The sequence below is a fragment of the Candoia aspera genome, chromosome 10 (genome assembly GCF_035149785.1).
Source record: "Candoia aspera isolate rCanAsp1 chromosome 10, rCanAsp1.hap2, whole genome shotgun sequence".
NCBI lineage: Eukaryota > Metazoa > Chordata > Lepidosauria > Squamata > Boidae > Candoia > Candoia aspera.
The window spans coordinates 23,262,916-23,402,875 of NC_086162.1; the positions used below are offsets into that span (position 1 = coordinate 23,262,916).

Below are 139,960 nucleotides of genomic sequence, written 5' to 3' on the forward strand. Positions count from 1 at the left end.
ATATTTACATAACATCAAAATAAACAATAGTAAAGTAATAATGTTATTTACTAAAACTATACAATCAAGAAAGAAAAAAAATGAAGGAAAATAATACTACGGCTATTAACTAACACACACTCATATTTAAAGGGAGAATTAAGGCCTGGTCACATCTTAGCAGTCACATCTTACCATACATTATCAATCATTATATCATATTACATTAATTAGGAGTTCAACAGAGCAATGGCATGAGGAAAAAAACTGTTTCGATGTCTAGTTGTTTTGACATACGGTACTCTGTAGTGCCGTCCTGATGGCAGAAGTTGAAACAGTTTATGTCCAGGATGCGAAGGGTCTGCAGGTTGACATAGGGTGAAGACAGCCAATTGATGGGCTGGAAAGAAGAGGGGGAAACCGCAGAATAGATCGGAAGGTTATTTAAAACCCACTTGGCTAGGAAGTGGATCGATGCAGGCATGATCATCCAGGGAATCTGCTTCACTTAAGAAAGATGCCCCGATCCATTCTCCTGGCGTGGCTTTTTGTCAATGAGCATTTTTTCCCCTCTGTTTTTACAATGGCTCTTTCAGACAGTCCACTGCTTCTGTGCGCCACTGAGCTCAAAGTTCTGCTATCACTCCTCTTTCTGCACCTAGGGAGTTGCTAGAAGAAGGGGTGAGCAAGGACGCTACGGGCACTGACAAGAGAAGATTTGGAAACCGGTCAAGAGTTTTTCTGATTAGTTGGGTGGGTGACCTTGAATACAACAGTGTTTCTCAACCTCCCCGAGTTTAGGATGCGTGAACTTCAACTCCCAGAATTCTCCAGTCAGAATTCTGGGAGTTGAAGTCCACGCATCTTAAACTCGGGGAGGTTGAGAAACACTGATCCTGATATAGTGATCACTGAGCTGGTCTATGACTGTAACCAATATCTGATTTGATTTGTTCACTCAACTATAATTTATACTGTGGTTTGCTTCTCCATAGCACGTTGCTCGTCAGCTGCCACCATCTTTCAACTGCCCTCCCTGGGGCACCATTGTGCCTAACAGCTTCACCAACCTGGTGCCCACCAACTGTCCTGCCCAGGCTTTCACTTTTTAATGTTTCATTTTGGAAAGCTGGCAACCTGCTGCCACCAACTTCCAAAATGTAAGTGTGAGCGAGTGAGCGAGTGCTGGGGAATTCTGGGAGCTGAAGTCCAGACATCTTAAAGTTGCTGAGGTTGAGAAACGCTGGACTACAGATTGGAGAAACTGCCATGGGCTGGAAATAGAGAGAGACCCCCCACACACACACACACATCTATTTCTCCCAAAGGACTGATGAGCAGAAAGAACAGATTTTTCAAAAAAGCTACATCAAAGGCAGAATGAAGGAACAGTGAGTGAAAGCCAGGCATGTTTTTCCCATCTTGCTGGACAAAAATAAACCAACATTGCAACTGGTGTCTGCAGCCACAGCAAGACGGGTCACTCCTGATTAAGCTTTACATTCACATTCCAGGCACAGGGGATATTATCCCACACTGTTAGTCATGTGCCTTTATCCCTTGCACGCTTACACACCATCTTGAGCTCTTAATTCACTGGCCGGCTTCCCATGCACAATCATATGCCATGGTTGACAAACCCCAGGGGCTAAATTCACTTTTCTTCATCAAGTCCCATCAGCGTCAGGGCCAATCAAACCATCTTAATGCTAATCTCTGCCTGGGAATCCAGCCAAAGAGGCGAGGAAGAGATACAGAGCTGTGGCTAATGGTCCAAGCTGTGCAAGAATGGGGCTGCTAATGGGTGGACGGCCCCTTTCATTGCAGATTAAGGAGGGCAGTGGAATGAACATCCCAGCCTTCCTTAAGTGATGGGAGGCACAGGAACACCCCTTCTTCTTCTTCTTCTTTTTCTTCTTTTTAAATCTTTTTATTGTGTTAGTATAAATCTTGATACGTTATTTCAGTACAATGCTACTTCTATAATAAATTCTTCACCTTCTATTATTTAGGTACCTTACAGCAGTGTTTCTCAACCTTGACCACTTTAAGATGTGTGGACTTCAACTCCCAGAATTCCCCAGCAGGCTGGCTGGGGAATTCTGGGAGTTGAAGTCTGCTGGCTGGGGAATTCTGGGAGTTGAAGTCTGCGCATCTTGAAGTGGCCAAGGCTGAGAAACACTGAGATAGGCTTTGTTTTGAATCGGATGTTATCAGTCCTGACATCTTCGTGCCCCATAATTTCTCACCAGCTAGGTGTTTTCCCAATGGCCATTCATCACGCTAAGCCCAAATGTGATTGCTTTGGGCTTAAGATGTTTGGACATTTTTGGTTTCTTGGACATTATTAGACCCATTAGTCTAGCGCTCTCTGTGAACTCTGCCAGTGGTGTGCGCGAGAGAAAAATGTTCAGAAGGAAATGTGTTCTGAAGTTTCCCACCATCCCCAGGGATCCTGGCTGTCTTGTGATAACCACTAGGCCCCAGTCTCTCCATTTCTTGCTCTTCCGGAGGCACACCGTCCGTCCTGTCCTTGCTCATGAGGTCTGGTTCTGTCTGGCAGGTGCATCTCACCCTTTCCCGAAAGCGGGCTGAATCATCTCACGCGGTCTTGGTTGCCATTTCTGGAGAGCTGTGTTCTTGGTCCATGTCCAAAGCCATTCCTCTCCCCATCCCAAGGGATTTACGAATAAAAACGAACCACCGTTGCCATTCTAGATAATGGCTTCTCAACCTGGGCCACCATGAGACTGTTGCACGCCTCCCTGGGAAGTGCCAAGATGGTTGAACTTTTAAAATTGGGAGGGAGGACCTATGCGATGCCAGAAATGCAGTCCAGCCCAGAAGAGGCTGACTGGAGGACAGCAGGCTGCTACAGTGACTCACACAGAGACACAAGGGGTACCCTCCTTGGTGGGCTAATCCTGCCGTCTCCCCCGAGCTGTTCACGATGTCAGGTGCTCATTCCTACCCTCCCAAGATTCATTTTCTCTGAGCGCTCTGAAGCAAAGTCTGAGAATGGCTGCTTTCTGCCTTTTGCTTACAGCACTGTTTCTCAACCTCGGCAACTTTAAGGTGGGTGGACTTCAACTCCCAGAATTCCCCAGCCAGCCATGGGGAATTCTGGGAGTTGAAATCCACCTATCTTGAAGTTGCCGAGGTTGAGAAACACTGGCTTATAGGGACCATGCGCCCTCTATTATAAAGGACAGTCGTTTATTTCAGGACACTGTCCTTTAGATTGATTGGATTTAATTACTTATTTTCTTGATCTGGCTCTTGAATTTTCCTTTGTACCATTATTATCATTATCATTTTATCCTTATGAACCTTTTTCAGATTTGCCCCTTTTTCAGGTGTCTCCTTTATTTTTTACAAGAAAATAGGGTCACTGTACTTTTTCTCCCTTGGGGCTCCATCCAGGCCCCCCACCCCCCCACAACCATCCACGATTCCCTCCCTCCCGAAGGCAAGAAGACGGTGCCAGAGAGTGGCAAGGGAAACAGAAAGGAAAGGAGAAAGTCCATCGTTCGGGTGAGTAATTCCCAGAGCCTTCCCCACCCTGGCCCTGGGAGGATTACATCAGTGTGTGTTTGCAAGCTTTGCTCTAAGCCCAAGGAGGGATTTATAGCCGTGCCAGGAAGACCAGCCACGGTGGAGAAGGGGGTGGGGTGCAAAAACAGCCGCAAGCTTAAGCAATTCTGTTCCCAGCGCCGAGCAGAAGCGTGCAAAAGGAGCTGGCCGGCCTCTCTCCCTTGCGTTTGGCACGCTTGCCTCGAGCAGGGGAAGGAGGGTGACGCGCCTCGGCCGGCCGAGAGGTGGGACAGACACTGGCTTGCTCCTGCGGCTCCGGTGCAAAAGGAACACCAGGGAGGCTCAAGCATCAGGGAGGATGTGCCCAAGGGCCAGAGGGCTCTCCCACACCCCTGAAATGCACCCGTCCCATCCCCTTTGTACCCCAACCCAGGGGAGCAAGCAAGTCTCATCTGTAGGGACGAGGGATCAGGTGGTAGCCCAACCTCAAGAAGGCCCTTTTGCCAGACACCAACGCCTGGGATTGATGTCTTTGCACCTTCTGTGACTCTTGCATGGAAAGTGCCAATCCGCACCCGGATTAGCGCATCCGTTCCTCTCAGCCAACAGGAACGTAACGGCAGCACAAGTGGGCAGTTTGATGGCCAAACTACTTCCAAACAGAGGCTGGGGTGGTCCATCAAACTGAGCTGCGCCCCATCACAGCTGAGAAAAGTCATGGCCACCCAGAAAAGGAGGCAGAGCTGAGTTCAAGCCTTCATCAGAAAGCTCTGAACAACCTAATCACAAGGTGGTTTAGGGGAAAAGAACCATCATTTCGCTAACAGGCACAAGGAGGACTCAGAAGCCAAGCGAGGCCAAGTTTTCTGGGGTCATCTTTAACTCCAGAAGCCAAGAAGGAGTTTGATGGAAATGGGGTGGCAGGAAGGTGTCACAGTGAAGATGTTCAGGGTGCAAGAAACAGATGTGGGTGGAAAGGTCCCAGAAATGCCCAGGATTGCTGTTGCCGGAATTTCTCATGTTTCTGGGCCCAGGACATTCAGGGGCAAGTTCTGAGGACCCCCATGGCAGTTTGTGGCTCCTGGGCCATGGGGGGTACCCTTCACGTGGTTTTAACCTTTCTTGAAAGGCAAAAATGCAAATGGCTTGCTTCTTCCCCCTTTTATTACAGTAGCTCTCGGTGGCACTTTGAAGAGCTGCCCAATACCCAGGCATTTCACAGGTGAAACTTTTCCTACGACGGGGTGGAGAGCTTATAGGAAGCACGTTCAGCCCCAGTCAGAAACCAGGCCTGTGAAAGCTTTAGAACCCTATTTCTCACCCATAGAGAAAAAGAAAGGAACCCGACCAATTTCCATACCTGAATCAAAAGGAAAATCGTATCGTTTTACAGAAGTGAAACCTCAGCGCATCTTCCCTGGGGCCTTGCAAACTGACCGACACACCACCCTAAAGCTATACAAGGATCTGGGGGATTTGCATTCAGCATGATCCGAGCAAGGCTGCGAATCAGTCCCGAGTTCTTCAAAGCCTCCCAGGGCTTTACAGACCAGGTCTGCTGCTCTGTGCTGTTGTCCTCATGGCATGGTCTGTCTGCCAGCGGCATGGCCTCGTGGCCTTTCTTTCCGGTGCTGTTTATGTCCCCCAACTGCCAGCCAGCATGGATGTTTGCTGGTACAGTGTATACAGCAAAGGCTTGAAGCTATTTTTAAAGTTCTTTTTGGCTCCACCCCAAGTATCCATTCAGCTTCTGTGCTGTGCCCCAGGCACGGAAAAGGTTGCGCACTCTACCCATGCTTGAAAGCCCTCTGTCCAATGCCTTGGAAAAGGTTGAAAATTACAGGGCCGGCAACCCCAGCTGTTTATGCCAGCGTGTAGCCACGCCACTGGAGACCCGTTTCTGCTGGTTCCAGGGCTGCACACTCCCCAAGAAGCACTCAAAACCTTTGTTGTTGTCCGCAAGCCACTCTGGCCCACACCACTTCCTACCCAGCAGAGCAAAGTGGCAGCACGCTAGGAAGAAGCCATGTCATTTCCTCTCTCTGTGATAAACCATTTCTCCTTTTTTAAAACTCCTTTCCAGAAGCGTGTATATTTACCTGCCCTCTCTCCCATCCGCCCCCATGCCAACAGGCCACGTGCTTTTCCCATCGCCAAAGACTCTGAAGCAGCTGACCCAGGCTTCCTTCTCTCCCTTTCTTAAAATGAAAATAAAAGGCGAGCGAGGCAGTTACGGGCACCACAGGAGTTGAGAAGCTGTCGGGGTGCTGCTTCTGTTGCACGAGAGCCAGCCAGGAGTGTGCTGAGACTGGTGCTGGGCTCCGATGCTGGATGCAGAAAGAGACCAAAGGACGCAAACCAGAGGGTTTGCCGGGCTGAGAGACCCCCTCGGATGGCAGCTGGGGGCGCATGGGCGCTGACTCTCTAATCTCTCCAAATTTAGGGGGTCATGGAGGGAGGGGATAGCGAAATGGGGGAAGAAGGGAAAGAAGATGTGGGAACATCTCCCGAGGACTCTCCCCATCTCAGCCCAATGAATAAAGGACTTTTTTAGTTTTCTTCCTCCTGCCTCAGTATTCCAAACTGGCATCTTGCACCAAGGCGGGGGGGTCCACAGGGCATGGTCAGAAAAGTCAAGATGGTGGCCGTTGCAGTGCAGTCGAAGCTCCACCCATTTGGGGCAGCATCACACACCATAACAGCCATCATCTTGACTTTTTTGGCCATGCCTTACGGGCACCTTTGTGGGAAGGATAGACTGCATCTCCTGTCATTCCTTGCCAACACTAAAATTGGTCAGGCAAGCTGAGGAAGACTGGAGAGATGTGCCAGTTGGCCTGGCAGGGATTGAAGTTTGCAGAAAACCATGCATCCGTAGCAGTGTTTCCCAACCTTGGCAACTTGAAGAAGTGTGGACTTCAACTCCCAGAATTCCCCAGCGAGGAATTCTGGGAGTTGAAGTCCACACCTCTTCAAATTGCCAAGGTTGAGAAATGCTGATCCATAGCCTGGGGTGCTGAGAATAGCCAAGGGCCATTCTTCTGAATGGTGGGTCTTCTCCCCAATTCTACCAGAATCTCTCATTCAGGGACGCAGCCAAGCTAAAGTTCCACATGTTGCTTGAAAGCACCGTCAAGTGCCTCCATTCCTGTCTGACACCTGATCCACTTTCTGCTGCAGCTTCTTGTTGAGCGTGCCCTGCCAGCTGCTCTGACACCCCCCCCCCCAGTCATTTCTCTGCCAAAATGTTGGCCATCTGCCTGTTAGAATAAAAAATAAAAACCAAGGTCTGGTTTGTAGATTTCTTTTTTCCTTTCTCGGCCCTTCTCTGTTCCAGCCTGCATCGTTGTTCCATCTCAGGGCCTCGGCTGCAGAGGAAGAATGCGAGGCTATTTTGGGGTCCAAAAATAATTGAGGAGGCTGTTTATTTTCCTATGGATACAGATATATATTATTGTCTCACAACGGCACACCATGCTGAGTGCCGCTTTCACAATAGACGAACTCCTGGTCGGCTGCTGTTTTCGTTCCAGCTGCCAGATGTTACTGGGAATTTATTCCGCTCCTGAAAGCCCTGCTTGCAAGTCCCACAATCTGATCAGGAAACGCATTTATAGGGAGCGGAAAAGATGCTTGACTTTATTATTATTGTTTTTTATCTCCGCGGGCTGTTTTAAAAGGCTATTATCTCAAGCCCTTTTTACCCTTATCCAGGGAGCACAAAGCTGAACCCAGTAATGCAAGAACTATATTTATAGATGCATTTATTATTTGTTAGATTTAGATCCTGTCTTGGGTCAAGGTGGCGAAGGCAGCACTTCCTTCCCCAAGGTTTCCCTGCAACCACCACCACCACCACCACCACCACAACCCCGTGAGGCAGGCATGGCTCCATTCACACAACACTCTTATCCTGATTAAACCATTCATCAGTTTTCTTGATTTGCATCCCGCTTTGAGTCATACACATCATAAGCTGCCAAGGCTGAGAAATGCTGATCTAGTCTCACCATTTGTCATTATTAGGAGAAATATTGCACGCACACACCACACCCGGTCACATTACCTGGAAATGGGGGGCTTCAGCAGGTTGGATAACACTGAACTAAAAAGATGCCAAACTTTTCAAAAGTCTCGCATCGCTTCATCAAAGCCACCACTCCAAACAGTTTGTGAAGAGGAGAAGGGGGCCAGGAGGGAAATGCCACTTTCTCCAGGGCACCACGAATCCTTTTTCTTAACGTTGTGACCTGATTCACCCAACCCATAAAGGCACAGTAGGGTTTGCCTGGCTGAGGCTGAGCAGGCCGTGCGAACACAGCCAGCGGGCGTTTATTCAGCAAACAGTGGTTAAGCAAGGTGCGAACACCGTCCTAACACAAGGAAGAGATCTTAAGCTTCCCGAAGCGTGCAGGCTGAGATTGCAAGGCCATTCAAGATGCTGGGAAGCCGGGGACCTAATGTCTGTTTGAACGCCCTCCGAAATTTCTTCTCACTGCATCTGCTCTTGACATAAGTGCAAGAAAACTCCAAATCAGGTATTATTTGTGAGGTTACGTTTTAACTAATGAGTTTTGCTGCCTCCAATGCAGTGGATTGGTCGATTGGACTCCTCCACCACCCATGCATGGAGCCAGGACAATTGTCAGGGACGTCCCCAGGAGGTCAAAAAAGTCAAGCTGGCAGGCAAAACCATATAATCGGAGTCCTGCCCCTTTTTATGTGCTTTGAGAGTTTGATTGTATGGTCGTGGCCACCATCTTGACTTTTTTGACATGTGTTTAAAAAGATGGGGCTTCAGTCATATGGTTGTGGCTGCCACCTTGACTTTTTTGATACATATATGAAAAGGGAGGGCTTCACTTGCATGATTATGGCTGCCATTTTGACCTTTTTAACCTCCCTCCCTACAGACCTCCCTGCCAATTCCCCCCATTCTCCCCTTTTCAAAAACCCCTCAGATACAAGGCTGGGGGCTTGGGGTTTGGAAGCACGATGGGGTTGACTTGATTCTTCTGCAATCTGGCACTTCTGGGTGAGGAGAAAAGAGAGGGGGCTGCTGGCTGCTGTGAGCGTAGCCTTGCATGAGGAAGAAAAAAAGGAAGGAAGGAAGGAAGGCAGGCAGGCAGGCAGGTGAGAGAGAAGAAAGAAGAAAAGAGAGAAGGAAGGAAGGAAGGAAGGAAGAAGAGGAGAGGAGAGGAGAGGAGAGGAGAAGGAGGGAGGAATAAGAGCCTTAACCTCAAGCTTTTGTCCCCTTTTCTGCTGCTCCTGACCCAACTCCCCACAGCCTCCCGACTTGCAAGCCGCTCTTACAAACAGCCCCTTTCTGCTCTGCTCCCCACCCCCAACGCCAAACCCCTCCAAATTCACCACGGCTTTCCCCGCCAAGCGTCTTGTTTACACTTCGGATGCCTCTGGCGAGGTCCGGCTCGGGTAGCAGAAGGAAACTCCCCGGCCGTGTTTACAAGGTGGGACATGGAAAGAGTTGGGTCAGGGGGTGCCTTGCGCATGAAAGAGGGCGAAAGGACAATTGCAACTTTCTGCTACAGCTGGAAATAATGCCCCCTGCCCGCCCCTGAGAGGCCTGCATCTCCCCTTGCTCGGCTCATTCTTCTTCCCGTGTTTTGCCATTTCTCTAGTCCAGTTTTTCTCAACCTCAGGAATGTTAAGAGGGGTGGACTTCAACTCCCGGAATTCCCTAGCCAGCAGGGCTGGCTGGGGAATTCTGGGAGTTGAAGTCCACCTATCTTAAAGCGGCTGAGGTTGAGAAACCCTCCTCTAGTCTCAGGAAGAGAAGGCGACTGCTTTCGGAGCATGTTCCGAGGGCAGCTGGATCCCAGCCCCGCGGATGATGCAGAAAGAGCATTCAGCCTTGGCTCTTCCGTAACATCCAAACAAGGAGCTCAGCTTTATTCCTCTGCTAAAGTTGTGGGGCTGACTATGGGGGGTGGGGGGGGTGTCATCGAGGCTGCGTGGGCTAGGAAACTTGGCCTCAGCCTGCTTAGAGACGGGGAGGACGGGGGGGACGGAGAGAGACACAGCTCTCCCTCCAGCCTGTAAACCAGGTTTGGTGGGAATCCTCAGCTTGCAGGCAGGGCACCATCTTGCCTGCCTGCAAAGCTCGGAGTACGGTCTGGTTGCAAGCAGGCGTTTGGAAGGGGAGCGAGAAGGCGATGACTTCTGTCTGCAGAGCATCCTGTGTGGGGGCCGGGAGCAAAGAAGCTGCCTCTGAAAGGCAAACAGCCCCTCATTCCAGCCGTGGCACCCGGCGTGGGGTGGGCCTACTCTTGTCCAAATTCCCCGTCATCTCCTTTTTCTTCTCTCCTCCAGTCCCCCTCTCTGTCCTTCTGCAGAAACTTTTACCTTAGCCCGTTTTTTAATCGTCCAGCGTTCTTGACTTTGCTTTCGGTCTGGGCAGGAGGGGGGTGCTGGGGATAGCCCTCAGGGTACTGGCAGCCCACATGCCAAGATTATGCACAGCTGCAGAGGATTTGGGCTTTGCAGGGCGCTGTCCTCGTCCTTGTTGACCGGGATGCCCAATGGGGCTGACTGATAAGACCTGTGGGTGCCCTGGAATCCTTTGCATCTCCTGAGCTTCTGCCATGGATAGGTTTACCAGCAAGCACCCCTAAAATGCTAACTCTGAAAAATCACTTTCCTTAATAAAACAAATTCAATGTTAACAGCCCCGGTCTATCCACCTGCGGTTAATAATGACATTCAACCCCCCCCACACACACACACAATTTCAAGGCAGCTCCTGTGTTTTAGACCGAAGCAGGTCCTCCTTTCTCTTAAATTTTTCGAAAGACTGGGGAGGAAGGGAATCCAATCGGAAATAGTGCATTGACGACTCGGTCCCAAGCACGGCAAAGCTAAGGGAGCTGCACAGCCCTCGCATCCTATAATTCTTAGCAGGAGCGTTTTGGAAACCCAGCCCCATCTCCCCTGATCTTCCGGCTCTCCTTCCTTCCTGCCTCAACTCCCGAAGAGCAATTCCCCTGAACATCAACACCTCGGGGTATCAAGAGCTGATTCTGACGCTCCACCCCGGACCCAGCTGCATTCTTGTGTTTGGCCCCAAATCCCCTTTCATGGGTCACCCGGATAACAAACAGCCCGAAGGGTCACCCAGAGCAGCTCGGGGGCCCACGTGCACATTGACAGCTCTGGCCAAGAATGTGACGCTCATAATGCTGCCCCAGTGGCAACAGGGAAAGATGACAATGTCAGTTGGGCCTGGAGCCAGGAGCTGGGGACATCATGACCGGGGAGGTAGCTGGCCAACTGGCTGGACTCCATGGCTGAGGGGCCTGGGGAAAAACAACAGCCCAGCTGTTTCTGGGGATATGTGTTGGCCAAACTCCTGTAAATATAACAGGGACCCTGCCAGCTGTGTCTGCAACTTCTAGTACCTCCAGATGCGTTGAGACTACAGTTCCTAGCATCCTCTGCTTGCAGGGCCTTTAGTCACCAGAGTTGGCCAACAGGGTGGGACTAGCCAGTCTAACTTACTCTTTCTGTTGGCCAGGAGCTTCACCGGGAGGGCCACAAAAGCAAGTCTCTCATTGCTTGCCCCTCTACCCCTGCTCCTCCTGTGGTAGACTGCCTCTGCCCATGAAGGTTCCACTAGGTTTCTCATCTTATTTACAGGTAGTCCTCATTTAGCGACTACAACTGGGACTGACAACTTGGTTGTTAAGCAAAGCGGTTGCTAAGTGAAACTGCAACTGCGCTTAGTCTTCCTTCAGCTTTCCTTTGCTTTACAGACCTGCGAAGGTCGTAAATGGGAGGATTGGTTGTAAAGTTACCTTTTCATCACTGTCATAACTGCGAATGGTCGCTAAACAAGGACTACCTGTATTTACTTGTTTATTTACTTCTTTCATCCATTCATTCATTCATTCATATATTATTTAGATTTATAAAGCCACCTGACTCAACACTGACTCAGGGAGGCATACAAATTTAAAAAAAACCAAACACAACACCCCAAAGTTATTTAGTATGTTTTTGGAAACTCATTCAGCGGCCATGTTCTCATAATATCCTTAACGTGGTTGAATTAACCCATTGTCTACATTCACACAATACATGGGATCATAAGCTAACCAAACAGGTTGGGCTCCTACATTGCTCACTAAGACACACACAAAAGCCTTGATCAAGGTCAAAACTCACCAAGCTTAGCATGGGCATCTGCAGGTGGGGGTCAAAAAAAATCAAGATCTTGACCTTTTTGACACCCCTTCCCCAGGTGCCCCCATTACAATGTTGGGCAAATGCAGTGCCCAGGTTTGTCCCTGACCTAGTTAAAGATAAATGCAGACCTTTTCTTCCCAGGTTGTGTGAACCAAGCCATCACATGAAGCCACAATATGGTTTATTGGTTTGGAAATTGCATGTTATATAAATACAGCCATTTATTAATGCACGTTTAGGACTGAGTGTTTGTGCGAACCCATCCAGTTTGTGGTCTCTGAATTTATTGCTGATACCGCTAAGGTTAGCAAATGGGAAGGAAAAAGGTGAACTCAGCACACTCTTCCCTTGTCCCTGGGGCATTCGGGGAGAGAGTCTAGCTCGTTTGAAGGTGGGGGGTCTCTTCAGTGCCATGCCAGTTATGAAAAACAGTTTCTGCAAACAAGTATCTGCAAACATCCAGGCAAGGAAAACCTCCCTAGCACTATACAGGTAGTCCTCACTTAATGACAATTGGGACCAGAATTTTGGTTGTTAAGTGAAGCGGTCATGAAGTGAATCTGACCCGCTCTTACGTTCTTTTTTGCAGTGGTTGTTAAGCGAATCACATGGTTCCCCATTGATTTTGCTTGCCAGAAGCCGGCCGGGAAGGTCAAAAATGGCAATCACGTGACCACGGGACGCTGCAACGGTCATAAATGCAAACCGGTTGCCAAGCGCCCAAATCGTGATCACGTGATCGTGGGGACGCAATGACGGTCATAAGTGTGAGAACCAGCTGTAAGTCATTTTTTCAACACCGTTGTAAGTCTGAACCATCACTAAACAAATGGTTGTTAAGTGAGGACTATCTATACTATGCTCAAAAATGGCAGTGATGTTCTTCCCCATCTGCCCCTAGAATAGCCCGTCCACCCCTCCTTTTCATGGTTTTCCTGGCATTCCATAAGCCCGAAAGAGCCCCCGACCCCCTCTCCCCGTCCAATTTCTTCTCCAGCATCTTCTATCAACTGGGAAGCCAGCCTGGGGCAGAGGAAGTGGGGTCAGGCGGACGGCGGGCAGAGACAAGCTGGTAGGGGTAAGAGTCATTCACTCCAGAGGAGTTACCCCAAGCCAGGGGCATTGCATGAACAAGGTCCGAGTGCAGCCCAAATGACCGCGTCTAGCAGTTTGGAGCAGAGTTTACGCTGTGCCGTTCCGTGTGACGGATGAAGCCTCCCCCGAGATCCACCCCAAGCAGGAGCACCTTCCCCTCCCCAAAGTTCTGACGACAATCTTTTGCGGCGAACCAGGCATCGTCCAGCGACCCAAGAACACCCAAGAAATTTTGGGCATTTGAAGGACATCCAGAGGGGTGTTCTGAACTGCGCCATTCTGGACTCTGTTCCAGGCGCAGCGCTTCAGCCCTTTGGCGGCTTCATCCCTTTTTTACATTTCTTGACCCTGATCAGATTTTAAATTTTGATTTCTTTCTGCCGTCTCGCAGCAAGTTGCTTCCTCCCACATCTGTTTTCAAGAGCTGGCTTCTCCTTTCCGGCCGGTTCTTGGTGGATCTGAGCATCTTCCTCCTCTCCTTCTCCTTCTCCTTCCCCCTCTTCCTCTTCTTCTTCCTCTCTCCACTTATAAAAGTTAAGTCCTCTCGCCAACGGAAGCAAAATAATTAAAAAAAGAATCCAAGGGTTCCAACCCACCCAAAACATAAATTTACAAAATAAAATAATAACAACAATAATAATAACAATAATAATAATAATAATAAGTTGCTTTTTTAAAAAAAGGAAAAGACAAAAAAACCCTTCTTTTTTTATAAAAAAAAAGGGCACGAGGTTTTAGCAGAGGGGGAAAAGAAGTCTGCCTCCTCACAGTCCTGACCCATTCCCCGTGTGGATCTTCCAACCTGACCTGAATGGCTTTCCCAAGTCCACTGGTCCTTTTCTCAGCTACACCGGCACGATTTGACAATCATGTTGGAAAGCTGTTCCACTTTGGCTTGTCGACCAACGTAGTAAAGGATGCCCAACGGCTGAAGCTCATCGGGGACACAGCAGGGCGCGGCTGAAGCCGAGGGGTTGTGCTGGTTGTACAGAGCGAGGACCTATTCCAAGGAGACAAGAACAGTCTGCCGAGAGAGGCAAGATCTTGGGGGCTCCCCAGGCCCGGGATGCGTAGCCCCCAATCTTTTTCTGCCCCCTCCAGACCCCACTCAGAAGGCACCACTGAATTTCAGCAGCGTTCAGGGTTCCCATCAGAAACGAATGGGGAACACACAATCTAACTTGACAAAACCATGAAAGACCCCCATCTTCCCTCAACAGACACCCCGGTTTTGCTCATCTGTGGGATGCGTCCCGTTGCCTTGCAAGCAGATGCTTTTGCCTATCCCAATGAAGCCTTCGGCACACCCCTGGGCCACCCATAGATTTCTACCCTGCCCTGCTGAACCCAACTGGGAGGAGACAGGCCATCAATCTTGGCTGGTCAAATGCCAGCCATTTGCTCGACTTTCCGCCAATGCCTTCCTCAAAGGGAGGCACCAGGCTGCCAACCAACCGCAGTGTGGCTCGGTGCCCTGTTTTCATCAGAAGCCAGAAAATTATCCTTCTTCCTTTATCAAGGCAACTGAAGTGGGAAAACAGGGGTGTCCACAGGGTGTGGTTGAAAAATCGAGAAGTGCATAAAAACCAACAAGGGCTTTGATTGCACCATCAGGGCCCCCATCTTGATTTTTTGACCACACTGTGCAGACACCCCTGGGGGAAACCAGGAAATGTCTGTCTCTTACCTTGCTATATTGGGTGTCTGAGCTCCAGAGGTAGGGACAAGGCCCCATGCAGAAATTGGCATAGTAGCCTTTAGGTTCGTGGATCCATTTCCACTTCAAATCTTTCCGGAAGTCAATGTAGAGACGCCGTACGCAGCAATTCTTCTCTTCTGGTGATCTAGACAGAAGAACCCCAAAACTGCCCTTGAGTCCTCTAGCTCTGAATTTTGGGACCCCCAGTTCCCCTCTTTTATGGGTGGAGCAGAAATCTGATTCAGCGGATTCACCTTCAGTTTCCTTTCTAACATGCTGTTTTTTCCCCCGAAATGTTACTAAACCTTCCTTGCCCACAGAGGGGACCAACCATAATTAACACTGTATATGGTAAATACTCAAAACTCCTCTCTGCTTCCTACATACAGTCAGTCATCTAAGGGAAGAATGGCTAATTAAGTTGTGAGAGTATGTCCAAATTAACTTGGACAAAAGTAAATCTGGCAGAGAATTTAACTCAACTTGGAAACCATTTTTGGATTATAATTCTATCTATGGGCTTATATCACATTGGAAATGTGGGTTTCTCGTAACAGTCTTACTGTTGTAGCCCTAAAGCAGTGTTTTTCAAACTTGGCCACTTGGCTACAGGTAGTCCTCATTTAGTGAGTGCCTCATTTAGTGACCTTTTGCAGTTACCCTGGTGATGAAAAAGTAACTTTACAACCAATCCTCGCATTTATGACCTTCACAGGTCTGTAAAACAGTGTTTTTCAATCTCAGCAACTTGGCTGGCTGGGGAATTCTGGGAGTTGAAGTCCATACATCTTAAAGTTGCCGAGGTTGAGAAGCACTGCTGTAAAGCAAAGGAAAGCTGAAGTTAAGATCATAAATATAGTCACAGTTTCACTTAGTGACCACTTCACTTAATGACCAAGTTGCTGGTCCTTATTGTGGTCGCTAAATGAGGACTACCTGCATTCTGTTTTGTTTCATATTGGTTTATAACATGGTTTGTCTACGTACTGTTTATTAGCTGCCCGGAGTTTTTTGTATATGCAGCCATATACATTTTTTCTAAATAAAGAAATAATCCACACAGCCCGTTTAACAGGGCCTAAACTGGGTTGGCCCCACAGAGGCTATTGTGGTTGAAGACTTGGCTGAAATGGCTTGAGAGCATGAATTCAATGCGCCTCTCCTTAGCTCCACAGACATGGCCATGAAGGTGGCCCTTCCTGGGTCTCAGCTACTCACTGACTGCTGCAGAAATCCGCATCCAGGGTGGACCGTTTTCTCCGCTTGTGGTCCTGGAAATTGACCCGTTCTGGGCTCATCGCCATGATCAGCAGGTATGGCCGCTGCTTGTTATCCTTGCTTATTTGGTGCTGATCCCCTCTTCTGGTTGTAATGCCTGCAAAGGACAGTTCAGTCGTCGATTTGCATGCTTTGCAAAATGACCCGGGATGCTCCACTGTATTGTGCGCCACTGCGGCTTCCTAAAGCTCAGCTGGAAAGCTGCTCTAAAGTTAACAGTTGATGCACAGGAGGGAAAAGAAGTATCCAAAATAAGGAAGGACATTGGTTAGCCACACCACCAAAAACAACCTGTTAACCAGAACCTGAAGCAGCTTGGGTAGAAAAGAGAGACCAGTTTTTCAAATGAGGGAGCAGAAGGTTCATGCCAAAATACAGTAAATCAAGCTAAATGAGGGGAGAGGGAGGCTGTCAAGAAGGAAAACAACCCTTAATTCTGTTAATATAGTGCAGTGTTCCTCAACCTTGACAACTTAAAGAGGTGTGGACTTCAACTCCCAGAATTCCCCAGCCAGCATAGCTGGCTGGGGAATTCTGGGAGTCAAAGTCCACCTCTTAAAGTTGCCAAGGTTGAGGAACACTGATATAGTGATCACTCAGCTGGTCTATGACCATAATAAAGATTTGATTTGATTTGATCTGATTTGATTTGATTTGATTTGTTCACTCAACTATAATTTATACTGCAGTTTGCTTCTCCATAGCACGTTGCTCGTCAGCTGCCACCATCTTTCAACGGTGGGCAACCTGGCTCCCAGGGGCACCATTGCACCTAACAACTTCATCGACCTAGTGCCCACCGACTGTCCTGCCCAGGCTGGCTTTCACTTTTTAATGTATCTTTTTGGAAAGCTGGCAACCTGCTGCCACCAACTGGCATGACCCCGGCATCAGCTTGATCACCCGAGTCCCCAAAGGAATTCTTCCAAAATGTCAAGTGCGTGTGAATGTGAGTGCAGTTCAACTCAATCGCTACCCACTCAGCCATTTTGTGAGAGTGCCAGCCACATGCCCCCCAAATTCCATAAGGGACCAATCCCACAAACTTAAGTGCCTCCCCAAGTTAGGACATGTGCTATTGTCCAGTGGAGTGGGCAGAGGAGAGAAAGCCAGCAGCTTCTGATGTTCGGAAGTGCCTCCTATGTCATTCTTACGGCCACCCTTCGGGCCACTGACCAAATCTTTCCTCTAAACTGCACGACCCATCATTACTCATAAATTCTGAGCATTAGAGCACATGATGCAATTTTGGTGGAAACACCAGGGAGGCCTAATTGTTTTTCCTGGGAGCGAGAGGTCAGTAATTCCTCGCGAAAATCAGAAAAAGGCTTTTGCAAGCTAGAAGTAACTGAAGGGGGTGCTTGTTGCTCCCCTGCACAACTCAAGACATGCAACCCCAGCCACTAACATTGGTGGGGGCCACGGACGGTGAGGGACTAAAACTCTGAGCTTCACAGGAAGAAGGACCTGGTATGTGTGCACGCCAGAAGTGTGTCCATTCTAATTTGGGGAGGGAGTTTAGAAAAAACGGCACTAGGTGTGTTTTGGCAGCCAAAAGCCTTCTAAATTCTTAAGAAGGGTGTATGCCTGGCAAGCACAGGACGTACAGTGGACTCTGTGCATGGCTCCACCATGAAGGCCAGGGATCCTGGAGGCTTTCTTTTAACCGACATAACTCAGTCAGTGTGACGGACTGGGTTGGTGTGCATGTGTGTGTGCACACGCTTTCCAGCGATCCTTTAGAGGAGATTCTTAGCAGGCTGTGTCACATGGGTGTGAGTGTGTGTGTGGGACACACACAAACACACACACAAAACTGAGTCACTGGGCTTGGCACAGCACGCACACATCCCCCCTGCCCGCCCACCCCAGCCTTGGCTGAAAGAATGGCAGGCATCTGGGTCAGAAGAAGGAAATGCGCTGGGCCAGAGTCCCAGAAGAAAGCTGAATGTGAGAGCTGCATTTGACATCTTTTAACCGTGCCGTTTGGCAGGCAGCAGAGATGTGGAAAAGGGGGACCCACAGAGGGTGCAGGGTGAGGCCTCTGCTCAGGGCCTGGGTCCCTCTCCCTGGATTAAGGTGGCTGCCAAAAATTTATCTTCTGACTTCAGGATTATTTCCCTGCAAATCAGCCCCAGCCGGGACAGCCCTTCCGATCTGACTGAGTTCACTTCCCGGGCGAAACCGTGGTGCGCTGAGAATACACTGCGTGCATTGATGCATCCCACGCTGACCCATAAACCACTGTTTACAAAGCAGGAGGGCTGGATTCACACAGCATGCTAAGAAGCTGGGGTCTGGGTTGGCTGGCCTTGATTCTGCCTGCTGGGCAGACCTAACCCATGTGGTTTGCACGGTCCGCCACAGCTTAGCCCACAGGCTGCATCCAGAGGCTTCCCGGATGCGATGTAACCTCCCTGGCAGCAGTGTTGTGAGGGTAAAATAAAAGGAAGGTGATAAAGATAAAATGAATCTTTGTAAGGACCATGGCAGACATGAACTGTGGTGCAGCATGAAGTGCAGAGTCTTGTCTTAACCTACTCTCTCCCCATAGATTCTAGCCCGCAGGGAGCTATGAGGATTATTTGGAGACTGAATGAACAAGTGGGGCCAGAAGCGATCTTGGCGACAAATATGTGGCCAAATGGGGCAGAAATCACCCACCCCAGGCGCACCCACCCCTTGCCCAACGCTTACCATCAATTTCCACTTTTAGATCCTCCCGTTGGCTGTCACAGGAACAATGAGTGCTAAGTCGAAATCTTCCCAGGACGTCTGAAATGCACACGTTGGGATTTGGGGTCAGGGTCATGGCCCTCCACAAAGCCAGCGACCTTCTTCTCTGAAGCCCCTCTCCCCAAAGCAGAAGCCTTGAATCCGAATGTCCTTAAAGCAAAAATGTCTCCACCCATTTCAGGGACGAGCTCTTATCGGACGCCCCCCTCCAGCTTCAGAGCAGGTTGGCATGTATCATTTTCCCCACTTTCAAACTTGGCAACTTTAAGATGGGCAGGCTTCAGCTCCCAGAATTCCCCAGCCGGCATGCTTTAAGACGGGTGGGCTTCAGCTCCCAGAGTTCATCAGAATTCATCAGAATTCTGGGAGTTGAAGTCCACCCACCTTCAAGTTGCTAAGACTGAGAAACACTGCCGTATTGACAAACAGGATTCTGAAGCTTCGGTCTTTGGAGGAAACTATTGTTTCTCTTGGCATGAAGGACAGCAAGTCCCCAGTGCCACCCCAGTGACGCTCCCACCTTCAATCCTACCTGTACTTGCGAGCCACACCCGGAGGACATTCGTCACATCAAATGACAGCCACTCTTTTTCATTCTTCATCTTCACCGACTGTCCCTGAAGGTAGTACCACGAGGAATCATTCCTTGAATGGTATTTTTGCTAAGGAGAGATGGGCAGGACAGAAGGCGTAAAGCAGGGTTCCTCAACCTTGGTGACTCTAAGCTGTGCGGACTTCAGCTCCCAGAATTCCCCAGCCAGCTTTTCCTCAACCTTGGCGACTCTAAGCTGTGCGGACTTCAGCTCCCAGAATTCCCCAGCCAGCTTTTCCTCAACCTTGGCGACTCTAAGCTGTGCAGACATCAACTCCAAAGCTGGCTGGGGAATTCTGGGAGTTGAAGTCCGCACAGCTTAGAGTCGCCAAGGTTGAGGAACCCTGGCATACAGGAACCGCTTCTCTACACGTCCACCCAGCCAGACAAAATACCGTGCATGATTTCTCATCCAGAGTTTGAGGTTTCAGTCTTTAAAAAAGGGTTCCAATTCTCAGGACCGAACTGAGAAACATGTGCTATTTTTGCAGAATGAAGAGGCAAAACTATCACCCGTTTTCCCGTTTTCTCCCCAAAGTGGTCTCTTTCCCAGCGTCCTTTCATCCTTCCCCTCCAGATTTCCACAAAAGCATAGAATTAGCCGTTTTGCAAATCCAATTCAGATCACAATATCATTCGATTTGAAAAGAAAATCGGAGGCATTTCATTTTTCCCTTCCTCCCTGCATTAGAGAGAGGCCCTTCCTGGGCTCCAATTGAACCTTATTAGCTATATTAGGAACCCCCCCCCCAAAAAAAGCAGGGGGTGGCTTTCGGTGTACTGTACAAAACGCACTTTCCCCTTTTTACACTAGCATCAATTTGTCGACTGTCTGGCCAGAAGACTTTCCAGGCTTGAAAGCATGGCTTCCAAAGCGTGGTTTCTTTCAGATTCCACCCTCCCCACATTTCCTTCCTTCCACCCCGCGCTGGGCATTGGTCCCAATCTGCCTGCAGCCTCCCTGCCTTGGGAGCCCTCTGCGATCCCCACCTGGTACAGCTCCAGCCGCTGCTCCTGCCCCGATCCACCAGCCCGTATCCTCAGCTCTGCACGGTACAGCAAGTTGGGATCCGAAACGACGAGCCGGATTTCTAAGATGTTGAACCCAAAGTAGATGTTCTGGTGGTCCTTCTTGTATTCATCCCCGTAGCTGCCTGTGCCAGGAGATAGGAAGCAAGGCAGGAGGTTGGCAGGGTTTCTCTCAACCTTGGCCACTGTAAGATGGGTGGACTCCGGCTCCCAGAATTCCCCAGCCAGCATGCCGGCTGGAGAATTCTGGGCGTGGAAGTCCACCCATCTTGAAGTGGTGAAGGTTGAGAAACAGTGGCTTAGCAGCTCATTCGCTTAATGCCAGGTTCTCCTGGCAGACCTAACTCTTTTACAGGCACCTAGAGAAGAGAAGCTTTGCAAGAGTGCAGCTCTGCGTGGCTGAATCACAGAAATTGGCAACAGGAGTCAGAAGCTCACTCTTGACCTTGAGGGGATTGGCACGCGAAGCATACTTGCAGGAGTGTCCGCAGGGTAAGGTCAAAATGGTCAAGATGGCGGTCATGGTGGTGGATTGAAGCTCTGCCTGTTTTTCATGTGTGTTGCATGTGCTTTGATTGCTCCAGCATGGCCACCGTCTTGACTTTTTTGACCAGACCCCGCAGACACCCCTGCTCCCTTCCCTCTGGTAAGGGAGCCAAATTCCCGGCTCGCAGTTTCTCAACCTTAGCCACTTTAAGATGCTGGCTGGGGAATTCTGGGAGTTGAAGTCCAGACATCTTAAAGAGGCCAAGGTTAAGAAATACTGTCCTGGCTGATCCCCTTTTCTTTTCAAACAGCCCTTTTTATCAACTGATTTTGGAGGAAAATGTTAGGGTAAGGCAGAGGATGGTATTTGTGCATTTTGGCAAGGACTTTTCTACCCCTCCGCCCATAATTTGGCCACTGGCTTCTTCCCCTCTTCCATCTTCTTGGACGTACAAAGGGCAAGCTCATTTGTTCACCCTAGAACAATCCAGCCAGTGCTTAGCTCAAGGAAAAGACCTTCCTGATCCAATTCACACAACATTCTAAACCCAGGTTAACAAAGCACAACTGCTGTGTTCACATGGCTTGCAGCATCCAAACACTGAGACCATAATCTGGTTTAAGGTGAAGGTCTGGTTGGCTTAATCAAGAAACCACGTGCTATCTGGCTCCCTTTCATTCCAGCCCAGCAGAATCAGCAGATCAATCAACAGGATGATTTGTTGTTCTCCAAGAAGATCAGAAGCCGACTCTGTGGGTCAGCCCTAGTTGTAAGATCTCTGGGGCCCATTTGCTCTCAGAAAGCTGTCTGCTGTCTGAAGACACACTCCAGAACTCAACCCAACAGTTTTTTTGCCTGTATGACTCCATCACAGCATCTATTTCTGCCACAGGAAGAGACTATTTTTAAAGTTTCTCTTCCTTGTAAGATCAAAGGGGCTCTGACTTTGGTCAAAGAGACAGAGACTACTTTTTTTTCCCCAGTTTCTCTCCAAGTCTCCAACCACAGCATTAAGGATTGTTCTTTTTTTTCAAAAATATGCACTGTCTTCCGTTGCAAGCAAACAGGACACAGAAATTCGAAGTGAAGTAAAGACAGAATCCAGAGCATATCCCAGCAAGCAAATTAGAAGGAAGGAAGAGAAACTTCAGAGGAGGACAAATGAAAAATCTTTTCATGAAAAAAGAGAGAGAGAGAGAAGAGGGATGGGAGGGATGGGACGAGGAAGAAGAAAGGAAGGAATGGAGGGAGGGAGGGGAGAAGGAAGGAAGGAAGGGGAGGCAGAAGAAGGGAGGCATCTGATGCCTTCTATGTCCTTGATTTCTCCCGCCCTGGAAATCAGAGCAGGGAAGACTGAACATTTGTTTAATTTAGGCATGTCATTTATTTTATTATTCCTTTATTTTTATTTATCAATCCGAGGTATATGGCATCCCATCTAGCCAAGAAACTCTGAGCAGTGAACAAAAAAACAAAAACAGAGGATGTCCTTAAAATAAAAAAACCCAACTATGTTAGCTATTATTTTACTCAGATTACACACACACACGATTGCAGATGAGTCTGCCGTTCAATATTCTAAGAAATATTAGGCCAAAAAACACCCTGAACTTGAATATGCAATTTCTTTAACAGTTCCAGCAGCCACCCCAATCTTTTTTAAATGAAGGAACTGATGAACTGTGCAGAATAAATGCACACCTTTTTGCTTTTTTCTCAGCCTTATCTTGGTTAAAATTCTCAGCTTTGAAACACACAGGCTCTCAAAGTCCAATATGAGTATTTTTTACCAGACAGTTAAAGCTGCATCCCCAAATGTTCCAGAGGTGTTGCCAACTGACCTAACAGTATTGGCTTTGTCCGCTCTTCTGCCCTCGATCTGCAGAAGTCACTAAGTGAAACGTTGTAGGGGGTAGAAATAACCTTGTCTATTAAGAATCCTGAGATCCAGTTGCTGTGAACTTTACACACCAGCAAAGGAGGAGCTAGTGAAAAAAGGCTGAGTTTCACATCAGAAAATGAGTTTGGGTTCTTTAGGGTCCTCAGGCCGATCAGGAAATCATATTCTCCTCCAGATTCCTTAAAGCTGCCAATTATTTTCCCCTCCCAGGCTCCAGTGCCTTGGATAGCTTTGGGCCTTGGTTGCAAACCTCTGCCCTGCGTCCCTTAAAGCACAGAAGCACTGGGGAAAACGGAAGAATGAAAGTCGGCTTCACCTCTCCTTCACATTAGCCAGCCACCTACACAAGTGATCACTTCCCTATCGGTAGTAAGACAGGAAAAATTGCCTTCCATTTTCCCACTTCCCCTTGTCAAGTTTTGATGCGGTTGCCCTTTTTTCATTGTTTCCATATGACTCTTATGTGCGGGGAGAGCGACCACAGCGCCTAGCAAACGGAGTTTTACAGCTGATGTTTTACAGCTGCAAAGAGAGAGATAAGGCCTTTCGCCTTATCAGCCGGAGGAAATTCCCAAACTATTCTGGAACTTTCCAACAATGACGAACCCCCAGAAATAAAGCAAGGAGGAAGAGGTTCACCTACTCGCTCTCTTAAACTTGGGGGCGAACCTGGATCCTTGTTCCCCTCAGTTTTCCTCAGCTGCAAAATGGGAAGATGCTGATCGAGTCCTAAACAGGGTTTCTGAAGGGACGGCCTTGCACCTGAGCTTGTTCAACCCAGCCCATACACAGCTATCCAGGCATCTCCGGCCTTAATGAAGGTCAATCAGCAACCATCTTAGCAATCACCAGGCTGAACCTCCTAGATTTCACACACATTCTCCTCCACCCCCAGCTTGTAGAGGTATTTAATCAGTGTAAAGGTTTTTTTTCCTCTAAAAAGATTGGTGGTGTGGACCTTTGCATCCAGTGTTTCTCAACGTGGGCCACTTGAAGACGTGTGGACTTCAACTCCCAGAATTCCCCAGCCAGCATGGCTGGCTGGGGAATTCTGGGAGTTGAAGTCCACACGTCTTCAAGTGGTCCAGGTCGAGAAACACAATTTAGTCCATTTTTACTTAGTTCCAAGCTACTTCTTTGGGGGTTAATTTCATCTGAATTGTCTTAACTTTGTTCATTCTATGGCTTGGTCAGTGATGTGTACAAAGCACATACACATTTCTTAAGTATGGGTTTAATTAACCCTAGTCCTACATCAACAGGGAGAAGGGGCATTTTCTCAAAGGTCTTAACCAGATGCTGTGGACTTTTGGACACCAGAAACGAAGCAAGTCAAGGTACAGTTTAGGGGGAGGGTAGCTATGGATGAGACTTCCCCCATGGACATTCCCCCCTCAACACCATCTGTACCTGCAGCTGGATCACCATCCTCCATAAGAAACAGTAAGATGAGGCCAACTCTTACTTCAAGAATTAGGTCAACATTTTGACATTGTAGAACAGTGTTTCTCAACCTCGGCCACTTTAAGAGCTGTGGACCTCAACTCCCAGGATTCCCCAGCCAGCTGGCTGGGGAATCCTGGGAGTTGAAGTCCACACCTCTTAAAGTGGCCAAGGTTGAGAAACACTGTTGGAGAAGGACAGCTGTGATAGGCTAAAGGGAGCCAAAAATCCAAGGAGGAGTGCAACGGCACCTTTTCCAACTAACACGTTTTATGATGGCTTTTAACAGTGGACGCCTTTAATAAAATTGTGTTCATCAGAAAAAGTGCTGCCGGACTCGTTTTTCAATCGGTTGAGCGTCTTCACTCCTGCTCAGTTGCTCTTGATGTCAGTGAATGAAAAACCAGGGAGAAAAAATGACATTGACATAAGAGGTAATGAAAAAGAGGGGAGGTCAAATAACAAAAGGGGGGGGGCGTCGAATAACACTCTGCCCTGCAAGGGAGGAGTTTTGCGGTGTCTTCCTAAGGCCCGATGTGGCCCCATAACAACTTAAGGAATATTTGTAAACATTCCCCTTTGGGGGGGATGCACCCGCTCCCTACTCCACTGTAAACATCACCGGGGACTCAGTTCTGAACCGCAGGTGCCCTGGCAGGTCTGAAACCATTCAAGCCCTGTTTCTCTGTCTGATCCAGCCCTGGATCATCATTTCCATGGCTCCAGGGGTGGGGAAGACAGGATGGGATCTGCCAAGCCAGGTCCGCAAATCTACAGATTTGGAGGTGAAGCATGGACAGGGCCACAACTGGTGGGGAGGGGGGCAAGCGGGGCATGTGCCCCAGGCGTCAAGCTGGGAGGATGCCAAAATGAGTGCTGGGGGGGGCGCCAAAATGAGCACTGGGGGGGGCACCAAAATGGGTGTGGAATCCATGTTTGCCCTGGGGTGACACAGATCCTAGTTGCGGGCCTGAGCATGGATGTGAAGCATCTCCACTATGGAGATTTGTGGAGGCAGAAAGAGAGCACATTGGCTAAAAAATCAGCACTGGGTATCTTGTTTACCCATCCCCACCCCAGGGCACGCTGTGGCCAGTGCCAACAGCTACCTTCCTAAAACAAAATCTCCCTGTGCGTTCAACCCACGGAAATGCAGCAGGTGGGCGGCATCTTCCCACGGCTGACCCTTCGCGTCTGGAAATGCTCCCCTTGGCTTCAGTTCCTCTGGGTTTTCTGCTGCTGTTTGAGGGCAGAAAACAGCGTGACGGGGCGGGGGAGAAGAACCCAAGGCCACAAACGGAAGTTGGTTCAGGGGCCAGGAAAAAGGGCACAGGGACATCCGACTTTGGAGCACCAGCTTATCTGCAGCCCAAATGCTTCGCTAAGTCATGCTACCGGATAGGTCTTGCTCAGTTCCCCCCACAACATGTCCCCCCCCACAAACATGCAGCTACGATCTTTCAGTCTCGCCTCTCCTGCAACGTCCACCACTTTCCCCATGTGGGCAGTAAACAAGAGAAGCCACCGGGAGTTCTGTGCTGTCTAAGGAAAAGCACTCTGCACTTGCACCCAGGAATCCTTCCTACTTTTGATGGCAGGGGTTCGGGCTCTCTGCGTGCATGGGGAGAGTAGAGAATCCCAGGCACTGACACTTTGGCTTCTGCAGCACACTGCCATGATGTCAAAATGGCAATGACTTCATGGCAGAAATAGCGCTGTTGCATCATGACATTGTGACCTCTGATGCAAGGATCTGCGTTGCCAGTGATGTGTCTGGGGTCGCTTGACCCTCTTTTCCTGCCCTGTGGAATCCCAGAGAGCAACTGCAAGCTGTTCTCCTGGCAAGCGAGACAAATGTGGGCATCGCATGCACTTTTGCAAAATGGAACAATTGCCGAAACAGAATTGGGTCACTTTAAGCAAGGGAATGGACTCAGATTTTAATGAGACAGGGTGGTGTACAGCCATGTTTCTCAACCTTAGTCATTTTAAGATGCGTGGACTTCAACTCCCAGAATTCCTCAGCCAGCATGGGGAATTCTGGGAGTTGAAGTCCACTCCTCTTAAAGTTGCTGAGGTTGAGAAACACCAGTGTAGAGGTTCAGGCATTGGACTAGGATCAGGAAGACCCAGGTCTTAATCCCCACAGATGCTCCCTGAGTGACTCTGGGCCAGTCCCATTCTCTCTCTGCCCAGCCTACCCCACAGGGCTGTTGTTGCAGTGAAATATTGGAGATGAGAGTGCAAAGTATGCTACCTTAAGATGCGGGAGGAAGGCATGATAGAGATCTGGCATATAAATAGATAAATAAAATATTGGGTGGGTGGGGAACCTGCCTTATGTTTTATGTGTTTTCTGGATGTATAGATCATCCTCATTTAGTGACTGCCTCATTTAGTGACCGTTCGCAGTTACAACAGTGATGAAAGAGTAACTTTGCAATCAGTCCTTGCATTTACAACCTTCGCAAGTCAGTCAAGCCCAGGAAAGCTGAAGTCAGATCGTAACCACAGTTGCAGTTTCACTTAGTGACCAATTTGCTTAACAGCCGAGTTGCTGGTCCCAATTGTGGTCGCTAAATGAGGACTACCTGTATAGGTTGTCAATTCCCACAAAGTACCTCTCATTGCCTTACAGGTTCTGAAATATTACCTCCTCCTCCTGCTTCTTCTGTCTTTGCAACGTTGGGAAGAAAAGCTTACACGAGGGTCTTCAAAGAATTGGGGGGGCTCTTGCACAATCATCAGGATATGATGATCAAAGCCAGTCAACCAGGGAGCTAAATTAGTGGACCCTCCAGCAACAGGGGCAGCATACCTCTGGTTACAAGGAAGCAATCCGAGGGAAACACCACAGTCTCCACGCCAGACTCTCAGGTAGGCACAAATGCAATTCACCAACAGAAGAGGACCGTTTGCTGCTAAGTGGGTTTGGCCGGATGCAGTCAGAGGCTCAGTTTATATCCAGGGGTTGAGCAATAGAAATAAAGTGAGTTAAGCGAAAAGCAGAAAACTGGCCCAGCTTCGGTGCTTTTGGCAGCCCCACAGAAACCAGGCCAGGCCAAACCCCATTCTGGGAGAATTAAGCCCCACAGCCGAATGTACCTAAGGAAAGGGGTCCTTGTGCGTATGCAGCCCTCTCCCTGGACTCCCTAACTGGCACGTGCCAGGGTGGTACAGGATCTATCTTACCTCCAAGAGACTACAAAAAATATACAAGGTGCCACCCATGCCTGGAGGGCCCGTGGATTCGTTTAGGCGGCACGCCAGCCGCTCCCAGCAGGTAATTACACCTTGAACCAAGACGGAGTTGGCTGCAATCTGGGTGGGATCCGCATCTTTCCTGCAGACTCTGTCCCCGCTCCCCTGTCTGTCGTCTCCTCTTCGTTCGGTTCCGGGATGCTAATTTTCAGCAGGAAAATACTGTGCCCAAGATGGTGGCCACAAAGCGCGGCGAAAAAGCCTGCCGTTCCTTGCGAAGGTTAACAAGAGCAAACCTGGTTGCCAATTCCTTTCGTGTCCTCGCCGGCCCTGCTTCTGTGCCCTTAACGCAGGACTACTTAGCCAGACCCTGATGGAGGACCGAAAGCACCCTGCACTGGTTAACTCTGATTCTCAAGGGCTGCTAACAAGGAACCCCTCCATGTGGGAGTGCTTGAATTCGAAAAAGAAGGTGCCAGCTTTGGCCTGGGCGTGCAAGGTATTGTGTGGGCGAGCAACCCAACCTTTGGGTGCAAGTGGCAATCATGCCGTTGGGCCTGCTGAGCCAAACAGTTTCACAGGAAACAGGACCTCAAGTCCAACCAACCAATCTCCCTTTGCACCCGCAAGCGCTCCTCCCCTTGGCAAAGCTGAGTTTGCAAAAGCAGAGAGAAAAATAAATCCGTCAAGCTCAAAAAAATAGCCCTTCTCCTGGGTCCTAGCTCAGTTCAGTAAAGGGGCTTTTGCAGCTGCAGCGTTGCAGCCTAGATCTCATGCAGGTGGGGGGAAAGGAGCCAAGAGCCAGGATGGGTGGGTAAGGCTTCAGGAACATGCCCCCCACCCCGAAGACAGGTCTTCTGAAAGGAGGTTTCAAAAAACCTGCTGCTAAACTCACCAACTGAGGCTGCGGAAGTGGACTAAAGATCCAACTTTCTTTTACTTTCCCTTTTGAGAAAAGTGCCTGGGACTTAATCACAAAAGTGCCTGGGACTTAATCACAGCCTTGTGCAGAATCTATAAGGGTTATCTTTCCCTGCCGGCAGCTTGCCTCTCTCCTCTGCACATGCCACATTTCTGAGATTCGGCGACAGGCTGCCCACCTGGGCACAAATAGGAGGCTTAAGAGAAAGTAAATGCAGCTAAGTTGCCAGAGGCACGTTCCAGTCCCTGGGCTATTTGCGGGGGCACTGCCTCCGTACAGGGATTTGCAGGGTGGGAGGCGATGAACCGCTTTGGGACACTGCAATGCAAAGTCTCCCTGATGTCTTTTGTGCGCGATGTTGTGATACAAGTATAAAAGGGTAGAATTTGCATTGTGATGTCAGGATACAGGTGCATACTCACTCTTTGAGTGAGATGGTGAGTGACAAAATTCAAAATATACATACATACATACATACAAACATACATACATACATGATTTCAGCATGAGTGGGGTCAGGAACAAGGCCCCTGTGATTGTGGGGGCTCTCTAAGGCAGTGTTCCTCAACCTTAGTAACTTTAAGAGGTGTAGACTTCAACTCCCAGAATTCCCCAGCCAGCATGGCTGGCTGGGGAATTCTGGGAGTTGAAGTCCACACCTCTTAAAAGTTGCTAAGATTAAGAAACACTGCTCTAAAGTGTGGGCACAGGTCCCATGGTGGCGGCCGAGAACCCCTAGCCAAGGACTGAACTCAGAACCTGCAAAGCATGCGCCTTCTCTCTGAATGATGCCTGTTGCCAACTCCAGCCATGTGCGGCCTGATCTTACCAGCTTTCACTGTTCCAGGCTGAACGTGTTCTGCCTATCTTAGTTTTTATGGGGCAGGTTTTGTTTGTTTATTTTTAAGACTGGGGTTTTTTTTAGCTTGTTTCAGAAAGCCAGGGGTGTCCACAGATGGGGCCAAGGAAGTAAAGATGGTGGTCCCAGCGGGGCAATCAATGTGCAACACATGTGCATAAAAAACAGGTGAAACTTTGATCGTGCCATTGGGGCCCCTCTTGACTTTTCTGACCATTCCCTGCAGAAAACAAGATGACCGCTCTTTAGCTAGGGCTTGTTCCTGTGACTTCTCCCCCACCCCAGGTAAACAGTTTAACCCATGCCAAGAAACCAACTTCCATGTGGCACCACAACTGTGATACCGGCCTGGCACTCTGTTCTTGCAAGGTTGCCTTTTTGGCTACCAACAGGCTTCTGGGCACATTGTACCCTATGTGATGCTCAGCATATTGTATCTAGAACTGTCCTGCCCATTCCACCTTGGAACATTATCCTTCCTTGTCAGGATGTTGTCGAAGGCCCAGGAACAGCTGAAGAAACACTGGAGTTTTTGGGTCAAAAGAAGCAGCAGGAATTTCCTGCTAGCCTTATCCACGATTCTCCCTCCTCCCTCTGCAGGGCATTAACGTCTTCACACACATTAGCCATCAACCAACTTGCAGCGCTATTTTTCCCAGCCCTATTTCCCTGCGCTAGCTTTATGGATTGCCATCCTCACGCCAAGATGTTGCGCGCGCTTCCAAAATATCCAGTCCCCTCCCGAAACTTAGCATGGGGATCAGATAGCTCCTTCACCCTCTGAAAGAGAGAAAGTGGATTTGCTCCCGTTTGACAGGTGGGCATATGGAAGTTAGGAAGTCTCAGAAACACTAAAAAGGGAATTGTAGCAGGAGAACTGTGGTGGTCTATGGTGTCAAAAACTCCGGAGTTTGGGGGCACCTTTTCCGACTCGCAAATTTTATTCAAAGGCAGAAGCTTTTGCGTGCGAAAGCTTCTGCCTTTGAATAAGATTTGTGAGTCGGAAAAGGTGCCCCCAAACTCCGGCGTTTTTCCAAAGTGGCAAGTCAGTCCCCAACAGTGAGGAATGAAGCCGGCTGAGCTATTTCCTTCAACTTTATCTCCATCTATGGAGGAAGCATCATCTTCCTTCCTGATCTGGGTCAGCCTGCACCCACCGACGCAGCAGCAGCGTCACCATCACCCCAGTGAAGCACCACAACCCTCCGGCCCCTAGCCACACCGAGCCCCCCGTCTGCCGTGGGTTTCCTCTGCCCGCCCTCCCGTCTCAGGCTCACCGTGGTCGGTGGGGAGCATCATGAACCGGTGCACCTCCTTGGCGTAGTATTCTTCCTGCAAGGTCTCCTGGGCTTCCTCCGCTGCCATTTCCCGGATGATTTCCAAGGTGCTGTTGTAGAGAGCCATGATCTCCTCCGACAGGACCCGCGACTCGGGGTCCTCCGCTTCGGGCGGCTTTGGGAGTTTCAGTTTGCTCAAGATCTGGCCCCGGATGGCCTCGATCCGCTTCCTCTTCATCATGTCCATGTCCAGCGTCTTGCAAGTGGAGAAGGCCAGGATGGAGCAAAGCTGCTGAAGGGCCAAGAGGAATAAGAGGAGCCAGCCCACGGCCTGCCGCGAGCCAAGGCCCCCAGTTGCCCTCAGGAAGCCCAGTTGCCTGATGCAGCTTCTTGGCCCCGGCGTGTTGCTATTTCCTCCCATTTTTTCGGCTACTGCCGGCAGCTCAGGGCCCCAAGTCCCCACTTTCCAGCCAGGCAGATATTGGAAGTTTCTTCTCCGTCCTTCTCGGCCTCCCCCTCCTGCTTCTGGGCAGCCGTCTAGTGGAGCTGCTCTAAATACACCGTTCGGTGTTCTCCGTTTGAACCGGCTCAGCTTTCAGGCAGCCAGTTTCCAACAGGGACAGAGACTCACGTTGCTTCTCAGAGGCTGCCTGGCACCGCCGACGTTGCCCATGTGTCCGGATGCTGCATCTATCCAAACTCGCCCTTGGCACGGGATCAGAGCGCTCCCGTGCCCCTCGCAGGGGGAGAAGGCTGCGGAGTCTTCCTGCTGCGAGCCGGGAACGCTGGCTTTCGGCCGGGTGGAGAGGCTGTCAAAAGCCAGAGGCCTTGGGACCTCTCCGGAATGTGGCCACACTTGGAAGGCGGTGGGGGGTGGGGGGGAGAAGGGGGCCAAGGCAGCGTCAGGCCCGGGAGATCCCAATCTGCCCTCAAGTTGCCACCACTTCTTCTCCCCTGGAGCCAACCGGCCCGTCCCTGTCTTCCTGTCAGAAAGGCTGTAATTTCACCACTCTTGTTGGGACTTGCTGACGGCGAGCGTGGAGGTTTATAAAGCCGTTTTTTGCCTCTCCCCAGCACCAGCTCCACCCAGGAAGTGGAGGGAAAGCTCTGTGCTGTATATAACTCGCACACACGGGGAGAGACAGCTGGACAGTTACTCTGGCCAAAAAAAAAACAAAAAAACCCAGAGCTGAGAGATTCTTTCATTTTTTCCTTCCCATCTACCTTCCTATCTGCCTACCCATTTTTTTTCTCCACCACCCTGTCCCGTCTCCCCATCCCTCTTTTCAAAACATGAGAAACGGAGAAACGGATTCACCGCAAGGCAGAAGCGATGCAGGGTGGAGGCATCCAGCTCTCAACAACCAGATTGGCAGACTCACCTATCGCCTTTTTAAAAAGGCATCTCAAAGGCATTCCTTAATTGGGGAATGTTGTGGAACTCCTTTCCTTGGGCTTTGCTGCCGTGGAAGCGGAGAACAGTGGTGGATAGGTAGGTTATTGGTCCAATGCAGTGTTTCTCAGCCATGGCAACTTTAAAGCATGTGGACTTCAACTCCCAGAATTCCCCAGCCACCGAAGAACAGAACACTGATGGGGTGGAAGGAGGTTTGACTTGGGGTGTGTCCAAACTTGAGGTTAGCTCTGCTCCTAATGAGACTGCTTATTCACAATAGTGTTTCTCAACCTCAGCAACTTTAAGAGGTGTGGACTTCAACTCCCAGAATTCCCCAGCCAGCCATGCTGGCTGGGGAATTCTGGGAGTTGAAGTCCACATGCTTTAAAGTTGCCAAGGTTGAGAAACACTGGTCTAATGGCCATCAGAGCCACAAAGCCTGTAGATAGGAGACCCGCTCAGAGGGTCACACATCACCCCCTCAACCCAAGGGCAGGAACAAACAGAGCTAAGAAAGTAAGCGACGCGTTTTGCAAACCAAAGGACATCTATACACATCACGATACATGTGGAAAAACTCCCATTGATTCTACGTCCGCACAAAATTCCCTGGCTACTTTCCAGGGCCTCGGTTCAGTTTCACAGCTTCTGCCCATCATCAGAAAAGGCCTGGTCTTCCTGGGGGTGATCTTACATGCGCCGGACAGTCAATTCATCCCCCCTCTCCGCTCCACATTTCCCGACGCCCCACCACACGCCAAGCAGGAGGGCAATCCCAGCCGTAGCAGCAGCGCCTGAGCTATTTCAGAGCAGCTGCGTCGGGGAAAAGGGGCTTAGGCGTTGGGTTACACCCAAAACGCATCCAAGCCACATTACATGCGGTGACAGCCAATTTGGGGCTGCAGATTCAGGATGTTTTCATGGGGCAACTAGCTATGAAACGAGAGCACCTTTTTCTCTCTCCGTCCCTCTCTCTCGCCACCCATGTCTTTCCAGTCTGGTCACGTTACCCCTTATATTAGTTCAGCCACTGGGGTGTGGATTTGGTTATAACACCCCCAACATACTTTCTGATGGGGGAGCTTCAACATGGAACATGCCTTTCTACGTCTTTCTCCCCTGAATGCCCTCCACCCCACCCTTTGCAGGCCTGCCCAGCGTGCAATTCAACCAAAAGCTGTTGTGGTCTTGCATAACTCCACAGCACAATGGTAACAGGTCAGCGTGGTCCTTTTGCCTAAGGCAGCAATGCACAGACACACACACACCAGCACTGTTGATTTGCTCTTTCCCATGGAGACACACAAAGCTGGGGAGGAAAGCTTCTGCCCTCCAGAAGGTAATTGGTCAAAGCATATAAAAACATGCCTCTCTGCAGAGATGAAAGGGACGGGACAGCAGATAGGAAGGGAGGATTTTCCATATCTGCACTGCTGAGTTCAACTGAAGTAGCTGGAGGAAGATCTGGAAGTAGGCTGAGCTGAATCGGTGGCAGGCAACTACAGGTTGACCTTGTTTAGCGACCTTGTTTAGCCACCGTTCACAGTTACAACAATGATGAAAAAGTAACTTTATGACCAATCCTCACATTTATGACCGTTGCAGGTCTGTAAAGCAGTGTTTCTCAATCTCATCAACTTTAAGATGTATGGACTCCAACTCCCAGAATTCCCTGGGAACTGGAGTCCATACATCTTAAAGTTGATGAGATTGAGAAACACTGCCATAAAGGAAGGCTGAAGGAAGATCATAAGCAGTTTCACTTACCGACTGCTTCACTTAATGGCCAAGTTGCCAGTCTCAATTGTGGTTGCTAAACAAAGACAACCAATATTGGAAAGCAGCGAGAGCAGAAGGAAACATGGATATTTAGGTGACTGATTAGAATCAGGGCAAGGTGCTGTTCTTACAGTACACTAAGCTATCCTTTGCTTAACCAAGGTTATATTGAGTGAACCACAAGGGGCTGGATACATAACCTGCTGACACCTAAGCCAGGATGGCACACCTTTTTTCACTTCAAGGCCTCAGCAAAGTTTGGCCCAGCAAAACAGAAAGGCCAGGCCCCGTCTTGGGAAGTGTTTCACGGGGGGAGTAGGAGAGAATTCTAAATACGCAAAAGGAAAAGCTGAAAACGTGGACCGAGCCACTGGACTCCCGCTCTCGGGGCTGCCCGCCCTAAACCATGGCTGTCTGCACCACACACCAACCCCATGACGGTTTAGCTTGTTGTGCGACTTTTTCAGTGATTGGGGAGGAGCGACCGCTGGGTTCTAGCCAGTTTGGAATCCCAAGTTGCCCCCTTTATTTTTTATGGCTTTGCTGGTGTGACTTTAACAGCAGCTCACAGGCAGGATTGTGGGGGACAATGACTTGATGGGCCAACACATCTCAACTACATCCAAGTACACAAGGTAGTTTAAGAACTGGTAGCCTGCCTTGGGAGACAGCTGGGGCACACCGGGCCAAGATGCTACCTCTGGGAAGATTGCACTTTGCAGTTCTTAAGGGGAGCCGCATCTGCCCTTTGGAATGGCATCTGCCAGGGATCTGCATGGCTCCTACCTAATCCCCCTTCAAGCCATCTTCACCAGCCTGCTTTTTCCCCCAGTCTCGGACTATGGAGCTTGGGACGGTCCCCTTCTAGCTGTGGGGGAAGAGGTATATGTTGTGTTGCAGTTCTCTTCCTATGCCAGTTGGTGTTTCTATATTACGTTGTGTATTGTTTTATGCATCATGTTGTTTTTAATCTTGTGAAGCTGCCCAGAGTTCTTCTGGGGTCAGGCAGCCTAAAAATTTGACAAGAAACAAGACAAATAGGTGAAACAGGGAAACGGGTAGCTTTTGTGCTAGGCACTGGTCTTCTGTGTCATAACAAGGTTTATCTCTTCATTCTGGATGAATGAGAATTACCAGATTTAATGTCCCACTTCAAGTATGTAAAGCCTCTTTATAATTATAAGAAATTATAATTGCAGCTCTATTTTGTCCAAAACTACAGCTTTGGTGACCTCTGCTGGACACAGGCAGAATTAAAACTCTCTTAGCACTTCTGCAGAGAGCACCAAATTTTAAAAGATTCCTGTAGAGCAGTGTTTTTCAAACTTGGCGACTTTAAGAGGTCACCTAGTTTGAAAAACACTGCTGTAGAGAATATGCCATCCACATACAGCATTTATTTATTCATTTGTGTTTTCACTCAATGCAATGAAGCAGGAAGGGACTTTGGATGGCAGATGTTGCAAAGTTATATATAAAAATCTACCTAAATCTGCCTGCCGGTAGAAAGCTAGCACTGCAGGAACAGCACTAAAACAGAGCTTCTGGCTTTGTTGCAAGTATTCTTTCTTTTAATTTGAAGGATCCATTGAAGGAGCGTTCCACAGAAAAACATTCAAAATCAATTCCGACTGCTGTCTAAAAAGATCCCAATATTGACATGTATTGCTCAGAATTACTGTGGTGACCTTGGCCTGGAGCATGATGGGAAATCAAAATGGCAACTCGCTAAGTCAGGTAGCTACCATGATCAGCACACTGGTGAGTGCTGTGCTGGCCAGAAGTTTCCACAAGGTCGGTCAAAAAATGTCAATGTGGCAGTCACGACGTGTTGCATATAAAAATGGGCAGGGCTTCCATGGCACAGTTGTGGCTGCCATCTTGACTTTTTTGACCACCACTGCAGACACCCCCAAGCCCACTCTAAGCTGAAGGAGCAAAATTTGCTGGCCCCATTCTATACTGCAGCATAAGACTAGGCCCAGGATAACTGTTTATGGTAATGTTTCTCAACCTCAGCAACTTTAAGATGAGTGGACTTCAACTCCCAGAATTCCCTAACCCGCCATGCTGGCTAGGGAATTCTGGGAATTGAAGTCCACACATCTTCAAGCTGCCGAGGTTGAGAAATACTGGTTGATGGAGTTGCAGCTGATAGTTCCATTTGGAGCAGCGTTTAAAAAACAACAACTCTGAGAACACCAATTTAAAGTTAATGAGAAAATAGATCTTTTTCTGCTCCATAAAACAGAATCAATACATCCTGCAGAGAACAAGCGTCCAGACAGAGCGAGGCTTCCTGTGTGGAGCGATCTGGCCAAACTCTGCTCAAGAAAATCAACCCAGAAAAGATCCGAAAGAAGAACCATCCCATGCCTGCAGGGCACCCAAGGCTGAAGATTGCGACTAGAAAGAGAAATCAGGAGAGAGAAAACAGGGCCAGGCTCCCACCATTAGTCCCAGTTTTTGTTGCAAAGACTGAGATCAAAGTGAGGCATTGCGGCTTGTGATTTTCGCAGCTCGACCAGAGTTGGGGACTTCCTTTCGAGAGCAGATGGGGGGAGAGAGCCTCCCCTTTCCCAAGTCCTTCCCATCCCTGAGGTTTGGGAATTCACGGCCCCACCCTCCTCCGAGCCAAGGCGAAGAGGTCTCAGCACTCAACCCCGTAGCGGTCAAAGTTGCGGAGGAGCACAGCCAGCTGGAAATGCACGGTGCCCATCGCGCACGTCTGCAGGCGGTAGCGGTCGGCTCCCGTGTAGATCAAGTCACTGCTGAGCAGCTGCGGGCCCCCCCCCACAAAGAGCTGGGACAGCTGCTCCTGCCAGGAGCCCAGCGGGCGCCAGGTGACACAGTCCAGCCGGTGGAAGCCAGGGCTGGAGGGCACGTGGCAAAAGCCGTAGCCGTACAGTTCGGTGCGCCCAAAGGCATCCTGGTGCCACACCTGGACGTGGAGCTTGGGCCAACCTGCCAGGGAACAGAAGAACAGGTGAGGAGCGTGCCACTGCGGGTGGCTTCACGCAACACACAACCCTACGGTGAACCAAAGGAACTGATGGCCACGTCTGCCCTGCACACTGTGCCCACTGTCCTGTTTGGTAGGAGTGTTTGTGGTTTTGGGCTTCAGGGATCAGACGCTACCCGGATGCATGCAGTAAAAAAAGAATGATGCAAGTGCAGAGGACGGCCCTTGAAGGCAAAAATAGGGCCTCTCGGTGCCAATACAGTCTACCTTTGTATTCCAAAGGGAAGGGAAAGCTTTCTATACCCCTTTTTTGGCTTTCTGAAGCCATCTACCAGCTGTTAAATGAAATGTCTGCAAAACGATGCAATTCGGAAGTACTCACAGCAGAGATGCCGGTAAGAAAGCACAGCCAGAATTCCTGGGGCCTGATTTCCAAATGATTTATCAACTAGATCAGGGTTTCTCAACCAGGGTTCTGCGAGAGGTCACTAGGGGTTTGTTTATTTATATATTTATTCATTCATTTGATTTATATCGCTGCCCATCTCAAACCAATGACTCTGGGCGGCTAACTACAATAAAAACAATCATACTAAAACAATAAAAACAATAACAAAAATTAAAAATTAAATAACCCTATTTAAGGGTTTTCCCTGGGAGATCACGATTTCTTTTAAAAATTATTTCAAATTCAGGTAACTTCACATGAAAAAGGCAAGTTTCATTCTTTATTTTCAGTTTAAGAACACTGTTCATGCATACAGACAGGCCTATATATAATATATATAATAATAATGTGACTTCTGGCCTATGTTTGAGCCTGAATGTGCAGGGGTTCCCTGAGGCCTGAAAAATATTTCAAGAGTTCCTCCAGGGACAAAAGGTTGAGAAAGGCTGCCCTAGATTATGTATTATTGATCCTGCCTTTGTTTTGTACAATTCAAAGCAGCATACGTCAGAGTCCCACCTCCTATTTCCCCCACCACGACAACCCAGGGAGGTGGACTGGGCAGCTCAATACTTCTTATTGACCAATACTTCTTCACAAACGAACATTCCCAGACTGAACTCCGGGAAGGTGGATGCATTCGTGCTGCAAACATGGATGGGGGAGTGACATCATGCCTGCTGAGACCTCATTGCCCAAATGATGCAGTGACAGGCTGGACATCATTTGCATCGTAACCAATGACACAATTTCCATCACTCTGCTCATGGTCACTCCTGCCTCACTCCAGTGTTTCTCAACCTTGGCCAGATACTCTTCAAGGGTAGCCCCATGTAGAGCGCATTGCAATAGTCTATATGGGAGATAACAAGGGCATGAGTGACTGGGTATAATTTAATGTTGTGTGTTTTTTTGTGTTTATTGTTTGTTTTTCTGATGCACCCTGCCCAGAGGTACACCTGAGTTGGCCAGCCCTATAAATCCATTAAATCAATACTTGGGTGATGCCACCATGGCATCTATGCCTGCCAACCATGGTCCTCCAGAAATTTAAAGGGAAACCCTCACCCACTTCCACTCCCTTACCTTGCAAGCCTTTGGTGGCAAAGTGAACGTCAATGGGGTGGCACCAGTAAGCCACATCATCCATCTGGGGGTGGTCGACCTGCGTCTGTCCCTCTCGAAGTCCCGAGAGCAGTTTCCAGGCTCCACCTGAGAGAGGCAGGAGGAGGATAGACGGTTTAGCAGAAAATAAAAAGTTCCCTTATCATGGTTAGTTTCCTCCCTGAATCTGAGCACTGCCCCGATGACAGCCCTGTCTTTGTCTTTTTTTAAAATCCTTTTTATTAAACAGTTTTACAATACTAAAAGATCACACAAACTGAAATCAGAAAGAAAGAGAGCAGAAAGAAAAGAAATACAAAGTGCAAAAAAAAAAGAGGAGAGAAGAGATTAAAAAAAAAAGAATATTTAAAGAAGTGACCCTGATCAAACAAGTCAACTTTACATTCCTTTCTTTCGCTTGTGACAATCTTAATCTTTAATTCATCAAGCTACTGGTGACAACCTGTCCTTCTCTTGACCACAATTCAGGAGCCCTTTGCTCTTTTCTCGGGGGGCGGGGGGAGAATGTGGTCTATCCTCGTGGTCTCCCATCCAAGTATTCTGCGGGTCCGGCCCTGCTTCCAGCATTTTCCTTCCCCACCGACTTCCCCCCTCCCTTTCTGGGCGGGTCTGGGGGCTCAGCAGGGCTGCCCCCTTCCCGCCCCCCGGTTTCTCCCCACCGGTGGCGATTCACGCCCTCCCCACTGCACACACCTGTGTGGATCCCCCACTTGCAAAAGAGGCCGCTGCCGGGGAATCCGCTGGCTCCCACGATCTGGCCAATGACGTGCACCTCGGCCATGGCCCTGCGGGCGGAGCGAAGCCGGGGGCCGCCGGACTCCAGAGGCCGGGCTTCGCGAGGCCTCGATGCGGCGGGTTCGGGCTACCCCGGGTCAAGGCCTGCCCGGAGCCCCGCTCGCGCCCCGCCACGGAGCAGGACGGCGAAGGCGCGCGATCGCGGCGGTTCAGACCGTGCAGCGGCAGCCGCGGCGCGACCCAGGAAGCGGAGGCGGCGCCTCCCCGCGGTAGTCAAGACGCCTCGCCGGCCCTGCCTCCTGATTGGTGCGTGAAGGAGGGGGCGCGGCCTGGAGGTGTATAAATAGAGGTGCGCGGGCATCGTTCGACCAGAAAGGGGTTGGGGTTGTCGTTTTTTTCGATCAATCTCTTTCTGTCTTTTTTAGCATTTGATCGCTTAGTGTTCCTCTTTTCTGATGTTTAGGGAAGTGAGAATCGGATTGCAGCCTGCGCCCTCCCTGCACTCTCCTTGGGAGCCAGGCTCGTGCCCCTTTTTTTCCGCCCCAATTGTGCCCCGCTCAGCCCTCGCCCGCCTGCAAGGAGAGCAGATGCTTTCTGTTCCCCTTTCCTTTCCTCCTTGTCCGCCTGCAGCTGAGCCAGGCCGTTTGAGGGGCTGGGATGCACCCTTTCGTGGCTCCTCGCTTTGCAGGAAAACGGTTTGAAATGGGTTTGGCTCCTGGGTTCAAATTGGTTTAAATGGGTTCAGCTCCTGGGTTCTTGGGATTTCATGCTTCATACAGTGAGACAGCAGGTGCCATAGCACAACCCTGATTGCGCAGGCATGATTTTTACACCCTGGACTCGGGTTTTATTTAGAAAAACGTGGGAGTTGATCCCCCAAAATATAAACTTAAATGTCAGTGCTTTTGATCTCATAGCACAAGCCTCAGGGCAGCTTCCACAGATATAAATGTGGCTTATTTATTTGGTGTATATCTGCCTTTATTTTGTTCAGTTCAAAAAACAGGGTGCATAAATTATTGCAAGGGATGTAGGATTTCATATCCTAAATGCTACTTTATCTTGCAGAAATATTGGTTTCTAGGTGACAGGAGACTTTTGCATTTGATGTATTTTAATACTCCTAAAACTCATGCCAAAATAAAATGCATATTTGCTGTAGAAAACGTTTTCCATATGGTTGAGAAGAACATGAAGCCAAGTGCTTGGTCTTGATGGGAAATAAAGATGCTATTGATTTATGGTCTCATGTGGACTTAGAAAAGCACAAGAAAGCAATTCAAGGGGAGAACTAATCAGAAAAATTGACAGATTATTTTGTAGAGCTGGAGAGCAAGCAAATCAATCGGTATTGCTACTACAGCAGGGAAGTTTTCGCATTTCACCCAGTTAAGCCTTGCAGAGGCGTCAAGTCAATGCTTTGCATGTCAATATTGATTAATTAGATGTCACCTAATTTTGAAGCAGCCCTACCACCTGACCAAGGTAAAATGAATGGTTACAGGGTTGATGCTGCCCAAAAAACCATTTTAAGCAGATAATACATGAGTGTTGCTACAGGTGGAAGCAATCAGAGTTTAAAAAAAAACATTTCCAAACATTTATTATTATTATTATTTCAAAATATTCCTTATGCTGACGGGAAGTGTGGTGCCCCCTGCCATACACATGTAAACTGCATTCATTACCAAACCTATGGGATGTGCCCCCCATACTTATGAACTCTTCAAGGGTCCTTGTAAGAAAAGATTCACAGCATGATGACGGGGAAGGATCAGTCAGGAGCCTGTGGCCCAGTAAACCAAACTGTTTCTACTTACTGATCATATCTCAGAGACAGTATGGCTAGCCTGCTCACCAAGTAAGAAGGGAGAAATAATAATGTCACATGGATTGTTGTTGTTGTTTTGTTTTTTTTAAAGCAGTATTTCTCACACTTGGCAACTTGAAAACATGCTGGCTGGGGAATTCTGGGAGCTGAACTCCACCTGTCTTAAAGTTGCCAAGTTTGAGAAACCCTGATCTGCAGCATTTCAACGTCACCTTGTAATTTCACTGTGTCTGCTTGTATCCCGTATGCATGCTAATAAAATTACATTACATCTTCAAAGTTTTTTGCTTGCTTTAGGTGAGCCAGGCTTATCTGAGGCTGGAATCTCCCCTCGGGCAGCACCCCCACCACGCCAAAGCAACTGTTCTTTTAAGCCTCTGCTCTGTGAAGGTCAGCAATCCTGTACAAAATGCCTCTGCCGGGAGCGAGGATGAAAGGCCGGATCCTGTAAGGAAGCAAGCAAGTGCACAGGCAAATATTCAGCAGATGTCTCCTGCTGTGTCACTCTTGCCATTGGCCTGGGTGAAATGCTGGTCCTGCTGGAAAGCAGAGCACCTTCTCCAGAGCATACAAAGGATCTGAATATGGAGCAGCAGGATGTTAAATAGGAATACTTTAATGAAAGTGGGCTTACATTAGGTTCTTCTCCATATTTTACTGGAGACTGTGCAGAATTTCTGAACTGGAAAGAGGACCTTTCTTTCCAACATTTTGCACCCAATGTCCAACCCTTTAAAGTGATTAATTGGAACTTTCTGCCAGGAGTCTAGTTTAATGCAGCTTGCCAAAGGGCATAGGAAAGGTCAAACTATTTCTGATGGTAGCCCGAAACTCCATTTAGCTGTGATTGCTGATTGCAAGGTTGCCAGTCCAATCAGCTGGGAGGGCGAGGGTGGGGCTCCTCTGCCAAGGAACTGATAAAATTAGAAGGTATAATCAGAAAGAATCCAGTAACGTAGACAGTAAGGAAGGTGACCTTGATGGCAATATGCAGCAACCGTTATTTGGGCAAAGGGGGCTGAAATGTTTTTAAATCCTGAGAAACAGGAAAACATTTGGAAGTGGCTCAGGCAGACACCTCCCTGATTCTGAAGTATAAGGGGGTGGGGTAGGTCCAACACAATCAGCCTTGCAAGATACTGTTATTTTAGCCCATCCTAATAAAGTAGTTTTAGCCTTCCTGTGGAGTTGATTTCCTGGTCTGTTCTGCTTAGTGGGGCCGATTTTTTTTTTAATCCGTTCATTTGTGTCCAATTCTCAGAAACTGCCTGGAGACGTCTCTGCAGTTTTCTTGCCAAGGTTTTTCAAAGAGGTTTGCCTCCTTCCTAGGGCTGAGAGAGAGTGGCTGGCCCAAGGTCACCCAGCTGGCTTTGTGCCTAAGGCGGGACTAGAACTCAGGGCCTCCTGGTTTCTAGCCTGGCGCCTTAACCACTGCACCAAACTGGCTCTCGGTGGGGCTGAGAGTCACATCTTTTAAAAAGTACTACCAGACTCTTTCTGATTTTGGTCTACTAGAGACTATCATGCCATTTCTCCTGGCAATCCTGAGGATGCAAGAATAGTCCGTTTGTGGAGATCATCCGTTTCTCAGCCTCTGGGGACAAGCATCAGCCAGCGATACCTAATGCTCCAAATCTTCCTTCTTAGAACGCGGTGCTTCTATTCATCCAGTGGTATGGACTCCCTCGACGTAGCCCTCAGCATCCTGCAACAGGTTATAGCAGGCTGAGCTACCATATGCAAATGGTGGACATGGTTGGTGCAGGACAGCAATCAGGCAAGAGCTGTGTCCTTTGCTGGCCCACCGTCACCCATTCAAGGCAATGCTCCCGTCCCACAGGAAGTTAAAAAGGGAGAGGTCTGAGGTCAGGGCAGCCCTGCTGTAGCACGTCACCTCCTTTTCCTCGTTTGCACAGCCCAAATGCTGCTTTTCCACCTTCCTGTGTCACTGCAGTGCTGGGCGCTTGGAAACCTGCCGGCTTTTACACGGGACTCCGTTGGCAGAAGAACGAGGAAGGGCACAATGGTTGGGTTTGCCCCAAAGTCAAATCCAGAAGGTTTTCCTCTTTTCAAATGATGCTTGCAATGGAAGGGAGCCCATCCTACTGACTATTTAACAAGAAGATGAGGAAGAGCAAAGAGACGCAGGGGCTTCTGCATTAAAAGCCCCTTCTTTCCCAGTGTTGATTAAACTTTGCCTCCTGCTGAAGATTCCGAGTTTCCTCCCTGTCTGGCATTAGGATAGCTGCTGGGCCCATCGATAAATGGCCTTTTTCTTGTCTCCTGCTTAAAACTTGCCCCGTGCTTTCCTGCAGAGCCGTTCCTCCAGAGAACAGAACAGACAGTGAAAAAAGAAGAAAGAGGGGAAGAGAGAGTGAAGTGAAGAAAGGCCTTTTTTGCTCTCCAAGCCTGTGAAAAACCTCTGAAGGGGCAGAGAAAGTATGTGTTAGGTTATTCATTAGACCAGTGTTTCTCAACCTCAGCAACTTGAAGACGTGTGGCCTTCAACTCCCAGAATTCCCTAGCCAGCCATACTGGCTAGGGAATTCTGGGAGTTGAAGGCCACACGTCTTCAAGTTGCTGAGGTTGAGAAACACTGCATTAGACTAATCCCCTATCTTTCCCCTGCAGCCCCAAAGGAGCATATATTGTAAAATGAAAGCTGTGTTAGTCTGTGATGGCAAAAAAATCAGGAATCTGGTAGCACCTTTCCCAACTTACAGATCTGATTAAAGCCATAAGCATTCGTGAGCAACCACTTTTTCCCCTCCCATTTTTTTCTCCTCACAACAATCCTGCAAAGTAGGTCAGGCTGAGAAGGAGAGAAAAGCTGTCCCTAAGTCACTCTTCAGAGGCCCTGATGAATCAGTCCAGTATTGCCTCAGCAGCTCTTGTGATGTCGCAACAGTCTGGCGGATCTCATCGGAGACTTTTTCACAAAGAGAAAGATTGGTGTTAAAAATATCTTGCCAAACGTCCTTGGTCTGGGTGCCAGATACTGGGGCAGCTGCTGAAACTCAATGCACGTGGAAGCAGGGTTGCGAGTGTATGTGTGTGCATCTGTGTGTGTGAAAGAGTGAGCATTTGGGTGGCTGGGAAATTAAAATGCCACTAGGAAGCTGGAAGAAGGAGGCAACCAGCTATTTCAGCTAGCAGACCTTGCTGGCAATGTCAGTGATTACTGGGGGGGCGGGAGGGGGACCAGATTGTAATTGCACTAAATCACTTACACATTCACTGCACTAGAATATAGAACAATGCACTTGGTGTTTTACAGAACAACATCAAGAGGGGGAGAAAATACACTAGGGCCTGAGCCAAGAAATTTACAATTTAAATCAGCATCATCTCATTAAAATCAGGGCCACGCTTCCCCCATGATTTCTGATTTTCCTTGGCCTCTGTTGTGTGGTATCCAGTGAATATGCAACTGCAGCATTTCAGGCACGTCTATTCTACCAGGGGACAGCCAGGTTGGATTTGGAAAGAACAGGTAACAGATGGACGTTTCCATCTGTCATTTTCCTTTCCTACCCAGGCAGTAATAGTGTTTAATCACCTTGGGCACTAATAACCTGTGTTGAGTTTCTAACTGGGATTTCTCCAGCCCTTAGTTCTTGTTCCTCAATTAACTGGAACTTTTGCAGATCAGGGAAGCATGCCATCCAACGGCCCTTCTGGTGCTTTGTGAAGCCCCTGGGCCAGACACCATTCAACCCTCTTTTCAAAGATTGGACTAAGCTGCTTATGGGTTTTGTTAGGTACATCTCTTAATTGGTAAAGCATCCCAATTAAATATCCTCTTGTCTGTGGCAAGGCCTTCCCAGGGAAGAAAAGAGAAAGCTGGAATTCTGACTTGTCGACTGGCGTTTTCAAGAGATCATCCTGTTTCTAAATCAGTGTTTCTCAGCCTTCGGAACTTGACGATGTGTGGACTTCAACTCCCAGAATTCCCCAGCCAGCATCCTAGGAATTGAAGTCCACACATCGTCAAGTTCCCAAGGTTGAGAAACACTGATCTAGATGGTCACCATGTGCAACGTGTGTGTGTGAACATTCATTGCAGAGTTCCAGGTGAGAGTGAGGGTGGTTGGTTTTTTTTGCTTTTGGGGAACAGGGAACAGCAGAAGATCCCTTGTGCAAAATTGTTAAGCTGAAGGTTCTGACCTCAGCGATTTCCTAGCAAAAAAAAACGAATTGCCAGAAGAGCAGAAGAGAAAGCAACATCGGATTTATCCAAATGCTAGTTAGAAAATGTATTTCCACACTGCCTTCTGCACAGGAGCAGCTGACCAGAGTAGCACATCCTGTCTGTTCCACATTAAGGCCTAGGAACCTGGCCATTTTAAAATCAGAGTAACTACCCTTAGACAGATTAATCCACCATCCCCACCTTTTCTTCTTCTTCTTCAGTAGCGTTCCCAAATGCCATGTTGCTTGTGCTGAGGCACCTTTCTGTGTTGATAGTGAGGTGGAAAATACATCCTGTGCATATGCAAATCTCAGTTCCATAACTGATGCTATGAATGCTGAGGATCAACCTTTTGAGTTCAAAACAATAAAGGTACAATCCTTGAGTCAGGCTCAGCGGCTGATGAATTCATGTTACTTTCCTGGCAGAGTACCCACTATGGCACCTTCTTCTAGGAGCATGATTTTGCAACTTCCCATTCTAGTCCACGGTCCTGGGATTTTTGAGTGTCCCCCATCCAAATGGCAGCCGGGTAGGGCCCTTTTGAAGCCAGCCGAGGGCAGGGAGATGCTCTGACTCAACCGCACGCATGGCCCAGTTGCATGGCCTCCTTGCCTATGACTGACTGGACTCGAAACTTTGCTTTCCGCCTCAAGCAGGCTGCTAATTGTCTTCTATGGCCTCTTTTCTTCCTTGAAATGAACGCCACAGCAATTCCAACCCTTAACTGTCCCTGTGTTGTGATGACTCTCCAATTTTCTGGATGACACCCCCCCAACTGCTGCCTTGGTAGCCCAGCTGCCGCAGAGGCACAACATAGACAGATGTGTCAGCACATTTTCCCCAGCAGCATCCTACAAAATAACTTACTATCTTTAATTCCACCTCACAGCCTCTTCAAGAACTGGCCCTGTACTCTCCTTCAGAGCCTCTAGGGGGCACTGTGTCTGCATGTCTAAAACCTGATTGGAAAGATGGGATTTTGCATTGATTTTTTCTCTCTCTCTCTCTCTCTTTGCCTTCAGGGTGGGAAAAAAAAAAACTTAAGGTCAGATCGTTCCTGCTACAGATCTTAATTTCTCCAGCACGTCCTAAGAAGCATTGTGGACCTTTTTGGCTTCTTCCACAGGCAAAGGGGGAAACAAGATTGCTTTCCTTCAGAAGTGGGTGAATTTTAGGCTACAAAGAAGCTTCTACCTGGGGATCTGAGTTACCTTCAGTTGCAAGGATTTGGAAGCAGAATCCTGGAACCCTGTCCCTCCCTTGTGCTCAGTCTGAGAACCACGCATCCCAAACTGGGAGGTCTGGCTAGTTTGCTAAGCCCCCCAGTCGCATTCACCCTTTACAGAGTCTTCCAGTTGTACCCCTGCATGAATAACCATCCTACATCTGTTCCCTCCTTTGTCGAAAGAAATATTCCGAGCTAGGCCTGTTATAGAAAGAGGGCACGCTGCTTCACAATGGGAAGGAAGGAACATTTCCTTCCACATGTTCCACACCAACTTTTTTGGGTGGGCACAGACTAAGCCCAATTTTTACCACCAACAGGCAACTGATACCAATAAGGAGTCTGAGTGACCTGGGTGCAGGACAGCCATCAGACCTCACCGTGCAGGGTAGCCGGAGAACTTTGCTTCTGGGGCATTCGTTCTCATGCGAGAAAGGGAACTGGGACCACAGCAGCTTTCCTCATCTTTTTCTTCTCTGTCTCCCAGGGAGGGCTGTAGCTCTGTGGCAGAACAAGGTCCAAGTCAGAGGTTCAGGTGGCGATCTGATGGGAAGAAACCCTGAGTCCAAAATTTCAGAGGATTACCCTTGTTGGTCTGGGCATCTTGTGGTGCTGTGTCTTTTGATCAGACCTACAGTCCCCTTCCTCAGACAAACGCAGTGTTTTGCACAGAGTAGGTGAAGAATAAAATGCAGGGGGCTCAGACTGTGAAAACAACTCCTTTATTAAAAGGAGCCATTCACAAAACCATTGCCGGGTGTCACTGAGGCATTGGGAAAATAAGATCAATGCTGACCCATGTCAGCAGAAGACTTCTCGCTTGTGGCCTGTGTATGGCCCACAAGCTTCTAGCCCTCTTGACTGCAGGGATGCCTGAGAACCCTAAGCAGGTTTGCTGGTTTTCAGTGGTTGTCTGAATGAGGCAGAAGACTTGCCTGCCCTCCATTTCTCAGCTGGAACAGGGAGATGCTTCCAGCAGCCCTAGGATCATTATCTGAATGTCTTCGGTACACCCACCCACCCACCCACCTACCCACCCCGACCCCCATCATTACGCATTGCTGAAGGTGCTGCACATTTCCTGCTGTAATACTCTACAAGGGTTTAGATTCCACTGGGAGCCTGCTTTCAAGTGATTTACAAACCGCGACAATGCTTGTTCCTTTTGGTAAAGACAGCATATAACGGTCCAGCAATGAGCTAGCAACAGCTGTTTGGTGGGGAGGTGTCAAATGTGCATTAAAGACGAAAGGGATCTTCAGAATCCTGAATCCAGTGTGCCTGAACAGCTTTATCCACACACCAACGAAACGGGCTGAAGGTGAAGCAGAAAGAAAAAGGAACTAGCGAGATGTCTGAAACGCTACCTTTTAATTTGCCCATTAAGTTTGATTTGCCCATTAAGTTTAATTTGCCCATTACATTTGTTATTAATGAGCAAATTACCTGCCACCGTCCTCTTCACTGTTCAGACTTGAACATGGAGAGATTCTTGGGAGCTAGAAATGTGGAGGAATGAAAACAGGGCAGGCCATTTTCATGCCTGTCGCCAATTAGGACTGTTCTTTCAATAGGATCTGACAGGAGGGGCACGCGCCAGGTCCCACCGATTAAACAGGGTCTTCTCCTGAGACCCAGGAAGGGTGCCCTGTGGAAGAGCATTCTCCCTTCCCAGGGATCCAGATGGCCCCAGGCTTACCCACCTCTCAAAAGGCTTTGAAGATCTGGCGCTTCCCCAAGGCGCTGGGACAGAAAGTCCTGCCAGCCTGTTTCAAATTTCTGAATACATGAATTGCCTTGGGCACGGCATGAGTAGAGGAGTGTGGGGATGGCCGTTAGTAGAACATGAGCTTAGCCCAGGAAAACAGGAGAACGTGAGAAAGAAGGTCAAGATTGCCCAGCCTTGATTCTGTTTGGTATAAGAGGGAGGGAAGGGAAAATGCTGCCAGGCTGTCAAGATTCTGATATTATAGCCTAGATCTAGAAAACAGAGTCCATATACTGCTTGTGGTGTCTGTTTCCTGACCTGGCCTACCTCAAAGGGCTGGTAATACATTCTTCTTTTGTTTGGTGGAGCACCTTCAGCACCCACAGGTCCACATCTGAACAAGCTTTGAGCTTGCTCCTGAAAGCTTCCTCGGAGATTGACCAGAAAGATGGAAAACCAGGGAGGGCTGCAGATTGCAAGAGACAGAACAGTCCCTCCAGAGCAGCTGAACTGGATCCTTTACACTGACCACGAGGAAGAAAACACTGCATAAGAGAGACGCTGTGCAAAAGTACAGAAACTTCCCTCCCCCTCCAAGAAGGGAGGGCTGGAAGGCATGCAAAACCTCACAGGTGGGGGCATGAGGTAATCCAACACCTATACCGCTCTCTCTTTCTGAGAGCTGTGCATGCATTCTGACAGATAAACTGGATCTGCCTGAATGGAGTGGCCACAGATCTCCTGCAGCTGCAGCTAAGGACCGCCCCCCCCCCCCCCGCCGATCCCCAGCCTGTTCTCACCACCAAGCAACTTGATACTCAAGTTGATGGAAATGAAAAAGGACAGCAATTGGGCTGTCCTTCTGATCACATCTGAAGAAAAGCAAAGACAAAAAGTTAGGACTGATTAGGGTGACATGGAATCCCTATACCAGTGTTTCTCAACCTGGGCCGTTTGAAGATCTGTGGACTGGCTGGGGAATTCTGGGAGTTGAAGTCCACACATCTTCAAGTGGCCAAGGTTGAGAAACACTGGACTATGAGAACGCAGCCATATTGGTTTCTTGGAAGTGGCTTTTCCTGGGATGTAGGTTTGAATTCCCAGTCTAGACTGCAGCCACTGGTGTCTGGAGAGAGTGGTCAAAAAAGTCAAGGTGGCAGTCACAGTAGTGCAATTGAAATTCCAACCATCGCACGTGTGATGCACATAAAAAGCAGGCAGATCTTTGATTGCACAGTCGTGGCTGACATCTTGACTTTTTTGATCACACCCTATGGACCCCTGGGACTTCCTAGTGGTCTCCCATCCACATCCTATCCAGATCCAAATCTCTAAAGGCAAGTTTGACTAGAAGCTGTCACTTGCTATCACCTTTTTCAGTTGTAGGGATCTTAATTTCATTGGATTTTAGTAAAGAAGAATGGAAAAGCTGCCATCTCTTTACCTCCAGTCTGGAAAGGTGCAGCTATGCAGTTGCTTCATTCTATTGCCCTGGGTTAACTCAATCCTCAGTTGTTGACTCTGGGCTTCAGTTCCCTGCAGTGGAACAGAAATGGTTTTACTTCCAGCTTCTGTGCAGATTTTCCTATCTGTGATTGTAAAGCACATCTGGACACTAAATGGATGTTAGAAGCAGTATTTGGTTCATCTTATTTTGCCATCTTCTACCTATCTACTGTATAATCTACAGTTTTGGAGGGCTAGACTATGAATCCAAGGTCCCACTCTTATTCTTTGCCTCTAAACCAAGGTGGACCAACTGTCCTTCCTTCCTTCCTTCCTTCCTTCCTTCCTTCCTTCCTTCCTTCCTTCCTTCCTTCCTTCCTTCCTTCCTTCCTTCCTTCCCTCCCTCCCTCCCTCCCTCCCTCCCTCCCTTTTTCAGAGAAGGAACAAAAAGTGAAGTGATTCAGCATCAGTTCTTCAAAGCAGACAGAAAATGGAATATTCTCAGAGCGCACACATCCCAGTTGCTTTCCAATAACGAGTGAAAATCCCTGTCTCTTGATAGGCTGGATGTCAAATGACTCCTCTCCTGGTCCAGCTCAAACAGGAGCTACCCCCCATCAAACCGATGCAGCCGGCAAGTTGCATCTGGGCTGAATCCTGATTTGCCCTCCTGCCACCCCGAAGAGAATTCAAGATGCCTTATCAGCCCAGCCCACCTTGCAGTTAAGCATCCACAGCAGAAGCACAGAAGGGAGAAGGGAAGGTGCATTAACACCCACACTCTGAGCTAAAGCCTGGCTTAGCCGAGCCAGCCTCTGACAAGGCAGCTCAACCGAGCGCCCAAGATAACAGCCTTCATCACACATCTCCTTTTCCAGCCCATTTTTTTCTTCTTTTTTCGTTTGCAAAAGTGACACCCAATTCATACAAAATTGAGGACATCAACATTTGGGGTGAAAACCCTACTGCAAAGCTGAATGATGAGGGCCCAGGAGGTTTTGCATTCATTATTTCAGTCAAGTTTCAACAAATCCAAAAGACAGAACATCCAGGAGAAAACATTCTGAATGGTTACCGAGAACATATTGCACTACAGAAGCCAGAACAAAAACATAACATGAGACACGTCATTTTTATACAGCAAGCTGCAAATGAGCTTCTGAGGAACGTGTGTGCGTAAGTAGCATATTGTCAAGAAAGAAGTATTTTACAAACGCCTTGCTTTGGAGCTTTAATTTTATTTTTATTTTTTTTTCTCCCCCTGTTCACTTCACCCACATCAACTTTAAAATATTGCACAGCCAAGATAAGAGGAACTGGATCTCCTGAGGCCAAGCTTTAAAATCTTGAAATAGAGTTAACTATGTAAGCTCATTCTGAATAAAACCTCTACTGAAATAAAATCAGTGTATGATTAGAGAGCCTTCTTCAACCTGGTGCCCTCTGTATGTGTTGGAATAACAACTCCAGAATCCCCTGCCAGCAGGGCCATTACTCCCAACACCCTGTCCCACAATGTAAGTCTTCATCTAACAGAGCATGGTTTCAGGACTGTATTTTATAGAAACTTACTGTGTGAACCCAGATGTAAGATTGCTCATATTGAATTGGGTTCTCTAAAATCAGCCCAGATAATGTGGCAACCTTTTCAAGCTTCAAAACATATTGGACCAGCAAACCAGAGAATGCACTGCTCTGGATTTGTCTTTTCCTGGCCTTCCCAGGGACTCCATCAGAAACCCCACTGCTGTTCTGGTGCTCCAAAATGTCCGGAAAGATTTGGAAGGAGGAATTGGGTGGCTGAAGAGAGTTTTCTGGCTGGAAAGGATCATGCATGCAGCAAAGGAGGCTGGTGGGGAGAAATTAATTCCATCCTGGGTAGCAGGCAAGATGGGCTGAGGGTTCGGGGGTGGGGTCCACAGGTGCTGGGGGGAGGAAGAAAGAGAGAGTAGCATTGGGGAGGCATCAGGACCCCACAGTGAAGAACCGAAGGATGAGGTCATGGGAAAAACAGCTTCAGTTCTGCCCCAGATGTTTGATTAAGTTGCTGGAAAAAGGTTGTCCCAGCCAAGGGGGACTTAAGGAAAGTCCTGAGGAGGTAGCCCACTTCTGCAGAATACAGCCCAGCCTAACCACCACTGTGTTTTACCTGACTCACCGAACCTGGTTGCTCTGTTAACCCCCTTTCTGGATCCACACCATCCGCTCTGCAACTTGGCCTTGCACAACAAGCTCAGCCATGAAAAACAAATTAATTCCGTATATTGTGTGAATGCAGCCACTAGGACTTCAAACTGACTTGGGTCAGTGGCTAACGGGGTGTCCTGCTCAGCTGCAGTGGCGAACCTTCCATGACATCAAAGCAACTCGGACCCCACCCCCCCACCCTTGGATGGGCACACAAGGACCTTGCTGCAGGTATGCCCCACAGGAGGGTCCCCTTCCCTTTCCAACCGTCCAGGGCTCCGAAAGAGATGCCCGAATTGGGGCAGCTGGCTTAGAAAAGGAAAAAAAAAAAGGCTTTTGGAAGCACCAGCCTCTCTCCTCACTGCTGAAGCCAAGCGGGAGAGGTTTGAGTCACCCTGAGCTGTGCGGGCAAAAAAGTAGGTCAGCATGGAGGATTAATAAGTCAGGACAAATGGAAGAAGGGAGGGTGGGGGGGAATGGAGTGAAAAGCCAAACTCCCGAGCCCAGGGGCTGACTTTCCTCCCCTACCAACCCTGGTTTTCTGTGGGCTGAGCTATGCCCCTGGGAGAGGATGGGCTGTTACCGGGCACAATGTTGGGTTATAAACCGAGGAAAGTCACCTCCACCCGGGCTCCGCTAGACGGGCATTTCTGGACAACAGTATAGAGGTTGGCCACTCCCTTCTTCCGGGATTTTTTTTTCTTTCCAGCCTGGATTTCCCAGTGGCCTCCTGTCCCCCGCTTAAAGCCTGGTCTGAGATCTAGGCCAGCCAAGCCAGTTTTCTTCCGCAGTTCCCATCGCAACGCGACGCCAGGGCTGCGAGGCGTTTGCCCCCCACGCCCCGCGTTTTTCCCCGACCTTTCCAGACAAAACGGATCGAAGCAAACGGGTGAATCGGTCCCCGTTTGAACCGGAGCCACCCAGGACGGGGGTGCAACCAGCAAGGGAAGGGCGAGGGCTTCCGTGCCGGGCCAAATGGGCCTGGTTCACCATTCACCCGTCTGCTTGCTTGAGCCTCGGGGTTTCTCACTGGGGTGCATCGCTGCTGCTCGGTCCCAGCCCGCTGGGGGGGACCCACTCCGGCTTCCCCCGGAGTCCTGGAAGGGCAGCGAGGTCTAGTTAGAGGGGGGACCGCCTCTCCCCTCTCTCTCTTTCTCTCTCTCTCTTCCTTCCTCGGTTGGGGGTTGTTTATCAGCCGCCAAACAGACTCCCCCCCGCAAAAAAAAAAAAACCCTCGAGAAAGCAAAAGGGAGGGGCAGCAAAGAAAGGCTGGGGAAAAGCGAGCTCGTTTTTCTGCCTACCTTCCTGGCTCAGAGCCGAGCAAGCCTTCTCTCCCCCCTCCCCGCCCCCGATCTGGGGAGGGGGAGGCTCCACCCGACTGCCCTCCCCGCGCGCATCTCGGCCGCGGGCGCCCGGTTGCCGAGAGAAGGCGCGGGCCCTGGCCGGGGAGGGCGACCCCTGACCGCTGGCCTGGGCGCGGAGAGGGGGGGGCAGGGGGGGCGGGGAGACCCCGCCGCCGCCGCCCGCCGGGCTCCTCCCGCCGCGGCGCCCTCCTTCCTGGCCAGCAGCAGGCGGTGGTCAGGACTGGCGGGGTCCCCGCGCCCGCGCAGCTGCCGAGCCCCTCCGCGCCGAGAGCCGGGCGGAGGAAGATGGGCCCCGCTTCCCCGAGGCGGGCGATCCGGGCGACGGCCGCCGCCAAGAGCTGCCTGCCCGCTCCGGGATGCCGGCAGTGAGCGGTGAGTGGTCCCCGTAGGCTCCGCCGATCCCAGCCCGGGTTAAGCCCCCAGCCGCCCCCCTCCCCGGGCGTCGGACTACAACGCCCAGGGTCCACAGCAAGCTGGCTGGGCATTCCGGGAGTTGATATACCACGCGCCGGGTCTGCCTGGGCTCCAACTCCGGCCAGAGAGCGGCCGGCGCGACTTCACACGATCGGGGTCCCCGGCGGCGGCGGCGGCGGCGGCAGCGAGACGAAACCCCGGGCGGCGGACGAGGGGATCCGCCTGGCGCCCCCGAGGAGGCAGAGGCAGGCGGTCTCTCTCGTGCTTTATTCCCCCTATCCGTTCACACGTCCCCCGGGACCCCCACCTTGACCCGGAGGTCCCCCCCACTTTCTCCGTAACCGTGTCCCTCGAGGGAAAGTCGCCGCTGGGCTACATCGGGAGTTGCGTGTTTGTGGGGCTGCGGGTTGAGGAAGCCCCGCCGTTGGCTGAGGAGGCGGGCCGAGCCGAGCCGAGCCGAGCCGAGCCGGAGCCTGGCTCGGGAGCTTGGGCGAAAGCAGCGACGGTGTGCCGCTAACCCGGGTTAGCAACGGTGCGCGGACCCAGCCTCCACGCGTGCAGGACGGTGACAGCGGTGAGCCTTGCGGGTCTTCCGGCTGCGCTGCCTCTGCTCGGAAAAAGCCCCTTGCCCGGTTCGCCCCCACCCCCGCGCCGTGGCATCCTTGTGTCTCGCCCCCAGAGCCCCCAAGTAGCCCGGCCCGAAGCCCGCGGGCGCTGGGCTGGCGGTGAAGCCAAGAGCCGCCCAGCCGCGTCTTGGCTGTCCCGGGAGGCAGGGCGCGCTCCGAGCAGATGGGGGCCCCGCGGGATGGGGAGGGGGGTCTTTCTGAGCAGCCCTGGTCCTCCCCAGTGCCCGGAAACGCCTCTCCCGGGGAAGGAGCCACGTGGGACCGCGAGGGGTGGGGCGAGAAGGCTCTCCGATGCCCCCAGACCAAGCTAGGGATGCAATGAGGACATCAGTCCCCCCTACCCCGTTGTGGGCGATCCTTGGGGAACAGAAGCAAGGGTCGGCTGGGCTACCCTTCCTGAGGATGAGCGGCTTGGGAGTCCTGGAGAGCTGATGAGCAGCAGGGAGCTGCGCCCTTGTCTCTCGCCCAGGCTGGACCCAGTGAGCCCCCCGGGTTCATTCCAAAAATGACCAAAAGCCCATTTCTGTGACTGGGCATTTTCTCCGCCTGAGAAAGGTGTTTCGGGATGCCCATTACAGCCAGCCCCATTTCACACAACCCAGGCGATGCCCAGGTCTTCGAGGTCTTCTAAGCTAGCCTTCCTGATGAGCTGTCAGCCAGTGGAACAGGCTGCCACATGATATGGTGAGGTCTTCTTCACTGGAGGCCTTCAGAGGCTGGATGGCTCTTTATCAGAGGGGGTCTAGTCGGTCCTGAGCAGGGGTTGGACTAGATGACCACTAAGGTTCCTTCCAACTCTGTGATTTTATCCTTCCCTGCTCTGCCCCTGCAACTCCCATGTTCCTCAGAAGAGCTGTGGGCCCTAATGAATCTCGCTGGATGTTGCTTTGATCGCCAGAGTGATCGGAAAGAGGGCTGCACCATTTTAGGACTGTTTTTATTTCTAAAGTTTAGACGCTTGCTGTATTTTTCTCTTTTGCACTATTCACAAAGGGTGCCAGGGGGGTGGGGGGCAAGCCTAAACAGAACATGTCTCAAACCTGCATTTTTGGGACACCTTGAATGGTATCTAAAAAGAACCTAATTTAGTTTTATACCACTTGTTAGTTGCTTCCATATTGCAATTACTAGTCAGAATTGAGACACAACTAAGAGGCCATATTTCTAGACCTATTGATGTAAATCTGAGTTTACATGTTATGCTAAGCCAATGTTGCTCAACCTTGGCAACTTTAAGAGGTGTGGACTTCAACTCCCAGAACTCCCTTGCTGGCTGGGGAATTCTGGGAGTTGAAGTCCACACCTCTTAAAGTTGCCAAGGATGAAAAACACTGCACTAAGCTTATGATCTGCTTATTCATGTTTTCCTGAGCGAATTACAGCTGGCTAGCTTCATGCCTGACCTCAAAACTGAACAAACGGGGTGTCAGACATCCATTCTCACACAACCCCTTTCACCATGGGAGAACATACCTTTGTCTGAATGGGACGAATGGGTGTTCAGACGCAGCAGCTCTAGACAAATTCACAACCAAGGTCACCAGGGCTAACACCTGATCAAGGGAAACCTGCTTTTCTTTCAAAGCAATGCCCCCTGTTATTTTCAGATCTCAATCTTGGGTTTGATATTCCAGCCAGCCAGCAAGCACCCACCCACCCCCGTTCGGAGGCTGAGCTGTGCATCTGATGCCTGGTGGGCGCACAGCTCCATTCATTTTCTCCCCCTTTCTGGCCAGAGACAGGTGTTAAAGAGGGAGGGGGGAGGCTTTTTTTCATCCAACAAATACTCTGTGGCTTTTATCACGGAGCCAATGTTTCGTCCTATTTTTACTTCTGTAAAAGGCAGGAGAAATATCTGCTAACTACGTAAGAGCGATCAGTGATGCGGTTGCGGTGGGGGGGGAGTAGAGAAATTTCTGGCGATGAACAGATTCAGAAAGTCACAATTCCGCCGAGTCTCCCAGGAAATGCTTTGTTATGACTCACAAATTCCTTTCTTCCTCCTTTGCGGCACCCTAAGAAGTCAACATGCAGCATGTGCTTATCCAATGTGTGCTTATCCAATGGCTTAGCTAGCAGTAGCCCACCACCAGGTGTCATGGCTTGACAGGGGCTTCACACACACACACACACACACACTTCTGAGGCCCCAGGTAAAAGTAGGGGAGGTTGTTGAATCAGAACTTGCTCAAGCAGATGTTCCATTCACCCCCACAGATATTCCCAGAGGCGTTTGGGGGGACTCAGTTCCTGGGAATTTTGCTTAGCGTATTGGACAGTATTTTCTCAGCTCCGCAAAAGTTCTAGAAAGGCTGGAATTGCACAATGTCCGTCTTACGATGCCCAGGGTACCAAGTATACCCATCTTTGGGGGGTGCAGTGTTGTACAGGTAGTCCTCGACTTACGACCACAGCTGGGACCCGAATTTCCATTGTAAGTCGTTGCAATCGTAAGCCAAGTCATCATGTGACCAGACCCAATTTTACGACCATTTTTTATGGCGGAAAATGGCAAAAAAGTCACAAAATGCAATCGTGTGAGCATGGGATGCTGCAACCAGTTGTAAATGTGAGCCGGTTGCCAAGTGCCCAAAATGCAATCCTCTGACGGGGGGGGGGGTGCAATGTTTTGCAATGCTGTAAAGCACCCATTCCGAGGCCGTCGTAACTTCAGGCCATCATTAAACAAATGGTCGTAAGTTGAGGACTACCTGTAAAGCTAATGGTACCAGCATTTCATCCGAACTTTTGCCCACTGGCGTCCTCCAAGCGAGATGGACTGCGCTTCCAACCACGTCCTGGCTTGTTGAAGGTTTTTTATGATTCTCCGGCAGCTGTGTGTTTTATTTTAGCAGTTGTAGGTATTTTTATTGATTTGGAAGTTGCGCGCCACCCAGAGTCATGTGTGTGAGATGGGTGGCCACATCAGTCGAATAAATAAAGAAATAGATGATGGGGACCCGTCCATCTAGTTCTAAATTGAAAGGCATGTCCCAAACCTCTTTTGGTCTCGCTGAGTGAAGGAGCACCTGCTGGTGATGTCCAGCCGAAAGGGACTGTTTCTTTTGCTATCCTCGCTTTTAAAACTGGAGATGTCACTGACGGAACTGGGGACCTTTGGAAGGTAAATGATGGCTGTATTGGACCCCCAGGAGCTTTGCTTGCTGCATTTGCCTGGCCCCAGCGATCGTGGCTTACAATCTAGAGTTTAGCAAGCTTTGTCAATCCAACCAAAGGTGGCTTATTCAATGCGCTGGGATTAAAACAAAATCCAGAGGAGCATGGTGGATAGCTTTGGCCTGTTTGACTGATCCGTTTTGGCTTCCCAAGCCTGTTTGCACGCTTTCTTGAGAAGTAGCTTGAGGACTAGTATCTTGAAACAGGAATGATTGGGTGATATTCCTATGGACAATATGTATTGGGCTTGTTTCTATTTGTGAAGCTCTGTCTATGGAGGATTTTGAAAGATGGCCGGCTTCAAAGGGGATGTGGGGGACTCTTCCACTGATCCTTCCCCCAGCATTCAGGCCAAGTTGGGGGAAAAGATTTTCAAAAACTAGAGATGTTGCTTTCTTTGCTACTGCTGAGCAGCCTTGCCTTGGCGGAAGCAAGGCTAAATGATGGGTCTCCAGCCACTCAGGACCCAAGCCGGCTAGAAGTTCTATTCTCGCTCCCCTGCGCCGTAATTTTAAACCCTCCAGGCTTCCCACGAGAGGAAGGCTGCACAGCATGTTCTGAGATGGTTGGATTTTAACTGAGCTGGATTTTAGCTTCGGGGGAGAGGGGGGACCAGTGATATCCAGGATCCAAATGCAGCAAAGATTTATCTGTCCCTGTTTCTGGAGCAAGCAGTGGGTAATGGTTTGCCCAAGGTGGCCCTTCAAGCTGTCACCTCTGGAAGAAAAGACAGGTGTAAAGAAGGAGCGAGCAATTTGCCGCCTCCGGATAGTGCTGAACTACAACTCCCAGCAGCCCCAGCCGGTACAGCTGATGGTCAGGTTTGCTAGGCACGAGGCCTGCCTTCCGTCGCTGAGCTTAACATTTTCAGCAGCCTCAAGCAGGCAAGACCAAGAATGGGGGATATATAGTTCAACAGTCCTTAGAGGACCCCCTAGTTCCCCACCCTGGGTTTAAACTCCCAGAATTCTCAGGCAGCAGAGGAACTTGGAGGAATGCTGGGTGTTGGAGTCCCGAGACAGCTGGGAAGTGCCAGGTTGCAGAAAGTTAGCTGACGTATCGGCAAGTTTATGGTGCACTGCGGGTTCTGTGTGTCAAAGCGAAAACGGTCAGAAGGGACTGTGATGTTTTGATGCCCGTGTGCATTTTGTGTGCGGAGGGCTCTTCTTGCTTAGCTCCTTTGCAGAGCTCCAAAGGTTAAACGTGTGTCCCTCGCTTCACACTCCCCAGTGCCATTTTGCACATTTATTTAATGGTTTCTGGGGTTTTTTTCCTTTTGTATTTAAAAAAGACAGCCTCCCATCCCACGCCCCCGCAGTCCCTTGCTGCAAGGGAATCAATCTACTCTTGATTGAAGAAAAAGGAAATAAATGAAGGAAACCTTAAGAGGAACATAAAGCAAAGGAATTGGGGCCAAAACTGCTGAGCCGGAGATAATTAAAAGGCACAGAGGGGAGTCTGGGGAAGCGAAGGATGGGAAAGTAACTCATTCCTTAAGACTATCAGTAGCCAGAATACCTACAAAAGCAAGCAAGGAAAAATCTGCTAATCGATAAATAGCAGTAATTCCACAAAAAGGCATTCAGCTTTGCATTTTCCACCTCATTTACCGGCTCAGTATAAGCACCCTGAAATAACTTAATGCACACTGTTTGTACTTCTGCTAGCAAGAGGCCCAGTTCAGTCTCATTAAATTCCTGGATCCAGCTCCTTTTTGCCCCCAGGATCGGCAGGAGCATTATCAGCTGCTGGTTTCGGAGATGAGGCTCAAGACTTTTTGGAGGGTCACTTCTAGTGGCATAGAAAACCTACTTATCTGGGGTGAATGGAAGTGATTGCCAATAAAAATCAATATTCTGGGGTCTGGCTCTGCCAAGAACTTCCACTGATAGTACTTTTTTTTTTTTGCACAGTCAGGCAGATGTTTAGATTGGATCAGGCATTTTGTCCATCTGTCGAGTCCTTCCCAAGGACCTGGGATAGGCAGATGTTGTGGTTTAATAGTTAAAAGTGTCGTCACGGGATGTCAGCAGTTCCAAGTAAAGCTGCCTTTTGCAACTGACTGATGGTGATTTTGTCAATGCAGGTGGTGTTCAAGTGCTGCTCCAGATATTTTGGAATTGTACCCAAGGAGCCGATTACTATTGGTACAATAATAATAACAACTTTTATTTATTGATTAGTCAAACTGACCTTATCAATACAGCAAGATAGAATTAAAATATAAACAAATATTATTATATTACTATTGGTACTATCTTTGCTTTCTTTTGCCACAGTTGTTCTACTTCTATTTGCAGGTCTTTATACTTTGCGATTTTCTCCGGTTCTTTCCATTCTATTCTGCTGTCTCCGGGTATTGCAATGTCCACTGGCCAGACTTTTTTGTCTTTCTTATCAATCATCATCCCCATCATCCTCATCCCCATTATCTGATTACATGCATTCATTTTTTCTCCCTCTTCAATTTTGATCCAAAATGTTCATGTGGATCCCAGAAATATCTTGGTTCAATCCCACTCTGGCAAATCTGAAACCTTTTGAAATCCCACCACTGTCAAATAATGCATATTAAACACCAGGTTTTATTTAACACAGACACACAGACACAGACACAATCTTTTATTATTTTTTTTAACAAGGCAATCTTTTATCTTAACAAACTTTTTTTAAAAAAAAACTAGAAGTACAAACTAAAAATACAAACTAAGAAGAAAAAAGGGGGAAAATCTTTCATTTTATAACTTATTAGTAGTCCCTGGTTTACCAATGAATTCAGTACTATAATATGAACAATATAAGATATTATTGTAAGATACCACAGAATCTGTACCATAGTAACACATATTGCTGCATCCTTTGATTAGTAGAGAATATTGTCTTTTCCAAAACAAACAAACATATTTCTGACAACCATTCCCTGACATCTGAAATAACATCACTTTTCCAATTTCTTAACATAATTCTTTTTGCTGCCACACCCTTGCAAGATTACATAAATTACATAATTTAGCATCACCTTGATCAACATTCAGACTCAACTAAAAACAAGCTGCACCCCTCTTCCTCTGCTCTCCTTATTTCTCAAAAGACGTTTGGTGATTTCAGTCGTCTACCGTAGTGTTTCTCAACCTGAGCAACTTTAAGATGGGCGGACTCCAACTCCCAGAATTCCCTGGGAATGCTGGCTGGGGAATTCTGGGAGTTGAAGCCCACCCATCTTAAAGTTGCTCAGGTTGAGAAACGCTGCTCTACCAAACTGTCCTTTTGATGCACAGCTGTCTGCGGTTAGTCAGCCATCAAGATACTCTGCACAGGCTCAAGGGATAGAACCTTGCTCTCAACCACAGGTTAAGATGATGCTAAAGCAAAACAAAAACCAGGGCTCCTCACCTAAGCTTATAACTCTGCTCTTTAAACATGCCGCAATTTAAGTACTGTTTTTAAAAGGCCAGTTAGATTTAATAGAATCGGTGCTTGATGAAAGGCAACATGCATGCATATTGGGGGAGGGGGGCACAAGCACACGTAAGCCACAGCGCCTTGCTAAATGAGAGCACAGCCCTACAGGTCGGCTTGTCTATCTACCCCCCTCTCCTTTTCAGGCGAACAGGATGACGCAAATTCCCACCAGGACTTGTCAGTTGTAATTGAACTATCATCTGTGCAAGTCAAATAAAAGACAGACATGATTAAATACAGCCAGAACAAAAAACAGTGTCTCCCTTGGTGGATTGGACAGAAAAGTTCACTTTGATCATCTCAAAAGGGTTCTCTGCGCTCTGGCTGCTTCACACCTTGGTGCAATCCAGCTTTAAGCTAACGTAACCCGTCCTCTGGAATAGATTCATGCCAGGCCCTTCAAGCGAAATCCAAGAAGGTGCCAGCTTCGAACTGGTTCCACACACACAGTTGCACAGTCATTTTATATGAAAATTCTACTTATGGGCCACCAACCCAGTGTAGATCAAATAAGGTTTTTGTCTCCTTCGATGTCTCAGCTCACCTGTGCTTTTTCAGAATTCAATTTTCAGAATTCAATTTTCCGTTCAAACTGGAGGTGAGGCTTTCAGGTCACTAATACTTTCTCAAAAAAAAAAAAAAACTAGAACCACAAAGGGAGACACATTCAGGGCAGCTGGTGATATGCAAAGTAAAACAACAGCCAGTCAAGTCCAGCATGTAACCCATTTTCTGGGCTTGAACGAGATCTTGAGGAGCTTAATAAATAAGGACTTAAATAAATATACATAGTATGTATCTTCTCAGTTTAATTTACATTAAAGTTTTTTTTTAATTTCACAGAGGACTTCAGGGTGCTGCTTTCTTAATATATCAGCTTCAGTTTACATCTCAGGCCAAGCCCCACAAAGACATACACACAGAATAACCAAGTTTATTGCTAAGTAGCTGTCTGAATGGAGCCACTAGATTCCTCACTGACTGGTAAAGTGGGTGGCACCAACCGGGCCAGAGAGAGAGAGACCACAAAAGCCAAAAGCCAACGCCAACCTCTTTCCCAGCTTGGCTAGTGTGTCTTTGTGAAATGCATGCTTTTGCCAAGGAAGCCTCATGTGGCCGCAGCCCATTTCACAGTGCTTCACTTTTGGAGTTGTTGGAGGCCCTGACCAGAATGAAACAACCCCCGCGTCTGTGCTCATTCGCATTCAGGACCGCAATTGCATTAGAGCAACGTGCCAGCCAAGGGTACCGGCGGCTGTTCCGCTCCACTTCCCTGCTGGAGAGTTTGCATCAAGGTTGGAGAAGAGAGTTCGGACGACCGGGTCGGATGACCCAGGCTGAGCAGTCAGATGAATCCAGCCCACACCTTCCGATGATTAGGTCTCTCCAGAGTCCTCTGGAGTTGGGCAGCCTATAAATTTAAGTACATCTCCAAACAAACAAATAAATAATAAAGTCTGGCCCACGTTGCTCTGGGTCCTCCTTTGCAGAAGACGGTCTTTCAACACGTCTTTCTGTTCAAAGGGCTGATATCCCATCCAGTCCAAGTCTGACTCAAAGGAGAAACTGGTGCACGCAGGAGACCCTTCTATTCTTAGCTGGCATCGGGGCAGCAGCCTTCTCCCTTCTCCCCAGTTTGGTGGTGTTTCTATTTCCATCCCAGCAACTCCTCCTACATTTGCAATAGAGGATCACATCTAAATGTGATGCAGATCTGCACCGGCTTTATTTATTCATCTGTTTGTTTGTTTGTTTGTTTATTTATAGCCAGGCATTTCCTCCTCTTTTCTGCAAAGCGGCCATTGTTTTCCAAGCTGCTTCAGAGACTTTCTGTTTTTCTCTTTCACCTGCTGGTACACCCCGCCCCCTCCTAATTTAAATAGGGACCTTGGGTGTCTTCACTAATTGTTTTGTCAATAAAGCTGCATTTTCTCACAAGGGCAGAAAAGCAGCTGGGGGAGCAGGGAGAGGAAAAAGCACCCCCCCCCCACAGCAATTCCTGTTCATTTCGAGGGTGCAAAAGACAAAAGGATTCTCTGGGGCTTCCTCTGTTGCAGGGGTACTGTTCCCCCCCCCCCCACACACACACACTTTCCCACTTGGACAGCTTGGCCTTTCTCGGGAGAGCGGTCCTGCTGGGGGTCCTGAGAGGGTTGAAGAGGGTCCCACTGAGGGGGTCTGCTAGGCCCCGCAATAGAGAAGCTGGGCAGGGGGAGGGAAATCAAAGGGGTATCTCCTTAGATGGAGGGGGCATAGAGACATGAGACTTCTTTATTGGGAGGTGAATCATCTCCCCACCTCCACAGGGCTTTGCCTCAGGGAAAGTGAGTGTGTCAGTTGCAAAGCTGAAGAGAGAGAGCGGAGAAATTCTTTCTTATGGAGATTAGATACCTTTGACCTTCCAGAAGCTTGGCTCCCTCTAAAACAGCAAAATCGGAAAAATAACAGGGACTCTGTATTATTTATTTATTTATTGCTATGTGTGACGGCCAGAATATGTTTGCATTTGGAAGTGTTTCAAAAGCATTTGGCACACGTTCTTTTGGTGGGGTGGGTCTTAGAAACTAGCCTTCCCCAGTCTAAAGTCTACTGGGGCTATAATGCCCAGAATTCCCTGCTGGCTGCAACTCTCAGAATTCCTGTTGGCTGCACTGGCTAGGAATTCTGGGAGTTGCAGTCCCGGTGCTTCCAGAGGGCAGCAGCTTGGGAAAGGATGGACTAGGCGCTTTGCAATGGGTGTCTGTTTTAAATTGCTCCTCCAGGTAACTGAAGGGAAAGGACAGCTCAAGCAACAGAAAAGCACCAAGGATCTTTCCTGGAAGACACTATGGAGAATATCCACGAACTTCAACATCCGCTGTTGGGAAACCCGCCTGGCAAAACCCTCCTCCCTGGTGGGATGCTAAGCTGGCCAGGTCCCCAGGACCACTCAGGATTGCTGTCCCACCACATGCCATCGAACCTCTCCTGGCTTCCTGCTGGCACCGCTCTTCTTCCCAACCAGCTCCTGGATCCCTGCAGCTTGTCGAGGACGGTCCAGTCCTCAAACGTCCCAGAGCCAAAGCTGTACCCAGAGCTGTGGAAACCCAGCCACTCCCAAGGCTGGAACAAGAAAGATTACATCGAAACGGCCTTCGGGGAAGGCAAAGCGGCTGGCGAGCTGCTGCGCAAGATCGCCCTGGAGACGGATATTCACACGGTCTGCTACGAGGTGGGGGACATGGAGCTGCCAGAGGTTGAGGTAGGAGCGGGACTGGGTCGGTGGGGCCTTTTACAGGACAGCAGAGAGGGCAGTTGGCCCTTTGTAGGGGGCCCAAAGTTCCGCTGGGTATTTGAAGTCACCAAACAGCTCCACAGTGGTTACTCAGCACAGCTCAGCGAATCCAAATTTCACCCACGTGCTCTCAATGACTGGGCCATTAGCTTCAATGACAAGCATTGATGGAGAAACAAGGACGTCCACGCGGCATGCAAGGGGACTGGCAAAAAAATACAAACCTGGGAGTACCTTTTCGAACTAACAAATTCTATTCCAAGGCAGAAGCATTTGGGTTCTCCAGAAACGGTACTCCCAGACTTCTGGATTTTTTTTGATTTTTTAAAATTTTTTTATTGTTTGTTTGTTTGTTTGTTTGTTTGTTTGTTTAGCCACCGTAAACTAACACGGCTCTCCTCTTACAAAGGGGCAAGGGAAATCACAGGGACATTCCACTCCAGCAATCCCCGAGTCCTCCATCATCTTGCACCCCCTTTCTTAACCTTTTGCAAAAAGAGGTACACCCCATTCTGGAACCGCACGATAATTGTGACAAATGGCTCGATGTTTGGGGAAGCAGGCCAGGGTCAAAGTCAAGGGTGCCAGTGGTTGACCAGACCCCTTTCCCAGTCTCTGGCTGCAGTTTCCATCAGCAGAGAGAACTGCCACGACAGGCTTTCCAAGCAAAACTCTTCCTGTGCAAATGTCTGAATCCCAGCGGGACCTAATTTTTTAATGCAGAGTCGCTCTGATGAAAAGTAATTCATTCAGTCCGCTCCCGCTTTGTTATCTCGGCCATATTTGGCGAGACTGACCTACTTTTCATTAAACAGAGTGGCTTTCGTGAAAAAATATTGGGGCAGCCAAGAACGGCTTTGCTCTTTGTATTATCTGGGTTCTCTCGAGAGATACCCATTCTGAGGGGTACAGTTTTAACTAAGTGGTTTTTGCTCTTTGCAGTTCTTTTGGCAAAAGGGAAGCCGCTTGGAAGGTGGGGAATGAAATTCTCTCCTAGAAGAGAAGAGGGGTAGGCAAGAGAAGGAGGAAGGGAGAGACAATAGTATCGCAGCGGTGTTTCTAAATTAGCCATGCCTGCCCTAAGAAATTTCACAGGAAGATGTAAGCCGCTCAGACCTATCCAAGTCAGTTGCTGCAGGAAGGAGCGACCTACTGCCTTCGGATGCTGGAGGTGCTATCTTGGATTTATTCTCCTGTGTACATTGGCATGCCATCTTTTGAAAGAGTTTTCCTGGAGCATGCTTAAACTAATGCTGAGAAATTACCATTGGAAATCAAGCTGTTCTTTAAAATGAGCAATGCACAAGCTGTGTCGTTGAGCAGCATCTGCTGCAAACCAGGGTGATGCCAAAATGATGACACATGGGTAATGACGTCATCATACAAGAGCTACTATGATGTAGTCCAGCCTTTCTCAACCTTTTGACCCTGGAGGAACCCTTGAAATATTTTTCAGGCCTCAAGGAACCCCTGCACATGCAGGCTCAAAGTTACAAAATTATTATATTCGTTTCATGGGTAGACCTGTCTATATGCATGAACAGTGTTCGTAAACTAAAAATAAAGAATGAAGCCTGCCTCTTTCATGTGGAGTTGCCCGGATCTGAAATCATTTTTTAAATAAATAGCAATCTCCCAGGGAACCCAGTTTGGTCTAGTGGTTAAGATGCTGGGCTAGAAACCAGGAGACTGAGAGTTCTAGTCCTGCCTTGGGCATGAAAGCCGGCTGGGTGACCTTGGGCCAGTCCCTCTCTCTCAGCCCAACCCACCTCACAGGGTTATTGTGGTGGGGAAAATAGGAGGAGGAAGGAGTATTAGGCATGTTCGCCGCTTTATTTATAAAAATAATAAAGGCAGAATAATAAATAAATAAATAAATCCCTGGGGACCTCTTGCAGAACTCTAGGGTGCCACGGAACTCTGGTTGAGAAACCCTGATGTAGTTGCGTGATGCATGCAGTACTTGCATGATGACATTGTGCGTATGTCACCGTTTAAAATCCATGTTCTCCCCACCCATCTCCAGAACGACTCCTCAAGTGACAGCGACACAGAGAGCGAAAACAGTTTCTCCATGCTGCAGCCTCAAGATTATCTGGGCCTGGCTGTTTTCTCGATGCTATGCTGCTTTTGGCCGCTAGGCATTGCTGCGTTCTACCTGTCACAAAAGGTGAGTGTCAAGGACTGGGAGGGAGGAGCTTTGGGGCAGATGGAGGGTGGGAAGAATGGCCACACTGGGGCCAAATGGGGAAACTGGTCCTTCTAATCAAAGCTAAACTTGGAGAGCCAGTTTGGTCTAGCGGTTAAGGCAATGGGCTAGAAACCAGGATGGAGAGTTCCAGTCCTGCCTTGGGCATGAAAGCCGGCTGGGCGACTTTGGGCCAGTCCCTCTCTCTCAGTCCAGCCCACCTCACAGGGTTGTTGTTGTGGGGAAAAGAGGAGGAGGAAGGAGTATTTGATATGTTCCCTGCCTTGAGTTATTTGTAAAAATAATAAAGGTGGGATAGAAAAGAAATAAATACATAAATAAAACTTGGAGGCCACTCATCTCCACCAATGCCCAGCAGAAACATGGTGAAAGATGCAAAATGGAGATCTGAACTTCTGTCTTTTCAAAGATATTAACTTGGCATTCTTCTTTTCCTCCCCTTCCTTCTCCTTGCAGACCAATAAAGCATCCACCATGGGAGATTATCCCAGAGCATGGACAGCCTCCCGTCAAACTTTTGCCCTGGCTGTCTTGTCCATCGTTCTTGGCATCTGCACCTACATGGGCGCGGTGGTGGCCCTCATCACCTATCTCTCCAACAAGGCCCCCACCTAAGACTTTCCCTCCCGTCAAGAGCCAGTCTTCGCCCCATTCCTTGCCTCACCATGGAGTAGGAAAGGGAGGGGGAAGGCAGAATGCAGACATTACAACATTAAGACATGTTCCCATACCCTGGTTTTGATAAGAAGGAAAGTGTTCAGTTCAAACCAACCATTTCTTGGACCAAAGAGGAAACAGTGGCAAGTTCACTTGCAAGAAGCTGGGAAACAGACTGGGAGTATCACAAAACTTGGAAAATCACAGCCCCGAGCTGGAGTCAACCACCTGGGTCCTCTCTAGTTGGGAAGGCAAGGGAGGGGGCACCAACCAGCCCATTTTTGCTGCCTCTCCCCTTGGAGCAGAGAGAAGGGACTGTCCAGCCAAGCAGAACTCATGGGATGTTGAGCAAGCAAGGCGACCATTGGCTTGGAGGAGGGCATCTATCCAGATATGGCTGGTTTGCTTGCCCCTACCCCCTTACAAAGCCCACAATTATCTGTGCCCCTTGGTCATGCCTCCTTTTCTACAGAGCCACTCAATCCGCCATGCCCGTGATGGCCTGACTCCCTGGCTTCTCAATAAAGGGTCAAGGCCCTGGGCCCCCTGTTCACACCAGCTCCCGAGTCCTCTTCTGTGCGAAGTGACACCCACAAGGCAAAAGCAGCTTGAAAAGAGTGTGGTCCTCCAACCGTAAGTTTCCTTCGAGTTGAGCTCCACTGCTGAGGACCCCTTCATGAATATGTCCTGTAGCTTTCTCTCTCAGCCCAACTCACCTCACAGGGTTGTTGTTGTTGGGAAAATAGGAGGAGGAAGGAGTGTTAGGTATCTTCGCCGCCTTGATTTTTTATAAAAATAATTAAGGCGGGATAAAAATTAAATAAATCAACAGCAACAACAACAACAACAACATGGAAATGGTTGGCCACCATCTTCAGGGATTCTTTGTATAATTTCCCAGTCTAGCCTGGGGTTCCCCGGTTTTCTCCCTTCCAAATACTAATCACTCTGGCCCTGCTTATCTTTGGGAGATTGGCCAAGGCTGACTGGGAATTATGGGAGTTGAAGTCCAATAGAGGCCCCAACCAAAGGAGAATTGAAGATGATATGGTCCTTGAGTTTAGGACCACGCTGCCGGAGGTAGCAAAGGGCAAGGGTGTCTGCAGGGAAGGGGGGTCAAAAAAGTCAAGATGGTCATTCCCACTGTGTGTGATTGGAAGTTCAGGGATGGGGCTTCCATGACAGGGTTGTGACCCCCATCTTGATTTTTTTGACACCCTGTCAGAGGTACAGGTAGTCCTCGCTTAACAACCATTCGTTTAGTGATGGTTCAGACTTACGGCGGTGCTGGGAAAACCAACTTACGATCGGTCCTCACACTTATGACTGCTACAGCATCTGCCCCAGTCACATAATTGTGATTTGGGTGCTTGGCAACCAGTTCACATTTATGACCATCGCAGGCATCCTGTGGTCACATGATCACCATTTTCAACCTTCCTGGCTGGCTTCTGGCAAGCAAAATCAATGGGGAACTGTGTGATTTGCTTAATGACCACATGGTTTAATACCCATGGTGATTTGCTTAACGACCACTGCAAAAAAGTCATAAAATCAGGTCAGATTTGCTTAATGACTGCTTCACTTAGCAACCAAAATTCCGGTCCCAGTTGTGGTTGTTAAGTGAGTTATATGTATGTGAGTTTTGGAGCTGAGAAAGAGTCAAGTTTCTTCCCTTTCCATTGGTTTCTGAAAAAGAGAGGGGTGCTTATTTCCTTTTTACAGCATGGCAAGTCTATCTTAGGGCCAACGCTGTGTACCGCAAAGCAGCGGGCGAGCCACCCTAGCACATTCTAGCAATTGGCAGCTGGGAAGTGGCAGTGTGATTCAACAAGGTCCCGTAGGAGCACCCCTTCTTGGAAAGAATTCTACTTTCAGGCTGATCTATACAGGTCCCCACTTGCATTTGCAATCCAGCATTGAGGCCGTGGCAAAAAAACACACACACCAAAACCTCCACCTTCAAGGACAGTTTCTATCCGGCCGTCTCTCTGGGATGCTGTGGAGTGGATTCCTGGATAGGGCAGGGGACTGGGGTAGATGATCTCCAGGGTCCCTTCCACTCTAGGATCAGGAGAGGCAGGTTGAAGGGAGGGCTGTCCTTGTCCTCCAGGATCCTGCTGTGGTCACGCTTGGAAATAGGGCCGCAGATTTATTGCTGCAGACAGCATTTGTGTGCGCACAGGGCCTAGACCAGTGCTTCTCAACCTTGGCAACATGAAGATGGGTGGCCTTCAACTCCCATGCTGGCTAGGGCATTCTGGGAGTTGAAGTCCACCCATCTTCAAGTTGCCAAGGCTGAGAAACCCTGGGCTGGATAGACAACAGAACTCACTGCATTTTAGAAAAACGGTGGGTCAGGAAAAAGACTCAGCTGAGCCCTCCCAGTGGCCTCCTTCGTGCTGGGCGAGCGGGACGTGGCAAAGCCAACTAGGCAAAGCCAAAATAATATTCCCCCCTCCCCCTTTTCTGCCTCCCTCAATCCATTATGTTCCTTCCTTGTTCTGTTCCTTTTCTCCAAAGCTGTTATGAATTATTGAGGATGCTGGTGCTTTATCACATATGTAGGCAGGGTCCCCAGGCAGCTTTCTCTAGTCCTAACAATCATTTCCATCTCAACTCAGGTGAAAAGAAAGGGGTGCAGGGAAGAAAACAAAAATTCAACATTGGGGGACCTTGGAGGGGCTGTCGGTCTGTGTAATGTTACAGTAGAGCTGGAGGGAAGGGAAAAACATCTACAGCACTCCTGGGGATGAGCAAGAGGGGAAGACAAATGATCAAAATTGGTCACAGGCAGTTATTTATGACTTGAGGTGGCCAGTTCTGAAATGCAAATGGATTCTCCTGAAACAAATGACTCCTGTAACAGAAGTCCAGAACTTATAATGGATGTTGCATTCGTTGGCTCAGCCACGGAGGTTCCCTGGATGACTTTGGGCCTCTCACTACCTTGCTGCTCAAGATGATCGCTGTGGCTGGGATAAAACCAGGGGAGGGGAGTACCACTTTTCCCAGAGGAACAGCAAGATCCAAAGCCAATCAATCAAGCAAAATAAAGGCTTGCTCAAATCTTGGCATTCCGAGGTATACTGCCTCTGCCCCTGGAGGTGCCATTGGACCTTGAGGAATGTGAAAATTTTATTTCAATAGCCAGATAGAAGGGTCATCACTTATGCAAGCAGAATGCCTCCCCTCCCACCCCCTGAGATGGACATCCCTTGGGTGTCTACCTCAAACTGGCCATTAACATCTGGGAATAAATAAATAGGAGTGGAGATTTCTAAAGTTTACACTGTCCAGATGTTCAGCAGCAATAGCAAAGGGCTTCGAGTTGTACTGGCGAGATGTGAAAGGTTAAAAGATCTGCAAAGCATCGTTCAGGATGCCATGCAAGATCCCAGTTTCTGAGGAGCAGACTGTGTCTGCTGCAAAAGGCTGGTCCTCATCACGTCAAGTCCCTGAGAGGCAGAACACTAGGCTAGCACCACCAAGGGGCCACTACAGGACTGGGCCACCAGGGAGATGAGGCCCTTCCCCAGCCCAAAATTGCACATTTCGGGGCGGGCGGAGCATTCTTGCAAACAGAAGCCATAAAGGTGGATTTCGGCTTCCTCCGTGGCACCATTGTGCATCAAGAGATGGGGAAGGGGGGTGTTGAGAGAAAAAAAGGGGAAAGAACAATTGGAACAAATGAATTTTGGCCTGCTGGAAAAAGGAGTGATCAAGGAGGCACTCACATGTTCTTCTCAACTGAAATCGCTGAAGAGATATGGGACGGGGGAAACCATGTTATCTTGTAGAGGCAGAAATCAGAAGGAATCCAGTGGCATCTTTGTTAATCAATAAGGTACTTGTAACCTGTCACACATTACCTGGATTTGTGTAACCAACTTCGTGTTTCCCCCCGCCCCGCATTTAAATCTTCCATTAGTTTAGACCAGCATTTCTCACCTTGAAGATGTGTGGACTTCAACTCCCAGAATTCCCCAGCCAGCATATGCTGGCTGGGGAATTCTGGGAGTTGAAGTCCACACATCTTCAAGGTGCCAGGGTTGAGAAATGCTGTTCTAGAGCATGCCCTTGTGAAAGGTGCTTTGCAATGAGGGCAAGCTGATTTTGGCAGAGGAACCCCAACTCCTTTGAAAGCAGAGATATCATTTCATCCACGCAGAGCAACTCATTAAAGCAAATGATGGCTCTCCGCCTCCAACTGATGAAGGTTATGAGATATTCAGGACTTTGGGAAGCAAACAGGGATGGGGGGGGGAGTGATGGGGGGAGAGAGAGATAAACAAGCTTGCCAGGGAGGTAACGCAAGCCTGCCCTGTGGGTTGAGGAGCTGTCATCTCTGAGGGAAATGAGAAATGATTTGCTCAGCCAGATGCTGCCATCAGAGGTGGCTGGAGGTGACCCTCAAAGGTTTAATGCAAGCGCGTCAGATGGCAGCCGGAGTCTTCTGTTGGACAACACTTTCTTCCACTGGTTTGGGAGCTAGCTAGCCACCGCCACTTGCCCGAGCAACAGTCTGTGGCTTAGACCAAGGATCCAGCCCATTGTGGCTCTGTCAGCAAACCATGTTTGAACAAACCACAGCTTAGCACCATGTGCAGACCTGGCCAACAGGGTGTGTGTGCAGAAAAGCACAAGCAGCACATTTCTGGTGGGGTTCTGTGAAGGGCAATCTTCTCCCGCTCCCCAGCAGTCCTGGGTAATTGCTTCTGTCTGCCCCGTGTTTGCTTTAAGCCAAAGTTCCTCCAACTTTAAGAATTGTGGACTTCAACTCCCAGAATTCCCCAGCCAGCTTGCTGGCTGGGGAATTCTGGGAGTTGAAGTCCACAATTCTTAAAGTTGCTAAGGTTGAGGAACCCTGCTTTAAGCCTCTCATTGCGACAAGGGGAAGGAAGAGGACATTTGAAGCATGAAGGGGACCCCCCTCCCCAAAAGCCTATTCTATTTCTGAGAAACCCAAATGCAAATTTGACAAGCCATCCCTTAAGTTCAAGGTCAATTCTGGGCTCTGGCAAGAACTTCACCAAATGGCTAGTAGAAGGAATGCAGAGGTTCATCTTTCTACCCTCCAATGAAGTCACCCACAACTTCACTGCAGGGGAGTGGTTGTGGGGGGGGATGATTAAAAGCCAAGATGCTGCATTCACTGTTATTAAGAAACATCCCTCTCCTGGAAGGAAGAGGGGGCTGATCCTCTTTCTGAAACTCACAGTCCTGGAACTCAGGAAGAAGCATTTAGCCCTCCCCCAACTGCAGCAGCCCCATCAGCATTTGGGGGCTGAATCTCTCCTCTCGCATCCAGGTGTTGCTGCGAGCCAAGCCCAAAAGCCCAAAGGAAAGGTCTTCATTACTGGAAACGGGTTTTTCTTTGGCACAGGCTCCACACTCCTCCCACCCCAGCTGCCAAAATGCAAAATTAAAAACAAGCCAGAAAGTTTCAGAGAATAATTACGACCCAGATACGGTACAGGGACCCGAGACACTTCATCACAACTCCAGGTTTGTCATCAAGGTGACAAAAGGCAGTTGCAGTTCTTCTGGGGGAAAAGCTGGAACAGGAATCTTCCTGTGAATTGCAATAGCAGCAGGAAGATAAAGGTACGAGGCAGATTCCAACTTCGCTACTAACAAGGGCTGTGTTCCCGTTTCACTGACGTACTAAATTAGCCCAGTTTCAGGGTTTGTACATTGCACAGAACCATGAAGTAACCAAACGAGCTGGATTTGCATAACATGGTCAGCCACAAAAAACAAAGAAAGCTAAAAATTAAGCAAGCCCTATAGCTTGTGGGAATGCAGGTGCTGACAGATCCTTAAATAACCTCTGCGGAGTAAACACAATCAGTGTCTGAGTTCATCCACCACCTCGCACCACAATGTGGTCTGCTGATGGCTGAGGGCAGCGTTTCTCAACCGTGGCAACTTTAAGATGTGTGGACTTCAACTCCCAGCATTCTCCTGTCAGCATTATTTAGCATCATCTTGACAACATCCAGACTCAACTAAAAAAAAGCTGCACCCCTCTTCCTCTGTTCCCCTTATTTCCCAAATAAATTCTGTGATTTCAGTAGTCTACCACAGTGTTTCTCAACTTGAGCAGTTTTAAGATGGGTGGATTCCAGCTCCTGGAATTCCCTTTGAATGCTGGCTAGGGAATTCTGGGAGTTGAAGCCCACCCATCTGAAAGTTGCCGAGATTCAGAAACACTGCTTAAGCAACAGTTTGCAACAGGTGGCCTCAGGGTACAGAAGTTACAGCAGAACAGCAAAATAAAGATTTTTCAAATGGCTCAGTGCTGACAAGAGATTTCAGTTTTATTTATACTTTGGGAATGCTGCAGTTCCTTATCTGGTGTGCAAGGGTATCTGCAGGGAGGGAGGAAAAAATGTCAAGATGGTGGACATGTGATTGAAGCCCAACCATGTGATTGAAGCCCTGCCTTTTTTACGTGTCGTGATCCACATAAAATCTGTATCGCAACACACAATCACTTGGTTGGGGCCCCCATCCCTGCAGACACCCTTGCCGGCGTGGGTCTACACACCTAGTCAGGCCTTACCAATTCTGGACTTGTGGTGGTCCGCAAAAATGTTTGAGGGTAACAGAGAACAGGGCTTCACTCCAAAAACAGGGCTCAGCTGGGATTTCCTCTTTGCTATTTTATTTGTTACATAAATTTCTTACCAGACACAGCCAAATAAAATAAAATAAAGTAAAATAAAATAAAGACTCCTAAATTAATGGCAGCTTTTTTGTTCATTAACAGAGGGGGTTCCAACACAGATTCTTCCGCTGGTGTTACAGCTCCCTCTACTGATTAAGAAGTCTTTTTAAAAATGGAAAGAAACTCAATAGGTCATTGCTGAAGTCCTGTTACCTGTTTCTGATGGGAGTAAGGAGCAAAACGTGCTGCCCTCAACATCCCAAAATCCATCCAGAAATGTTGGCCTCGCCCACTTGGAGATACAGGGCCCTAAAAGGGGTGCTAGGAAGATGACCCTTTTTGCACAGAAGGTGACCCTTTTCAGGTGATCCACCTAAGGCTGGTCAACCTTGGCTTAGCATACTGCTTCTCCAACCAACCAGGGCTATCAAAATTGGTGGCTTCAGCTGATGTATGAGCCAGGCCAATGACTCGGCAGAGAGATACAAGAATTTGAGATTATGGCGAGCATTAATCAAAATAGGATAAATTTTCCCTTTGCTTCTTTCTGGTGACCGCAGGAAAGGAGAACACCAGTGGTTGGCTTTGCAACGGCCCAGCATTATTGTTCCAGGCAGGAGACGAGGAGAAAGGAGCTGTAACTTGGCCAAGAAGAGAACGGTTCTACAAAGCAGAAACAGCGGGCTTTGCTGGACGTGGGAAAATAGTAGGCCGAGTAGAGCAAGAACTGGGTTAAAACCGGAAACTTTTCTGGAGGTAGAAAGTGGGCACTTCACGTGCATTTTGGAAGTCCTGGATCCTGAGGGTCATCGATGATTAGGTAGCCACCATTCCCAGCTTGCTGGCATCCACACTGCCAGCTGCTTCCACAACCTGGCTTAATAGCAGTCCACGCGCGGTGCATTATCATCTGGAAAACGGGGACCACGGCTGGAAGAGTGTTGGGACGCAGCCAGTCTGCCCCGTTGCACTTGTGGAGGGGAGAGCAGTCACCACTTTGAGTACTTCCTACAAGCAGCATCTCGGTAGAAGTGGAAGATGGTGTCGGCCGCTCGCTGTGCGGTTGCAATGCATTGCTGAAGCTGCAGGGGTCAAGGGAAGCAGAGGTGGTTAAACCAGGGAAGGGGGAAGGGAAAGATCCCCTCCAAGCAGACTGCGGGAGGGGGGCAGCGCAGAACCACCAGCTCTGGGTCTCAGTCAGGCCCATGGCACAGCCTTCAGCTGAATTCCAAAAGGGGCTGCATATGTTTCTGTACCACTCAATGTTAGCCCTTCGAGGTAGGCCAGGTTAAGGAACAGACACCACAAGGAATACTAGAATTCTCCTTACTGGATCTAGGCCAGTGTTTCTCAACCTGGGCCATTTGAAGATCTGTGGACTTCAACTCCCAGAATTCCCCAGCCAGCATGGCTGGCTGGGGAATTCTGGGAGTTGAAGTCCACAGATCTTCAAATGGCCCAGGTTGAGAAACATTGATCTAGGCTGTAATAACAAGAAACTTGAAAGCCTAACAGCACTTCCCCTTCCCTCCCTCTTATACCAAAGGGGGGGGGAGGGTTAATATGCTAATATGCTACCTCAAATTATCAAAGGAAAAGCAGCATTTAAAACAGCATAAAAATAATGTTCTTTGAGCCAAACTCAATTCCCAAGGACTCCCCAGACACTGCTTTCTTCCCCACTGTACCCCTGACTTTCCAGTCTAGCTTTCTGCTCCAGGACTTCCTGGTGGTCTCCCATCCAAATATTATCCAGGCCCACCTTTTGTTTTGAAATCGGCCATAGGTGCTGCCCCCTAGCAGGTGCTGGACAAAAAACAGGATATCAATCCAACATTCTCAGTAACACAAGTCAGGTCTCTTCCCTGTAAGCTGCAACCCTGGAGGACTTTGGGGATCAGATTTTGAACGGGTTGGGGGGGTTCAGGTTCTGGTTTTCTCCTGCTCCGGAGCTCTCACGTGGAAACCCCACCACTGGACTCTTCCCCTGCACCTAGGCGCCGATCTAAGAAAGCCGAGCACGGTGGAAAAGAACAAATAATGGGGGCAGGTGGGGGGGAAGCTCTTGGGCTAATGAGCCCCCCAAATCCTATTTTTCCACTGCTCCTCAGGGTCCAAACTCCAATGCCCCCCATCACTCCCTGTGCTTTAATTAGTCAATTTGTATGCAAAGGAAGCCATCCATTCCCCCCCATGTATTGAGGGAACTAGCAACACAGCTCTCCGTGTCCCCCCCGGCCCCCCCCCCAATGTCAGCACGGGGCTGTCAAAAGCTGTCTGGCTCGCTTACGCCTTTTCAGCTCAATTACCAGCGGCACACGGCACGGCCAGAGCGCGTGAGTCTGCAGCGAGCCGGAGCGCAGACAAGCCGCCACAAATAAGGAATCAGTTCAGCCCTCCTGGTCAATTCAACGGGCTATCAATCTTCTGGGGTGTGCGCCAAACAAGCGCGGTGATGCGGGCACCACCGCGGGAAAACGGCAAACTCACCTCGTCTATGTGCCTTGCTGAGTCTTGACCCAACGGAAATAATAAAAACTCTGGAAGAAAGCGTCCTCCCAGGCCCACCATCGTTTCTTTCAACTCCATCCTCTTTTCTCATTCAGGATGATTTTTAACATTCCTAAGATGGGTTTGAAACTCTTCTCAAAGTAATGTGAATTCTGGCCCGGGCAAGCACGGCACTGTGCAGCCAGAATAGAAGAAATTCCATGTGTTTCCCCTGCCTACTTTTTCTGACGTTTTTCTTACTGGACCAAATCCAGCAAGGAAGGGAAAACGGATGAGCCGCATCAGACCTTTTCCTTGGGAACGTGCAGCGCATTCTGGCCCCCAAGGACAGACCAGCTTCTGCGCACCACAGCGAGGTCATCACACAGATTATTCAACAGACTGGAATTGGTGGCGTTCACACAAAAACACTGAGGCCTAAACTGCAGGTGCCAAACCATAGTGGAGTAAATTCACACAACACACTTGTCCTCCTTGAAGCAATCTCAGGGCCAGCACGTTGCTCAGTCAGGCCACAGTCCTGTTGCCCAAACCATCCCAACAGCAAGAGAGGATGGCTGTTGTAACACAACCCCTTTGTGAACAGCAGATGATCTTGCCCTGGGTTCACAACATCCCCTACCTCCAGGGGCTGAGGTAGGAGACACAAACACACCGAAGCTGCAGCAGTTCCTCCTGGGTCACCAAGGACAAAAGAGAACCTTCAGATCCAAGCTGTGAATTCCTTCCCTTCTCCCAGTCCTCTTTAGCAACCCCAGATCCAGGCCAGGCCAAACACTTTTAGCTTTTCATCCCTAAATATAACTGAAATGCGGACAGTTTCTAATTCCCGCAAAACTCAACCAGCTGCGGACATCCCGAGGCTGGCAAGTGATGCCTCACGTGTCATGGCATCATCCTACCAGTGACACAAGAGTCACCATTCGCATCGTTTGCACAACAATATCATGATGTTCATGATGGCGTGGTGATGTTGCAAAGTTGTTGCTGTGGCTTGGGCCAAATGTCAAAAAAATTTTCCGCTGCTTCATCTTCCTTTCAGGCCCCGCCACTCTGAGCTATTTTGCTGATGAACCAAACTAAGTTAAACTATCTGTTTTTCCTCACCACGAAGTCATGGCTTGGGCAGGGACATCCCTACACGGCATTGCCAGACGGGGCGCAATCAGCAAAAGAATCTGGACTGTGCTGCACCCATACAGGAAATGGGTTCGTCTTTGTTCAGCTTTGTTCGTCTTAATTTCAGCCTGGTTGGATTGTTTGGGAGCCAAGCAGCACGCACAGACGCCTCCCACTTAGACGGCAATTCCACAAAATCTGCGCCTCTAGAAAATGGGTTACTGCAGGAGCCAAGTTAAATGTGCTGGGGAAACCAATCCACCATGTCCTGAGAGTGGTTTTTTTGGCTCCCTTCTTCCCTGCAGGCCCAAGGGCTTATGTGTGGTTGTTTTCAACACCAGGCAGCCACTGAAGGAAGCAGATTTAAAACTGCACTGCAGAAGTCAACAGAGCAAAGCCCGGGGAGAAGCGGAACCAAGACCCAGCTGGCCCTGGCAGTTCTCAGCAGCTACAGTGGAAGACGATGGAAACAGCCTGCTCGCTCCCTCCCCACCAGGGCAGCTTTCAAACCAGCACCGGGGCTAACATGCCAACAAGTGTCCCTGAGCTCCAGTCAGGAACAGAGGTAAATCATAATTATTTGCTGTCCTCGTTGGCTGATGCAAACTGCCAATGGATGCCCAGGTGACCAAGCCGCCTCCCAAGGCTATGACAGAGAAGACCTTCCCTTGTGCCAGATGGTGCCAGACAACGTGTGGGGCTGAAGCAGAGCAACCCCAGCCATTTTGCCCTTTCTATCTGCACCTTGTAGGGTTCTTTTGCAACCTGTTCCAAAGACTCTGTGCAAATTACAACACGGCCATTTCAGGGCTATAAATTACAGGGGAAAGTGAGGATGTGTACAGACCAGGGCCAGATAATCACACACAGGCTGTTTTTTTCAGCCTTCTGCAGCGCTTGCAATGATTAAAAAGGATGCACGAGGGTTCAGGGTTGCCCGGCAGCCCCCTCCCCTCCCCCTAAATGCAGATTTTAGCCAGAGGCACAGAAGACTGCAACAAATGCTTAAAGGGGAGGATGCTCTGCAAAGGCCCGGTGGCCCTGGATATAACCACCCCCCAACATGGCATTCCTGACAAACAGGGGGCTAGATGAAACAGTACAGCAGGGCTCACAGCAAGCCTTTAAAAAAAAAAATCAAACCCAGAGCTGTATTAAAGCAGATGGGCAGGACAATGCATGGAGGGGCTACAGACTTTGCCATTCATTGACTGTGGTTCAGCAAGGAAATCTTCCTCCCAGCTGATAGGCAGACTGTTAGGAAGGAAGACCCCCCTCAAGAGAAAATTTAACCCATTTCTATTTGCCAGCCACCCCCAGACGATACGGACCTGCTTGGACAGAGGCTAAATTAGCAATCGTAACAGGCTGGGCCTTTTCTGCTGCAGCTCCATCGCTTGAGAACAATCTCAGCAGGATAGTTAGATCCTATTACATCCAGATCTCACACCTGGATTATGCTCCTTTGAGCAGCCCAACTCTCAAAGTGATTTGGGAGGGGGGCAACTCTACTGCGGTTTTATAGATGGTTTTCTGTCCTCTCGTTTGCATAAACATGCAGACTATTAGAAGGGACTGTTCATCCAGTCCAGGGTTTTTCAACCTTGGCAACTGTAAGATGGGTGGACTTCAACTCCCAGAATTCATGCTGGCCAGGGAATTCTGGGAGTTGAAGTCCATGTGTGCCAGCTGGGGAATTCTGGGAGCTGAAGCCCACCCATCTTAAAGTTGCTCAGGTTGAGAAACGCTGCTCTACCAAACTGTCCTTTTGATGCACAGCTGTCTGCGGTTAGTCAGCCATCAAGATACTCTGCACAGGCTCAGAGGATAGAACCTTGCTCTCAACCACAGGTTAAGATGATGCTAAAGCAAAACAAAAACCAGGGCTCCTCACCTAAGCTTATAACTCTGCTCTTTAAACATGCCGCAATTTAAGTACTGTTTTTAAAAGGCCAGTTAGATTTAATAGAATCGGTGCTTGATGAAAGGCAACATGCATGCATATTGGGGGAGGGGGGCACAAGCACACGTAAGCCGCAGCGCCTTGCTAAATGAGAGCACAGCCCTACAGGTCGGCTTGTCTATCCACACACCCCAGCCCCACTTCATGCGAATGGGATGATGCAAATTCTCACCAGGACTTGTCACTCATAATTAAAACTATCATCTGTGCAAGTCAAACAAAAGACAGACATAAAAGACTTGGTTCATTGCTTTCTAGGAATCTCACTTAGCAAATCGGGGGGCAGTTAGTGTAAATCAGTGTTTCTCAACTTTGGCCAGTTGAAGATGGGTGGACTTCGACTCCCAGAATTCCCCAGCCAGCGTGAAGTCGAAGTCCACCCATCTTCAAGTGGCCAAGGCTGAGAAACACTGATAGTCCAATCCCCGCCCAGTAAAAGAACCCCCTCCTGCGTGTCCCTCACAGATGGCCATCCAGCCTCGGTTTTAAACACCTCCAGCCAAGAATCCACTGCTTCCCTGTGCATTTTTTTCCACTGCTGAACAGCTCTGACCGTTAAGGATTTTTTCCTGATGTCCCACCAATCTATTTCCTTGTAATCAAAGCCCACACTTCTGGAACAATTGGCATTGGTGTTGCACATCCTGTTGCTTGCTTGCATTTCATTCCTGTACCCTTCCTTTAAGCCGACTCCAAAAATCGGTATACGAAGCGTTCCCTAAACGGGATCACGCTGCAATTACTCAAAGAAAATCTATTCCATTTCTTAACGACTTCCCCGAAGGTAGAGCAGATTGCCAACATTCTGGAGAGATCACAATTCTGGCAAGGGAAGAGGAGATTTTACACGGAGAATGTCCCAGTTTTTTTAATTGCTGCTTTTAATTTCAATTTTATATCTTGGCATAAACGGCTGGCGGATTTATCTGCGGCATAACGAGCTTAATAAATAATAGTAATTCCCAACATTTCCAGGTAGAGCCGGAAAAAAAAAATACTTCCCATCAGTCTGAATAATACCCAGCTAGACAGACTGAGATTCTGACATCTCATACAACTTTTCCCAACATTTTTATGGGGAATCCAGGTGGTCCACCAATCAGGGTGCAGGGGCAGGGGTGGGGAGACCCACTTTCAAGCCCAGTTCAGCTATGGAAGCTCCTGGATGACTTTGGATCCAGTCCTAGCCTATCCTACCTTGAGGAGTTGTTGTGCGCATAAAAATGGAGGATGGAGTACTCTGTATACCACTTGGGACTCCTAGATAAAACAAGAGAGATGAATTTACCCCATACATAAATGCTACCATCAACCCCATGCAAAGGGGCTTTTTTTCCCTTCCTTGGCTTGAGGACAATCATGCTGGCTGTATAAACTGGTAGGTGGGTTAATTTTTTTTTTTCGTGTCAGAAGCACCTACCAAGGAGCTTCTGTGTTGAAAGGATTTGCAGGTGACATCACCGTTGCCCGGGGACACCCAAGGGGACTCCTTTCATGTCCCTGTTATTTTCCCACCAAAGTGGTACCTATTCATCTACTTGCATTTGCATGCTTTCAAACTGCTAGGTTAGCAGGAGCTGGGACAAGTTGGCGGGAGCTCAGTCCGTCACAGAGTGAGTTAATGAAAAACCCTGGTTCTGTAACAGCATAACAACCCTTGCAGCTATTTTAATTTAATACCTTTACCTGACTTTACTTTACTTACAGGTAATCCTTGTTTTTGCAGTTAACAACAGTGATGAAAAAGTAACTTTGCGACCACGTTTATGGCCTTCACAGGTCTGTAAAACAGTGTTTCTCAATCTCAGCAACTCTAAGATGCATGGACTCCAACTTTCAGAATTCCCCAGCCAGCCATGTTGAAGTCCATACGTCTCAAAGTTGCCGAGATTGAGAAACACTGCCACAAAGCAAAGAACAGCTGAAGTAAGGCTGTAAGCACAGTTGTGGTTTCACTTAGCAACCACTCTGCTTAACGACCGAGTTGCCAGTCCCAATTGCGGTCGCTAAGCAAGGACTACCTATATTTGAATTTTTTAGCCACCCAACTCCAAAGGTGATTCTACCACAGGACAAAATGCAGCGCAAACATGGATAGTTTATGGCAAGCTTTCCCCCAGATGGGTACCCTCCACATGCTTTTAGACTACAACTCCCATCACCCCCACCCGCACGGCCGTCACAAGCAGAATTATGGTGGCTATAGCCCAACACATAAGGATACCCAGACTGAGAAGGAACAGACCGACCTCAACCAGAGAAATCTCCTTTTGTGTTTTCCCTCGGCTGCCAATGTTTTTTTTCAAAAAGCCCCAACTCATTACAATTCACCCCAAAATGAAAGCTCGTCTTTCTCCTCCCGACAGGAACACTGGCCTAATTAATGGCGCCTGGCTGCCTGTGCCATTCGACAGTGCATTAGCGCTCATAATTGTCCCTCAGAGCAGGACGGGCTCGGCGTTCCGAGCCATTTGCCAAGATGCAGAGACAGTAATGAGAAATGACTCGGCGGGCCTTACGCAGAATGCTCAGGGCTTTTTCTAAACGTGCGGCAGGAAGGGTGGGAAGAAAAGATTCCCACACATACCTTTTCCCATGCCATGCCCGTCTGTCTCTGCCGCTCAGATGCATGCACACTCACGTATATTTATTTATCAAATTCGTCACCGCCCATCTCCTCCGACCAGAGGGACTCTGGGCGGTTTACAACACAGAATAAACATACAATAAAAACTCAAATAAATACACAATAAAATTCCAGTAAAATCCCATTAAATCCAAAACGATTTCTTAACTCCCCCAGCTCATAAAATCCGGATGGCTATGATCTCTTCAACCATCATGGAGGAGGGGCACTTCAAGGCACCAGCCAACCCCAAGTATGTCGATTCTCCTCCCTGCCCCAAGCCCGGTGGCAGAGCCGGGTCTTCGACTTCCTCCAGAAGTTGACATATATAACAAGCATTTGCAACGTGTGGTCAAAAAAGTCAAGATGGCTTCTGCAACGGTGCAGCTGAAGCCCCACCTGTTTTTTATGTCTGTTCCAACTTGACTTTTTTGACCCTGCCCTGCAGATACCCGACATGCATGCACCATTAGTGGACATGTCCCCAAGAGGCATCCAAGCGGAGATGGGTGGTGTGGAACAGCTACTCCGGCCAATTCAGAGGGATACCTCCAATCAACGTGCTTGCTGGAAACCTGTCCGAGATGCTTGCCAAAAAAGCACAGTCGGGGGCCACTGTCAGAGAAAGGAGATTTTGTACACATTGGGAAGTGAGGACGCAGATATCACAAATTGCTTTGTTAACCCAAGGCAGCCATCTGTCAGTGTGCTCAATATCCATGGCAGCCAAGCACCTACTTGTGCATGGCACTGATTTATTATTGAAAGTATTCATACACACTTCTTCCTTGGAAGCAACTTCAAAGCAGTTTGCAATCTTCAAAAAACAGACCAAAAGCAAAGTGCCCTGCAAGGATTATGGAGGGAAATCCACAGACTGTCCCCTTGTGTACAAAATCCAGGCTTCTTGTTAGATTTCATTTAAATCCCCATTTTTTTAAAAAAATACATCTCTCTGGTTCTGTTCTGGGCCTTGTGGGCTCAATTCAACTTGCTTATTTTTTAGATTTGCCTAGAGGTTTTCCTCGCTTTGATTTTACATCCAGCTTCCCATGTCTGTATCACACAGCAGCTGTGGTGCTGGTTTTTCTGCCAAAGGAGGTGCCGGGGGTGCAAACAGCTTTTCTGCTTTTGTTGTTGTTATTGTTAAGAGGTTTCTTAAGAAAAATTCAGAAGTTAAGTGCCACAGTCTTTGCCACAGAGAAAGCCAGAATGGACTAAAATAAGCCTGATTCACTGTCAGGCCAATAATCCAGACCCTGCAGAATCTTCAAAACTAAGATAAACCCAAATCTGGTCTGAGGAACAACACACATTATGCAGATATTCTACGCACAAAAGACTCATGTCTTTTGCACAGCCTGTGCATGATGCATGCTTGCACCTATTCAATTTTCTTTGTGGCTAACCTGCCCCAAATGCTTTTTTCCTGCAGATCTAGTGTAAGGGTATATGGGAATGACCTTGGGAGAGAGGAGGAAGGGCTGTACAGGTAGTCCTCACTTAACGACCACAATGGAAGTTTGGTTGCTAAGCAAAGCTGTCATTAAGCGAATCCGACCCAATTTTATGACCTTTTTGTGGCAATTGTTAAGCGAATCACTGCGGGCATTAAGCAAACCATGTGGTTCCCCACTGATTTTGCTTGCCAGAAGCCAGCTGGGAATGTCGAAAATGGTGATCACATGACCATGGGATGCTGCGATGGTCATAAATGTAAACTGGTTGCCAGGCATTCAAACCGTGATCACATGACTGCTGGGACACTGTGACAGTCATAAGTGTGAGGAGCAGTTGTAAGTGAGCTTTTCAAGCACCGTCGTAAGTCCAAAGTGTCACTAAACAAATGGTTGTTAAGTGAGGACTATCTGTAGACTAGACAACCAATGTGTAAAAGGTATCTCAGCCCAGAGGAAAAGGGAGCGTGGGAAATGTCTTAGAAGGGAGCCTCCCTAGTTTTCTGGAAAGGAAAAGGAAAAGAGGGGAGAAATACTTTCAGACTTGCAAGATTCTGTTAACGTAACCTTACAATAAAGATAGAGCTAGGATTCACTGTTGTGCTTCTTGTCTGGACTACCTCGCAGGGCTAACATCAAGCTCTGCTGAACAAAAATCGGGCAGACCTCTACAGCTGCAGACAAGGCCAGCTTTGAAAGCAATGCACTCCACCCGCAGACAAACTGGGTGCCAATTTCAGATTTGGAGGCGCGATACGCACCAGCCACAATACTCACCTGTTCTTCGGAACACGCCCCCTTCATGCTTGAGAGCAGGAGTTTCTTTTCAATGCTGTCGATGGCAAAGGTCAACACCGCAGGGGCGTCCTGCAGAAACAAGAATGCCGCGTTCCCTGATACCAAGGACATCCACGGTCTGTAGCTTTCCCCAATTCAGCGCCTTTCCGATTTACTGAGCAGCAGCACCCTTGAACCTGTCTAGTTGGGGGGTGTTGGGAGTTCCTGTCCAACCGATTTGCACGCCTTCTATTCTTCTTATTTTTTGGTTCATTGCATTGTTATACTGCGCGGTGGTTTTTACAGTTTTATGATCCAGGTATTCAAAACGGCAGAGCAAATCCACTCCCTTCATTCCCCCCATCCTGAATTCCCCCACGGTGACCACCCCCAACGTTCACACCAATCCAGAAAGTTTGGGAGGGACGACTGGGCAGACGACAACGGCTCGTCTGCTCACTGGGCGGCCTCTTTACCAGAACAGGACTTGGTTCGTTTCTTCCCAGACAGGTTTGCAAGGAAAGAAACGCTCCTGGCAGGCCCCGGGCAGATCGGAGGGGCACAACAGCAAACTGCGGGTGATCACGGACCGTTCTGGAGCACGAGTGCGGCTGGTGATGGACTGAGTTCAGAGCTGATATACGAGCAAAGCCATCCAGCAAGACTTAAGGGCTCCGTGGTCCAGAGGAAGAGCCGTATCCCTGCCAAGCCCAGAGAAGCAATTACCTGCCAAGCAGACGCTGCAGCTCTTTTGCGGGACTTGGCATCACGACAGACGTAACTCACGGGCCAAGCGCCCAAAAGCCAAGGGTTCCCTCCCTGGCAGCAACTCCAGGCAGAATCTGGAAACTCCTGAAGTCGGAGGATCCACACTGCTCATTTACTCCTCAAGCGGGGATGGAGACCAGCTTTTGCTATGCTGCCACAGGGGCAGGACTACAATTTCTATCCTCCCCAGCCAGGGTGGGATTAGAGTTCCGCCCTTCAGGAGGGCGGAGGGATGCTGACGTTGCTAAGAACCAAGGGAGCGCCCTTCAAAACGGTGGTGTGTTGGCTGTTCCATCACTGTTCCACGCAGAATCGTCACCAAACTTCTGCTCACGTTGTGGTCCTCCCCCTCCTCCCCCGCCAGGTGCCCTGTGGGCCTTTGGCACTCCCTGCCACCAAAACAGCAACAGCATTGACCCTGCACAGAATGAACAAGCAGCCCACCTTTTCCTGCTTTGCAGTGGGGTCCAGGATGATATTGCCATCGGCGTCCAAGGCGCACGTCACGCCGCAGAACAGCGAGCTCATTGGCAGCCCTGCGTCCATCAGCCCCATGCAGGTGGCATTCAAGCAGCTGGAGAGCAGCTTTAAGGGGAGATATTGTAGTCAAGGAAAAAAAAAAAAGACCCAACAGGTACAGAGAAGGAGGGACAAGCAGCCTGGCACTCAGCAGACATCCTGGCCAGATCTGCAGTTCCCAACTCTGGGCAGCCGCCCAGAGTTGCTGGGAGTCGGGTGGCATATAAATTTTAATAACAGCAGCAACGTTCTCAATACGTTGTTCAGGTTCCCGAGTGGAGAGAGCGAGTTATCCTAAAGCAGTGTTTCTCAACCGTGGCAACTTGGAGCTGTGTGGACTTCAACTCCCAGAATTCTCCAGCCAACAAGCTGGCTGGGGAATTCTGGGAGTTGAAGTCCACACAGCTCCAAGTTGCCAAGGTTGAGAAACACTGTCCTAAGGGATCTCATTCGATCATCTCAAACCTGATGGGAAACGGGTCACTGATCCAGGCAACTTATCTGCAGGGTCATGCCAACTTTCCCATTCCCACTACCAGGTACACAGTCAAGATCTTGGCATGGAGAGATGCACAAAGACACCAAAGAGCTGCATCTCTTCCCCTCCGATATATGTTGGAGAAATGAGGTTCTATACCGCCAGCACAAGATTTTATGAGACTTCACTTAAAAGGCCAGCAAGCAAGCCTATGCATTTGAATTGCTTTCTTAAAACAGGACAAGAAAGAGGAAAGTGAAGAGGCAATGTTGGGGGGCAGACTGCCAATGCCCTCTCTTATAGGAGGGCGGGGAAGGGGCATTCTCTCATATTTTCAGCATCTAACAGAACTGCCACTTAAGGGAATAATTAGTACTTTGCTGAAAAGAGCCGCCAGGACTGAAAGAATGTCTCCCTCCGCTTTTTGTTAAAGGTTCCTCGTCTGTAACAGCAGCCCAGATGCAGAAGCTATCAAATGACATACCAACTCCAGACAGAAAACGTGATTTAACCCGCAGTTTAACTCTTCCTTCCGCTCAGCCCAGGTGGAGCCAACCACTGCCTATTTGCATTTGCAGTCAATATTCAAATCCCATCTTGCCAGAGGCAGATCCACCCATAACTCTCAAAGGACCCAATTTTCTGTAACATCTGAGAGATGTGAATGGGACACGAGTGAATGGGATGTTTTGCATATAATTGAGTAAAAAAAAAAATCACTGGCCAAAAGGAAAGACCTTTACAACAATATGGCAGCAAGTACAACATTACAAGCCCCTGTTTGTCCTTGATAGAAATTGTCGTTCCTATTGTTGTTAGGGGGTCAGCAACTGGCAGCCCCTCTCCCAAATCTGACCATCTGAAGGATGAACAATTAGCACTCCATTAGGTGTCTCTGTTGTTTTGAAATGGACTCCTGGATGTGAGGAAGCAGGAGAAGTGTGAAAGAAGAACCAATTCTCCCCACTCTGGCCATTTTTCACACATTGGGATGTATCAGGAATTTCTTTCCCATGTTAATTCTTCCTTCCAGCTTCAGCTGCCCTGGATGGGAGAAAATGAGTAGCCGAGTGGGGCGGCGTGAGGCCAGCAATGCCAGTTGCTAACGAGGATGTCAATTTAACATGCAAATGGTTGCAATCCAAGAGGGAGGTGTCTGTTCATTCTCAAGGTCTCCTGCCCTGCAAATGGTTCACTGGCCTCTGTGGGTTGCAGATAAATAGCTTCCTGGGGACTGATTGGCACAGCTTAAGAGAGTTCTGGTTTCCAGAGCTGCTGCCGCCCTCTGCTGCCTTCTGCCATGTAGCTCTGCAAAACAATTTCATTTCTGCTCCAGCCCAGAAACCTTTGGAAGTGGAAGAGAGGGAGGAGGAGGACCCTCCCCAGCAGGAGAAAAGGAACAAGGGAGCTGGGCGTAACTTGAAGAGTTTCCGACTCTCACAAGCCACCATGCCAGCAGGAGCTGGGGAGAGGTTAAACCAGGTTAAAGACGAGGGCAAGCTAGCAACGTTCTTGTCACCTCAACCACTAAAGTCTTTTTATAGCCATTTTTTAATGGCTGAGTTAGGTCAGGAGCTCCATGTTATTCTGGCCACTTCCATCTTCTAAATGAATCGAAGAACACAATGCCTTGGAGCTGCCCTTCCCTGGGCCAGTATGTCCCAGTGCTGGCGGGGGTGATGGGCACTGTAGTCCAACATATCTGTAAGGCCCCCAGTTGAGGAAGGTTGAACAGAAAGGCGGGTGAAACGTGGTTTCATTTCCAACAAGGCTCAATTTGGTCTGGCCTAGCAGTGTAGTCACTGTAGCCTGATCAGGGGTTTGGGGGGAAAGCTGACAAAGACAGCTTCTTCTCCAGAACTCTATACAGCAGTTAAGGCAGCCCTCCCCAAGCTAGTGCCCTCCAGCTGTGTTGAAGTCAGCCATGCTGCCACCTCTGCAGGGAACCAAGTTGGGGAAGGTTGAGTTAAAAGATTCTCCACTGGAGCAGCGTTTCTCAACCTCAGCACCTTTAAGATGTGTGGACTTCAATTCCCAGGATTCCCTAGCCAGCAGGCTGGCTAGGGAATCCTGGGAGTTGAAGTCCACACATCTTAAAGGTGTGAGGTTGAGAAACACTGCACTAGAGGACAGATCTCGGGTAAACACAAAGAACTATAAATTAGTCACCAGCAGAATTCACAAGTCCAGCTGAAACTCTAGCCACTGCTTGGGTTTTTTGGCAGAGGGAGGGGGAATGCAGAGCAGCAAAAGTTCCCTCAACTCCTCCCCATGCCATTTCCTGCAAGACCCATCCTGCCCCTTTCAGAGTACCTCTTTCTAAAATGGATACAGAGCCTGCATCTGTAATCACCTGAAGCACGACCGTAATAGAGGAACGGGGATGCAGGTTGCCCAAAATCACTGCCTCGCAGGTCTTCTTGATCATCTGTTCTCGGCTTTTTTCATAGACCCCTGCGGGGGGAGGGGGGCATTAGAAGTCTTAGTCATTTGCTAAAAAATCACAACATAGAACAGAATCAAATATAAGGCAGTCCTAATGGATCTCACCAAGGTCGATCTGACTGAACGCAACCTTCTGCTTCCAGCCCACCCAACCAGATACCTCTCTTGGCAGAGCTTCAGAGGAATGCAGGAATTTTAGGAGCTACAGGGACGTCCACAGCAGCTAAAGCCAATCCCATCTGCACTTGCATAATACAAAGACTGTGACACCCCTAAGCGCAGAAGGCCCCAAGTTGCTCACACCTTCCCAAGGAGCTTCTCTGCTTCTACAGAGCATTTTTCTGTGCTCAAACAGGCCAATAAGATCTTTCAGGAGAGCTTCTCTTGCTCCCCAGTATGGCAAGAAATCTGTTTGTTTTTCAATGTTGTCATTCCCAGCATAGCCAGCTCCCCCAGAGACTCTGTGAGCACTGAAAAGGATGCTCAGTGGGAGGGGGGAAAAGTACTTTATTCCTCTCTCCACTTGCCAGCAATTTTGTTTTGTGAGCTCCTGGCAGAGGGAGCAAGATATCCAGATGGCATTCTTGCAGGGATTCCAGATGGCCTGCTTGGTTAGGGAGATGACAGTTCACCCACTTCTGATGATTAGATGATGCTCCTTCTAAGTGCGGAAGAAGTGGTGAGCAAGAATCAAGAATTTAAATCAGAGGAAGAGCTGGACACAATGGCTGGTGTTCAGATATAATACAACATGAGGTACAGGAAGTCTTCGACTTATGACCATTTGTTTAACAACGGTCCAAAGTTATGACGGCCTTGGAATGGGTGCTTTACGGCCTGTAAAGCACTTCCGAGTGTTGCAAAATGTCACATCCCTCCCGTGGTCACATGATCGCATTTCGGGTGCTCGGCAACCAGCTCACATTTACAACCGGCTGCAGTGTCCTGCGGCCACATGATCACATTTTGCAATGCTTTTTGCCATTTTCCAGCAAAAAAATGCCCATGGGGGAGCTGGATTTGCTTAACAACCCGTGATTCGCTTAACAACCACAGTGATTCACTTAGCGGCCATCGTAAAATGGTTGTAAAATCAGGCCTGGCCATGTGGTGACTCAACTTATGGCCGCAACAACCTACAATGGAAATTCCAGTCCCAACTGTGGTGGTAAGTCAAGGAATACCTATACATTAGACCTCTGGACTTGCACAGCCATCCCCCTGGTGTAACTGGAAGCTCACTCTTCTGAACCTAAGCTATGGTCAAACTTTAACTATAGCTATTCAAAATAAGCCAGCTGTGGAGATTACATGGAAATGATCCAGCAGTGATAAACTAAGATAGTGATTTAATATACCCCAAGATGGCTACCTTTGGTGCCAGAAGATGAGCACTGTCGGAACGAACTACTTTAGGCAGCCCCCCAAACTGAGATGATGATGATGGCGGTGGTGGTGGTGGTGGTGATGATGCTGATTGCCAAACCAAGCCCAGAAACACCAATTAAACAAAATCAGGAAGTGCCAGCATCTCTGAAGATACCTAACCACAGTCTTGGATCTGGATGTCAAGTTTCTAAACTCCTGCTTCTGACTAAGGATAGAATGTGGGGGCAGTGCAGAAATCTGCAGGCAAGCTGGGCTTGTTTTCCAGGTAGCTCCAACCCTTCTGGCCTTTTGTAAGCATTAAAGACCAGGCTGTTCCCTCAGGTTTTGCGGCTGGGAGGTGAAGTGAGCCCTGTTGTAGGATTTCAGCCAAACAGATCAGCCAACTTGAAGGGGAGTGTTTGTAGACTTCACACGCAGCTTTTACATTTATTTTGTCTTCCAGCGAACTAACGGTGGTCCTGCCCTATGTCTCTCCTACCTTGTCTTTCTAACTTTCTTATCGAGGATAAAATAAGAAATCATCATGGGCATGCAAATTTCAAAAACTATGCAATTTTTTTTCAGTGAATACACACATCACAAGAGAATATATGCCAAGCAGCACCAATGGCAAGTGAACACTGATCACTAAAATGCTGTCTGCCAGGATCTAGCAGGCAAAAATACAGGTACACACGGGGTGACCTGCAACACAGGGCCCCCTCACCTGGCAGGCCCACTTTCGGCCTCAGCAGCACCTCCAGGGTCGCTTTATCGTAGATTTCCTTGCTGACCTTAACTTCTGTGGGTCCGTACACTCCAGCTAACACGGAAGTGTCTCCTGAAAATAGCCAGAAAAAAGGAAGGCTCTAAGCATGATCCTTCAGCTGAATGATAGAAGCTTCTCTACCCTAAATCCCCCTTTTTGGAGGGAGACAGGCCTGCAGCACAAATACAGGTAGTCCTCGCTTAACGACCATAACTGGGACCAGAATTTCAGTTGCTAAGCAAAGCAGTCATTAAGTGAATCCGACCCAATTTTACCATCTTTTTTGCAGCAGTTGTTAAGGGGATCACGTGGTTCCCCATTGATTTTAGTTGCCAGAAGCCAGCCAGTAACATTGAAAATGGCAATCACGTGACCATGGGACACCGCAACAGTCATAAATGTAAACCAGTTGCCAAGCACCCAAATTGTGATTTCATGACTGCAGGGACGCTGCAACGGTTGTGTGAGGACCGGTCACAAGTCAGTTTTAGCGCCATCATAAGTCTGAACCATCACTAAACAAATGGCTGTTAAGTGAGGACTACCTGTATGTTGAATTGCTAAGGATGAAAAAAAAAATACAGCAGAACAGTTTTCCAAAGAGGAGTGGTGCAGCCTTGAAAACAGATATAAGGACCGCCCCCCAAAAGAAACCAAGGAAAACAGGGGCAACCCCTGGTGCCTAGCTACAGATTATGAGAGACCTGATTGGGCAGCAGGGTGAGGACAGAAAAAGAAGGGAGACTGTGGAGAGGAGCTGAACAGAGGAGCTGGCTGGAAAGGAAAATGTTGGGTAGAGAGGAAAGGAGGAATTCCAGGAGATGATTCCCTCTTTTGAGGGAAGCTCAAACCCCACCAGTCCATTCCACCACCACCCTTTAACTTTTCCTAGTGGAAAGGAAGGACCTCAAGATTTGAGGACCCCCCAGACTTACAGAGGAGGATATACAGAAGAATCTTTGTTAGTAGTGTTTGAATGTGTGGCAATTGCCTGTAAATGGCCTAAGAAAGGGTGGGTAACCTGGCCACTGCAAGGCTTTCTATCTCGTAAATTCAGAAGAGCAGCAGCCCAAAATATAGAAAAAGCCACTCCAATTGCGTTTCAAATGGAATAAAAACAAAACTATTGTAAACCGCCCAGAGTCCCCCCATCAGGGGAGATGGGCAGTGATATAAATTTAAATAATAAATCAATCAATCCAACTTCATATAGGACATGGCAAGGGGCTATTCTTACTGGGTTGTTGTTTTTTAAACCAATCTCTAAGTGTGGTCCAGGAACTCCTGGGGATCCCCCAAGACTCTCTCAGGGTTCCACAAAATCAAAACTATTTGCCAGCCTATGCTGCAGAACAATACAATATTAAAATCCGCTCAAACAATCGCAGAGAAGTGGTAGCAGCACCAAAGGCATCAATTTTCATTTTTAATGCGGTAAAATATTGACCGCTATAGCCAATACAAACCAAAGCTCTTTCCGGGTCCGCCATAATTTTTAAAAGGGGGAAGGGGTCCCGACAGAAAAAAGTTCGAGAAATGTTGTTTTAAACCAATGTTTCTCAAAGTCGGTCACTTTAAGATGTGTGGACTCCAACTCCCAGAATTCCTCAGCCAGCATGGGTGGCTGGGGAATTCTGGGAGTTGGAGTCCACACATCTTAAAGTGGCCGACTTTGAGAAACACTGGTTTAGACCATGCCTCAATGGCGGGGAGAGAAATCAGTCACGACACATATTGAACCACAACGTGCTGCCCCGCCCCAGCAGAGGAATTAAACTCTACATTTTTCCGGAATTGAAAGAAATATTCCAGGAAAGCGCGATGCGCTGGACTCCGCTCCCATCCTGCCTGACCCGCACGGGCCGTGGATCTGCGAGGATGGGAGTTAGAGTCCAGCACCTCCTGAGGGCGCCCGGTCGCTGATCCCCCAAGAAACCCGATCGGTAACCCCGGAAAAAGCACCACGAGGAGATAAGGAGGTGGGACGGGCAGCCGAGCGGGGGGACCGAAAGCCACGCTGCGGACCCTGCATCCACGAGACGGAGCCGTCGGGACGGGAGAGCGGGCCTTGCTCGCAGACGATCCGGCGCAAAGCGGGCAGGTCACCGGAGTCGAAACGCCGCTGCTCGCCCTCCATGCCGCCTGCCACCCACGTGGCCCCTCCACGACGCTTCCGGATCCGGGGTTTATCCGCGGCTCTCGCGGGGACGACTGATTGGCGGCTGGCCGCCACGCCCCCGCACCCTGCAGGTCCCGCCCCCCAGAGCCTTGGGCGGCTGGTGGGGCTGGTCCGGGCTGGTCCTGTCTAAGCTCGGCGGCGGGGCGCCTTTGGAGGGGGGGCGGGAGAATATTTTGGGATGGCACCGCCCATCTCCTCCCGCCGGAGGGAGTCAGGGCGGTTTACAGCAAAATAATAAAAAAACAATAAATATATAATAAAATTCCAATATATATTCTTATGTCCATATTTCTTATTTGCTTGATGCCTGCCCGGCCTTTCTACTCTAGCAAGCGTTCAGGATATCTAGTAAGATTGAAAGCAAGAGGCATCCCAGTTCTGTTATTTTGTTATTTTATTTTATTCAATTTATTCTCGCTCCCACTCCAGAAGATTCTGGGCAGCAAATCCAACAGTTGTATCTCTCTGTCTCTGTGTCTGTTGCATTAATTGACAATGATTTTATGAAATTAATTATGGCTGCTGACTCCGGGCAAATCTAGGTTATGCCTCTCCATCATCTCTATCTATCTCTATATCTCATCAACTAACAATGATTTTATTCAACTTATGGCTGCCCACTCCAGAAGGAGTTCCTTCAGCCTTTATAGTTATTTTATTTTATTTTATCTTATTTTCTGATGAGATTTAGAAGCTGTCTCATTCCAGAACAACTCTGGATGGCTTACAGTACAGTAAAAACATTTCCATTTATTTCCTGCATCTCCTTCTCCAAGGAATCCGGGCGGAAGGCATACTCTCCCACTTCCTTCTATCCTTATGACTACCTTGTGAGACAGGCTGGAATTATGGGTAAGAAGACAGGGCAGGGCTCAACCCAAGTTTCTCTGGCCCACCTGGCAGGCGGCCAGGCGGGTTCTCAACTGCTCAGCCAATGCTGCGACGGGGGACAATGTGGGCTGGAAGGAGAAGCCACCCTGTGGCCCATCAGTGACAGACAGGGCCAACAGAGGGCATCTGTGGGTGCCCGGAGTGCTCAGCTCCACATTCGACCCCTGTTGGTCGGGGCCAAGCCAACCCTTTTGACTGCTGGCCAGCACCATGGACAGTAAAAGTTGAGCTCTTCCTGGTCTGAGCCCCCACCCCACCCCCGCCCTCGGAGACCTTACGAGCAAAAGGCAGACCTGTTTGGCAGTGGCCTTCCTCTGGGATTGCTTTCTTCCCAGGCTAGGCCCTAACCTTGGGGTCTCCTAGTGGTGTCCCATCCAAGTCCAAACCGCTGAGCTTTTTTGAAACCAGCCAAGATTGGTGGGAGGCTTGTACAGAAGGGGAGGGGGTCTTGGGGGCCCGAAGCGTTGCTGGACCACGTGCCCATCATCCCTGCCCGTTGCCTACAGGGAAACCCTCCCCCAGCCCCCCCCAGGCCCGAGTTGCCTTCTTCTCCAACGGGTGCCCTCCAGGGCTGGCACCGCTGCCCCCGCCGCCCGCCCATCCCCAGCCCGGCTCCTGGGGGGCTGCGAGGGCGGCCCCGCTCGGGCCAGGGCGGCGGAGGCGGGTGGGCAGGCGGGCGCTCGGCTCCGCTCCTCCCGTTCCGGGCGCGGCTTGCTGGCCCTCCGCCTCTCCGGCAAGATGGCGGCGGCGGCGGCGGCGGCGGCGGCGGGCCGAGCCGGGCTGGGCTTCCTGCGGCGGCTGCGGCTCCCGGGCACGGCCGCGGCCAGGGGGCTGCGCGCAGCAGCGGTGAGTCGGCCCTGCCCGGGCTGGGGGGCTCCCTGGGGGAGGGGGCTGTAGGGGGTCGCCAGGGCAGGGGGGTCTCCGGGGCGAGGAGGGTTTGGGAAGGGGCCGGGGAGGGGAGACGTGGGGGGTCCCCGTGGGTGGGCAGGGGGAGGGGGCGGGGGATGTGGATGAGCTGCCCTGGCCTAAGGGGGGCTTCCCCAGATGGGAGGGAGGATGTTGGGGGCTCCCCTTAAGCAAGGGGGTGGTATTATTTGGGGCTCCCATAAGTGTTTACAAAGGTGTTTACAGAGACCCCCCAGAAGGGGGGCTGATATGGTGGGGAAGCCCCCCCCCCCAGTGTAGAAATTCAGGATGAGAGGAGTGATTGGAGAAGGCTGATGAGGGCAAAGAGACTACAGTTCCCACCCTCCCCGGCTGGCCCTTCCAAGGAGTTTGGGCAGCAACTGTGGAGGCCGCCACCTTGGGGAACGTAGTGGTCAAGAGGGGACCGGGACCCCTGCAAGTGGAGACCCCTTTCTTTCCCTGTGGATTTCTGAAAAGATCCGGCGAGTTGGGCCTCCGATATTTTGAAGAGAGGGAAAGAAGAGAGGGGGGTGAAGGAGGAGTGGAGAACAGAGGACCCTTACCCCTCCACAGGTAACATGTTGCATGTATGTGCAAATGAGGGGCTGCATGGGAAGGTCTTCTGAACAGCCCTGCAAGGTAGATTGGGCCAGCCACCACCTTTCCAGCTGAGAATACTTGGAGGGCTGGGTGTGGAAGTGGACTTCCCCCCTCCCCAACCCCTTTTCCAAGGCTTAACCCAGAGTTTTTCAATCCTGGCAACTTTAAGATGTGTGGACTTCAGCGCCAGGAATTCCCCAGCCAGGTTGAAAAACCCTGGGTTAATCTAAATGCCTTAAGGATTAAGGTGGGGATCAGTCTCATAGATGAATAAATAATATCCCAATTCTTGCAGGCAGTTTTGGGGGCTTGTTTGGAATCGGATGTATTTAGTTATGATTAAGATGAGACCGTGTGTGTGTGTGTGTGTGTGTGTGTGTGTGTGTGTTTAGGCTTACCGTACCTTTTGCCCTCAAGGCTGGCCTCAAAGCCTGTTGGATTACAATGCCCATCATTCTACTGGCCCCATGCAGCACATCTCAATGGAATGCCATTTGTACCGCCTCTGGTGAACTCGATGTGGCCCCTTATGCGGTGGCCAAATGCTGGCCCTACCAGGAGCCAAAACTCCATCATTTTCTGCGTTGAATATTTGGATTAACTATGCTGCTGTTTGCACGTGGAAGGCTTGCATGGGTGTGCATGCTTTGTAAAGAGTAAGCCCATTGAATTCAGTGGGATTTGCTTCTGAGAAAGCGCTGCCAAATGGCCAGGCTCAGCTCCACCCACCCAACTCAGAAATTAATAGATGCAGAAGTCAGTTAACTCAGGGACTAGTGGAAGTGTTGTAGAGAAAATGCTTTTAAGAATGCGCAGGACACCATGACATTCTTTGGAAAGGCATTTTCAATGGCAAGGAGGGGGTGTCACCCTGCTGGTAGGCCAACCTCTGAAAAGGCTTCAGTTTCTTTGCAGAAGAGAGGAGGGCAGATGGTGCCCTTGTGAGCGCCTCCTGTGATTGGGCCATTTCAGGGGGCGTGTTGAAGGGAGCATGCCATGCTTCTCCCCAGTGCAACACAGGCACAGAGACTGGCATCAAGCTTATTTACCAAAGTCAATTAGCTTGGATACAGCTTTTCATAGTGTGAAATGAGATTATTTCCCTTTGTGGGTTTATGCCAACGAAGGTGTTTTGTTTCTTAATTAAATATTCCTCTCCTGCAAGTGAAATCTTAATCTGGAACAGCTCATACAGATTCATGTTTTAAACCACCACCTTTTGATATTCTTCATTACTGTATGAGTGAATTTGGAGCAGGTGGAACAATAGCATACATATTAATCTGCAAGGCCTAATGGTTAAAGCAGCCTTTCTCAACCTTTTGATCCTGGAGGAGCCCATGAAATATTTTTCAGGTCTCAAGGAACCCCTGCACACTGAGGCTCAAAGATAGGCCAGAAGTTACACAATTATTATATTTGTTTCATGGGTAGGCCTGTCTATATGCATGAACTGTGCTCTTAAACTAAAAATGAAGAATGAAACTTACCTCTTTCGTGTGAAGTTGCCGGAATTTGAAATAATTTTTTAAATAAATCGTGATCTCCCAGGGAACCCCTAGTGACCTCTCACGGAACCCGAGGGTGCCACGGAACCCTGGTGGAGAAATCCTGGGTTAAAGGCTGGAGTGATTCTGAGCTTGTCAGTCACTCAGCTAAACCTAATTTATAGGATTGTGGTGGGGAATAAAATGAGGATTGGTTCTCATAAGTGGTGCCTTGAGTTTCCAGAAAAAAAGGAGATATCATCTGTCTGTCTGTCTGTCTGTCTGTCACCTAGCTAACCTTGGTTGATCTTGAAAACTGAAGCATAGACAGACCTGGTTAGGGCTTGGATGAGGTACCATGCCATCACCAGCAGTTGAACTTCACTCAAAGCATCTTTACTTGTTAGAATAAAAAATAAAAAGTTAGCTTCCTTCATTCTGTCACAGCGTAAGGTGATCCAGGGGTAGATGCCAGGATGAAACTCCTTTGGGTGGGAGAAACACATGTCCGCAGGGCATGGTCAAAAAAGTCAAGACAGCGGCAGTGTCCATAAAATACAGGCAGAGCTTCAATTGCACTGCTATCTTGACATTTTTTTTTTTATCATACCTTGCAAACAGCCCTGATTCTGAGGTTCGGTGAATCTGTGCGCCTCTCTTTGTTTGCAACAGATGGCCTCACCTGGCCAGCCTTGGAAGCCAAACAGGGACAGGCCTGTTAGCATTTGGGTGGGAGATTCATAGGGAATGCCCATGCTGTCAATTCCACCAGGAAGCTAGCAAAACACCCTGGAAGAAATAATGCCCATTTCTTTCAGCACCCCAGCCAAGAAAACTATAGAAACATGTCCATGAAGGCACCAGGGGTCGTGCTCAAAGCGGACCAGCTCATGTGGCCCATCTTTTCACAAGCCAAGCTCTAGGTGGGGGCAAAATGTTGGCTGCCTCTATAGGTCTTGGACTACAATACCCATTGTCCACTTCTTGCCATTGCCCATGCTCACGGGAGCCAAGGAGCACTTGAGGGGCATTTGGTGGGCACTAAGTGACTGTCTTCTGCTCAAGCATTCGTTTTCATGTCGCAGCCACCCCTTGAAAGCAGCTGCATAGAGCTGCAGATTTTGGAATTAAATCCGGCATGTGGGTCACCCTCCCAGGCCAACTGGGGGGCAGCTGTGCTCAGCCCTTCATGCACATATTTCTGCTCTTTCATCAGGGATGCGTTCGGCAGCAAGAATTTTCCTCTTTGGAGGAGAAGCCACAGTTCCCCGGAGTGTCGGCAGAATTCATAGACAGGCTGGAATTCATCCAGCCCAATGTCATTTCGGGCATCCCCATCTACCGGGTCATGGACCGTCAGGGGCAGATTGTCAATCCCAGTGAGGATCCACAGGTGAGGTGCAGGGTCTGACTCACCCCTACCTGCTTCCCCCAAAACTTGCAGGAAGAAAAGGCTTTTTTTTTTTTGCTGCTCCATCTGCTTCCTCTCTGCAGATTCCTCAAGAGGAAGTGCTCAAGTTCTACAAGAGCATGACGCTTCTCAACACCATGGATCGGATCCTCTACGAGTCCCAGAGACAGGTGGGGCTGCGGGGAGGCCGGTCCAGGGCAGGGGCTCTCTGGATCGCTATTTGCGAAAGGCTGCCTTGACCCTCGGAGGCAGGCAGGCACGGCCCTTGTTGCTTCGAGTGAGTGGAGGGTGGGGCAGTGCAGTGTTTTGGGGCCAAAGCCGCAAAATGCCTTGGGGTGTGTGGAGGGGCACCTCTCGCACCTGCCTGCAGCTCCTTAAACCAAGGTGTGTTTTTGCGGATCCAACAGCCCTCATGGAGGACAGTCGTGCAACCTCAGGAAAAGAAGCAGCAGCTTTCAAGGAATTGCCAGCCGAACAGGGCCTACCTATGCATCCCCGTGGGCTTCAGAGTACCATTTGGGCTTTGTGTCAGAAGCACTGGCCAACTCTAGAGGAAGGGCTCTCACAGTCCCTCCCTGTTTTTCATTCCCAGGGCCGGATTTCCTTTTATATGACCAACTACGGGGAAGAAGGCACGCATGTGGGCAGCGTAGCAGCGCTCGATGACACCGACCTGGTCTTCGGACAGTATCGAGAAGCAGGTAGCCCTTTGCAACGCACCTTTTCCTTCTTCAGCCGTATTAGCTCGGCAGCCACCAGGGGGCAAGCACTTCACGGCAGAGGACTAGCGTCTTGGTTTATGAGCTTGGTACGGCCTTGTCCATAAATCTGTATAGGACAGTACTTCCACTTTTCCCTTTTTCCACGTTGACCTTCATTCCCCCTTAATGGTTGCTTGTATCTTGAGCCTAGAGATATGCAGCACTTGGATCTGAAGCCCAAAAGGCATTTTTGGAGCAGGCTGGGGGGCACGTGTTACACCAGATGGCACCTCTTTAAAGAAGCTGCATTTTCCTCTGGATTTGTGTGATGGCCATATGAGGATGCAGCATCTTTAAGGAAGTGCCAACAGCATGCTCTGAAATACCTTTTTGGCACTTCACATCCTTCCTGGCCCCAGTTTGTCGGTTACTGGCAATTGAATGGGGAGAGGCATGAGCCAGGAAGTTAGTCAACAAGTTGCTTTTGATAAGCAATACAGTTTTTGTAGAGAGCCAGTTTGGTGCCGTGGCTGAGGCATCAGGCTAGAAACCAGGAGACTGGGAGTTCTAGTCCCGCCTTAGGCACGAAGCCAGCTGGGTGATCTTGGGCCAGCCACTCTCTCTCAGCCCTAGGAAGGAGGCAATGGCAAACCACTTCTGAAAAACCTTGTCAAGAAAATTGCAGGGACTTGTCCAGGCAGTCTCCAAGATTCGGACATCATTGAATGGTTTTTTAAAAGAAGTTTTTGTAGTTTCTAATAAGAGCAATCACAGTAAATGAGGTATATATATGCTACTCAGAGTCACTAGCAACTGGGGGGAGGGAGGGAGGGAGGGAGGAAATCTCCTTAACTTATTGCTATTGTTTTGTAATTTTGTCTTAAATATATCTTTTGTCCTTTTTTATTATCTTCCTCTCACATACAAACAAGTTGGGCAAAACATTTGGTGCAGTGTTAATGCCAACTGAGTGCCAGAAGCCAGCAGAAGCCGCTAACCTGGTCTTCCATCCATCTCTCCCAGGTGTCCTGATGCACAGGGGCTACCCGCTGGACCTGTTCATGGCCCAATGCTATGGCAATGCCAGTGACCCTGGGAAAGGCCGCCAGATGCCCGTGCATTATGGCTGCAAAGATTTGAACTTCGTTACCATATCGTCCCCGCTCGCTACCCAGATCCCACAAGGTGAGGCAAAATCAGAGTCCAGCATTTCCTTCTCGAGACCCAGGCAGACCACTACCCATGGAGTAATACAAGACAACCCATTCTCCCTTATTTGAGCAACCCCAAGGATTAATGGCCTGACAACTTCTCTCCTTCCCTTGATAGCGGTGGGTGCCGCCTACGCCTTCAAGCGGGCGAACACAAACCGGGTTGTGATCTGCTACTTTGGCGAAGGGACATCCAGCGAGGGTGATGCCCATGCCGGCTTCAACTTCGCTGCCACCCTTGAGTGCCCCATCATATTTTTCTGCCGGAACAACGGCTACGCCATCTCCACTCCTACATCCGAACAATACAGGGGTGATGGAATAGGTGAGACAGCCTGGTTGGGGAGGGGGTGATGCCACAAGGTTTGTGTGCATATATGTACTCACCAATGCGCACACAATGATTTTTTTTTAATTCTCTTGTTTTATGAACTACTGTGCAAGACTTGCTCTCTTCTGCTTCCAAATGCGTCTGGGCTGGCACAGGAAATAAAATAGTTTTGTAAAGCCACTTAACAGAGGGCAGCAGCGGTGCAAAACTGGAGCTAAGTTTTAAGCTGTGCCGGTTAACCACAAGGAAGCTATTTGTAATATACCAAGGCCAGACCTTGAGAATTCATAAGACGCCACCATCGATTAGCAACCAACTGCATGTTAAATTCTGCAAAGTAGACATTACAGTTGGTTTTGCAGGCCTCAGGCCAACCCACTCAGCCACCCATTTTCTCCCATCTAACGTAGCTGAAGCTGGGGGAGAGATTAGCATGGGCAGAAAATATTCTCCTCCTCTCTCTTGGACATCCTCAATATTCTTGTTTTATAAACTGCTCTGCCAGACTGACTGAATCCTGTACTCCAGAGGACTTACTTGAATCTAGATCTCTTTTAAATTTCTTTAAAAAACAGCAGAAGGGGTCAAGAAAGGCAGGATCCAAGTGTGGTCGAATATTGTTATATTTTTTTCAAATTTAACAAATTTGAGCCCAAAGTATTGTTAGTGACCTCTTCCACCCCCATTATGGCTTGTTCTCCTTGTTGCCCTCGGGGAAAAGGTAATACTGCATCTGCTCTAGAACAGCTAGATCAGGCAATAGTTTTGTCCCCTGGGCTATTAGGCTCCTGAACTCTTAATAATCCCTTCTCATCCCATGGGTACACATGCTGGGAATAGGACTGATATTTTTTAGGGAAAAAGATTAGAGGAGTGGAATGGGTAAGAATGTATATTACATATTGTAAGAATTGTGGTGTTCTTATTTTATTGCTTGAGCCAATGCAACGAAATTCCATTTTAATGTACGCTTGGTGTATAGTGAAATGACAATAAAAGTTTTGTCTGTCTATTTATCTATCTGGTCGTGGGTCTTCTTCCACCCCCAGCCGCCCGGGGTCCTGGTTACGGCATCCAGTCTATCCGAGTAGATGGCAACGATGTCTTCGCCGTGTATAATGCCACCAAGGAGGCCCGGCGCCGTGCCGTTGCAGAGAACCAGCCATTCCTCATCGAGGCCATGACCTACAGGTAGGTTTGGGGGTGAAAGGTGGGAGCGGAGCGCAGACCAGGTGGCGGAGGGTCTGGCCAAAAGCCAGGGAGTGCCTGAGGAGTTTGCCCTGACCGCCTGCCGCGCCTTGTCCTCCCAGGATCGGGCACCACAGCACCAGCGATGACAGCTCCGCCTACCGCTCCGTGGATGAAGTCAATTACTGGGACAAGCAGGACCACCCCATCTCTCGCCTCCGTCACTACATGGCCAGCCGGAACTGGTGGGATGAGGAGCAGGAGAAGAGCTGGCGGAAGAAATCTCGCAAACGGGTAAGTGGCTGAGCTGAAAGGCCGCCTGCCTCGGTGCCTGTAGAGCCGTGTTTCTCAACGTTGGTGGCTTGAAGATGGGTGGACTTCAACTCCCAGAATTCCCCAGCCAGCCATGCTGGCTGGGGAATTCTGGGAGTTGAAGTCCAGATGTCTTCAAGCTGCCAACGTTGAGAAACACTGGCCTAATGGATGCTTTGCATTACCACCCAGAGTCCCCTTTTTGGGAGAGATGGGCAGTGATAGAAATTTGAAGAATGAATAAGTAAAATAAATTTTAGCCACCCTCTTGGGGAGTCCAAGGGCTTGAAATAACAAGAGTGGGGAACACAAAGTAGGACAGGCCCTTTTCTCTGGCCTATTCCTCTCAAAAGGCTCACTAATGGCCTTTATTATTTTTATAAATAATTCAAGGTGGGGAACATACCTAATACTCCCTCCTCCTGTTTCCCCCACCACAACACCCCTGTGAGGTGGGTTGGGCTGAGAAAGAGTGACCCAAAGTCACCCAGCCGGCCTTCATGCCTAAGGCGGGACTAGAGCTCACAGTCTCCTGGTTTCTAGCCCGTTGCCTTAACCACTAGACCAAACCACCCGTTTCTCTAGGTGATGGAGGCCCTCGAGGAAGCTGAGCGCAAGCTGAAGCCGAGACCTCAGCTCCTGTTCTCGGATGTTTACTGTGAGATGCCGTGGCACATCGAGAAGCAACAGCAGGCCTTGGAGCGCCATCTGAAACAATACGGGGAACATTACCCCCTGGACCACTTTGAGAAGTGAATTCCCGCCTAGCAGGATGCTCTCCTTGCATCCCCTTTCCCCACCCGAGGACTGATGCCCCCACCAGGGTGCCGCTGGGCCTGTTGGCGTCTTCAGCACCTCCCCGGTTGCCACAAAGTTGTTTTGCTGTTGGGGTGCACCCTCTGGCTTCCACTCACCCCTCTCCTTTTGGCCAGAGCATCTCTGGCCCTCCCGAAATTTTCTTACCAAAGGGCAGGGCATCTGGTGCTTTGCTGTCGCTGCTAGCTGAACAGCCTTTAATCTTTTTTTTCTTTTTTAAAGGCAAGCAAAAAAGGAGAGAAAGCACATCTGGGGCTTGGTTGGCCTGTGGCAAGACACTGAAGTGGGACTGGGGAACCCGCTTTCTGGGAGAGTTGAAAGGGGGGTTAATGCGTGCATCGCTAGGTGTATTTCTGTGAATGTCTGGGGCAGGGTGGAATCTGTCTGAATATCACTACTTCATTCTAACAATGTCAAGCATCTAATTTAGAACTTGGGGCCTTTCTGCCTGGTTTGAGGGCTTCGACTTAGCTTTGCCTTGAATCTGGTTTCGGGAGCAAGTGACAATATCACCTCCGTTTGCTTTCCTGGGTTCTTTTCTTGGAAAATACAGGGCTGGGCTCAGATACACAGCTTGGCATTTGGGCACTGCCTGGTACTCGGTTTCTTGAGGAACGTATTCATCTTTTACGATTCAGACAGACCATCACCGCCCTGGCAGTCAGTTTGTGCTGCTGCCAACGATCGTTGCTTCCAATTTCAGGATCTATCCTGAAGGGGCCCTTAGGGAAAGCTCCCTCTTCACCAATTTGTAAAGCAAAAGGGATGTCTCTTCCTTGTAGCTACTTCCTCGTCACTATAGCAATAGTCAGAGGTTCTCACCGCAGTCGCTGTTGCTAGGGATTTGCAGCAGGCTGGTGAGAACTGAGCCCCAGAAGCTGCGTTCATGGCTGCCCCAAGTGGCACCGAGTGATCCAGGTATGGTTCTTTTGCACATCATGTTGAAAAAGCTTTGAGCTGCACATGCATTCTTTAAAAGCACAGAAACATCTCCCAGCTCGGTGGCTGCGGACTATGCCCTGTCTTGCTGCTTTCCAGGCTAGAGAGCTTCCCTGGGCTCTCGCCCACCCACCTTCCATGTTGTCCAGCCCAAATTCAGCCAGCAAATCAGTGTCACCTTGGTGTCCTGCTAGGGAAGAGGCTAGGTGTGTCAAACTGCTCTCCAGGAGGGAATATTTCTTTAGGAAAATCCACAGACCGAAGTTGAGGTGCCCCCGTGTTTTCCAAGAAGCCCACCCTTGAAAGAGACATGATAAATGACTTCTTCAGGAGACCCATAGATCAGCCCTAAATCAGTCCCCAGCTAATTTATCATAACACTACAGGGGTGTCCTTCCAAGGAAACTGCTGCCAATGATTAATGATTGTGGATTTTCTTTGGGATTGGAATGGTTTTGAGCAACAGCAAACTGCGCAGGATGGCTTAGAAATGAGTAAGTTTGGGGTTCTAAGAAAAAAAAGAAAAAGGAATCCAGATTGGGCCTTCTCCTTGTTCATTTTGCCCTGACCAAAGGGTGTGTTTTTTCCGGCGCCTTCGTGTTGTAAGCAGAAGTCAAGTTCGTCTGTTACTCTTACTCAAAAGCTGTTACAACTGAAAATAACGATTATTGTGGGTTAAGGGAATAATGGGTCAGTGCTAGCCTAATCATACATATGGGGCAAGTTGGAAAATCAATAAATATTTTTCTGGCCAGTGGCTCGTGTGTGTGAGTACCTGGGGTTGAGGAGCACCATCTGCCCAACTAGCAAAATGTCCCTCCCAGTATTGTGTGCGTGTCTCTCTGCCTGCTCTAGCACAGTTTCGGAACTGCCCGTTACTAGATGCTCTGCAGAAGCTAGTCTGCTGCTTTCAAGAGACAAGCACAATTTTTTTCCTAAAAATACCTGTTCCCAAATCATGGGTCAACATTCCCCAAGACCAACTGTACCTGAGACACATTTTTATTACAGCAGGACATCGTTACAGTATGGGCTGGGGTTGGGGAATCCCATTCCCACCCACCCCCATTTTAACAGGTCAAGTCACAACATCTGGGCCCTCTTGAAACCTCTGTGCAAGATGCAGCATTGCAGCTGATGGTTCACGAGGACCCCCATTCCGCTTCCCTTACACCACGTTGAAACCCTCAGTGGTCCTTTAGGATCGCCATTGCAGGCGTCTTGCCTTGGTTTCTCGGTTTACCTGGGTGTGGGTGCTTTGGCCCCAAATGTTCAGGCCGCAAGGGGGAAAAAACTTGTGGACAATACTTCACCCTCTCTGCCATCCAGGCAGATGGCCCAGCAAGTCAGCAGTTTCTCCCCCAGCCTTCCCCAAGCTGGGGGCTCCAGATGTAGAGGGGTGTGCCTTGTAGAAACCCAGCTGTTGCAGGCCTATTATATTTGGAGGGCACCGTGTTGGGGAAGCAAGCTTGATGCACCAGCCCTCTCACGCCGGTCAGGTCAGATGGGTGCTGCGGCCCTTTTCCGATCGGCCTAACGGAAAAAAGGCAGAATGGTTCTTGTTCCCATACACGATATGGACAAGTCAAATGCTCTGCCCTCCACCCTGCTATTTCCAGAAAGGCAAACGACACCCTGAACGGGAACTTCAGAAGAGGCCAGCCGCAGCCAGGCAGCCCAGACTCGTCCTCGAGGCACGAAGGGGAAGCATCTCCCCGTTGCAACACACTTCGGGCAGATGCCACCAAGCCTCCCCGCTGGGGAATTCCGTTGTTCTGCCTCATCTCAACACTTGAGGTTTGGGTTGGTGATCTGCTTCCACAGGTGGAGGGTCTGCTGGGGGCTGCGCCGATGGACCAAGAGCAACTGGCTGTGCACACAGGGGTCCTCCCGGTCCTTCTCGGCGATATCAAAGGTCAGGAAGCCGGTGTGCGCCTCAGGGCGGATGCCCAGGGCTTGGAAGCACAGCCCCGTGTAAACATCGTCGATCGGGTAGAAGGCCACGTGCTGAGAAATGAGGTGGAGCAACCGGGCCAGGGGTCCGGAAAAGATGTAGCCCCCACCTCCCGCGTAGGCCGGATATGGCCCCACGTAGAAGGATTCCGGCACATAGTACTTGCTCCTTTGGACCCGGAAGGGCGAGGCGTTGGCCACCACCTGCCCCGTGTAGAGGGGCTTGCTGGTGTCTAAAGAGCCCAGGTAATCCAAGACTTTGGGCGTGTTGATGAAAACGTCGTCGTCCCCCTTGAGAATAAAACGGACACCCCGACAGCGGTCCAGCGTCCAGCTCAAGAACAGGAAGTCCTTGAGGGTCAAGTTGAAGAAGGTGTCTTCAAAGTCCCACATCAAAATGTCACCGAAACTCCGGCTCTCAAAGCGGACCAGGCGTTGCAGGCGGGGCCCGTAGCGTCCCTGGGCCGTGCCCAGCAAGAAGACGGTGCGTACAGGGAGCCCGCTGGGCTCGCCTTCCTTCCCCCAGGTGTCCCGCACCGCTTGGCGGGCAGCAAAGTTCCCAGGCAGAGATTTGATGGCCAACAGCAAGAAGGTGTCATTCTTTGTGTTGGCGCACTTGCCGGGCTGATCGATCAAGAGGGAAAAGTTCCTGCAGTCCCCGTAGAGAATAAAATTCTTGTAAAGCTCTGAATACGAGCCGAAGTCTTTGATCTTGCCTGCCTGTTCTGCTGCGTCAGAACTCGCGCATTTATCCCAGGAAGCATTGGCCACCCAGCCTTCTTCCAGGGCCCAGAAATTCTTGTACTGCTTTTCATTCCAGTAAGCTTTTGCCCGCGGGATGCTGTGGCGAAGCTGCTGCAGCGAAACATTAAAGTGCTGGAAGACAAACGCTGGCGAGGCATCGTCGGAGGGCTGGACGGCGGTGACGGAACTGCTTTGCCCACTGGCCACATGAGGCGTTGGGAAATGCTCCTCCTGCTCGGCGGTCCACTCGATGTAGGCCTTGAGGGCCACCAGGGTGAGCAACGCTGTGGCTACCGAGAGGCACCGGGAAGCTCTCATTTTCTTCCTCCTGGTGAGGAAAAGCAAGCAGCCAAAATATAAAGAGGGAAGAAAGGCAGAAAACGAAGCTGGCATTTCCATTCCTGCCCCTTCACGGACTGGGTTCACACAACCTGGTAAACCGTCAACCTGGGCTAACAAAACGCAGTGGCAAGGTTCATCTAAGGGGTGAACCTACAAAGCTGATTTAAAATAAGTAAATTCTTCCGTGTGCCTTTGAATGTATAGAGCAGGGTTTCTCAACCTCAGCCCTTTTAAGAGGTCTGGACTTCAACTCCCAGAGTTCTGGTAGTTGGAGTCCACACATCTTAAAGTGGCTCAGGTTGAGAAACCCTGGTGTAGAGGTTATTAAATGCACGGACCTTTTATTGTAGAAGCTCCAGATTTTATATTTATATTATGTTATAAATAATTCTAATGTATTATCGTTTTGTTTTATTCAAGAATTAGGTAGAGGTGCGTAATCAAATTATAAAATTATAATTTCATATACAGTATTTGACTCTTTATAATTTTATGCATGGTTATGTGAACAGCCCCCGCAATAGGGGACTCCTACAGGAATCAGAGGCTTATTTAAAGCCACCTACAAATATTGTGATGGGGGGGGGGAATCTGGGCCAGGAATTTTATTTTTAATGATTTCAGGATTTCAGCCGAACATAAAATGCTTCCTGAGCCACTTAAATTGTTCAGTCAAAAGACGTACAAAACAAAAGACACAACACCAAAAGAAAAGGTAATGGGAGGGAGGAGGAAAAATAAACTCAGGCACTACTACTTCATCTTAGTGGCAAAGTTTCATGCACAAAGAGTTGCAATGCATGCACATTCAGAGAAAGGAGCAACAGCGGGAAAATCTTAAGTTTCCCTTTCCTTCCTCTACTGCAAGACATTGGGGGCAGGATCACCAAATAATACTTAACTAACATTTGTGTTGCTATCTGGCTGTTTCTAGTTTCTGTCATTACAGATACTCATTGTTCCTCATTACCGTACCATCTATATTTGCTGATTACAACTTAAATGCAACAGAAACCATTTCAGAGCACAAATGGAATATGGTGGGAAATTTTAAGGGAGGCAAAGCATAGGCAGGAGCAAAGGCATAAAGTTGCAGATTGAGGAACTGCTTGAGGAAACACAGCTACAAAGCTGAAAATCAGAACTGATCAGGAGATTGTAGGCTGCCAAGAAGACAATGCTGGGAACAGTAGTAGTAGCTCTTAGCTGCAGCTCTGGCTGTATTTGTTGTAACTGTTTTTATGTTTAATGCTTCTTTTATTATTTTATAATTGCATCATTTTATTGTTTTAACGTTATTGTATTTTATTGCATTCTTACATTATGATCTGTGGCTACAGCAATAAACTTCACTACTACTAGATGCTGGGAACACAGATTTTAAGCAAATTTGCTAAAAGTTACAAAATACCAGGATTGTAAAGAGCAACTGAATGTCTCCCAAAAGGAGCTAAGCTGAATGATCTCAAGAAAAAAAAATGAGGACATGGATAGACTGACTGCGAAACTCCAGTGTCTGAAAAAACCACATTCCTCTGATCTGTAGGGGTGGGGTGGGGTAAGGTCAAGCCTGCACTCAAGCGCTTTCCCGTGCCGTTTTTTGCGCCAGGCCAGAGCAACCCCGGGTAGCAAAGGATGGCTTTTACCGGAAAAACTCTGGCGGAGGAGGATTCGTGTCTTTCTCCCAAGGCAAAGGGTCTGTCAAAAATCAAGGTTTCTCTACATGCATAGAACTTCTCTTGAGGTGTAGTCTGAGCAAATTCAGAATCGATGCTGCCTCTGTGCTATTTTTGCCCCATTTTGAGTGATTCCACACACCCCCACAACTCCTTTCAAAGAAGGCACATTTGCAAGAGTGAGCAATGCCGAAAAATTTGGAGTGGGAAATATTCAATAGTGGAGTCCTTGGTGCTCTCTGAGCTTGGTGGTTGGCTTGCAGACGTTTCATTACCTGTCTAGGTAACATCATCAGTGCGAGGGAGTGTGGGGTTTGCTGCCCCACCAGCTCTGATGATGTTAACTAGTTGGGTAATGAAACATCTGCAAGCCAACCACCAAGCTCAGAGAGCACCAAGGACTCTGCAGTTCATCCTTGAGCTACAGACATTCTCTTCTATATGTTCAGTAGATTCTGTGTTGGAATTATCAGGGATCAACTCAGCATTGTCTCATAAGCATAAGGGGGTCGCTCTAGCAAATCACATCTCTATTGTGCTTGTGGAATGTCACATGGGTCACCTGAGTTCCACTTCCTCCTCCTCCTTGAGTTTGGGGATTAACAGTCTCCATTACCCTTCTGGCACACATGCAAGCAGGTGCTGCTGCAGGAATGCAGCCCTTGTCCAACCATCCTCTGCTACCAAGAACCAGTGATGATTAAGTGCTTTCTACTATGAACCTACCTGTATCCAGATCTACTGAATAAAAGTAAGCTATCTCTATTTTTCTTCATCTAACTACAGTGTGAAGACTGAATTTATTTATGAACATCATTAAGCTTAATGTGCAAGTTCCCTTTTTGGTCCACGCTTCTACTCTGCAAGATTGCTGTTAGATGCTTGGAGTTCTTTTATTAACCTTTAAAAACTCCATCATTCTGCATGAACATTAGGGGGCCTCCTAAGGTGTGGACTAGGAGGGGGGGCCTTCTCGATGGCTGCCCCCATTTTATGGAACATACTGCCCATTAAGACGGGCTGCTGGATCCCCCACACATCTGGCATTCCAGAAGGCACTGCAAAACATGCTTGTTAAGCTGATATGGGACGCCTAACCGTGAATAACAAGTGACCTTCCCGGTTGTTTTTATGAGTTGTTAATGTTTAGCTGCTCTCACGGGATGGGGGTGATGGGTTTGAATGGTTTCCCTGGTCTTGGGAGAGGAAGAAATAAATGCAACAGTTGTTAACATAGAAAAATATAAACAAGCAACAAGAAGGAGTCTTTGCATGGACTGGAAAGTGTTTTAGGAGACAATATTGACTGGAACAGCGGATTATCAATCGACTGACAATTCTAATAAACAAACTGCCTTGTGCCCAAAATGGGACACTTGAAATCTGCCTATATTTCCTTTCTTCTCTTCCCTTCTGCCCATCCCAGTGTCCTACTCCCAATGATTTGACAGATATTGGAAAATGTTAATTATTTTAATGTGAAATTCATCAGATCCGAGAGCCTTTGTGCAAAGACTGGGCAATGTTTGCGTTCTCAAGACTTGGGTACGCTTGGCCTGTTTGCAGAGGATGTAAACGTCTTTATTTAAAACACTGGAGGGAAGAGGAAATCCCGTGTGGGCATTTTGGCCACACCTTAGCCCATAAAAGTGATTTTTAGAGAAGACTGAAGAGCTTGCAAGCAAACTGCTGTCCCGTTACTGCCTCCTGCTGTCTCCTCCCACCCCAAAGTTAGTTAATAAATCCAGAGTGTCCTAATGAGAAGAACATTCTAATTGCTTCTCAGTACAAGTTGCCTGTTTCTTGCTATCCTATGTTTATTAATGTAAAAGCCTGTTTCAAATGCAGCCTTTTTCTTTGGACAAGATCGGCTTCTAACATCCCCACCGCTGTTGTCCCTAAGCACCTGAAGCTTCCCAATTCAGTCTGGCCAAAGGATTTTGTACAAGCAACAGAGAACAGTTCCAGGAAACAAGTATCTTGAATTGCACCCTACTTAGCAACTTTGTTCTGAACACTGGGTCTTGTGACTCTAATTTCAAGGTAATCAGAAGTGCCTTGTACGGCAAATGCCTTCTCCTTATGACATGGCACTTGATTTGCATAGATTTTGAAAACATGTCACAGAGCTCTCATATCTAAAACCTGTGGCTGCCCAGACACTGCTGAATGAAAGCCTTGCATTCCTGAACATTGCTCCCACTAGCTGAGGCCAAAGGGGTTGTACAGGTAGTCCTCACTTAACAACCATTTGTTTAGTGATGGTTCGGACTTATGACGGTGCTAAAAAACAACTTGTGACCGGTCCTCACACTTACAACCCTCACAGTGTCCCCAGGGTTACGTGATCATGATTTGGGCACTTGGCAACCAGTTCACATTTATGACCATTGCAGTGTCCCATCGTCACGTGATCGCCATTTTTTACCTTCCTGGCTGGCTTCTGGCAAGCAAAATCAATGGGGAACCATGTGATTCACTTAACAACCATGTGGTTTGCTTAACGGCCACTGCAAAAAAGGTCATAAAATCAGGTTGGATTCGCTTAATGACCACTTCGCTTAGCAACCAAAATTCTGGTCCTGATTGTGGTTGTTAAGCTAGGACTACCTGTAATTCAGCAACACCTGAATAACCTCTGCATGGTTAAATGTAAATATAACTCTTAAATCTCCCCATACATGTACTTTACTATCCACCATGGTTTATCTAAGCAAGTGTAAGAAATTTAGCACCTGTATCCAGATATACAAAGTGACTTGATCCAGATCACTCCAGCAAATGGCCTTTTGGGATCCACTTGCTTTCTTGCTTCTCCAAATACTGGAACAGTTTAAACGTGTCAGTGCAGACGTTTTGAGTCTGCGTCAGCAGCAGAAGGCTGGAGGGAACCTGTTTCTGAGTGTGTTCCCAGTAAGATTTCCTTCTTTTCTCTAACCTGGGAGAACACCTCACCGGAAGGCAGAAGGGGGTACCCATTCATCGGCCTCTTTTCATCTTGCGCGTAGACCAGCTATACAAACATAACCAGAAATATTGGTTTCTTCAGGAATAGCCCTGCAGGTTTCAGCCATAAGCCCGCAGGTCGGTTTTCTCAGCTTGCAAGAAATGCATTACAGATAGTTCTTGTTTAGCAACCACAATTGGGACCAGCAACTTGGTCATTAAGTGAAGCGGATGCTAAGTGAAACCGCAACTGTACTTATGATCTTTCTTCAGCTTTCCTTCACTTTACAGCAATGTTTCCCAATCTCAGCAACTTTAAGATGTATGGACTTCAGCTCCCAGAATCAGGGCCGCAACTAGGGTCTGTGTTACCTGGGGCAAACATGGATTCCACACCCCTTTTGGCGCCCCCCCAGCACGGCGCCTGGAGCACATGCCCTGCTTGCCCCCCCCCAGTTGCGGCCCTGCCCAGAATTCACACTGGCTGGGGCATTCTGGGAGCTGAAATCCATACATCTGAAAGTTGCTGAGATTGAGAAATGCTGCTTTAAGACCTAAAACGGTTGTAAATGTGAGGATTGGTTGCACAGTTACTTGTTCATCACTGTCATAACTGCAAACAGTGGCTAAATGAGATGGTTGCTAAACAATAATAACCTGAACTGTATTTGCTTTAATGCAAGCAGCTCATTTCCTTTTTATTAACAGTTTCAAATATTTATAACTCAAACTGTACCTCTCAGGCTGAGATACCATAACAATACCTCAACTAACTACCATGAAACCCCCCTTGATAAACCCAGGATACAGGCCAATCTGCTTGAGCTGTAAACCACCACCCACAAAAAAACTGACCTGCAAGAGCCAAGGTTTCATTTGGCACTGAAATCAAGCCAATAGTAGGACGAGCCTGTCCCGAAATCAGGGTGCCTAGCCAAAAGGCCTCCTTTTACCCCTCTGAACAATGCGCTGCTCCCCACAATGGGCTGCAAAGCCCCTTTGTCACATTTTAACCACAGGCAGATTGTCTGTCTGTCTGTTTGAATTTATAAGCCGCCCAACTCCAGTGGATTCCGGGTGGCATACAAAACTAGAAAAAACATAAAAATAGCTAAAAACTTAGAATCAGACAGACAGCCCAGACTAAAATAATCCGATAAACGACAAAATCAGCAAAACAAAACCACTGAATATGTATAGTGTGATCTCGTTCTGTCCAGAAAAGATGCTTTCTGATTGGGTCAGAAGCTAAGAAATTGATGTGGTCACCGCTTGCGGTCATGACCGCAAACTCATGCACACAAAGTGCTGGAATATTCCCATTCTTCCTGCCACACACGCACGCACACACTTTCTGGGAACTCCGGCAACTGCCCAATTCAGGAGAACACATTTATCTCTGCAAGTCTCCTTCGTCCCTTGTCCTCCCTTCCATGGGTAGATCTAAAAACCAATGTTCTATTTTCTGTGCAAAAGGGTTTGGGCAGAAGCAGATGGGATGCCTTTTGAACAGATAAAAAACCCAAGTCATATCAATTTGTACAGCTGGACATTTTCTCCCACAAACGTGAGCCCTATCAGAAAGCTACTGTGACAGTGCATATTTTTCTTAAATGTATTTTTCCTTTGCCTGCAGGCTTTCAAACGCTTTGGAAATCATGAGAATGGGCTACCCTGCTGCTTTTCAGCTCCTCAGAGCTGATCCAGTTTACAAGCTTGTTTTGCACCTTTGCAGAAAACGTATGAGCCTCTCTCACTTTTTCAGACAAAGAAGGGGAGCAGACTGGCTCAACGCTCCAAAATGCACTGAGATAAATTCAGACTGTCCAGATTGCTACTTTCTAGCTTATTTTATTAATGTATACCCTTTTTTCCCAAGGAACTGCTCATATTTCTCCACACACAGAAGCACACCAGCTTATCTGAAAAATCCCTCTGTAGCAGGGTTTCTCAACCAGGGTTCCGTGAGAGGTCCCTAGGGGTTCCCTGGGAGATCACAATTTATTTAAAAAATTATTTCAAATTCGGGCAACTTCACATGAAAGAGGTAAGTTTCATTCTTCATTTTTAGTTTAAGAGCATTTTTAGTTTCATGGATACATACAGGCCTACCCATGAAACGAATGTAACAATTTGATAACTTCTGGCCTATCTTTGAGCCTGAATGTGCAGGGGGTCCCCGAGGCCTGAAAAATATTTCAAGGGCTCCTCCAGGGTCAGAAAGTTGAGAAAGGCTGCTCGGCAGGGTGCTTGGGCCAAGTCAACCTCAGATGCACACGGGCAACGTTAGCTGGCAATTCTAATTGCTGAGAACCGAGCAGATGGTGCCAGAACTGTGGGAAGCTAGCCCAGAAGAATTAGACAGGCTTCAAGAGCAAAATACCCTATCAGGAGAGCTTTTTGAGGAAAGGAATGTGCTGGTGATGGAAATATATGGCAAACTGGTATCTGTCCTGGACACAAATAAAATGTCAGGTCAAGTTGAAAAGAACCTTGGAACTGTCTGGGGATCAGTCAGAAGCCAGCAAATCGTTCTGTAAACAAGCCGGCTGGATTTTAGAGACCCAGAAGCCACAAACAAAGAAAGGTGAACAGACTCTTTCTAAATTGGGTACATGCATGGCACTAGGTCCCCAGGGCACTGTGTGGCCCAGAAGCACCCCCACTTTGTGTTTCCCTGAAAGGCAGAACTCTCTAATCACATTTGCTGAAAGTTGGTAACAATTTTCCTTTCTTTTTCAGGTGGATGCTCAGAAACTGTCATGCAACTCCTGAAATGTCTGAATAGGATTTTTAAAAACCCAAAGGCAAAAAACCCAAATTCTTCTGCCCAACAATTCAGGGGAGGAAAAAAAAAACCTTAGGAAATGTTGACTTCACCTATACTGCATACACAAGCAGGTCACATTGGCAGAAGTCATCAACCATCGTGTTCAAGCCCCTGTTCCTGGATTTACACGCATGCTCAGCCAAAACCAAAATCTACACCAGTGTTTCTCAACCTTGGGAATTTAAAAGACATGTGGACTTCAACTCCCAGAATTCCCCAGTCAGGCTGGCTGGGGAATTCTGGGAGTTGAAGCCCACACATCTTGAAGTGGCCATGGTTGGGAAACGCTGATCTACACCATGGCTTATCAGTGTGTTCCACTTCATGGAAGTGACGTGGATAAACTGGAACTGGTTCAAACCTCTACTTCTTTTAAAAATCCAAATATAAATCTTTTTGAGAGCAAGAAAAAAAAAAAAGGTGCCCCCTAGGTTAATTGAGAAATAAAAGCTGTGGCAGTACTGAATCAAGCACTCTGCCTGCGCCTGGAAGATGCTCCCTGTTGCTAAGTGCCCTCTGAAAAGTCATTTCCTGCCCTAATGGGATCTGGGAATTGGTGGTGCTTCATTTTTTTTTTCCTTGGCACAGCCTGTGGAGAATGCATCTCAACCAAAACAACAAGCGAGTGCATCCCACAAGATCCTCTGAGTCATTTAGCCTGTTCCCCCAACCTGGGCACACACAGTGTACATCGGTGAGAACCCGACACTCCCTATACCTGGAACCCTAGAACAGGGTTTCTCCACCAGGGTTCCGTGGCACCCTCGGGTTCCACGAGAGGTCACCAGGGGTTCCCTGGGAGATCAGGATTTATTTAAAAAGTTATTTCAAACTCGGGCAACTTCACATGAAAGAGGAAAGTTTCATTCTTTATTTTTAGTTTATGAACCCTGTTCATGCATACAGACGGGCCTACCCATGAAACAAATATAATGATTTGGTAACTTCTGGCCTATCTTTGAGCCTGAATGTGCAGGGGTTCCCCAAGGTGTGAAAAATATTTCAAGGGTTCCTCCAGGGTCAAAAGGCTGAAAAAGGCTGCTCTAGAGACTGAACTGGGAGGGCAAAGTGGAGGCTCCTGCTATCTGCTTGCTTTTTCCCTTCCTAAAAGCTGGCAGTACTGTACTCAACATCTGCCAAACTATTTAAAATAGACACAAGCAACTTTTCCAGAGGTGTTTTCCCAGCCTGTCCACCCACCCACCCTTCTTCGCTTTTGCAGAATAAATTATTTAGTAGCAAGTGCTTCGGCTAAGGAGGCAGGCCATCCTGGGCCAGTTGCTCAGGACATTAAGGACCTGACCTTATGCCTCAGTTTACCATTTGCTGGGGGAGAAAATCAGGAGGATGTTTGTAATTTGATTTATACTTCCCTTTTGTGGGTGCAAATGTTCAACCAAATAGTCCTTGGACTTTACCTTAGAAAGACTGTCCCCTTCTTAGAATTAATAAGACCACTGGGTCACACTCTTAGCAATCCTAAGAGGAGGTAATTGCATCTCCCATTCCTAAACTTCAACCATGAAAGGTCTGGATCTCCAGGCTGGAGACCTCATTGCTGCTCCAGAGATGGTGGGGGAGACAGAATACAACCCGGGGTTAGGAAAACAGGAAAGGAGTGCAAGTAGCAGGGGGTGGTCAAAAAAGTCAAGATGGCACCACAGCAGTGCCATCGACAACAGGCAGTGTTTCAACTGTACCGTTGGGGCCGCCATCTTGACTTTCTTGACCATACCCTGTGGGCACCCCTTGCAATTAGGGAGATGAAAGCACACCTGTCATTCCTTCCTCCTGTTTTCCTTTCCACGTAAACCGACATTTTTCTTCTCCCAAGAAAAGGAGGATTCTAAAGTGAAAACCAGGATCTGTCTGCCGGGCCTAGAATGAGGCCCAGAAAAAATGGGGCATGATCAAACACATCCCCAGCATTGTGTGGGAATTCCAAGCCACTATAACACGCAGCTGAGAAAAGGCAACAGGCTTCAGTCCAACCCCAGTGTGCTGTGCCCAGTTATGAAAAGGGCCTGGTTGTTCTTTCTCATCCCCACCATGCAAGCAAGTCCTAGTCTTTGGGGCTTGTGTGGCCCTAAATGTCAAATGCAGTGTTTCTCAACCTGGGCAACTTGAAGATGGGTGGACTTCAACTCCCAGAATTCCCCAGCCAGCTGGGGAATTCTGGGAGTTGAAGTCCACCCATCTTCAAGCTGCCCAGGTTGAGAAACACTGATCAAATGCATGTAAAAAAATGAAGCCGCATTAAACAGATTGCATCCCCCCATGCAGTGATGCACTTTTGGCAAAAGAAGCTGGGCCAATTAAAAGCAACGTCAAGGCCAGTTTTTGTTCCGTTTCTCTCCCATGAACAGCCTCCTCCCAATTCCAAAGATGATGACCCCTCACTTCTGTTGCAGAGAAACACTTTGCAACTTGCTTCACAGTCGTAAGAAACCCCATAAGGCTCTCCATGTTCTCTTCTACCTGCTTACCCCCTCAAACTTCAAAATGAGAGACATCTTCAGACCCTGACATATCCCCATTTCTCCTGGAGGGTTACCAACCTCCCCGGCCATCCTTCTCCCCCTTTAAGAGACAGCTACATCAGCATTTTCGCCTCCTTCCCGATGTCTCGGCGGTAATTCACTTTTTCCAGTCACTAATTGCATTAGGGCTGAAGCTGCAGATACAAGCCGGACTCCTCCGTCTGACTTAAAACTTTTCCAGCCTTCACTCTAATTGGCGGGCTTCCTGATGGATCCCACCTTTTCAAATCGAAAAGGAAGAGAAAACCTCACCCCGCATGGACTTTTTGGGTAAGAAAGAAAATGATTTTGCGACTTACGGCTCTGATGACTAAAAAGACCAGGTTATAGAAAGGAAGGGAATTAGGAGGAAATCTTGGAGATTTGATTAGAATTGTATGTATAACTGCCGAGAGGAAGATTGGAAGCCACTTTTATCCATCATCTATCTCTCTATCTATCCATCCATCTATCTTCGTTTTCTGTTCTATTCTGTTCTTTTATTTTTCTTTTTTTCTATCTTTTTTCTGTTTTGTTTTGTTTTTTCTGCTTTCTGCTTTCTGCTTTCTTTCTTTCTTTCTTTCTTTCTTTCTTTCTTTCTTTCTTTCATCTTTTAGTAAAAACTACTTATAAAGAAAGAGAAAACCTGGAAGCAGACCAGCTTCTTCCCCCTTCCCAAACCCCCCACCCACGACGGTTCCTAAGGCTGTAGGCTCCCCGCACCCCAAGGAAAGCGAAGCCTGGCTTGCCGCTGCGGAGCAGAGAACGCGCCGCGGTTCAGGTCCCCAGACTTACATCGTGGATGGAGCATGCTGACTCCGGCAGAGATTCCCCGGCTTGATTCCTAGGAGCCCCGCCGGGCAGGGCTGCGAAGCGGCTCCCTCAGCCTCGGCGGCATGCTGGCTCCGAGCCGGGTCCGCGAGCTGCCCTCCCGAGCGCGGCGCGGGCGCAGCGGCGGCGGGAGAGGGAGGAGAGGCGTGGAGCTCACCTGAATCCGGAGTGAGAGCCGGGGAGGTCGCGCCGGGGCCCTCCTGCTATTCCTCCTCCTCTTCCTCCTCTGGCGCTGCCGGAGCCTCGCCCGCAGGAATGCCCTGGGGACGCGCCTCCGCCGGCACCGGGGCGAGATGGCAGCCGCGCTCCCAGGGGCAAAGCTCCTCCCGTCCCGGGCAGGAGCGGAGCGGAGCGGAGCGGAGCAAAGGGCAGATCGGAGGCGGAAGGCGCGCGCGCCCGACCCCCAACCCCCACCCCTGCACACCTCCCCGGGCCCCGAGGCGTCTGAGTCTCGCCCTGGAAGTGTGCGCGGGTCCAGGCGGGGCGGAGCGGCAACTTAGGCTCGCCAGGCGCCGCGAGGGGAGGTCCGGCAGCCGCTGCAAGCTGGCGGGTTGGAATCAGGCGCTAGTCCTCATGGTTGCGCCGGATGGAGCAGGAGGGAGGGAGTCACGCGTCCTTGGGGTTGCAGAGCAGGGGCGAGGACCGGGCCCTTCCGGCCGAGGGACCCCGGAGGCAGATTGCTTTTAAGGGAGGAGGTGCTCTCGGTCTGCTCTGAAGTTGGCTGCAAGACGAGCGGCCTTGCGCTGGGGCCAGTCGCGTTCTTGCAGAGCCCAAGAAGAGAAGGTGTGGGGTGGCTGCTTGGCAAGGAAAGAGAAAGAGGAGGGGAAGGGTGCAGGGAGGAAGAGAGAGACGCGAATAGGCTGGCTGGCTTGTTTAAGCATGCACCGTTTCTCAACCTGAGCAACTTTAAGATGGGTGGACTTCAACCTCCAGAATTCCCCAGCCAGCCATGCTGCAGGGAAAAGAGTCTTGTGGCTTAACATCAGGCGTGAATTCAGCCCTGGGCTTTGTAGACCAGAGTTCGGGACAAACTGGGTTGTGTGAACACAGCCCAGAGCATCAGGAGGTGTTTGGTCCGAGGCCCCCTCCCTCTTAGCAGCAACACTGAGTCCAGAGCTCGATTTGGCCCTCAGAAATGAAACTTCTGGCAAGGCATTCAACAGGGAGAGTTCCACAAAGGTCAGCCTCCGACTCCAGCCTTGACTATGGAGTTTCCTGTAGCCTTCAGCTGATGTGTCTCCCCAGCCTGGACCACCCTCCAGGGCTGCTGTGAGGCTAAAAGCCAGTGGGTAGAACCAGGCAGTCCACTCAATTTGGGGAGCAGGGCAGGTGAGAAAACAAAAGATTGTGAGAATAGGAAAAGGCAAAGCAGCCCCTTTGGGGCTTCTGTCTCTGAAAACCCAGATCAGAACATCTCCCAGGCCTCCCTAGCCTACTGCTCTTCTGCCCAGATAGAGGGCAGGGCTGACCTGTAGGGAAGCAGAGAATGTGTGAGTGGTAAATCAGTTTAAATTGTCCCATGTCAAAAGCAGCTGCCAAGTCCCCTGCTGGTGTATTTTCAGCTGCAGCCCATGCATGCAGATGAATCACTTCCCTTTCTCTCTCTCACACACACCCCGCTTCCTCCCTGCAAAATCCTAACTTCCCCAGGCCAGGGTTCCATTAAAAGCATCGTTTGTGCTACTGGGAACTCTCCTCATCCTTCTGGCTGGCTGGAAGACCAACTGGAATTATGAGCCAGGTGGGGGACTGCACCCCAGGCCACCAGAAGTGGGGCAGGCCACTTATGCAAAGAGCCCCCCAGCCAAGGGCCCCCACCTGGCTCACTCACCTGTGTCCTGCAGACCATCCTGCAGGGGTGTTGGCAAATGTTTGTCCCTTTGAGATACACAGCCTCTCTCAGGATTCAACGTTGACTTCGACCTCTGCAGGTATCCAAAGCTTACAGGAGAACTGACTCGCTTTCTCAGTTCAACAACAAATTGCACCACTGGAAACAGGCCTGGAAGAGGCATCCCAATGTTACGGAGGGCTGGGCTTAGTTGGAGGCACTCTGTGTATCTCAGAAGAGCTTATTGACAGCCTGTTGTTAAGTGCACAGCCCCAGAGTGGGAGAACAGAAGAAGTTTTGTTCTGAAGGAGGAACTGAGATATGCTTTAAGGTCCAGCTCAGTCAAGGACTAGGAAAACAAACATTTTCTAACGAGCATTTGTTCTCTGTCCGAGCAAGAAACCACAGGAGCAAATTAGAGTTGCTTTAAGGTCAAGTTGAGTCAGAGACTAAGAAAACAAACATTTTCTAATGAGCTTTTGGGTTCCAAGTGCTTGGACCTTTTCTTCCCAAAGTAAACTTTCAGCAAGAAAATGGAAACATTCAGCTTTAAGTCCTCTTCCAAAATTAAGCAGTCCTTTGAGAAGGATTTGCATCTCATCTCCCAGGGCAGACCCAGCAGGTTTAACAGTCCTGTTTCTGCCCTTTCTCTGAGGCAGCAGAAACAAGTTCCCCAGACTCTGGGAACGGGGGTGTTTTCATGTGATGGCAAGGATCACGCATCACGGTAAACTGGGGGACCGTGAGTTCTAGTCCCGCCTTGGGCATGAAAGCCGGCTGGGTGACCTCGGGCCAGTCCCTCTCTCCCAGCCCTGGGAAGGAGGCAATGGCAAACCACTTCTGAAGAAACCTTGCCTAGGAAACCGCGGGGACTAGTCTAGAGAGGCGCCAGGAGTCAAGAATGACTTGAAAGCACCAAAATCTCTCTTTCTCCATCTCTCATCTATGTCTGTCTGTCTGTCTGTATGCATTTACTTTTAGTTACAGCAGCTGGCTTTTACTAGTTTTAGAGGAAAATGATCTATCCAACCAATCCATGAGAAAAGTCACAGGCTAAGCCAGACTTGCAAATAAAACTCCTAACCAAGTTTTTCTTTCTTAGTTTTAGAGGTTCTTCCCATACCATAGAGAGCCCTCTTCCTAACCTTTTTAGCATCATGCCTACTCAGACGTGCCTGTTTCTCAGGGTTGGGTTTCTGTTGCCATGCTGGTTTTGTTACGCAGAGCAGAGCCCCACCCCCCACCTTTCTGCTTGGCCCATCCATCGCCAAGGAATGGCTTAGTCCTCCCACTCCCAGCCCATTGCAAATGGACCCTGTGTTTTCCAGTGTTTGATTCCTCGTTTTTCACTCTGAGCTGCCTTGATCACTTCAGAGCGGACGGTCTCCCTGTCCTAGTAGTGGCCTCAATATCTGCCCTGTCCTTTGCAGTCAGAAATCGCTATATAATAGCTATTATTATTAATTATATATAAATATAAATATATGACAAAATTTCCATCTGTCAACTCCAAAAGGCCACACTGCTTGGATTTGCATATATACTATGCCAAAACATTATAATGTCCTAGGTTCTCAGGGAGAACTTGATGCAAAGGAAGGCCAACACCAGCTAAGGAACTGGCAGCTGTGATTTCACGCTGTTGTGTATAAAATGATAATAGATCACATTTATATGCTGCCCAACTTGCAGCAACTCTTACAGTTGACCCAGTGATGGCCCATTAAGTCAATGAACTTAATTTATGGGGAAATCTTTTAATGTTCAAGATTTTATTTATTTATTTATTTATTTATTTATTTATTTATTTAAATTTATTGGCTGCCCAACTTCAGTGGACTCTGGGCAACGTACAAAATTAGGGGGAAAAAAACCCATAAAAACAGCTAAGAACATTAAATCAGGCAGCTTGCCCAGACTAAAATGATCTAATAGACAACAAAATCAACAAAACAAAACAGGGGCGGCCTTAAACAGATGATAAACATCAACCCCATAAGATGTTGATCCTATGTTAAATTATGATACCAAATGTTGGAATCCAACTATTTTTCAGGATCTATGGCTATATTGGGCCTGGGGTGTTGCTAAAAGAATTATTTTGAGAAATTGGAAAAGTAGCATTATTCTTGCTATTAAGGATTAGATTCAAGAGATGGGTCATTTATCTGCTTTTAGAAAGGCAATTTTATCTCCTAATGAAAAAAATGACACTTTTTCTTTGGCATACATTTTGTAACAATAGACAATAATTGTTTGTTTAATTTAGATCCAGAAACTTCTGAGTATTGTTTGATATTGATGGATATGTGAAATTTTTCTCCTTGTTTTTGTTGTTTTATTGTGTTACATGTTTTCCTTTTTTTCCTTTTTATGTATTTATTGTAAAACCTGTTAAGATAAACAAACTCCATTAATTTTTTTTTTATTAACTTAACAAATGAGTTCACGACTCAACTATTGTTGTTGTTTATTCGTTCAGTCACTTCCGACTCTTCGTGACTTCATGGACCAGCCCACGCCAGAGCTTCCTGTCGGTCGTCAACACCCCCAGCTCCCCCAGGGACGAGTCCGTCACCTCCAGAATATCATCCATCCACCTTGCCCTTGGTCAGCCCCTCTTCCTTTTGCCCTCCACTCTCCCTAGCATCAGCACCTTCTCCAGGGTGTCCTGTCTTCTCATTATGTGGCCAAAGTATTTCAGTTTTGCCTTTAATATCGTTCCCTCAAGTGAGCAGTCTGGCTTTATTTCCTGGAGGATGGACTGGTTTGATCTCCTTGCAGTCCAAGGCACTCTCAGAATTTTCCTCCAACACCACAGTTCAAAAGCATCAATCTTCCTTCGCTCAGCCTTCCTTATGGTCCAGCTCTCGCAGTCATATGTTACTACAGGGAACACCATTGCTTTAACTATGCAGACCTTTGTTGTCAGTGTGATGTCTCTGCTCTTAACTATTTTATCGAGATTTGCCATTGCTCTTCTCCCAAGGATTAAGCGTCTTCTGATTTCCTGACTGCCGTCAGCATCTGTAGTAATCTTTGCACCTAGGAATACAAAGTCTTTCACTGCTTCTACATTTTCTCCCTCTATTTGCCAGTTATCAATCAAGCTGGTTGCCATAATCTTGGTTTTTTTGAGGTTTAGCTGCAAGCCAGCTTTTGCACTTTCTTCTTTCACCTTCATCATAAGGCTCCTCAGTTCCTCTTCACTTTCAGCCATCAAAGTGGTATCATCTGCATATCTGAGATTGTTAATGTTTCTTCCAGCGATTTTAACTCCAGCCTTGGATTCCTCAAGCCCAGCATGTCGCATGATGTGTTCTGCATACAAGTTGAATAGGTAGGGTGAGAGTATACAGCCCTGCCGTACTCCTTTCCCAATCTTAAACCAGTCCGTTGTTCCGTGGTCTGTTCTTACTGTTGCTACTTGGTCGTTATACAGATTCTTCAGGAGGCAGACAAGATGACTTGGTATCCCCATACTGCTAAGAACTTGCCACAATTTGTTATGGTCCACACAGTCAAAGGCTTTAGAATAGTCAATAAAACAGAAATAGATGTTTTTCTGAAACTCCCTGGCTTTTTCCATTATCCAGCGGATATTGGCAATTTGGTCTCTAGTTCCTCTGCCTTTTCTAAACCCAGCTTGTACATCTGGCAATTCTCGCTCCATGAATTGCTGAAGTCTACCTTGCAGGATCTTGAGCATTACCTTACTGGCATGTGAAATGAGTGCCACTGTTCGATAGTTTGAACATTCTTTAGTGTTTCCCTTTTTTGGTATGGGGATATAAGTTGATTTTTTCCAATCTGATGGCCATTCTTGTGTTTTCCAAATTTGCTGGCATATAGCATGCATTACCTTGACAGCATCATCTTGCAAGATTTTGAACAGTTCAGCTGGGATGCCGTCGTCTCCTGCTGCCTTGTTATTAGCAATGCTTCTTAAGGCCCACTCAACCTCACTCTTCAGGATGTCTGGCTCTAGCTCACTGCCCACACCATCAAAGCTATCCCCGATATTGTTATCCTTCCTATACAGGTCTTCTGTATATTCTTGCCACCTTTTCTTGATCTCTTCTTCTTCTGTTAGGTCCTTGCCATCTTTGTTTTTGATCATACCCATTTTTGCCTGGAATTTACCTCCAATGTTTTTAATTTTCTGGAAGAGGTCTCTTGTCCTTCCTATTCTATTGTCTTCTTCCACTTCCGCGCATTGTTTGTTTAAAAATAATTCCTTATCTCTTCTGGCTAACCTCTGGAATTTTGCATTTAATTGGGCATATCTCCCCCTATCACTGTTGCCTTTTGCTTTCCTTCTTTCTTGGGCTACTTCTAGTGTCTTAGCAGACAGCCATTTTGCCTTCTTGGTTTTCTCTTTCTTTGGGATGTATTTTGTTGCCGCCTCCTGAACAATGCTGCCAACTTCTGTCCAGAGTTCTTCCGGGACCCTATCTACTAAGTCCAGTCCCTTAAATTGATTCTTCACCTCCACTGCATAGTCCTTAGGAATATTAGTGAGCTCATATCTAGCTGATCTGTGGGTCTTCCCTAATCTCTTTAGTCTGATCCTAAATTGTGCAATAAGAAGTTCGTGATCTGAACTACAGTCAGCTCCAGGCCTTGTTTTTACCGACTGTACAGATGTCCGCCACCTTTGGCTGCAAAGGATGTAGTCAATCTGATTTCGGTGTTCTCCATCTGGTGAAGTCCACGTATAAAGCCGTCTCTTAGGTTGTTGGAAGAGAGTGTTTGTTATGCACATTGAGTTGTCTTGGCAAAATTCTATCAGCCTGTGTCCTGCTTCATTTTGTTCTCCCAGGCCATACTTACCTGTAATTCCAGGTGTCATTTGACTGCCCACCTTAGCATTCCAGTCTCCTGTGATGAAAATAACATCTCTTTTAGGCGTGTTGTCCAGTAGGTGCTGCAGATCCTCATAGAAGTGCTCTACTTCAGCTTCTTCAGCATCTGTGGTTGGGGCATATATTTGGATCACTGTGATGTTAGATGGCTTGCCCTGAATTCGAATTGAGATCATTCTGTCATTTTTTGGGTTGTATCCAAGCACTGCTTTAGCCACTTTACGATTAATTATGAAGGCTACTCCATTTCTTCTGTGGTCCTCTTGTCCAAAGTAGTAGATCTGGTGGTCATTTGATGTGAAGTGGCCCATTCCAGTCCATTTCAGTTCACTGACGCCCAGAATGTCTATCTTTAATCTTGACATCTCACCAATAACCACATCCAATTTGCCCTGGCTCATAGATCTTACATTCCAGGTTCCAATGGTGTGTTGGTCCTTAGAACATCGGATTCGCCGTTCACCACCAGCACTGTCGGCCGCTAGCCGTCCTTTCGGCTTTGAGCTAGCTGCGTCATCACATCTGGGGCTAGTTGAGCTCATCCTCTGTTCCTCCCCAGTAGCATTTTGACCATCTTCCGACCTGGGGTCTCATCTTCCGATGGTATACCGACATATCTCTGGTTGTACTGATCCATTTAGTTTTCACGGCAAGAATACTGGGGTGGGTTGCCATTACCTTCCCCAGGGATCGCATTTAGTCTGACCTCTCTGTCATGACCTTCCCGTCTTGGGCGGCCCTTCACGGTTTAGCTCATGGCATCATTGAGGCGCTCAAGCTCCAGCACCACGACAAGGTAACGATCCTTTGCTGAAGGACTCAACTATTACCTTAACCAATAAGCTGATTTGGCGTAGGGGTGAAGGTGCTGGGCTAGAAACCAGGAGTCTGTGAGTTCTAGTCCTGCTTTAGGCATGGAAGCCAGCTGGGTGACCTTGGGCCAGTCTGTCTCAGACCAATCAATCTCATAGGGTTGCTGTGGTGGGGAAAACAGGTGTGAGCATTAGGGATGTTCACTGCCATTGTGTTCACTGAAAACAAAGGCAGGATAAAAATCTAATTAATTAATTAACTAACTAACTAACTATCCTATACCTTCCTTCCATCTCCCAGGAGCATCCTTTCAATTTCTACCCAGGCTGGGTGCAGCAAGCTTTCCGGTCTCCTGCCTGCAGCACTGCAAAGCTTCCCTTTTACTTGAAACTTAGGTAGGCAACTTTGCTGCGGTGAAGCTGAACAATCTGTTCTTCCTTGCTATTGTGTTTCGGCAGGGCTACAAAGCCAGGTAGGGATGAAAGAACAACCTGTTCCCGCTGCTCTGATTTCTGTATCATCGGAGAAACGATGGTACCCTACAGCAAAAAAAGGCAAGAGTCCGCATTAGTGGCAAAGGAGATAATGCGGCCGTGTGTGTCTGTGTGTGTGTAGGCATCCATATAGGCAAACACTTCGGGAGCAGAGGAGAGGCACAAAGAGTAGTGAGAAGGGAGTGGTTTATTTATTGACTTATTTATTTATCAGATTTGTCACCACCCATCTCCTCCGAACGTGGTTCCTGAAGGGCAAAAGCCAGCTTTCGTAGATTGGTCCAGCAGGGGACGGTCAAACAAGGTGGTCTTTCCTGATGGATGGGAAGGGAAAAAAACAGGAGAATGATCCATCAGACGACAGGGGCCGTTCCCAAACAGAGCACCAGCCCAGTTGCCAATCCTCTGCAATCCGGACGGGCATTCCTGAAGCTGGTTTAAGAAAGAAACAGGAGCAGCCGGGGATACAAATCTCCTCTGAATCTCTGTGACCCTTGGCTAGGATTGTCTGCTTCAGCGTCTGCGTCTCTGAGTGACTAAGCTGGCCATCCATCAGAAACACTCCCAAGAAAAACAGAATTTACAGGGGAAATTTTGTTTGTACTTGTTCTTCTGCAATAATTCAGGATGCAAAATAAAGAAGAAACGATTGTTCTGACGGAGGTTGGACCGGAAGCTATTCTTTGTAAACCTGTGCTAAGTATTAAATGCGAAATTAGTATTCTTTCTGGCTGGACGTGAAGGAGCACCCCAAAAATTCACATACTCCCAAGCCAAACAATTTCCTAAACGGCTCACTTAAGAAAGTAATTTCCCCACCCCAAAACTGAAAGTTGGTAGTCCTTTGAACAAGTCCTGTATGAGGTTTATCTGTCCTTGTCGAGTGGTTTGGAGGGCTTAAACCATCTCCGTGTTTCTGTCCATTTACCTAAGGAATCCCACCAGGCATGTGCATAGAGTATGATAAAAGAAACCAAGGTCATGGCCGCAGTGGTATGACACACATAAACAATGGCAGAGTTTCGATTGGGCCATCACAGCCCCCATCTTGACTTTTTTGACCACTCCCTGCAGACACCCCTGGGTCCCACTCATAACTTGTTCATTTATTCTGTAATTTATCTCTTCTGTTTTTCTGCCAGGTTAATACGAAACATTCCAAGACCGAAGTGGGATATTAGATTTCGAGTAAAGGTAAAGGTTTCCCTTGACATTAAGTCCAGTCATGTCCGACTCTAGGGGGCGGTGCTCATCTCCGTTTCAAAGCCAAAGAGCCGGAGTTTGTCCGTAGACACTTCCTCCGTGGTCATGTGGCCGGCATGACTAAACGGAACACCGTTACCTGCCCGCCGAAGTGGTACCTATTAATCTACACTCATTGGCATGTTTTTGAACTGCTAGGTTGGCAGGAGCTGGGACTAGCAATGGGAGCTCACCCCGTCATGTGGATTCGATCGGCAAGCTCCGCAGCTCAGCGGTTTAACCTGCAGCGCCACCACATACATTAGGCGTTATTCATCACAATGCCTTGCCAGATAAGACTCAAGCTCCATTACTTCCAGAGGAAAGGAAGCAAATGCCCAAATTGGGAGCAAATGTTGAGCTGTGCCCTTGAAAACCTGGCAGTTTTTGATCCAGATTTTGGCACAATCCGGGATACAGGGCAAACTCGTCACTCACGGAGCAGAGAGGGTTCCGTGGAAATTTCCAGAAGAGTTTGTGGCTTGAGACCCGGAAGGTCAGAGATGGAACATGAAGGAAAGACCACAGGCAACCCGATTCAGCCAAACGAGTTGAGTTCCTTGGGGGCGAACTTTTGAGAATGTAAAGGTCACTCCTGGCTGCTCGCCACCGTCACGCATCCCCCCAAATGTTGGAGAACTAGATTTGCAAAAATCACCTACCAGGGTTGGGGAGGGGAGAGAAAGGAGGCCAGAAGGGCTCTTACAGTCTGAAAGCTTACAGCATCTCCAGAGTCAGGTTTGAATAATATAAACTACAGTATGTTACAACATGGGGAGAGAATCTGGAAAGGTTTTCTGTCTGCCCTTGTGTGCTGTGTGTTTTTTGAGCATCCTCCAGATCAACACTTTTATTTTAGGGCTTCACTCTTCAGTTTACCGCATGCTCAAAACACACACACGTACACACACACCATGCAACAATCACAAAAAACCCTGAAAGGTTTTCTTCTCCTGCCTCTGTTTCCAACCAGGAACACTTGAATGGGCATCATGCAGTGTTGGGCCCTTGTCTGGAACTGGTGCGGCCCGGGGCAAAAAAGGAGAAAAGGGGAGTGGGCCAGTGGCAGGGGGACCATGGCATGATTCTCATCAGTTTGGGCTCAGCCTCAGATTTAGGAAAGGTGGTTTCTGCTTGCCATTTGAATTCTGGGTTACCTGATCCAACCTGTCTGGCTGAGCTACGTGGAGGAGTAGGTCGGGAAGGGCGTGCCCAGGGCAGGTTTTATGATGCATGCGGAGAGAACAGGAGAATTGCTGGTATGAAGCATGATAAGCTGGGCCAAAGTTTGCAGCTGAAAAACTCTGCATCAAGGAAGTTAATTTGCTTTTGACACTTTGGAGGCCATCTGCATGGGAAAAGGTGTCTCGTGTGAGGTGACAATGGCCGATTTGGTAGTTTCAGATCACCAAGTACGCAGAGCAAGAACCCAGCAAAGTTACAAAACCTAAGGTGGGAACTCCTTGGTAGAAGTCCAGTACAACTGGGCTGAATTCTCACTCAAGGGATCCCCTTGTTTCATCCCTTCTCAGAGACACAACTCCAATTTTGTGGGGTGGGGGGTACACAGGTGATCAGTCGACCCAAGCTCCACATCTGGAGGTTTCTTCCTTGCAAAATAGGGTTCAGTTATTATTCACCCATGGATCAGTATGCTTTATTCAAGGCAGTTACACGATCAATGAAAATATAATGCTAAGGCTTAGTTTACCCTTTGGGGTTTCAACAGACAAAAAATAATAACAAATAATGGAGAGTGACATAGGATGCGGTGAAAACAAAACTGGGCTCCCATGAATATTTGCCTAAGGATCTCCCACTGTCTTAAGACCCTGCCACAATTTAAGGACACTTCCAGGCCAGAACTTGAATTAGGCTTGTCTTACAGATGCAGGAAACTGAAATGATAGAATCATAGAGATAAAAAAATTATAGTTCTAGAGCGGCAGGTGCCATGTTTAAAATACCTTACGTTCAAAGAAAGGCCAAAGACAAACAGTTCTGGGAAGGAAGCATCATTCCACCACATCTGGATTCTGTCATAACTTCCCACTTACTTCTGCCGCATGTGATGACTAATAAATTGATTTGTCATCACATTCGGTTTCAGGATGGTTCTTCCACCCTCCTGGATAATTAAAAATAAAGCTGATAGACAAATGTAAAATCCAGTATTCTAATGGTAATTGTGTAATGGCAGAAGACTTACACAAATGAATGTGCCTTATCCAACTATGGAAAGAACGGGAGCCACCAAATTCTTTGCGGGGGAGTGCAGCATTTTAGCTTCTCTGCCAGAAAACCTGATTCTGAATGCAAAATCCTAGTATCTTGACTGGGCGTGTTGTCTTTTCCTTTGATAAGTGAGATTAGCCGAACTCTAGTCTGCTTTATCTATTCACCTGGCTGTCAACTGCTAATAAAACGGAAAGCCCAGATCTCTATCAGCCTTTAATCATGCTTTTCTTACCCTTCGTAGTTCATGTCCTAGTTTGTTATCTCATCTGGAAAGGACATGAGTATTCTAATCAAGGGCTGAAGAGTTTGCCAAGCAGATCATCTCAAAAAAGCACTTTACAATTTGATTATTAAGAAGAGATGTGATATGGGAAGAAGAGATTTTTTTTTTCTTAGTAGAGATGGCGTTAACTTACTGAAATTGTTTATATTGGTCTGGAGGGGAGGGGGGTCATCTTTTTTTTCTCTATTTTTTCTTGACTCTATATTTTCTTAGTTTGTATTAGTTTTTTAATCTTTGTCTATATAGACTTTAATAAAATTAAAAAACCAGGTAAACTGCAATTTATGGCTTGAAGTTATTTCTCATGGCTTCTTTGGCAAATCATGCCTAAAACTCAGTGTAACATGTGAACTCAGCCAGTCTTCTGTACACATGATCCACGTCTAATTTTCTCAAAGAATCACACAAACCTCTCTGAAGTTGCTACGTTTTCTAAAGGGGGGGTCTCATAATTGTCAAATGGTTTATGATACGCATCTCCAGCAGAGAGCTTGCTGTTTTTAAACCCTGCCCTTTACTTCATGTAAAATTAGTATGATCTGCTATTTATACTCCAATGCTTGTCAAAAATTGATGCCAGCACAGTTCATAGGAATATGACAGTTAAAAGAAAAATGACCCAAGGGTTCCAGTTTAATCTAATAACCACCCTGAAAGGTAGATTAGGCCGAGAATCCCACGTGGATACAGATGGTGTGTTGGCCAAACTGAGAAGATCCTGTAGGCCAGCGTTTCTCAACCTCGGCAGCTTTCAGATGTGTGGACATTAACTCCCAGAATTCCCCAGCCAGCATGGCTGGTTGGGGAATTCTGGGAGTTGAAGTCCACTCATCTTAAAGTTGCTGAGGTTGAGCAACGTTACCATAAACAGTTATCCTGGGCCTAGTCTTATGCTGCAGGATAGAATGGGGCCAGCTGGCTAGGGAATTCTGGGAATTGAAGTCCACACAACTGAAAGCCGCCACGGTGGAGAAACACTGCTGTAGGCTGAATCCACCCAGCGCATCTGCCATTACAGGTTGTCCCATTACCATTTATCCCAAAAGTGTATGCGTGTGTATATTTATACACACGCATACATATATACATAGAATGGGTTGCTCAGGGCAACACTGTGCTATAAAGGCCCGCAGCCCAAACATTCTGTTTTCAGCTGTTGCAATGGCTTCTTTGAACGTGTAAATCCTGCTGGTTTCCAGCCAATGCCAAGGCCTGTTCTTACTTGCAAAAATTGTTTTCATCAACAGCCTGCAAGAGGAGGAGCGCAGGTGCTTTACAGCTGTGGCTTTCCACCCCAGAGCTATCAACAAGGGCTGTGGGGACCAGACAGAGCTGAACCTAATGGAAATTGGTGGCTGCCACAGAAAGGGCAGGTCCTTTAAATAGAGATGGGTAAAGCCCTGCTTTGCACCCACACAAGGAAACAAGCAGCAAACAAGGATCACCAGTGCCTATTTGCATATGTAAAAAAAGGACAAGGAGGATGAAGCAGAAGCATTTTCCTGCATGGGTCAGACAGTTCAGGGTGAGGAAGCTGCTCAGACAACACAGTTGCGTATGAAAAGCAGCACTGGCCCTACCTCTAACACCACGTGCAAGCCCTGAGAAGCAGAACCTCCTTATTCAAAGGAAGTCTACCTGCCCGTCTGATTTCTTGCTTTGCGATCTTGAGATCCAGGATGGGGTTGTTGGCAAGACGATGTGAAATCTTGGGGATTTTGAATTCTCTTCCAGCAGGAAGTTCAAATCAAAAATTATGATCCACCCTCTTTGAGAGCATTTCCTCCTCGCTACCCCGGGTCTCTCTAGCTGTCTGATGTCCAAAACTCATCCAGGCCATTTGATAACAAGGTACATCAGCAGATCCTTCAGCCTTTCAGTTGATCAAATCAAATGTGCAATTACAGACACTTCTTTTTTTTAAATTCTGATATAGTAAGTCACCTCACCCCAAAAGTGGGAAACGAACATCTTCGGCATTAACTCCCCACCCAGACAGGGAGACTCCGTTTATTATGCTGCAGCCATTAGGAAAATGAACTAATGGGCATTCTTTAGCACTTCCCTCACCCGCTGCCACATCGGCTATTTGATTCCTAGAATCCGCAGCTAGCTTGGCCAACAACATTGGGAGTCTGCTTTAAAATAACTGTGTCCATGTATCAATGGGGTGCAGAGCGGGAAGGGAAGAATTTGCGGAATTGTTTTTTCAAAGGCAGTGGGAGATCCTTGGAATTGTGTCCATTTTGGCTCAAGTGGAGATCTTGCTGGGTGTTTGGCTAATCCTCTGTTTTTCTTGTTCAGTGGGAAAGTCTGTATGTTCACTGTCATCCATCCCCACAATATAACACTGGGGCAACATTTCTTCCAGGAGTATCCGAATTAACAGTTGATGAGGAACAGAAGGAAGGTTGGAGACATCTAAGCGCTCCAAATTTCTGCAAGAGCAACATAAAGAGAGTTAATATAGGGGTTTTTCCTTCACATTCATTGCCTCCTGCCTATTCTCTGAAAAGATCAGCCTGCCATGATGAGCAACTTGATAAGTGACTGTACTGTATGATTGTCCGAACTGCTGCGAGAGATTTCTTTTATTTATTTCATTAAACATATCTATAGGCACTTATTATTATTATTTTTTATCTCACCTTTTTGTATATAACTCAGGCAGCCTGTCTCCTATTTTCTCCACAACAACCCTGTGAGATAAGTTGGGCTGAGAGAGAGTGACAGGCCCAAAGTCACCCATAAGACAAAAACACAATAGAGAAACAAAACCAAATAAAAAGAAACCCAATCAAAGCCCCTTTAAACATTTCTCTAACAGCATAAACACACACACACACACACAGCTGTCCTGAAAGACACCTTAAAAAAATTAAGTTCCTACTGTTGAAATTATGCTCTTCTTAAACTAGCTTGCAACCTTTTTAAATAGGTAGGTCAATCTGCTAAAATGATTCACCACCGAGGAGCCAATTTTAAACAAAGCTGAAATATCATCAGTTAATTGGTTGAAGCAATGGATTAAAACAACTGGCTAAAGAGGCACCCAGTTAAGTACGTAAAGTATTTCTAAACTGCCATCATTTTTAAAGGAAAATACGAATTTCTGATAAGACATGTTACCAATGTCTGCTGAACTACACTTTCTTTAGTTAGCCTGAAATGTAAACATTTGTGGAGCTATGTGTAAATCTGATTGAAAACACTTGGTTATTTTGAAGCTCTTTGAATCTGACCCATTATTATAGAGGAGGAGGAAAAACCTGGAGATACCATCCCTCTATATAGACAGTCCCATTTAGCATTCATGGTTACGAGGGAAAATGACCTTATCTTGCTGCCATGAGTCCCAAAAGCCAAGGACAACCACATGAAGCACAACGCAAAATCCACCTGCTACTGACTGCCAGCTAGAGCCTATCAGGCTCAATCAAAATTATTCCTAATCTGTACCACTACTATTGTTATTAGTCTGTCACCCAGCTTCTGTTAGCTTTTTAGATAATACGTACTATCCGTTATTAGTACTACGTATTATCCATCGATCTATCCATCTTCTGTCCATCCATCCATCCATCTGTCCATCCCTCTCTCCCACCCTATCTATCCACCCACCACTTTATCTATTATTATTGGTTTTAGTGACAGCTTTTACCTCCCCATCTTTTAAGTCACACAGAATATTTAGACTGAGTCTGTTTTTATGCTATAGTTGATAATCTCCTCATCTTTACAGGTAGTCCTCTCTTAACAGCCACTGTTGGGACCAGAATTTCAGTTGCTAAGCAAAGCAGTCATTAAGTGAATCCTACCCAATGTTATGATCTTTTTTGTGGCGGTCATTAAGCAAATCATCACGAGTGTTAAGCGAACCACACGGTCATTAAGTGAATCATGTGGTTCCCCATTGATTTTGCTTGCCAGAAGCCGGCTGGCAAGGTCGAAAATGGCGATCACGTGACCACAGCCATATGTGCGAACTGGTCGCCAAGCATCCAAATTGCGATCACATGACCATGGAGACTCTGCGACGGTCATGCGAGTACCAGTTGTAAGTCGGTTTTTTCAGCACCATCGTAAGTCTGAACCGTTACTAAACGAATGGCTGTTAAGCGAGGACTTGTACACTTTTCCTTGGTGCTGCTCAAAGAGCACACTCATGTTGCTATATTAATAAACTTAAATTACAGGTCCAAGTGTGGAAAGAGGAACCCTCTTTGAAAAATCAATGATATCAGCAACTTGGGGAAGACCGCTCAGCTGCAAAGGCCACCCCCTCCCTAGAGCCTCAGATGCCTTGCCTCTGATTTGGAGCCCTCTCTTCTGGTTCGTCCTAATTTCCAGCTGTGTCTGCCTGACTCAGCCTTTCAAGGCATTTGGCTGGTTTTTTGATCCACTTGGTTGGAATCAAGCCTGAGATTTGCGAGATTACAGCATGCCTGGCTGCTGAATCCAGTGATGGGGGCTTTACTCTAAAAATAGTGGGGGATGTCCCCACAAAACCCACATTTGATTTCAGTCCATTTTCGTTTAAATCTAATTGAGATGAAATACGACCCATATGGTACTTCTGTGTTGTGGGTTTAGCAATTTTCCCCTTTGGGCAGATTAAATATTATAACTTAGTAATAATTCCCAAATATTTCTAGGGCATCTGTGGGGGGGGGGTGAATGGCTCAAGACGGCACCTGCCCAGTCCAAGCCCCCTTCCACGTGCATCACACGGGGAAAGGGTGGGGCTTCAACTGCACAGGCATGGTGCTATCTTGATTTTTTTTTACCCCCCCCCCCAGTATTTCTCCCAAAATTTTCAGAAGGCCAGTATCACCTAGGGGCACCAGACTGTACCCCTCTGGCTCACAGACTGAGTTTATGCTGGAAGGATTTAAACTTCAAACTGAGAATGTTGCAGTGGATGCTGAATAATGGGTTTGAATACACAACCTCTAAGTGCTCTCCCAATTCCAGGATTCTATGACTTGTGCTACAGAAATGCCACAATCTAAGGAACGTGGTGCTCCCTGGCAAGCTTCCAACTCTGCACCTCTCTTTTTCCAACCCTGGAATGATGCATCACAATTAAGTCACACCGATACTTTGGCAGGCAGACGAACTGGTTGCACTTACTCAAGGTGGTGGAGGCAAGCCAGCCCTTTCTCGGTGATCCGGGAACAGCCAGCCAGGGACAGGCTCTGCAGGGTGCCTGCAAAGGGGTGCAGCTGGCTCAGGCACCAGTTGTCAATGAAGGGGCATCTGCTCAAGTTCAAATGCTTCAAGGCTTTCAGGTTAACTGTGGGAGGATCCAGGAGAAAAGGAGATTGAAAGTGGGCCCCAACCTCAAATGCACGACCACACATGAAAGTCTGGAAAAAGTTTATACTTGGCACTAACAAAAAACTGGGCAAAGGTTGCAAACTGTCCTGTGGCTCATTGCGGGCAGAAAAGTTAGATGTAGCTAAAGCTTATGTGGCAGAGACTATGAATGGGCGCTATACCACAGCCAGGGTGGTGGAGTGGAAAGACACAAGTTCAAGTCTACCCCAGCCACGGAAGTTCAGCAAGGGGTGTTTGAGCCCAACACTCTTGCCCACTGCACCCCATAAAGGCATTGCTGTGGGAAAGAATGGAGTTTCCCACATAAGCTCCTAAAGAAAGGCCAGGTATAAAATCAATTAATTTATCAATCAATCAAGGGATGGATGGATGGATAAGAAAAAGAGAGAGAGAAGGTTGATCTGGCATATTTTTCCAGAGGAAAGATTTACTGTAAATTCTAACCACGATGCCTGTTTTACCTTCGGTATCAGAGAAGGCAATCCTTTGAATACTAGTATTTCCTATTAGTATTTTTATCTGGTATATGCTTATAGCTAAGCACAGTACAAGACCCATCTTTCCCCACAACAACCCTGTGAGGTAGATTGGGCTAAGAGAGTTGGTGACAGCATCTGTCTTGAGATGAGTGCGCCGGTGTTCCTGCATCTATGCCCTGTGTGCGGGGGCAAAAGATGGACTGGTGGCTCTTCTTGTGTCTGTGTCTCACAAGTAGCCTGGCCCTATGCTGCAGAGGGCTTTACAGGTGATAACCAGCATCCCAAATCAAACCAGGAGGCCATTATCTAGATCCAAACACAGGCTGTCCAAGACTGTTTCGTCCACATAATGGCTAGTGCATAGATTCTTTTCCATATCCCTAAGATGAGGTGTTCACATTCTGACCTTAGACTGCCTGACCTGCTGTCAGAAAAGCCACTTTGACCCCAGGCCAGGCCATCTCAATCATACTGGATGTGGGCTAACCTCAAAATTGGTGTCCTGACCTTTGTTCCAAATTGGAACAGGTAGTTCATTTCGACGTTGGACCTTGTCCAGAATCTCAGGTTGGAATATTTCAACTGCAAAAGGTTTTGACATCTCTACAGGTAGTCCTCGCTTAACAACCATTTGTTTAATGACCATCCAGAGTTATGACAACACTAAAAAACGAAATGACTTACAACCATTCCTTGCACTTACGACCACTGCAGTGTCCTCACAGTCATGTGACTGCAATTTGGGCACTTGGCAACCAGCCTGCATTTACGATGGTTGCAGCCTCCCACAGTCATGTGATCACCATTTTCAACCTTCCCAGCCAGCTTCCAATAAGCAAAATCAATAGGGAACTGTGTGATTCACTTAACGACCACATGGTTTGCTTAACTACCTTGTGATTTGTTTATTAACCGCAGTGATTCACTTAATGACCACTGCAAAAATGGTCATATAATGGGTCCAGATTCACTTAATGGCTGCATCACTTAGGAACCTAAATTCCAGTCCCAATTGGGGTCGTTAAGCGAGAACTACCTGTATATCCAAATGCAGCATTGTACTGCCATCTGAACCTTCCCTGCCCCCAGATGGAGCCCAATTTCTCACCAAGGTTTTTCAGGCCTATGTAATTGATGACAGAACCGCTGAGATCAACGGCTTCCAAGGACTTCCCAGCATAATTGAGAAGGTCCATGGTTTCTTCCTCTTCAGGGTTCTCGCAATACCAATCCATTTGGTCCTGGAAACTAAAACAAAATAAATGTGCTTTTCATAGAAAAAAATCTCCAGTTCTTGATACTGACAAATTGCAACTCTCCATGTTTCTTGTCCTTGAATTTGTGTTCTGGCCTGGGCTGTTGGGAGATGAAACCCACAAGGTCCTGGAGGGGTCACTGGAGGCCCAGAGATCAGGGTAGGCCAACTATTAGTGCTGGGAGCTGCATTTCACATTTCTGGTGGGGAAAGGAATATAGGAAGTGGAGGGAAGGTGTAAAATATGGATGGTTATGTCCCGAAGATGAACAGGGCTTGGATTTTGTTTCAGCTGTAGTGTTTAGAAGCCAGGTTATAACTTCCTTATAAGTTACACTACAATTTGCATGTGATACTCTCCCCCCAAATTGATGAAAATTGTGCCACCAATTTTCAGCTCTGCTTAATTCTGGAGAGAACCTCAGAGTTACAAAAAGGTTCACGTACCACACAGTGCCAGCCCATATAAAGCAAACAGGTCATTCCAGATGTGCTGGGACTACAATCCCCAGAATTCTCAGCCAGCATTTATATTTAATAACTCATTACCCTGTTCATTCAGTTACAAAATCTAGCAGTTCCTAATATGCTAGGATCTTTCCTCTGCCCTGCCCCCAATCTAATTCCAGTATATATAATTAACATGTATTCATCCTCCCTCCTGAAAGGGCTGAATTAGTTCTCCACCTAATGTTAAGACCACAGATACTGGGCTCAAGCAGTTTGCAATGAAAGGTGAAAGAACATGCCGGAGGGAGGGAGGGAGGAAGGAGAGCATCAAAGGAGAAAACCGAGGGGCTGGAGGGGGGCAGAAGATACTCACAGCCCTCCCACAATGTACTCCTGGAGAAAATAGGCATTGCATACCGAATTCTTCCTTTCAGTTTCAGGACAAAGAGGGCAGCTCCAAGATCACTGCCATAACGCTGATGCAGGGCAACATCATACCTGGGGGAGGAGAAGATCAAAAACCTCCTTGAGATACTGTCTTTGGTTACGGCAGCTGTCAGAATGATTTGGGGGGCTTTCAGAATAAGGAACAAGAATCAGAGAACGTGAAAGGCCGAAAGGTGTTGGAATGGCACCCACAGCCAGGTCAATGTGACCCCTCCTCCCTCCCTCCCTTTTCTCTCTCTCTCCCTTCTTCCCTTCTCTGGGAATTCTGGGAGTTGAAATCCACACATACTGAAGTTTCCAAGTTTGAAAAACACCGATCTAATCCACCCCTGCCCAATGCAGGAATCTACTATTACAGCAGGAATTAAAGGAAGAACTTTATCTGCCAGCCCAAGTTCTCAAAAATCTGGGCAAAAAGATCCCCCAGGCACACGTACTTGTTTCCTTTTTCCATTTTCCACCTCTTTAACTTCTGGGTGACATCGACAATCGTTTCAATGTCGTAGAAGCACTTGGAGAGGTACTGAAGAATCCCACCTCTCCGAGGATTTGCAGAAAGGCTGTCTGAAGTGCTGCTGAACTGAGAGCGGACACAGGAGGAGATAACGCCTCTGCTCTGCCGGAGCTGGAGAAAGAACAAACCAAAGCAGTGTTTTCTAGAAAGAAGGAAGGTCTGTTTTACTGAGATAAGCAGTGACAGGGAAAGCCACTAAGTTCCTTAACTTGCATCTCCTGCAGGTCATCTACCTCATAATACTACCAAACTAATCTTTATGCTGGTGCTGTTTCACCATCCCCAATCAGGGGCCACTTCTAACCCAAAATGTAATATGATGCGGCTTTAACCTGCCCTCCCCAACAACTGATGGCTGACATGCTGCCCCGACTGCCATTGCTACACAACCTGGCCAAGGGGGGTACGAAGAAAACTCTCTCTATAGCAGCATTTCTCAACCTTAGCCACTTTAGGACATGTGGACTTCAACTCCCAGAATTCTCCAGCCAGCATGCTAATCTGCAATCCTGGCATTTTCTGGTGGTCTCTCATCCAAGTTCTTACCAAGTCTAATCTTATTTAGCTTTTCAAGATAGCTGAGGTGGGTCACAGCAGTGTTCTTCAACCTTGGCAACTTTAAGATGTGTGGACTTCAACTCCCAGAATTCCCCAGCCAGCCATGCAACTTTAAGACAACGTCTTAAAGTTGTTAAGGTTGAGAAACACTGTTCTATAGCATGGATGTGAAACAGGTTGCTAGTGGTCTCTCTTCTCTTCACTAGTGACCACTCCATTGGAGCAGAAGAGAGAGGCGACCCAGCTTGGCTAGACCTTCTAACATTAAGAGGAGCTTTGCTATCTTAAAACTGTTTCCCATATAGCAAGAGGTCAGGGTAGGCCAAGTTAAAAAAGCAGAAGCAGCAGGGATTCCAGGAACGTTCCAGGAACAGCATCTTGAAAGCTTGTCACAGTCTCTCTCTTTCCCATCTTATATCAAGCAAAATCAAGGTAGGGACTCAAGGAGTCCCTTTCTCATGCTTTCCACTTCCTCAGCACTAAGTTATCATTTGTACCCTGTTAACATTTCACTGCTGTCTTCCTCCTTCCCAAGCTATATTCTTTTACACACATAGACTCTGACCTGTTTTGAATATCAGAAAAGCAATTTGAGTAAGTGGAATTTTTTTTCCAACTTCCCAGTCCAGCCTAGCTTAGCCTAGAGCCCTGGTACTCCATAGCAGTCTCCTATCCAAGTATAACCCAGGCCCAATCCTGCTTAGCTTCTGAGCCCAGAGCAGATCAGCTAGCTCAGTTTTTCTGAACCTCAGCAAGATGTGTGGCTGGGGAATTCTGGGAGTTGAAGTCCACACATCTTAAACTTGCTGAGGTTCAGAAACACCGAGCTAGATACTGCCTCCTGCTGAGACAATGCAAGGAAAGAGAACCAAAACTGTGCAGCGATGGAAAAGAGAAATCCACATGCTCATATCCTGCAACAGGAGGGTTTTCTGATGGTAATAATGCACATTTGAGGATAAAGATATGGTATTCTGGTATTCTGCCATGGTCTCCCATCCAAATCAGGCCCAACCCTGCATACAGTAGTTTCAGCTGGGTGATGCCATCTGCTGAGACACTGAATTTTCCTTGACTTAATAGCACCACCAACTGGTCGGCACTTTTAGCTACACAGCCAATGTTCTTGGAGCTTCGCAAATCACTCCCTTCTATTTACGGAAACAGAAGCTGGAATGTACCACTCCTGAATCTTTCTGAAACTCTGAATGTATCTTCCCTCGTAAAACGCCCCGTTCCAAAGCTTGTTGTTATTAGAACAATGCAAAGATACATTTTCACCCTTTGGAGACTAGAAACCAGGAGTCTGTGAGTTCTAGTCCCACCTTGGGCATGAAAGCCAGCTGAGTGACCTTGGGCCAGTCCCTCTCTCTCAGCCCAAGAGCCAATCAGGCGTGGTAGGAGAGTTCTAGTCCTGCCTTGGGCATGAAAGTCGGCTGGGTGACCTTTGGGCCAATCACTCTCTCTCAGCCCAACTCACCTCACAGGGTTGTTGTTGTGGGGAAAAGAGGAGGAGGAGGAAGGAGTATTAGGTATGTTCGCCGCCTTGAGTTATTCATAAAAATAATAAAGGCGGAATAGAAAATTAAAAAAAAAATCTGAGCATCTTTTCCAACTAAAAAGCTTCTGCCTTTTAATAAAATGAGTTAGTTGGAAAAGGGGCTACCAGACTAACACAGCTCCCTACAACATCTGCCCTTTGGAGATGTGGAGCTAGCATGCTGGCTATTCTATTTCTTAACAGTCTCTAGAATGAGGCTGTCTCACTCCCTGATTCCTTGGGACTGAGTGTGTCCATTTCCTATTCCCTGCCCAGTTAAGAGATTTTACAGGACGTTTTGCAGGGGAAAAGTTCTGTGTAAGGTGTGTGTACTACCAGCAAGCCTTCAGCCCCAAACCAGTACTTCATCACAGCTCAAGTTACATTCTAGACTATTGGCTCATTCAGCAAAGTATGTTTGTATGCGAGAGAGATTATTGGGTTTTTGCTGTTCTCTGAGCTTGGCTGTTTCCTTGCAGATGTTTCATTACCAAGCTAAGGAACATCATTAGTGTATGCCCATGCCTATGCCCCAATGGGCATGCCCACACATACCAGGCCTGGTAATGAAACGTTTGCAAGAAAACCACAAGCTCAGAGAACGCCAAGGACCCAATGGCTCAACCCTGAGCTACAGATATTCTTTCACTGATGAATGCCCAGTACAAATTCAGCTGAAGAATTCAGTGGCACTGGGTGCCATTTAATGTTATTTTAAGCATGGCTACCTAAAAGAGAGCAACTCTGACTGAAAAAAAGGGTGGCTTTGTAGCTACGGTTAACGCATCAAGCTCATTCAGAAGGAACAGGGCCTCCCTTTAACAGAAGCCTCAAAGAAGTTGAGGAAATATCTCCCTCGGCCCCTCTATCTC

At 48.3% G+C, this 139,960-nt stretch overlaps 7 protein-coding genes across 7 annotated transcripts in view; 2 read left to right on the plus strand and 5 right to left on the minus strand.

Moving 5' to 3' along the window:
• Positions 1-13,526: 13,526 nt before the first annotated feature.
• Positions 13,527-30,817, minus strand: TGFB1 (transforming growth factor beta 1). The gene is made up of 7 exons (XM_063312175.1): positions 30,234-30,817; positions 20,106-20,269; positions 19,056-19,185; positions 18,485-18,562; positions 15,728-15,884; positions 14,498-14,654; positions 13,527-13,810 (listed from the first exon to the last, which is right to left on the minus strand). The coding sequence occupies exons 1-7, from the start codon at positions 30,652-30,654 to the stop codon at positions 13,652-13,654; spliced, it is 1,266 nt and encodes a 421-aa protein (XP_063168245.1). The 5' UTR covers positions 30,655-30,817; the 3' UTR covers positions 13,527-13,651.
• Positions 30,818-35,613: 4,796 nt separating this feature from the next.
• Positions 35,614-38,868, minus strand: B9D2 (B9 domain containing 2). The gene is made up of 3 exons (XM_063311751.1): positions 38,637-38,868; positions 37,905-38,030; positions 35,614-36,372 (listed from the first exon to the last, which is right to left on the minus strand). Exons 1-3 carry the CDS (start codon positions 38,722-38,724, stop codon positions 36,059-36,061), a joined length of 528 nt encoding a protein of 175 aa, XP_063167821.1. The 5' UTR covers positions 38,725-38,868; the 3' UTR covers positions 35,614-36,058.
• Positions 38,869-52,838: 13,970 nt separating this feature from the next.
• TMEM91 (transmembrane protein 91) lies at positions 52,839-66,599 on the plus strand. Its single transcript, XM_063312030.1, has 4 exons — positions 52,839-53,006; positions 63,076-63,554; positions 65,614-65,757; positions 66,253-66,599. The coding sequence occupies exons 2-4, from the start codon at positions 63,141-63,143 to the stop codon at positions 66,409-66,411; spliced, it is 717 nt and encodes a 238-aa protein (XP_063168100.1). The 5' UTR covers positions 52,839-53,006; positions 63,076-63,140; the 3' UTR covers positions 66,412-66,599.
• A 6,152-nt stretch (positions 66,600-72,751) lies between these two features.
• EXOSC5 (exosome component 5) lies at positions 72,752-92,084 on the minus strand. Its single transcript, XM_063312166.1, has 6 exons — positions 91,952-92,084; positions 89,885-89,998; positions 87,677-87,798; positions 84,792-84,932; positions 83,580-83,669; positions 72,752-74,208 (listed from the first exon to the last, which is right to left on the minus strand). Exons 1-6 carry the CDS (start codon positions 92,061-92,063, stop codon positions 74,116-74,118), a joined length of 672 nt encoding a protein of 223 aa, XP_063168236.1. The 5' UTR covers positions 92,064-92,084; the 3' UTR covers positions 72,752-74,115.
• Positions 92,085-93,704: 1,620 nt separating this feature from the next.
• Positions 93,705-103,649, plus strand: BCKDHA (branched chain keto acid dehydrogenase E1 subunit alpha). Its single transcript, XM_063311782.1, has 9 exons — positions 93,705-93,842; positions 97,206-97,382; positions 97,484-97,570; positions 97,993-98,101; positions 99,125-99,286; positions 99,431-99,637; positions 100,693-100,834; positions 100,954-101,125; positions 101,729-103,649. Exons 1-9 carry the CDS (start codon positions 93,735-93,737, stop codon positions 101,897-101,899), a joined length of 1,335 nt encoding a protein of 444 aa, XP_063167852.1. The 5' UTR covers positions 93,705-93,734; the 3' UTR covers positions 101,900-103,649.
• A 233-nt stretch (positions 103,650-103,882) lies between these two features.
• Positions 103,883-114,970, minus strand: B3GNT8 (UDP-GlcNAc:betaGal beta-1,3-N-acetylglucosaminyltransferase 8). Its single transcript, XM_063312087.1, has 2 exons — positions 114,808-114,970; positions 103,883-105,923 (listed from the first exon to the last, which is right to left on the minus strand). The coding sequence occupies exon 2, from the start codon at positions 105,911-105,913 to the stop codon at positions 104,684-104,686; it is 1,230 nt and encodes a 409-aa protein (XP_063168157.1). The 5' UTR covers positions 105,914-105,923; positions 114,808-114,970; the 3' UTR covers positions 103,883-104,683.
• Positions 114,971-130,474: 15,504 nt separating this feature from the next.
• The window catches only part of DMAC2 (distal membrane arm assembly component 2), a 10,255-nt gene continuing 769 nt past the window's right edge, over positions 130,475-139,960 (minus strand). The window contains exons 2-6 of the mRNA XM_063312154.1: positions 136,914-137,101; positions 136,447-136,527; positions 135,433-135,572; positions 133,639-133,801; positions 130,475-130,943 (exon numbers count right to left, since the gene is read on the minus strand). Of these exons, the coding sequence (XP_063168224.1) occupies positions 130,757-130,943; positions 133,639-133,801; positions 135,433-135,572; positions 136,447-136,527; positions 136,914-137,101 (759 nt within the window). The 3' untranslated portion in view covers positions 130,475-130,756. The remainder of the gene's footprint in view (positions 130,944-133,638; positions 133,802-135,432; positions 135,573-136,446; positions 136,528-136,913; positions 137,102-139,960) is intronic.

Excerpts from the sequence above, each read along its gene's own strand:
- TGFB1 (XM_063312175.1), bottom strand. The coding sequence starts at position 30,654 with ATGGGAGGAAATAGCAACACGCCGGGGCCAAGAAGCTGCATCAGGCAA. Across the intron at positions 18,563-19,055 it reads GGTGTGGCTCGCAAGTACAG|ACGTCCTGGGAAGATTTCGA; the intron begins GTAGGATTGAAG and ends TGTGCATTTCAG. Across the intron at positions 14,655-15,727 it reads GCGGATTTCTGCAGCAGTCA|ATCACCAGAAGAGAAGAATT; the intron begins GTGAGTAGCTGA and ends TCTTCTGTCTAG.
- B9D2 (XM_063311751.1), bottom strand. The coding sequence starts at position 38,724 with ATGGCCGAGGTGCACGTCATTGGCCAGATCGTGGGAGCCAGCGGATTC. Across the intron at positions 38,031-38,636 it reads CAAGTGGGGGATCCACACAG|GTGGAGCCTGGAAACTGCTC; the intron begins GTGTGTGCAGTG and ends TGCCTCTCTCAG. Across the intron at positions 36,373-37,904 it reads TGCCACCAAAGGCTTGCAAG|GTTGGCCCAAGCTCCACGTC; the intron begins GTAAGGGAGTGG and ends GTTCCCTGGCAG.
- TMEM91 (XM_063312030.1), top strand. The coding sequence starts at position 63,141 with ATGGAGAATATCCACGAACTTCAACATCCGCTGTTGGGAAACCCGCCT. Across the intron at positions 63,555-65,613 it reads TGGAGCTGCCAGAGGTTGAG|AACGACTCCTCAAGTGACAG; the intron begins GTAGGAGCGGGA and ends ACCCATCTCCAG. Across the intron at positions 65,758-66,252 it reads CGTTCTACCTGTCACAAAAG|ACCAATAAAGCATCCACCAT; the intron begins GTGAGTGTCAAG and ends TTCTCCTTGCAG.
- EXOSC5 (XM_063312166.1), bottom strand. The coding sequence starts at position 92,063 with ATGGAGGGCGAGCAGCGGCGTTTCGACTCCGGTGACCTGCCCGCTTTG. Across the intron at positions 89,999-91,951 it reads CTCCGTCTCGTGGATGCAGG|GAGACACTTCCGTGTTAGCT; the intron begins GTCCGCAGCGTG and ends GGCTATTTTCAG. Across the intron at positions 83,670-84,791 it reads CCACTGCAAAGCAGGAAAAG|GACGCCCCTGCGGTGTTGAC; the intron begins GTGGGCTGCTTG and ends TTGTTTCTGCAG.
- BCKDHA (XM_063311782.1), top strand. The coding sequence starts at position 93,735 with ATGGCGGCGGCGGCGGCGGCGGCGGCGGCGGGCCGAGCCGGGCTGGGC. Across the intron at positions 93,843-97,205 it reads GGGGGCTGCGCGCAGCAGCG|GGATGCGTTCGGCAGCAAGA; the intron begins GTGAGTCGGCCC and ends CTCTTTCATCAG. Across the intron at positions 99,638-100,692 it reads ATACAGGGGTGATGGAATAG|CCGCCCGGGGTCCTGGTTAC; the intron begins GTGAGACAGCCT and ends TTCCACCCCCAG.
- B3GNT8 (XM_063312087.1), bottom strand. The coding sequence starts at position 105,913 with ATGAGAGCTTCCCGGTGCCTCTCGGTAGCCACAGCGTTGCTCACCCTG.